We start from the raw sequence: 111,810 nt of genomic DNA, 5'->3' as shown, positions 1-111,810 counted from the left end.
TGAAGGCAAATGGTATGTTGGCCTTCATTGCAAGAGGATTTGAGTACAGGAGCAAGGATGTCTTACTGCAGTTATACAGGGCCTTGGTGAGACCACACCTGGAGTATTGTGTGTAGTTTTGGTCTCCTTACCTAAGAAAGGATATATTTGCCATAGAGGGAGTGCAGTGAAGGTTCACCAGACTGATCTCTGGGATGGCAGGACTGTCGTATGAGGAGAGATTGGGTCGACTCGGCCTGTATTCACTCGAGTTTGGAAGAATGAGAGGGGATCTCATTGAAACATATAAAATTCTGACAGGGCTGGACAGACTGGATGCAGGGAGGATGTTTCCCCTGGCTGGGGGGGGGGGTCCAGAACCATGGGTCACAGTCTCAGGACAGGGGGTAGGACATTTAGGACTGAGATGAGGAGAAATTTCTTCCCTCAGAGGGTGGTGAACCTGTGGAATTCTCTACCACAGAAGGCTGTGGAGGCCAAGTCACTGAATATATTTAAGAAGGAGCTGGATAGATTTCCAGACACAAAAGGCATCAAGGGGTATGGGGAGAGAGCGGGAATATGGTATTGAGATAGAGGATCAGCCATGATCATATTGAATGGTGGAGCAGGCTCGAAGGGCCGAATGGCCGACTCCTGCTCCTATTTTCTATGTTTCTAAAAGTACAGAGTCATAGAATCATACAGTACAGAAGGAGGCCATGTGGCCTATCGTGCCTTTGAAAGAGCTGTCCAATCAGTCCCACTCCCCTGCTCTTTCCCCATCGCCCTGACAACGTCTCCTTTTGAAGTATTTCTCCAATTCCCTTTAGAAAGTTATTATTGAATCTGCTTCCACCGCCCTTTCAGGCAGTGAATTCCAGATCAGAACAACTCGCTGCGTAAAAAGAAATGTCTCGTCCAGGGAACAGCTGTAAACTTCCCCCCAGTCTGAAAAACAACCATTCACCACTCCTCTCTGCTTCCTGTCCCTTAGTTAATTATTGTCTGCATGCTGCCACTGTCCCTTTAATCCCATGGGCTTCAAATCTGAGTGGCCTGCCATCGCTCCCTGTGTATTGGGAACATTTTCATGCCCAGACACTGCTCCTTTCTGACTGAGTAGTTGGTGTTTGAAGAGCGGCTGGCTGGCTGGCTGGCTGGGCTGGGCTGGCTGGCTGGCTGGCTGGCTGTCTGGCTGGCTGGCTGCCACGCCGCCTCTTGTATTCATTGCCCAATCCCAATTGCACTCATGATTCAGGCTGTTTCCCAGAGCCAACTGGCCTCATTCTTCACTCAGCGAGATTTCAGGGGCTTTTCATTTCATTTTTTAAGGATGAGTGTGTTCAGTAAAATCCAATCCAGCCCTTGAAAACTTCACCTCTTCCCTCTGAACGCCTGTTTGTCTCAAATTCCACACTCACTTCCTTTTCATAGGAACATAGGAACAGGAGAAGGCCATTCAGCCCCTCGTGCCTGCTCCGCCATTTGATAAGATCATGGCTGATCTGTGATCTAACTCCATATACCTGCCTTTGGCCCATATCCCTTAATAGCTTTGGTTGCCAGAAAGCTATCTATCTCAGATTTAAATTTAGCAATTGAGCTAGTATCAATTGCCGTTTGCGGAAGAGAGTTCCAAACTTCTACCACCCTTTGTGTGTACAAATGTTTTCTAATCTCACTCCTGAAAGGTCTGGCTCTAATTTTTAGACTTTGCCCCCTACTCCTAGAATCCCCAACCAGCGGAAATAGTTTCTCTCTATCCACCCTATCTGTTCCCCTTAATATCTTATAAACTTCGATCAGATCACCCCTTAACCTTCGAAACTCCAGAGAATACAACCCCAATTTGTGTAATCTCTCCTCGTAACTTAACCCTTGAAGTCCAGGTATCATTCTAGTAAACCTACGCTGCACTCCCTCCAAGGCCAATATGTCCTTCCGAAGGTGCGGTGCCCAGAACTGCTCACAGTACTCCAGGTGTGGTCTAACCAGGGTTTTGTATAGCTGCAGCATAACTTCTGCCCCCATGTACTCTAGTCCTCTAGATATAAAGACCAGCATTCCATTTGCCTTATTGATTATTTTCTGCACCTGTTCATGACACTTCAATGATCGATGTACCTGAACCCCTAAGTCCTTTTGGACATCCACTGTTTTTAACTTTTTACCATTTAGAAAGTACCCTGTTCGATCCTTTTTTGATCCAAAGTGGATGACCTCACATTTGTCTACATTGAATTCCATTTGCCACAGTTTTGCCCATTCACCTAATCTATCAATATCGCTTTGTAATTTTATGTTTTCATCCACACTGCTTCAAACATGGAATGTTACAGCACAGGAGGCCATTCAGTCCATCGCCCCTGTGCCCTCCCTCTGAAAGACCTCTGCCATCAGTCCCATTGCCCTGCCCTTTCCCCGTTCGGCCCATCACCCCTGTGCCCTCTCTTTGAAAGAGATCTCCCCATAGTCCCATTCCCCATGGAATCTGAGAGACTCTCACCCAATGAGGGTGGGATGTAGGAGCCCCAGAATGGAGCCCCCTGCCCCTGGCCCTATAGTGGAGCTCCCTGCCCCACAGTGGAGCCCCTTGCCCCTGGCCCCAGAGTGGAGCTCCCTGCCCCTATAGTGGAGCTCCCTGCCCAGAGTGGAGCCCCCTGCCCCTGGCCCCATAGTGGAGTTCTGTGGCCCAGAGTGGAGCCCCCTGCCCCTGGCCCCATAGTGGAGCTCTGTGGCCCAGAGTGGAGCTCCCTGGCCAGATGGTATGATATAGAGAGTGGCTCAGACAGGAAATTTCAGGAGCCAGTTCCAAGAAGCAGCTTGTGATTGTGGCATCAGGGAGAAGGTTTGGAACCAGAGGGAGCCTGAGTCAGTGCTGGAACTCAGGCCAACAAAACAAATTGTTCCATCCTGAATAGTGTTACATTCACTCAGCTGTCCCCACAGACAACACAGATTCACTTCTGCTTGCTGCAAGGGGACAGTTTGCCAAGAGGCAGTTTGTACTGTGGAGCCCGATAACACGATCAACCAGTCCTGGAGCACACAATGTGTGTGGGAATCAGTCACAGTCATGGTGTGTGTGCGTGTGTGTGTGTGTGAGAGAGTGAGAGAGAGAGAGAGAGAGTGAGAGAGAGTGTGTGTGTGTGTGTGTGTGTGTGAGAGAGTGAGAGAGAGAGAGTGAATGGGTGTGTGAGAGAAAGAGTGAGTGAGAGTGAGAGAGAGTGTGTGCGTGTGTGTGTGTGAGAGAGTGAGAGAGAGAGAGAGAGAGTGAGAGAGAGAGTGTGTGTGTGTGTGTGTGAGAGAGTGAGAGAGTGAGAGTGAATGGGTGTGTGAGAGAAAGAGTGAGTGAGAGTGAGAGAGAGAGAATGAGTGATTGAGTGAGAGTGAATGGGTGTGTGAGAGAGAGTGAGTGAGAGAGAGTGATTGAGTGAGAGTGAATGGGTGTGTGAGAGAAAGAGTGAGTGAGAGAGTGAGAGTGAGAGAGATAGAGAGAATGAGTGATTGAGTGAGAGAGTGAATGGGTGTGTGTGAGAGAGTGAGTGAGAGAGAGTGATTGAGTGAGAGTGAATGGGTGTGTGAGAGAAAGAGTGAGTGAGAGAGTGAGAGTGAGAGAGATAGAGAGAATGAGTGATTGAGTGAGAGAGTGAATGGGTGTGTGTGAGTGAGTGAGTGAGAGAGAGTGATTGAGTGAGAGAGTGAATGGGTGTGTGTGAGAGAGAGTGAGTGAGAGAGAGTGATTGAGTGAGAGAGTGAATGGGTGTGTGAGAGAAAGAGTGAGTGAGAGAGTGAGAGTGAGAGAGATAGAGAGAATGAGTGATTGAGTGAGAGAGTGAATGGGTGTGTGTGAGTGAGTGAGTGAGAGAGAGTGATTGAGTGAGAGAGTGAATGGGTGTGTGTGAGAGAGAGTGAGTGAGAGAGAGTGATTGAGTGAGAGAGTGAATGGGTGTGTGAGAGAAAGAGTGAGTGAGAGAGTGAGAGTGAGAGAGATAGAGAGAATGAGTGATTGAGTGAGAGAGTGAATGGGTGTGTGTGAGTGAGTGAGTGAGAGAGAGTGATTGAGTGAGAGAGTGAATGGGTGTGTGAGTGAGAGAGAGTGATTGAGTGAGAGTGAATGGGTGTGTGAGTGAGAGAGAGTGATTGAGTGAGAGTGAATGGGTGTGTGAGTGAGAGAGAGTGAGTGAGAGTGATTGAGTGAGAGTGAATGGGTGTGTGTGAGTGAGTGAGTGAGTGAGAGTGATTGAGTGAGAGTGAATGGGTGTGTGTGAGTGAGTGAGTGAGTGAGAGTGATTGAGTGAGAGTGAATGGGTGTGTGTGAGTGAGTGAGTGAGTGAGAGTGATTGAGTGAGAGTGAATGGGTGTGTGTGAGTGAGTGATTGAGTGAGAGAGTGAATGGGTGTGTGAGTGAGAGAGAGTGATTGAGTGAGAGAGTGAATGGGTGTGTGTGAGTGAGTGAGTGATTGAGTGAGAGTGAATGGGTGTGTGTGAGTGAGTGAGTGATTGAGTGAGAGAGTGAATGGGTGTGTGTGAGTGAGTGAGTGAGAGAGAGTGATTGAGTGAGAGAGTGAATGGGTGTGTGAGTGAGAGAGAGTGATTGAGTGAGAGTGAATGGGTGTGTGTGAGTGAGTGAGAGAGAGAGAGTGATTGAGTGAGAGTGAATGGGTGTGTGTGAGTGAGAGTGAGAGTGATTGAGTGAGAGTGAATGGGTGTGTGAGAGAGAGTGAGTGAGAGAGAGTGATTGAGTGAGAGTGAATGGGTGTGTGAGAGAGTGAGTGAGAGAGAGTGATTGAGTGAGAGAGTGAATGGGTGTGTGAGAGAGTGAGTGAGAGAGAGTGATTGAGTGAGAGAGTGAATGGGTGTGTGAGTGAGAGAGAGTGATTGAGTGAGAGTGAATGGGTGTGTGAGTGAGAGAGAGTGATTGAGTGAGAGTGAATGGGTGTGTGAGAGAGAGTGAGTGAGAGAGAGTGATTGAGTGAGAGAGTGAATGGGTGTGTGAGAGAAAGAGTGAGTGAGAGAGTGAGAGTGAGAGAGATAGAGAGAATGAGTGATTGAGTGAGAGTGAATGGGTGTGTGAGAGAGAGTGAGTGAGAGAGAGTGATTGAGTGAGAGAGTGAATGGATGTGTGTGAGTGAGAGTGAGAGTGTGAGAGTGAGAGATAGAGAGAATGAGTGATTGAGTGAGAGTGAATGGGTGTGTGAGAGAGAGTGAGAGTGATTGAGTGAGAGAGTGAATGGGTGTGTGAGTGAGAGAGAGTGAGTGAGAGTGAGTGAGAGTGAGAGAGATAGAGAGAATGAGTGATTGAGTGAGAGAGTGAATGGGTGTGTGTGAGTGAGAGTGAGAGTGATTGAGTGAGAGAGTGAATGGGTGTGTGTGAGTGAGAGTGAGAGTGATTGAGTGAATGGGTGTGTGAGTGAGTGAGTGAGAGTGATTGAGTGAGAGTGAATGGGTGTGTGTGAGTGAGAGTGATTGAGTGAGAGTGAATGGGTGTGTGTGAGTGAGAGTGATTGAGTGAGAGTGAATGGGTGTGTGTGAGTGAGAGTGAGTGAGTGAGTGAGTGAGTGAGTGAGTGAGTGAGTGAGTGAGTGAGTGAGTGAGTGAGAGTGAGTGAGTGAGTGAGTGAGAGTGAGTGAGTGAGAGTGAGTGTCTGGCCATGTGTGAAGGTATGTCACAGTCTGGGGACAGTATCATACTCTGCCCTCTGGTGATGTTGGCCACTTACTGTCTCGCTCAGTGCTGATCTCCTCGTCCAAAACACTGAGGCGGCAGAAACGGCTCTGGATCATCACTGTAGCCCGATCACCAGATCTCCACCACTGGGATCATCAGATCCCCATCACCGGGATCACCAGATCAATAAAACTGATGATCTGGTCATTTTCACATTGCTGTTTGTGGGATCTTGCTGTGCGCAAATTGGTTGCGACGTTTTCCACATTACAACAGTGACCGCACGACAAAAAGTACTTCATTGGTGGTAAAGGACTGTGGGACATCCTGAGGTGGTGTAAAGTGCTGTAAATATGAAAGCCTGTCTGCCTGCCAGTCTGTCTTTCTCACATCTCCATTATTGCCAACAAGAGAAATCGGCAAGGAAACAGCTGGCCAATGGGCAGGCACAGAGCAGCTGGTTTTTTTTATTTGTTCATGGGATGTGGGTGTCGCTGGCGAGGCCGGCATTTATTGCCCATCCCTAATTGCCCTTGAGAAGGTGGTGGTGAGCCGCCTTCTTGAACCGCTGCAGTCCGTGTGGTGACGGTTCTCCCACAGTGCTGTTAGGAAGGGAGTTCCAGGATTTTGACCCAGCGACAATGAAGGAACGACGATATATTTCCAAGTCGGGATGGTGTGTGACTTGGAGGGGAACGTGCAGATGGTGTTGTTCCCATGTGCCTGCTGCTCTTGTCCTTCGAGGTGGTAGAGGTCGCGGGTTTGGGAGGTGCTGTCGAAGAAGCCTTGGCGAGTTGCTGCAGTGCATCCTGTGGATGGTACACACTGCAGCCACAGTGCGCCGGTGGTGAAGGGAGTGAATGTTTAGGGTGGTGGATGGGGTGCCACTCAAGCGGGCTGCTTTGTCCTGGATGGTGTCGAGCTTCTTGAGTGTTGTTGGAGCTGCACTCATCCAGGCAAGTGGAGAGTATTCCATCACACTCCTGGCTTGTGCCTTGTAGATGGTGGAAAGGCTTTGGGGAGTCAGGAGGTGAGTCACTCGCCGCAGAATACCCAGCCTCTGACCTGCTCTTGCAGCCACAGTATTTATGTGGCTGGTCCAGTTAAGTTTCTGGTCAATGGTGACTCCCAGGATGTTGATGGTGGGGGATTCGGCAATGGCAATGCCGTTGAATGTCAAGGGGAGGTGGTTAGACTCTCTCTTTTGGAGATGGTCATTGCCTGGCACTTGTCTGGCGCGAATGTTACTTGCCATTTATCAGCCCAAGCCTGGATGTTGTCCAGGTCTTGCTGCATGCGGGCTCGGACTGCTTCATTATCTGAGGGGTTGCGAATGGAACTGAACACTGTGCAATCATCAGCGAACATCCCCATTTCTGACCTTATGATGGAGGGAAGGTCATTGATGAAGCAGCTGAAGATGGTTGGGCCTAGGACACTGCCCTGAGGAACTCCTGCAGCAATGCCCTGGGGCTGAGATGATTGGCCTCCAACAACCACTACCATCTTCCTTTGTGCTAGGTATGACTCCAGCCACTGGAGAGTTTTCCCCCTGATTCCCATTGACTTCAATTTTACTAGGGCTCCTTGGTGCCACACTCGGTCAAATGCTGCCTTGATGTCAAGGGCTGTCACTCTCACCTCACCTCTGGAATTCAGCTCTTTTGTCCATGTTTGGACCAAGGCTGGAATGAGGTCTGGAGCCGAGTGATCCTGGCGGAACCCAAACTGAGCATCAGTGAGCAGGTTATTGGTGAGTAAGTGTCGCTTGATAGCACTGTCGACGACACCTTCCATCACTTTGCTGATGATTGAGAGTAGACTGATGGGGCGGTAATTGGCTGGATTGGATTTGTCCTGCTTTTTGTGCACAGGACATACCTGGGCAATTTTCCACATTGTCGGGTAGATGCGTGTTGTAGCTGGACTGGAACAGCTTGGCTAGAGGCGCAGCTAGTTCTGGAGCACAAGTCTTCAGCACGACAGCTGGGATGTTGTCGGGGCCCATAGCCTTTGCTGTATCCAGTGCACTCAGCTGCTAGTATATTATCGACACCGAACGCATGGTGTAGCAATACTCTCTCAATGGTGTGAGCTTGGGTTCCACACTCATGTCCTGGATTGAATTAGTCCCAGATTTGAAAGCCATTGGCTGCCTGGTTTATGGTGTATCAGCTCAGTGACCACAGCTCATCCTCCTCAAAATAACAAGCAGCTCGACTCAGAATCAACGTGCCAAGCTCTCTCAACCCACAACACACTCACACAGCCCTGCTGAGTGGGGCAAAGTTCACAGTCAGCAGGTCAGGGCGAGGGATAGTGGGGAGATCTGTGTCCCACCTCATCCCCAATCTCAAACAAACCAACACACTTCATCCACACTCCAGAGGGCACTGCCCGTTATCAGAGGGCAAACAGGGCAGCCATTTTGGGCCAGGGGACAGGGGCAGAAGTCCCGATCGTTTGAGCAGAACCTTTTACAGAAATGGAGAGATTTAAAGGAGGACATTTGGCCGATCGTGTCTGTGCTGGATTTTTGGTAGTGCAATCTCAAACTAATCCCACTGCCCCACTCTCTCCCCATAGTCCTGTATCAATCCCAAACTAATCCCACTGCCCCACTCTCTCCCCATAGCCCTGTATCAATCTCAAACTAATCCCACTGCCCGACTCTCTCCCCATAGTCCTGTATCAATCTCAAACTAATCCCACTGCCCCGCTCTCTCCCCATAGCCCTGTATCAATCCCCAAACTAATCCCACTGCCCCGCTCTGTCCCCATAGCCCTGTATCAATCCCCAAACTAATCCCACTGCCCCACTCTCTCCCCATAGTCCTGTATCAATCTCAAACTAATCCCACTGCCCCGCTCTCTCCCCATAGCCCTGTATCAATCTCAAACTAATCCCTCTGCCCCACTCTCTCCCCACAGCCCTGTATCAATCTCAAACTAATCCCACTGCCCCACTCTCTCCCCACAGCCCTGTATCAATCTCAAACTAATCCCACTGCCCCGCTCTCTCCCCATTGCCCTGTATCAATCCCAAACTAATCCCACTGCCCCGCTCTCTCCCCATAGCCCTGTATCAATCCCCAAACTAATCCCACTGCCCCGCTCTCTCCCCATAGCCCTGTATCAATCCCAAAACTAATCCCACTGCCCCACTCTCTCCCCATAGTCCTGTATCAATCCCCAAACTAATCCCACTGCCCCGCTCTCTCCCCATAGCCCTGTATCAATCCCCACACTAATCCCACTGCCCCGCTCTCTCCCCATAGCCCTGTATCAATCCCCAAACTAATCCCACTGCCCCGCTCTCTCCCCATAGCCCTGTATCAATCTCAAACTAATCCCACTGCCCCACTCTTCCCCATCGCCCTGTATCAATCCCCAAACTAATCCCACTGCCCCACTCTCTCCCCATTGCCCTGTATCAATCCCCACACAAATCCCACTGCCCCACTCTCTCTCCATAGCCCTGCATCAATCCCCAAACTAATCCCACTGCCCCACTCTCTCCCCATAGCCCTGTATCAATCCCCAAACTAATCCCACTGCCCCACTCTCTCCCCATAGCCCTGTATCAATCCCCAAACTAATCCCACTGCCCCGCTCTCTCCCCATAGCCCTGTATCAATCCCCAAACTAATCCCACTGCCCCACTCTCTCCCCATAGCCCTGTATCAATCCCCACACTAATCCCACTGCCCCACTCTCTCCCCATAGCCCTGTATCAATCCCCAAACTAATCCCACTGCCCCACTCTCTCCCCATAGCCCTGTATCAATCCCCAAACTAATCCCACTGCCCCGCTCTCTCCCCATAGCCCTGTATCAATCCCCAAACAAATCCCACTGCCCCGCTCTCTCCCCATAGCCCTGTATCAATTCCCAAACTAATCCCACTGCCCCACTCTCTCCCATAGCCCTGTATCAATCCCCAAACTAATCCCACTGCCCCACTCTCTCCCCATAGCCCTGTATCAATCCCCAAACTAATCCCACTGCCCCGCTCTCTCCCCATAGCCCTCTATCAATCCCCAAACTAATCCCACTGCCCCACTCTCTCCCCATTGCCCTGTATCAATCCCCAAACTAATCCCACTGCCCCGCTCTCTCCCCATAGCCCTGTATCAATCCCCAAACTAATCCCACTGCCCCGCTCTCTCCCCATAGCCCTGTATCAATCTCAAACTAATCCCACTGCCCCGCTCTCTCCCCATAGCCCTGTATCAATCCCCAAACTAATCCCACTGCCCCGCTCTGTCCCCATAGCCCTGTATCAATCCCCAAACTAATCCCACTGCCCCACTCTCTCCACATTGCCCTGTATCAATCCCCACACTAATCCCACTGCCCCACTCTCTCCCCATAGCCCTGTATCAATCCCCAAACTAATCCCACTGCCCCGCTCTCTCCCCATAGCCCTGTATCAATCCCCAAACTATTCCCACTGCCCCACTCTCTCCCCACAGCCCTGTATCAATCCCCAAACTAATCCCACTGCCCCACTCTCTCCCCATAGCCCTGTATCAATCCCCAAACTAATCCCACTGCCCCACTCTCTCCCCATAGACCTGTATCAATCCCCAAACTAATCCCACTGCCCCACTCTCTCCCCATAGCCCTGTATCAATCCCCAAACTAATCCCACTGCCCCACTCTCTCCTCATAGACCTGTATCAATCCCCAAACTAATCCCACTGCCCCACTCTCTCCCCATAGACCTGTATCAATCCCCAAACTAATCCCACTGCCCCACTCTCTCCCCACAGCCCTGTATCAATCCCCAAACTAATCCCACTCTCTCCCCATAGCCCTGTATCAATCCCCAAACTAATCCCACTGCCCCACTCTCTCCCCATAGTCCTGTATCAATCTCAAACTAATCCCACTGCCCCGCTCTCTCCCCATAGCCCTGTATCAATCTCAAACTAATCCCTCTGCCCCACTCTCTCCCCACAGCCCTGTATCAATCTCAAACTAATCCCACTGCCCCACTCTCTCCCCACAGCCCTGTATCAATCTCAAACTAATCCCACTGCCCCGCTCTCTCCCCATTGCCCTGTATCAATCCCAAACTAATCCCACTGCCCCGCTCTCTCCCCATAGCCCTGTATCAATCCCCAAACTAATCCCACTGCCCCGCTCTGTCCCCATAGCCCTGTATCAATCCCCAAACTAATCCCACTGCCCCACTCTCTCCCCATAGCCCTGTATCAATCCCCAAACTAATCCCACTGCCCCGCTCTCTCCCCATAGCCCTGTATCAATCCCCACACTAATCCCACTGCCCCGCTCTCTCCCCATAGCCCTGTATCAATCCCCAAACTAATCCCACTGCCCCGCTCTCTCCCCATAGCCCTGTATCAATCTCAAACTAATCCCACTGCCCCACTCTTTCCCATCGCCCTGTATCAATCCCCAAACTAATCCCACTGCCCCACTCTCTCCCCATTGCCCTGTATCAATCCCCACACAAATCCCACTGCCCCACTCTCTCTCCATAGCCCTGTATCAATCCCCAAACTAATCCCACTGTCCCACTCTCTCCCCATAGCCCTGTATCAATCCCCAAACTAATCCCACTGCCCCACTCTCTCCCCATAGCCCTGTATCAATCCCCAAACTAATCCCACTGCCCCGCTCTCTCCCCATAGCCCTGTATCAATCCCCAAACTAATCCCACTGCCCCACACTCTCCCCATAGCCCTGTATCAATCCCCACACTAATCCCACTGCCCCACTCTCTCCCCATAGCCCTGTATCAATCCCCAAACTAATCCCACTGCCCCACTCTCTCCCAATAGCCCTGTATCAATCCCCAAACTAATCCCACTGCCCCGCTCTCTCCCCATAGCCCTGTATCAATCCCCAAACTAATCCCACTGCCCCGCTCTCTCCCCATAGCCCGGTATCAATCCCCAAACTAATCCCACTGCCCCACTCTCTCCCCATTGCCCTGTATCAATCCCCACACGAATCCCACTGCCCCACTCTCTCCCCATAGCCCTGTATCAATCCCCAAACTAATCCCACTGCCCCACTCTCTCCCCATAGCCCTGTATCAATCCCCAAACTAATCCCACTGCCCCGCTCTCTCCCCATAGCCCTGTATCAATCCCCAAACTAATCCCACTGCCCCGCTCTCTCCCCATAGCCCTGTATCAATCCCCAAACTAATCCCACTGCCCCGCTCTCTCCTCATAGCCCTGTATCAATCCCCAAACAAATCCCACTGCCCTGCGCTCTCCCCATAGCCCTGTATCAATCCCCAAACTAATCCCACTGCCCCGCTCTCTCCCCATAGCCCTCTATCAATCCCCAAACTAATCCCACTGCCCCACTCTCTCCCCATTGCCCTGTATCAATCCCCAAACTAATCCCACTGCCCCGCTCTCTCCCCATAGCCCTGTATCAATCCCCAAACTAATCCCACTGCCCCGCTCTCTCCCCATAGCCCTGTATCAATCCCCAAACTAATCCCACTGCCCCACTCTCTCCCCATAGCCCTGTATCAATCTCAAACTAATCCCACTGCCCCACTCTTTCCCCATAGCCCTGTATCAATCCCCAAACTAATCCCACTGCCCCACTCTCTCCCCATAGCCCTGTATCAATCCCCAAACTAATCCCACTGCCCCACTCTCTCCACATTGCCCTGTATCAATCCCCACACTAATCCCACTGCCCCACTCTCTCCCCATAGCCCTGTATCAATCCCCAAACTAATCCCACTGCCCCGCTCTCTCCCCATAGCCCTGTATCAATCCCCAAACTATTCCCACTGCCCCACTCTCTCCCCACAGCCCTGTATCAATCCCCAAACTAATCCCACTGCCCCACTCTCTCCCCATAGCCCTGTATCAATCCCCAAACTAATCCCACTGCCCCACTCTCTCCTCATAGACCTGTATCAATCCCCAAACTAATCCCACTGCCCCACTCTCTCCCCATAGACCTGTATCAATCCCCAAACTAATCCCACTGCCCCACTCTCTCCCCACAGCCCTGTATCAATCCCCAAACTAATCCCACTCTCTCCCCATAGCCCTGTATCAATCCCCAAACTAATCCCACTGCCCCACTCTCTCCCCATAGCCCTGTATCAATCCCCAAACTAATCCCACTGCCCCGCTCTCTCCCCATAGCCCTGTGTCAATCCCCAAACTAATCCCACTGCCCCGCTCTCTCCCCATAGCCCTGTATCAATCCCCACACTAATCCCACTGCCCCACTCTCTCCCCATAGCCCTGTATCAATCCCCAAACTAATCCCACTACCCCGCTCTCTCCCCATAGCCCTGTATCAATCCCCAAACTAATCCCACTGCCCCGCTCTCTCCCCATAGCCCTGTATCAATCCCCACACTAATCCCACTGCCCCACTCTCTCCCCATAGTCCTGTATCAATCTCCAAACTAATCCCATTGGCGCTCTCTCTCCCCATAGTCCTGTATCAATCCCCAAACTAATCCCACTGCCCCACTCTCTCCCCATAGTCCTGTATCAATCTCAAACTAATCCCACTGCCCCACTCTCTCCCCATAGCCCTGTATCAATCCCCAAACTAATCCCACTGCCCCACTCTCTCCCCATAGTCTTGTATCAATCCCCAAACTAATCCCACTGCCCCACTCTCTCCCCATAGCCCTGTATCAATCCCCAAACTAATCCCACTGCCCCGCTCTCTCCCCATAGCCCTGTATCAATCCCCAAACGAATCCCACTGCCCCGCTCTCTCCCATAGCCCTGTATCAATCCCCAAACTAATCCCACTGCCCCACTCTCTCCTCATAGACCTGTATCAATCCCCAAACTAATCCCACTGCCCCACTCTCTCCCCATAGACCTGTATCAATCCCCAAACTAATCCCACTGCCCCACTCTCTCCCCACAGCCCTGTATCAATCCCCAAACTAATCCCACTCTCTCCCCATAGCCCTGTATCAATCCCCAAACTAATCCCACTGCCCCACTCTCTCCCCATAGTCCTGTATCAATCTCAAACTAATCCCACTGCCCCGCTCTCTCCCCATAGCCCTGTATCAATCTCAAACTAATCCCTCTGCCCCACTCTCTCCCCACAGCCCTGTATCAATCTCAAACTAATCCCACTGCCCCACTCTCTCCCCACAGCCCTGTATCAATCTCAAACTAATCCCACTGCCCCGCTCTCTCCCCATTGCCCTGTATCAATCCCAAACTAATCCCACTGCCCCGCTCTCTCCCCATAGCCCTGTATCAATCCCCAAACTAATCCCACTGCCCCGCTCTCTCCCCATAGCCCTGTATCAATCCCCAAACTAATCCCACTGCCCCACTCTCTCCCCATAGCCCTGTATCAATCCCCAAACTAATCCCACTGCCCCGCTCTCTCCCCATAGCCCTGTATCAATCCCCACACTAATCCCACTGCCCCGCTCTCTCCCCATAGCCCTGTATCAATCCCCAAACTAATCCCACTGCCCCGCTCTCTCCCCATAGCCCTGTATCAATCTCAACTAATCCCACTGCCCCACTCTTTCCATCGCCCTGTATCAATCCCCAAACTAATCCCACTGCCCCACTCTCTCCCCATTGCCCTGTATCAATCCCCACACAAATCCCACTGCCCCACTCTCTCTCCATAGCCCTGTATCAATCCCCAAACTAATCCCACTGCCCCACTCTCTCCCCATAGCCCTGTATCAATCTCAAACTAATCCCACTGCCCCGCTCTCTCCCCATAGCCCTGTATCAATCCCCAAACTAATCCCACTGCCCCACTCTCTCCCCATAGCCCTGTATCAATCCCAAACTAATCCCACTGCCCCACTCTCTCCCCACAGCCCTGTATCAATCTCAAACTAATCCCACTGCCCCACTCTCTCCCCATAGCCCTGTATCAATCTCAAACTAATCCCACTGCCCCGCTCTCTCCCCATAGCCCTGTATCAATCCCAAACTAATCCCACTACCCCGCACTCTCCCCATAGCCCTGTATCAATCCCCAAACTAATCCCACTGTCCCGCTCTCTCCCAAGAGCCCTGTATCAATCCCCAAACTAATCCCACTGCCCCGCTATCTCCCCATTGCCCTGTATCAATCCCAAACTAATCCCACTGCCCCGCTCTCTCCCCATAGCCCTGTATCAATCCCCAAACTAATCCCACTGCCCCACTCTCTCCCATAGCCCTGTATCAATCCCCAAACTAATCCCACTGCCCGCTCTCTCCCCATAGCCCTGTATCAATCCCCAAACTAATCCCACTGCCCCGCTCTCTCCCCATAGCCCTGTATCAATCCCCAAACTAATCCCACTGCCCCACTCTCTCCCCACAGCCCTGGATCAATCCCCAAACTAATCCCACTGCCCCACTCTCTCCTCATAGCCCTGTATCAATCCCCAAACTAATCCACTGCCCCACTCTCTCCCCATAGCCCTGTATCAATCCCCAAACTAATCCCACTGCCCCACTCTCTCCCCATAGCCCTGTATCAATCCCCAAACTAATCCCACTGCCCCACTCTCTCCTCATAGCCCTGTATCAATCCCCAAACTAATCCCACTGCCCCGCTCTCTCCCCATAGTCCTGTATCAATCCCCAAACTAATCCCACTGCCCCACTCTCTCCCCATAGCCCTGTATCAATCCCCAAACTAATCCACTGCCCCACTCTCTCCCCATAGTCCTGTATCAATCCCCAAACTAATCCCACTGCCCCACCCTCTCCCCATAGTCCTGTATCAATCCCCACACTAATCCCACTGCCCCGCTCTCTCCCATAGCCCTGTATCAATCCCCAAACTAATCCCACTGCCCCACTCTCTCCCCATAGCCCTGTATCAATCCCCACACTAATCCCACTGCCCCGCTCTCTCCCCATAGCCCTGTATCAATCCCCAAACTAATCCCACTGCCCGCTCTCTCCCCATAGCCCTGTATCAATCTCAAACTAATCCCACTGCCCCACTCTTTCCCATCGCCCTGTATCAATCCCCAAACTAATCCCACTGCCCCACTCTCTCCCCATTGCCCTGTATCAATCCCCACACTAATCCCACTGCCCCACTCTCTCTCCATAGCCCTGTATCAATCCCCAAACTAATCCCACTGCCCCACTCTCTCCCATAGCCCTGTATCAATCCCCAAACTAATCCCACTGCCCCACTCTCTCCCCATAGCCCTGTATCAATCCCCAAACTAATCCCACTGCCCCGCTCTCTCCCATAGCCCTGTATCAATCCCCAAACTAATCCACTGCCCCACTCTCTCCCCATAGCCCTGTATCAATCCCCAAACTAATCCACTGCCCCACTCTCTCCCCATAGCCCTGTATCAATCCCCACACGAATCCCACTGCCCCACTCTCTCCCATAGTCCTGTATCAATCCCCAAACTAATCCCACTGCCCCGCTCTCTCCCCATAGCCCTGTATCAATCCCCAAACTAATCCCACTGCCCCGCTCTCTCCCCATAACCCTGTATCAATCCCCACACTAATCCCACTGCCCACTCTCTCCCATAGCCCTGTATCAATCCCCAAACTAATCCCACTGCCCCACTCTCTCCCCATAGCCCTGTATCAATCCCAAACTAATCCCACTCTCCCACTCTCTCCCCATAGTCCTGTATCAATCTCAAACTAATCCCACTGCCCCACTCTCTCCCCATAGCCCTGTATCAATCCCCAAACTAATCCACTGCCCCGCTCTCTCCCCATAGCCCTGTATCAATCCCCAAACTAATCCCACTGCCCCACTCTCTCCGATAGCCCTGGATCTTCTTCTGCTTGTAATATTTATCCAATTTTCCCTAAAAAGTTGCACTGGTCTCGGCCTCAACCATTCCCTGTGGTGAAACATTCTGACAACACTCCAAACCAGTCATAATTTTAAAAGTTATTGATTGCGCCCTGGTGTGGACAGGAGAGAGAGAGAGAGAGAGAGAGAGAGAGACAGAGAGAGGAGAGCAGGAGACAGAGAGAGAGAGAGAGAGAGAGGAGAGGAGAGCAGGAGACAGAGAGAGAGAGACAGAGAGAGAGGAGAGCAGGAGACAGAGAGAGAGAGAGAGAGAGAGAGAGAGGAGAGCAGGAGACAGAGAGAGGAGAGAGAGAGAGAGAGGAAGAGGAGAGCAGGAGACAGAGAGAGAGAGAGGAGAGAGAGAGAGAGAGAGGAGAGCAGGAGAGAGAGAGAGAGGAGAGCAGGAGACAGAGAGAGAGGAGAGAGAGAGAGAGAGAGGAGAGCAGGAGACAGAGAGAGAGGAGAGAGAGAGAGAGAGAGAGAGAGAGGAGAGCAGGAGACAGAGAGAGAGAGAGAGAGAGAGGAAGAGGAGAGCAGGAGACAGAGAGAGAGAGAGAGAGGAGAGCAGGAGAGAGAGAGAGAGGAGAGAGAGAGAGAGGAGAGAGAGAGAGAGAGAGAGAGGAGAGCAGGAGAGAGAGAGAGAGGAGAGCAGGAGACAGAGAGAGAGGAGAGAGAGAGAGGAGAGCAGGAGACAGAGAGAGAGGAGAGAGAGAGAGAGAGAGAGAGAGAGGAGAGCAGGAGACAGAGAGAGAGGAGAGAGAGAGAGAGAGAGAGAGAGGAGAGCAGGAGACAGAGAGAGAGAGGATGAGAGAGAGAGAGAGAGGAGAGCAGGAGACAGAGAGAGGAGAGAGAGAGAGAGGAGAGCAGGAGCAGAGAGAGAGGAGAGAGAGAGAGAGAGAGAGGAGAGCAGGAGACAGAGAGAGAGGAGAGAGAGAGAGAGAGAGAGAGAGGAGAGAGAGAGAGAGAGAGAGAGAGAGAGGAGAGCAGGAGACAGAGAGAGAGGAGAGAGGAGAGAGAGAGAGAGGAGAGAGGAGAGCAGGAGACAGAGAGAGAGGAGAGAGGAGAGAGAGAGGAGAGCAGGAGACAGAGAGAGAGAGAGAGAGAGAGAGAGGAGAGCAGGAGACGAGAGAGATGAGGAGAGAGAGAGAGAGAGAGAGAGAGAGAGAGGAGAGAGAGAGAGAGGAGAGCAGAGAGAGAGAGAGGAGAGAGAGAGAGAGAGAGAGAGAGAGGAGAGCAGGAGACAGAGAGAGAGAGAGAGAGAGGAGAGCAGGAGACAGAGAGGAGAGGAGAGAGAGAGAGAGAGAGAGGAGCAGGAGACAGAGAGAGGAGGAGAGAGAGAGAGAGAGAGAGAGAGAGGAGAGCAGAGAGCAGAGAGAGGAGAGAGGAGAGAGAGAGAGAGAGAGGAGAGCAGGAGACAGAGAGAGAGAGAGAGAGAGAGAGAGGAGAGCAGGAGACAGAGAGAGAGAGAGAGAGAGAGAGGAGAGGCAGGAGACAGAGAGAGAGAGAGAGAGAGAGGAGAGCAAGGAGACAGAGAGAGAGAGAGAGAGAGAGAGGAGAGCAGGAGACAGAGAGAGGAGAGGAGAGAGAGAGAGAGGAGAGCAGGAGACAGAGAGAGGAGACAGAGAGAGAGAGGAGACAGAGAGAGAGAGGAGAGCAGGACTGGGCCCGGCTCACAGGAGTTGGAGACTGGTGCCGGACAGAAAGGAGCACAGGACTTCCCACTGAGTGCTGGCGTTTTTGAAATGAGCACTTACCCACATGCAGACGGCAGTGAGGCTGCGCCCAGCCAATCAAAGACGTTGAACAGTAAGAAACAGCAATTGGGATGAAATAATTTCCTGCAAATGGAAAGAGGTTTTGTTAATGGCGATGGAGAAACCTTCAACAGCCCCCGCATCCCCCAGCCCCTCCCCCGCATCCCCCAGCCCCTCCTCCTCCCCGCCAGCCCCTCCCCAGCCCCTCCTCCTCCCCGCCAGCCCCCTCATCCCCCCAGCCCCTCCCCCTCCCCGCCAGCCCCTCCTCCGCATCCCCCAGTCCCTCCCCCACCACCCCCCGCCAGCCCCCTCCCCCCCGCATCCCCTCCCCTCCCCCTCCCCCCCCAGCCCCTCCCCCAGCCCCCACCCCCTCCCCCCTCCACCACATCCCCCCAGTCCCTCCACATGTCCAAAAAACACCAAGGGGTCAATTTTCTGGGAAATGACGGGTGTGTTGGGATTGGGACCCTGGGTGTACGGAGCTGACCCAAAACCAGAGGGTCCGGGACAACAGTGAAAGAGCCAAATGTACCTCACTGAGGAACTGAAGGCCCTTCACCTGGGAAAGAGGAAGTGATCAGAAAGATTCAACAACTGACCCGGGCAGCTTCTGATCAGGGAAAAGAAACGAAATAAAGGACATCACAGCGGGGAAAGAAGTTCAAACACAAGGTGAACCGACCTTTCCACCCGGCTCCCATGTCCGATGTCTCCCTTCCCGATGTCCCCCTCTTCACCCCCCCCTCTCTCACCCCACCCCCAATCTTCCCCTCACTCCACCCCCCCCAATCTTCCCACCTCTCTCCCCCCGATCTTCCCCCTCTCTACCCCCCCCCGATCTTCTCTCACTACCTCCTCCCCGATCTTCCCTCTCTCCCTCCCCCATCGTCTTCCCCCTCTCTCCTCCTCCCCCGATCTTCCCCTCTCTACCCCCACCCGATCTTCCTCTCACTACCTCCCCCCGATCTTCCCCTCTCTCTCCTCCCCCCGATCTTCCCCTCTCTCCCTCCCCCCGATCTTCCCCTCTCTCCCTCCCCCCGATCTTCCCCTCTCTCCCTCCCCCCACGATCTTCCCCCTCTCCCCCCCCCGATCTTCCTCTCACTACCCTCCCCCTCCCCCCGATCTTCCCTCTCTCCCTCCCCCCGATCTTCCACTCTCCCTCCCCCCGATCTTCCCCACTCTCCCTCCCCCCGATCTTCCACTCTCCCCCCCCCCCCGATCTTCCCTCTCTCCCTCCCCCGATCTTCTACTCTCCCTCCCCCCCGATCTTCCCCACTCTCCCTCCCCCCGATCTTCCACTCTCCCCCCCCCGATCTTCCCCTCTCTCCCTCCCCCCGATCTTCCCCTCTCTCCCTCCCCCCGATCTTCCCCTCTCTCCCTCCCCCCGATCTTCCCCTCTCTCCCTCCCCCCGATCTTCCCCTCTCTCCCTCCCCCCGATCTTCCCCTCTCTCCCCCCCCCGATCTTCCCCTCTCTCCCTCCCCCGATCTTCCCTCTCTCCCTCCCCCCGATCTTCCCTCTCTCCCCCCCCGATCTTCCCCTCTCTCCCTCCCCCCGATCTTCCCCTCTCTCCCCCCACCGATCTTCCCCTCTCCCCCCCCGATCTTCCCCTCTCGCCCCCCGATCTTCCCCTCTCACCCCCCCCAATCTTCCCTCTCGCCCCCCCGATCTTCCCCTCTCTCCCTCCCCCCCGATCATCCCTCTCCCCCCCCCGATCTTCCCCTCTCCCCCCCCGATCTACCCCTCACTCCCCCCCCGATCTTCCCCTCTCCCCCCCCCGATCTTCCTCTCACTACCTCCCCCCGATCTTCCCCTCTCTCCCTCCCCCCCCGATCTTCCCTCTCCCCCCCCCGATCTTCCTCTCTCCCCCCCCCGATCTTCCTCTCACTACCTCCCCCTGATCTTCCCCTCTCCCCCGATCTTCCCTCTCGCCACCCCCGATCTTCCCCTCTTGCCCCCCGATCTTCCCCTCTCGCCCACCCCGATCATCCCCTCTCTCCCCCCCGATCATCCCCTCTCTCCCCCCGATCTTCCCCTCTCTCCCCCCCGATCTTCCCCTCTCTCCCAACCGATCTTCCCCTCACTACCCCCACCCCGATCTTCCCTCTCGCCCCACCCCGATCATCCCCTCTCTCCCCCCCGATCTTCCCCTCTCTCCCAACCGATCTTCCCCTCACTACCCCCCACCCCGATCTTCCCCTCTCTACCCCCCCCGATCTTCCCCTCTCTCCCCCCCCGATCTTCCCCTCTCTCCCCCCCCGATCTTCCCCTCTCTCCCCCCCGATCTTCCCCTCTCTCCCCCCCCGATCTTCCCCTCTCTCCCCCCCCGATCTTCCCCTCTATCCCCCCCCCGATCTTCCCCTCACTCCCCCCCCCGATCTACCCCTCTCTCCCCCCCCCCCGATCTACCCCTCTCTCCCCCCCCCCGATCTACCCCTCTCTCCCCCCCGATCTTCCCCTCTCTCCCCCCCCGATCTTCCCCTCTCTCCCCCCCCCGATCTTCCCCTCTCTCCCCCCCCGATCTTCCCCTCTCTCCCCCCCGATCTTCCCCTCTCGCCCCCCCCGATCTTCCCCTCTCGCCCCCCCCGATCTTCCACTCTCTCCCCCCTCCCGATCTTACCCTCTCTACCTCCTCCTGATCTTTCCCTCTCTCCCCCCCCCGATCTTCCCCTCTCTCCCACCCCCGATCTTCCCCTCTCTCCCCCCCCCGATCTTCCCCTCTCTCCCCCCCCGATCTTCCCCTCACTACCCCCCCCCGATATTCCCTCTCTACCTCCTCCTGATCTTCCCTCTCTCCCCCCCCGATCTTCCCTCTCTCCCCCCCCCCGATCTTCCCCTCTCTCCCCCCCCCGATCTTCCCCTCTCTCCCCCCCCCGATCTTCCCCTCTCTCCCCCCCCCGATCTTCCCCTCTCTCCCCCCCCCCCGATCTTCCCCTCTCTCCCCCGCCGATCTTCCCCTCACTACACCCCCCCGATCCTCCCCTCTCTACCTCCCCCCGATCTTCGCCTCTCTCCCCACCCCGATCTTCCCCTCTCTCCCCCCCACCCCGATCTTCCACTCTCTCCACCCCCTGATCTTCCCCTCTCTCCCCCCCCAATCTTCCCCTCACTACACCCCCCCCGATCTTCCCCTCTCTACCTCCCCCGATCTTCGCCTCTCTCCCCCCCCCCGATCTTCGCCTCTCTCCCCCCCCCGATCTTCCCCTCTCTCCCCCCCCCCCGATCTTCCCCTCTCTCCCCCCCCGATCTTCCCCTCTCTACCTCCCCCCGATCTTCGCCTCTCTCCCCCCCCCGATCTTCCCCTCTCTCCCCCCCCGATCTTCCCCTCTCTCCCCCCCCCCCCGATCTTCCCCTCTCTCCCCCCCCGATCTTCCCCTCTCTCCACCCCCCGATCTTCCCCTCTCTCCCCCCCCCGATCTTCCCTCTCTCCCCCCCCCGATCTTCCCCTCTCTCCCCCCCCCCGATCTTCCCCCTCTCTCCCCCCCCCGATCTTCCCTCTCTCCACCCCCCCGATCTTCCCCTCTCTCCACCCCCTCCGATCTTACCCTCTCGCCCCCACCACGATCTTCCCCTCTCACCCCCCCGATCTCCCCTCTCCCCCCCCCACCGATCTTCCCCTCTCCCCCGGTCTTCCCCTCTCTCCCCCCCCGATCTTCCCCTCTCTCCCCCCCCCCCCGATCTTCCCCTCTCGCCCCCCCCCCTGATTTTCCCCTCTCGCCTCCCCCCGCCGATCTTCCCCTATCTACGCCCCTCAACACCACCCAAAACAGGACACTGTCCCATCTCCACAGTGAGCTCCCTCTACACCACCCAAAACAGGACACTGTCCCATCTCCACAGTGAGCTCCCTCTACACCACCCAAAACAGGACACTGTCCCATCTCCACAGTGAGCTCCCTCTACACCACCCAAAACAGGACACTGTCCCATCTCCACAGCGAGCTCCCTCTACACCACCCAAAACAGGACACTGTCCCATCTCCACAGCGAGCTCCCTCCACACCACCCAAAACAGGACACTGCCCCATCTCCACAGTGAGCTCCCTCAACACCACCCAAAACAGGACACTGTCCCATCTCCACAGCGAGCTCCCTCTACACCACCCAAAACAGGACACTGTCCCATCTCCACAGCGAGCTCCCTCCACACCACCCAAAACAGGACATTGCCCCATCTCCACAGCGAGCTCCCTCTACACCACCCAAAACAGGACTCTGTCCCATCTCCACAGTGAGCTCCCTCAACACCACCCAAAACAGGACACTGTCCCATCTCCACAGTGAGCTCCCTCTACACCACCCAAAACAGGACACTGTCCCATCTCCACAGCGAGCTCCCTCTACACCACCCAAAACAGGACACTGCCCCATCTCCACAGCGAGCTCCCTCGACACCACCCAAAACAGGACACTGTCCCATCTCCACAGCGAGCTCCCTCTACACCACCCAAAACAGGACACTGTCCATCTCCACAGCGAGCTCCCTCGACACCACCCAAAACAGGACACTGTCCCATCTCCACAGTGAGCTCCCTCTGCATCACCCAAAACAGGACACTGCCCCATCTCCACAGCGAGCTCCCTCTACACCACCCAAAACAGGACACTGCCCCATCTCCACAGCGAGCTCCTCTCCACCACCCAAAACAGGACACTGTCCCATCTCCACAGCGAGCTCCCTCCACACCACCCAAAACAGGACACTGCCCCATCTCCACAGCGAGCTCCCTCTACACCACCCAAAACAGGACACTGTCCCATCTCCACAGCGAGCTCCCTCTACACCACCCAAAACAGGACACTGCCCCATCTCCACAGCGAGCTCCCTCTACACCACCCAAAACAGGACACTGTCCCATCTCCACAGCGAGCTCCCTCTACACCACCCAAAACAGGACACTGTCCCATCTCCACAGTGAGCTCCCTCTACACCACCCAAAACAGGACACTGTCCCATCTCCACAGCGAGCTCCCTCTACACCACCCAAAACAGGACACTGTCCCATCTCCACAGCGAGCTCCCTCGACACCACCCAAAACAGGACACTGTCCCATCTCCACAGCGAGCTCCCTCCACACCACCCAAAACAGGACACTGTCCATCTCCACAGGGAGCTCCCTCTCCATCACCCAAAACAGGACACTGTCCCATCTCCACAGAGAGCTCCCTCCACACCACCCAAAACAGGACACTGTCCCATCTCCACAGGGAGCTCCCTCTCCATCACCCAAAACAGGACACTGTCCCATCTCCACAGCGAGCTCCCTCCACACCACCCAAAACATGACAGTGTCCCATCTCCACAGTGAGCTCCCTCTACACCACCCAAAACAGGACACTGTCCCATCTCCACAGAGAGCTCCCTCTACACCACCCAAAACATGACAGTGTCCCATCTCCACAGTGAGCTCCCTCTACACCACCCAAAACATGACAGTGTCCCATCTCCACAGTGAGCTCCCTCTACACCACCCAAAACAGGACACTGTCCCATCTCCACAGCAAGCTCCCTCTACACCACCCAAAACAGGACACTGTCCCATCTCCACAGCAAGCTCCCTCTACACCACCCAAAACAGGACACTGCCCCATCTCCACAGTGAGCTCCCTCTACACCACCCAAAACAGGACACTGTCCCATCTCCACAGCGAGCTCCCTCTACACCACCCAAAACAGGACACTGTCCCATCTCCACAGAGAGCTCCCTCTACACCACCCAGAACAGGACACTGTCCCATCTCCACAGAGAGCTCCCTCGACACCACCCAAAACAGGACACTGTCCCATCTCCACAGCGAGCTCCCTCCACACCACCCAAAACAGGACACTGTCCCATCTCCACAGTGAGCTCCCTCAACACCACCCAAAACAGGACACTGTCCCATCTCCACAGTGAGCTCCCTCTACACCACCCAAAACAGGACACTGTCCCATCTCCACAGCGAGCTCCCTCTACACCACCCAAAACAGGACACTGCCCCATCTCCACAGCGAGCTCCCTCTACACCACCCAAAACAGGACACTGTCCCATCTCCACAGCGAGCTCCCTCTGCACCACCCCAAACAGGACACTGTCCCATCTCCACAGCGAGCTCCCTCCACACCACCCAAAACAGGACACTGTCCCATCTCCACAGCGAGCTCCCTCTACACCACCCAAAACAGGACACTGTCCCATCTCCACAGCGAGCTCCCTCTACACCACCCAAAACAGGACACTGTCCCATCTCCACAGCGAGCTCTCTCTACACCACCCAAAACAGGACACTGTCCCATCTCCACAGCGAGCTCCCTCTACACCACCCAAAACAGGACACTGTCCCATCTCCACAGCGAGCTCCCTCTGCACCACCCAAAACAGGACACTGTCCCATCTCCACAGCGAGCTCCCTCAACACCACCCAAAACAGGACACTGCCCCATCTCCACAGCGAGCTCCCTCTACACCACCCCAAAAAAGGACACTGCCCCATCTCCACAGCGAGCTCCCTCTACACCACCCAAAACAGGACACTGTCCCATCTCCACAGTGAGCTCCCTCCACACCACCCCAAAACAGGACACTGTCCCATCTCCACAGCGAGCTCCCTCCACACCACCCCAAAACAGGACACTGTCCCATCTCCACAGCGAGCTCCCTCCACACCACCCAAAACAGGACACTGTCCCATCTCCACAGCGAGCTCCCTCTACACCACACAAAACAGGACACTGTCCCATCTTCACAGCGAGCTCCCTCTACACCACCCAAAACAGGACACTGTCCCATCTCCACAGCGAGCTCCCTCTACACCACCCCAAAAAAGGACACTGCCCCATCTCCACAGCGAGCTCCCTCCACACCACCCAAAACAGGACACTGTCCCATCTCCACAGCGAGCTCCCTCCACACCACCCAAAACAGGACACTGTCCCATCTCCACAGCGAGCTCCCTCTACACCACCCAAAACAGGACACTGTCCCATCTCCACAGAGAGCTCCCTCCACACCACCCAAAACACGACACTGTCCCATCTCCACAGCGAGCTCCCTCCACACCACCCAAAACAGGACACTGTCCCATCTCCACACCGAGCTCCCTCTACACCACCCAAAACAGGACACTGTCCCATCTCCACACCGAGCTCCCTCTACACCACCCAAAACAGGACACTGTCCCATCTCCACAGCGAGCTCCCTCCACACCACCCAAAACAGGACACAGTCCCATCTCCACAGCGAGCTCCCTCTACACCACCCAAAACAGGACACTGTCCCATCTCCACAGTGAGCTCCCTCGACACCACCCAAAACAGGACACTGTCCCATCTCCACAGCGAGCTCCCTCGACACCACCCAAAACAGGACACTGTCCCATCTCCACAGCGAGCTCCCTCCACACCACCCAAAACAGGACACTGTCCCATCTCCACAGCGAGCTCCCTCAACACCACCCAAAACAGGACACTGTCCCATCTCCACAGTGAGCTCCCTCCACACCACCCCAAAACAGGACACTGTCCCATCTCCACAGCGAGCTCCCTCCACACCACCCCAAAACAGGACACTGTCCCATCTCCACAGCGAGCTCCCTCCACACCACCCAAAACAGGACACTGTCCCATCTCCACAGCGAGCTCCCTCTACACCACCCAAAACAGGACACTGTCCCATCTCCACAGCGAGCTCCCTCTACATCACCCAAAACAGGACACTGTCCCATCTCCACAGCGAGCTCCCTCTACACCACCCAAAACAGGACACTGTCCCATCTCCACAGCGAGCTCCCTCTACACCACCCAAAACAGGACACTGTCCCATCTCCACAGCGAGCTCCCTCTACACCACCCCAAAAAAGGACACTGCCCCATCTCCACAGCGAGCTCCCTCCACACCACCCAAAACAGGACACTGTCCCATCTCCACAGCGAGCTCCCTCTGCACCACCCAAAACAGGACACTGTGCCATCTCCACAGCGAGCTCCCTCCACACCACCCAAAACAGGACACTGTCCCATCTCCACAGCGAGCTCCCTCCACACCACCCAAAACAGGACACTGTCCCATCTCCACAGCGAGCTCCCTCCACACCACCCAAAACAGGACACTGTCCCATCTCCACAGCGAGCTCCCTCTACACCACCCAAAACAGGACACTGTCCCATTTCCACAGCAAGCTCCCTCTACACCACCCAAAACAGGACACTGTCCCATCTCCACAGCGAGCTCCCTCCACACCACCCCAAAACAGGACACTGTCCCATCTCCACAGAGAGCTCCCTCCACACCACCCCAAAACAGGACACTGTCCCATCTCCACAGCGAGCTCCCTCCACACCACCCAAAACAGGACACTGTCCCATCTCCACAGCGAGCTCCCTCTACACCACCCAAAACAGGACACTGTCCCATCTACACAGCGAGCTCCCTCTACACCACCCAAAACAGGACACTGTCCCATCTCCACAGCGAGCTCCCTCGACACCACCCAAAACAGGACACTGCCCCATCTCCACAGCGAGCTCCCTCTACACCACCCAAAACAGGACACTGTCCCATCTCCACAGCGAGCTCCCTCCACACCACCCAAAACAGGACACTGCCCCATCTCCACAGCGAGCTCCCTCCACACCACCCAAAACAGGACACTGTCCCATCTCCACAGCGAGCTCCCTCTACACCACCCAAAACAGGACACTGTCCCATCTCCACAGCGAGCTCCCTCCACACCACCCAAAACAGGACACTGTCCCATCTCCACAGCGAGCTCCCTCTACACCACCCAAAACAGGACACTGTCCCATCTCCACAGCGAGCTCCCTCTACACCACCCAAAACAGGACACTGTCCCATCTCCACAGCGAGCTCCCTCTACACCACCCAAAACAGGACACTGTCCCATCTCCACAGCGAGCTCCCTCTACACCACCCAAAACAGGACACTGTCCCATCTCCACAGCGAGCTCCCTCCACACCACCCAAAACAGGACACTGTCCCATCTCCACAGCGAGCTCCCTCTACACCACCCAAAACAGGACACTGTCCCATCTCCACAGCGAGCTCCCTCGACACCACCCAAAACAGGACACTGTCCCATCTCCACAGAGAGCTCCCTCCACACCACCCCAAAACAGGACACTGTCCCATCTCCACAGCGAGCTCCCTCTACACCACCCAAAACAGGACACTGTCCCATCTCCACAGCGAGCTCCCTCTACACCACCCAAAACAGGACACTGTCCCATCTCCACAGCGAGCTCCCTCTACACCACCCCAAAACAGGACACTGTCCCATCTCCACAGCGAGCTCCCTCTACACCACCCAAAACAGGACACTGTCCCATCTCCACAGCGAGCTCCCTCTCCACCACCCAAAACAGGACACTGTCCCATCTCCACAGCGAGCTCCCTCCACACCACCCAAAACAGGACACTGCCCCATCTCCACAGCGAGCTCCCTCTACACCACCCTAAACAGGACACTGCCCCATCTCCACAGCGAGCTCCCTCTGCACCATCCAAAACAGGACACTGCCCCATCTCCACAGCGAGCTCCCTCTACACCACCCAAAACAGGACACTGTCCCATCTCCACAGTGAGCTCCCTCTACACCACCCAAAACAGGACACTGCCCCATCTCCACAGCGAGCTCACTCGACACCACCCAAAACAGGACACTGTCCCATCTCCACAGCGAGCTCCCTCTACACCACCCAAAACAGGACACTGTCCCATCTCCACAGCGAGCTCCCTCTACACCACCCAAAACAGGACACTGTCCCATCTCCACAGCGAGCTCCCTCTACACCACCCAAAACAGGACACTGTCCCATCTCCACAGCGAGCTCCCTCGACACCACCCAAAACAGGACACTGTCCCATCTCCACAACGAGCTCCCTCGACACCACCCAAAACAGGACACTGTCCCATCTCCACAGCGAGCTCCCTCGACACCACCCAAAACAGGACACTGTCCCATCTCCACAGCGAGCTCCCTCTACACCACCCCAAAACAGGACACTGTCCCATCTCCACAGCGAGCTCCCTCTACACCACCCAAAACAGGACACTGTCCCATCTCCACAGCGAGCTCCCTCTACACCACCCAAAACAGGACACTGTCCCATTTCCACAGCAAGCTCCCTCTACACCACCCAAAACAGGACACTGTCCCATCTCCACAGCGAGCTCCCTCCACACCACCCCAAAACAGGACACTGTCCCATCTCCACAGAGAGCTCCCTCCACACCACCCCAAAACAGGACACTGTCCCATCTCCACAGCGAGCTCCCTCCACACCACCCAAAACAGGACACTGTCCCATCTCCACAGCGAGCTCCCTCTACACCACCCAAAACAGGACACTGTCCCATCTACACAGCGAGCTCCCTCTACACCACCCAAAACAGGACACTGTCCCATCTCCACAGCGAGCTCCCTCGACACCACCCAAAACAGGACACTGCCCCATCTCCACAGCGAGCTCCCTCTACACCACCCAAAACAGGACACTGTCCCATCTCCACAGCGAGCTCCCTCCACACCACCCAAAACAGGACACTGCCCCATCTCCACAGCGAGCTCCCTCCACACCACCCAAAACAGGACACTGTCCCATCTCCACAGCGAGCTCCCTCTACACCACCCAAAACAGGACACTGTCCCATCTCCACAGCGAGCTCCCTCCACACCACCCAAAACAGGACACTGTCCCATCTCCACAGCGAGCTCCCTCTACACCACCCAAAACAGGACACTGTCCCATCTCCACAGCGAGCTCCCTCTACACCACCCAAAACAGGACACTGTCCCATCTCCACAGCGAGCTCCCTCTACACCACCCAAAACAGGACACTGTCCCATCTCCACAGCGAGCTCCCTCTACACCACCCAAAACAGGACACTGTCCCATCTCCACAGCGAGCTCCCTCCACACCACCCAAAACAGGACACTGTCCCATCTCCACAGCGAGCTCCCTCTACACCACCCAAAACAGGACACTGTCCCATCTCCACAGCGAGCTCCCTCGACACCACCCAAAACAGGACACTGTCCCATCTCCACAGAGAGCTCCCTCCACACCACCCCAAAACAGGACACTGTCCCATCTCCACAGCGAGCTCCCTCTACACCACCCAAAACAGGACACTGTCCCATCTCCACAGCGAGCTCCCTCTACACCACCCAAAACAGGACACTGTCCCATCTCCACAGCGAGCTCCCTCTACACCACCCCAAAACAGGACACTGTCCCATCTCCACAGCGAGCTCCCTCTACACCACCCAAAACAGGACACTGTCCCATCTCCACAGCGAGCTCCCTCTCCACCACCCAAAACAGGACACTGTCCCATCTCCACAGCGAGCTCCCTCCACACCACCCAAAACAGGACACTGCCCCATCTCCACAGCGAGCTCCCTCTACACCACCCTAAACAGGACACTGCCCCATCTCCACAGCGAGCTCCCTCTACACCATCCAAAACAGGACACTGCCCCATCTCCACAGCGAGCTCCCTCTACACCACCCAAAACAGGACACTGTCCCATCTCCACAGTGAGCTCCCTCTACACCACCCAAAACAGGACACTGCCCCATCTCCACAGCGAGCTCACTCGACACCACCCAAAACAGGACACTGTCCCATCTCCACAGCGAGCTCCCTCTACACCACCCAAAACAGGACACTGTCCCATCTCCACAGCGAGCTCCCTCTACACCACCCAAAACAGGACACTGTCCCATCTCCACAGCGAGCTCCCTCTACACCACCCAAAACAGGACACTGTCCCATCTCCACAGCGAGCTCCCTCGACACCACCCAAAACAGGACACTGTCCCATCTCCACAGCGAGCTCCCTCTACACCACCCAAAACAGGACACTGTCCCATCTCCACAGTGAGCTCCCTCTACACCACCCAAAACAGGACACTGTCCCATCTCCACAACGAGCTCCCTCGACACCACCCAAAACAGGACACTGTCCCATCTCCACAGCGAGCTCCCTCGACACCACCCAAAACAGGACACTGTCCCATCTCCACAGCGAGCTCCCTCTACACCACCCCAAAACAGGACACTGTCCCATCTCCACAGCGAGCTCCCTCTACACCACCCAAAACAGGACACTGTCCCATCTCCACAGCGAGCTCCCTCTACACCACCAAAAACAGGACACTGCCCCATCTCCACAGAGAGCTCCCTCTACACCACCCAAAACAGGACACTGTCCCATCTCCACAGCGAGCTCCCTCGACACCACCCAAAACAGGACACTGTCCCATCTCCACAGCGAGCTCCCTCGACACCACCCTAAACAGGACACTGTCCCATCTCCACAGCGAGCTCCCTCCACACCACCCAAAACAGGACACTGTCCCATCTCCACAGCGAGCTCCCTCGACACCACCCAAAACAGGACACTGTCCCATCTCCACAGCGAGCTCCCTCTACACCACCCCAAAACAGGACACTGTCCCATCTCCACAGCGAGCTCCCTCTACACCACCCAAAACAGGACACTGTCCCATCTCCACAGCGAGCTCCCTCCACACCACCCAAAACAGGACACTGCCCCATCTCCACAGCGAGCTCCCTCTACACCACCCCAAAACAGGACACTGTCCCATCTCCACAGCGACCTCCCTCTACACCACCCAAAACAGGACACTGTCCCATCTCCACAGCGAGCTCCCTCGACACCTCCCAAAACAGGACCCTGCCCCATCTCCACAGAGAGCTCCCTCTACACCACCCAAAACAGGACACTGTCCCATCTCCACAGCGAGCTCCCTCGACACCACCCTAAACAGGACACTGTCCCATCTCCACAGCGAGCTCCCTCGACACCACCCAAAACAGGACACTGTCCCATCTCCACAGCGAGCTCCCTCGACACCACCCAAAACAGGACACTGTCCCATCTCCACAGAGAGCTCCCTCGACACCACCCAAAACAGGTCACTGTCCCATCTCCACAGCGAGCTCCCTCTACACCACCCAAAACAGGACACTGTCCCATCTCCACAGAGAGCTCCCTCTACACCACCCAAAACAGGACACTGTCCCATCTCCACAGTGAGCTCCCTCTACACCACCCAAAACAGGACACTGCCCCATCTCCACAGCGAGCTCCCTCTACACCACCCAAAACAGGACACTGTCCCATCTCCACACCGAGCTCCCTCTACACCACCCAAAACAGGACACTGTCCCATCTCCACAGCGAGCTCCCTCTACACCACCCAAAACAGGACACTGGCCCATCTCCACAGCGAGCTCCCTCTAAACCACCCAAAACAGGACACTGTCCCATCTCCACAGTGAGCTCCCTCGACACCACCCAAAACAGGACACTGCCCCATCTCCACAGCAAGCTCCCTCTATACCACCCAAAACAGGACACTGTCCCATCTCCACAGCGAGCTCCCTCTACACCACCCAAAACAGGACACTGCCCCATCCCCACAGCGAGCTCCCTCTACACCACCCAAAACAGGACACTGCCCCATCCCCACAGCGAGCTCCCTCTAAACCACCCAAAACAGGACACTGCCCCATCTCCACAGCGAGCTCCCTCTACACCACCCAAAACAGGACACTGCCCCATCTCCACAGCGAGCTCCCTCTACACCACCCAAAACAGGACACTGTCCCATCTCCACAGTGAGCTCCCTCCACACCACCCAAAACAGGACACTGTCCCATCTCCACAGCGAGCTCCCTCTACACCACCCAAAACAGGACACTGTCCCATCTCCACAGCGAGCTCCCTCCACACAACCCAAAACAGGACACTGCCCCATCTCCACAGAGAGCTCCCTCTACACCACCCAAAACAGGACACTGCCCCATCTCCACAGCGAGCTCCCTCTACACCACCCAAAACAGGACACTGTCCCATCTCCACAGCGAGCTCCCTCTACATCACCCAAAACAGGACACTGCCCCATGTCCACAGCGAGCTCCCTCTGCACCACCCAAAACAGGACACTGTCCCATCTCCACAGCGAGCTCCCTCGACACCACCCAAAACAGGACACTGTCCCATCTCCACAGCGAGCTCCCTCTACACCACCCTAAACAGGACACTGTCCCATCTCCACAGCGAGCTCCCTCCACACCACCCAAAACAGGACACTGGCCCATCTCCACAGCGAGCTCCCTCTGCACCACCCAAAACAGGACACTGTCCCATCTCCACAGTGAGCTCCCACTACACCACCCAAAACAGGACACTGCCCCATCTCCACAGCGAGCTCCCTCGACACCACCCAAAACAGGACACTGTCCCATCTCCACAGCGAGCTCCCTCTACACCACCCAAAACAGGACACTGTCCCATCTCCACAGTGAGCTCCCTCCACACCACCCAAAACAGGACACTGTCCCATCTCCACAGCGAGCTCCCTCGACACCACCCAAAACAGGACACTGTCCCATCTCCACAGCGAGCTCCCTCTACATCACCCAAAACAGGACACTGTCCCATCTCCACAGCGAGCTCCCTCTACACCACCCAAAACAGGACACTGTCCCATCTCCACAGTGAGCTCCCTCTACACCACTCAAAACAGAACACTGTCCCATCTCCACAGTGAGCTCCCTCTACACCACCCAAAACAGGACACTGTCCCATCTCCACAGCGAGCTCCCTCGACACCACCCAAAACAGGACACTGTCCCATCTCCACAGCGAGCTCCCTCGACACCACCCAAAACAGGACACTGTCCCATCTCCACAGCGAGCTCCCTCTACACCACCCAAAACAGGACACTGCCCCATCTCCACAGTGAGCTCCCTCTACACCACTCAAAACAGAACACTGTCCCATCTCCACAGCGAGCTCCCTCGACACCACCCAAAACAGGACACTGTCCCATCTCCACAGCGAGCTCCCTCTACACCACCCAAAACAGGACACTGTCCCATCTCCACAGTGAGCTCCCTCTACACCACCCAAAACAGGACACTGTCCCATCTCCACAGCGAGCTCCCTCGACACCACCCAAAACAGGACACTGCCCCATCTCCACAGCGAGCTCCCTCGACACCACCCAAAACAGGACACTGTCCCATCTCCAAAGCGAGCTCCCTCGACACCACCCAAAACAGGACACTGTCCCATCTCCACAGCGAGCTCCCTCTACACCACCCAAAACAGGACACTGTCCCATCTCCACAGCGAGCTCCCTCTCCACCACCCAAAACAGGACACTGTCCCATCTCCACAGCGAGCTCCCTCGACACCACCCAAAACAGGACACTGTCCCATCTCCACAGCGAGCTCCCTCTGCACCACCCAAAACAGGACACTGTCCCATCTCCACAGCGAGCTCCCTCTCCACCACCCAAAACAGGACACTGTCCCATCTCCACAGCGAGCTCCCTCCACACCACCCAAAACAGGACACTGTCCCATCTCCACAGCGAGCTCCCTCTACACCACCCTAAACATGACATGTCCCATCTCCACAGTGAGCTCCCTCTGCACCACCCAAAACAGGACACTGTCCCATCTCCACAGCAAGCTCCCTCTACACCACCCAAAACAGGACACTGTCCCATCTCCACAGCGAGCTCCCTCCACACCACCCAAAACAGGACACTGCCCCATCCCCACAGCGAGCTCCCTCTACACCACCCAAAACAGGACACTGTCCCATCTCCACAGCGAGCTCCCTCTGCACCACCCAAAACAGGACACTGCCCCATCTCCACAGCGAGCTCCCTCGACACCACCCAAAACAGGACACTGCCCCATCCCCACAGCGAGCTCCCTCTACACCACCCAAAACAGGACACTGTCCCATCTCCACAGCGAGCTCCCTCTACACCACCCTAAACAGGACACTGTCCCATCTCCACAGCGAGCTCCCTCCACACCACACAAAACAGGACACTGTCCCATCTCCACAGAGAGCTCCCTCGACACCACCCAAAACAGGACACTGTCCCATCCCCACAGCGAGCTCCCTCTACACCACCCAAAACAGGACACTGTCCCATCTCCACAGCGAGCTCCCTCTACACCACCCAAAACAGGACACTGTCCCATCTCCACAGCGAGCTCCGTCAACACCACCCAAAACAGGACACTATCCCATCCCCACAGCGAGCTCCCTCGACACCACCCAAAACAGGACACTGCCCCATCTCCACAGTGAGCTCCCTCTACACCACCCAAAACAGGACACTGTCCCATCTCCACAGCGAGCTCCCTCTACACCACCCAAAACAGGACACTGTCCCATCTCCACAGCGAGCTCCATCTACACCACCCCAAACAGGACACTGTCCCATCCCCACAGAGAGCTCCCTCTACACCACCCCAAACAGGACACTGTCCCATCTCCACAGAGAGCACCCTCGACACCACCCAAAACAGGACACTGTCCCATCTCCACAGCGAGCTCCCTCCACACCACCCAAAACAGGACACTGCCCCATCTCCACAGCGAGCTCCCTCGACACCACCCAAAACAGGACACTGTCCCATCTCCACAGTGGGCTCCCTCTGCACCACCCAAAACAGGACACTGTCCCATCTCCACAGCGAGCTCCCTCTGCACCACCCAGAACAGGACACTGTCCCATCTCCACAGCGAGCTCCCTCCACACCACCCAAAACAGGACACTGCCCCATCCCCACAGCGAGCTCCCTCTACACCACCCAAAACAGGACACTGCCCCATCTCCACAGCGAGCTCCCTCGACACCACCCAAAACAGGACACTGCCCCATCTCCACAGAGAGCTCCCTCGACACCACCCAAAACAGGACACTGCCCCATCTCCACAGCGAGCTCCCTCGACACCACCCAAAACAGGACACTGCCCCATCCCCACAGCGAGCTCCCTCGACACCACCCAAAACAGGACACTGTCCCATCTCCACAGCGAGCTCCCTCAACACCACCCAAAACAGGACACTGTCCCATCTCCACAGGGAGCTCCCTCTACACCACCCAAAACAGGACACTGTCCCATCTCCACAGTGAGCTCCCTCTACACCACCCAAAACAGGACACTGCCCCATCTCCACAGCGAGCTCCCTCGACACCACCCAAAACAGGACACTGCCCCATCTCCACAGCGAGCTCCCTCTACACCACCCAAAACAGGACACTGTCCCATCTCCACAGCGAGCTCCCTCTACACCACCCAAAACAGGACACTGTCCCATCTCCACAGCGAGCTCCCTCTCCACCACCCAAAACAGGACACTGCCCCATCTCCACAGTGAGCTCCCTCTACACCACCCAAAACAGGACACTGTCCCATCTCCACAGGGAGCTCCCTCTACACCACCCAAAACAGGACACTGCCCCATCTCCACAGCGAGCTCCCTCCACACCACCCAAAACAGGACACTGTCCCATCTCCACAGCGAGCTCCCTCTACACCACCCCAAAACAGGACACTGTCCCATCTCCACAGCGAGCTCCCTCTACACCACCCAAAACAGGACACTGTCCCATCTCCACAGCGAGCTCCCTCTACACCACCCAAAACAGGACACTGTCCCATCTCCACAGAGAGCTCCCTCTACACCACCCAAAACAGGACACTGTCCCATCTCCACAGTGAGCTCCCTCTACACCACCTGAAACAGGACACAGTCCCATCTCCACAGCGAGCTCCCTCTACACCACCCAAAACAGGACACTGTCCCATCTCCACAGAGAGCTCCCTCTACACCACCCAAAACAGGACACTGCCCCATCTCCACAGCGAGCTCCCTCCACACCACCCAAAACAGGACACTGTCCCATCTCCACAGCGAGCTCCCTCTACACCACCCAAAACAGGACACTGTCCCATCTCCACAGCGAGCTCCCTCTACACCACCCAAAACAGGACACTGTCCCATCTCCACAGCGAGCTCCCTCCACACCACCCAAAACAGGACACTGTCCCATCTCCACAGTGAGCTCCCTCTCCACCACCCAAAACAGGACACTGTCCCATCTCCACAGCGAGCTCCCTCTACACCACCCAAAACAGGACACTGTCCCATCTCCACAGTGAGCTCCCTCCACACCACCCCAAAACAGGACACTGTCCCATCTCCACAGCGAGCTCCCTCTACACCACCCAAAACAGGACACTGCCCCATCTCCACAGTGAGCTCCCTCTCCACCACCCAAAACAGGACACTGTCCCATCTCCACAGCGAGCTCCCTCTACACCACCCAAAACAGGACACTGTCCCATCTCCACAGCGAGCTCCCTCTACACCACCCAAAACAGGACACTGTCCCATCTCCACAGCGAGCTCCCTCTACACCACCCAAAACAGGACACTGTCCCATCTCCACAGCGAGCTCCCTCTACATCACCCAAAACAGGACACTGTCCCATCTCCACAGCGAGCTCCCTCCACACCACCCAAAACAGGACACTGTCCCATCTCCACAGCGAGCTCCCTCGACACCACCCAAAACAGGACACTGCCCCATCTCCACAGCGAGCTCCCTCTACACCACCCAAAACAGGACACTGTCCCATCTCCACAGCGAGCTCCCTCTACACCACCCAAAACAGGACACTGTCCCATCTCCACAGCGAGCTCCCTCTACACCACCTGAAACAGGACACTGCCCCATCTCCACAGTGAGCTCCCTCTCCACCACCCAAAACAGGACACTGTCCCATCTCCACAGCGAGCTCCCTCCACACCACCCCAAAACAGGACACTGTCCCATCTCCACAGCGAGCTCCCTCTACACCACCCAAAACAGGACACTGTCCCATCTCCACAGCGAGCTCCCTCTACACCACCCAAAACAGGACACTGCCCCATCTCCACAGTGAGCTCCCTCTACACCACCCAAAACAGGTCACTGTCCCATCTCCACAGCGAGCTCCCTCTACACCACCCAAAACAGGACACTGTCCCATCTCCACAGTGAGCTCCCTCTCCACCACCCAAAACAGGACACTGTCCCATCTCCACAGCGAGCTCCCTCTACACCACCCAAAACAGGACACTGTCCCATCTCCACAGCGAGCTCCCTCTACACCACCCAAAACAGGACACTGTCCCATCTCCACAGCGAGCTCCCTCTGCACCACCCAAAACAGGACACTGTCCCATCTCCACAGCGAGCTCCCTCTGCACCACCCAAAACAGGACACTGTCCCATCTCCACAGTGAGCTCCCTCTACACCACCCAAAACAGTACACTGCCCCATCTCCACAGCGAGCTCCCTCTGCACCACCCAAAACAGGACACTGTCCCATCTCCACAGCGAGCTCCCTCGACACCACCCAAAACAGGACACTGTCCCATCTCCACAGCGAGCTCCCTCTACACCACCTGAAACAGGACACTGTCCCATCTCCACAGCGAGCTCCCTCTACACCACCCAATTCAGGACACTGTCCCATCTCCACAGCGAGCTCCCTCTGCACCACCCAAAACAGGACACTGTCCCATCTCCACAGCGAGCTCCCTCTGCACCACCCAAAACAGGACACTGCCCCATCTCCACAGCGAGCTCCCTCTACACCACCCAAAACAGGACACTGCCCCATCTCCACAGCGAGCTCCCTCGACACCACCCAAAAGAGGACACTGCCCCATCTCCACAGCGAGCTCCCTCTACACCACCCAAAACAGGACACTGTCCCATCTCCACAGCGAGCTCCCTCTACACCACCCAAAACAGGACACTGTCCCATCTCCACAGGGAGCTCCCTCTGCACCACCCAAAACAGGACTCTGTCCCATCTCCACAGCGAGCTCCCTCTACACCACCCAAAAAAGGACACTGCCCCATCTCCACAGTGAGCTCCCTCTACACCACCCCAAAACAGGACACTGTCCCATCTCCACAGCGAGCTCCCTCTACACCACCCAAAACAGGACACTGTCCCATCTCCACAGCGAGCTCCCTCTGCACCACCCAAAACAGGACACTGTCCCATCTCCACAGCGAGCTCCCTCTACACCACCCAAAACAGGACACTGTCCCATCTCCACAGCGAGCTCCTTCTACACCACCCAAAACAGGACACTGCCCCATCTCCACAGTGAGCTCCCTCTACACCACCCAAAACAGGACACTGTCCCATCTCCACAGTGAGCTCCCTCTGCACCACCCAAAACAGGACACTGTCCCATCTCCACAGAGAGCTCCCTCTACACCACCCAAAACAGGACACTGTCCCATCTCCACAGCGAGCTCCCTCTACACCACCCAAAACAGGACACTGCCCCATCTCCACAGTGAGCTCCCTCTACACCACCCAAAACAGGTCACTGTCCCATCTCCACAGCGAGCTCCCTCTACACCACCCAAAACAGGACACTGTCCCATCTCCACAGTGAGCTCCCTCTCCACCACCCAAAACAGGACACTGTCCCATCTCCACAGCGAGCTCCCTCTACACCACCCAAAACAGGACACTGTCCCATCTCCACAGCGAGCTCCCTCTACACCACCCAAAACAGGACACTGTCCCATCTCCACAGCGAGCTCCCTCTGCACCACCCAAAACAGGACACTGTCCCATCTCCACAGCGAGCTCCCTCTGCACCACCCAAAACAGGACACTGTCCCATCTCCACAGTGAGCTCCCTCTACACCACCCAAAACAGTACACTGCCCCATCTCCACAGCGAGCTCCCTCTGCACCACCCAAAACAGGACACTGTCCCATCTCCACAGCGAGCTCCCTCGACACCACCCAAAACAGGACACTGTCCCATCTCCACAGCGAGCTCCCTCTACACCACCTGAAACAGGACACTGTCCCATCTCCACAGCGAGCTCCCTCTACACCACCCAATTCAGGACACTGTCCCATCTCCACAGCGAGCTCCCTCTGCACCACCCAAAACAGGACACTGTCCCATCTCCACAGCGAGCTCCCTCTGCACCACCCAAAACAGGACACTGCCCCATCTCCACAGCGAGCTCCCTCTACACCACCCAAAACAGGACACTGCCCCATCTCCACAGCGAGCTCCCTCGACACCACCCAAAAGAGGACACTGCCCCATCTCCACAGCGAGCTCCCTCTACACCACCCAAAACAGGACACTGTCCCATCTCCACAGCGAGCTCCCTCTACACCACCCAAAACAGGACACTGTCCCATCTCCACAGGGAGCTCCCTCTGCACCACCCAAAACAGGACTCTGTCCCATCTCCACAGCGAGCTCCCTCTACACCACCCAAAAAAGGACACTGCCCCATCTCCACAGTGAGCTCTCTCTACACCACCCCAAAACAGGACACTGTCCCATCTCCACAGCGAGCTCCCTCTACACCACCCAAAACAGGACACTGTCCCATCTCCACAGCGAGCTCCCTCTGCACCACCCAAAACAGGACACTGTCCCATCTCCACAGCGAGCTCCCTCTACACCACCCAAAACAGGACACTGTCCCATCTCCACAGCGAGCTCCTTCTACACCACCCAAAACAGGACACTGCCCCATCTCCACAGTGAGCTCCCTCTACACCACCCAAAACAGGACACTGTCCCATCTCCACAGTGAGCTCCCTCTGCACCACCCAAAACAGGACACTGTCCCATCTCCACAGAGAGCTCCCTCTACACCACCCAAAACAGGACACTGTCCCATCTCCACAGTGAGCTCCTTCTACACCATCCAAAACAGGACACTGCCCCATCTCCACAGCGAGCTCCCTCTACACCACCCAAAACAGGACACTGTCCCATCTCCACAGTGAGCTCCCTCTACACCACCCAAAACAGGACACTGTCCCATCTCCACAGCGAGCTCCTTATACACCACCCAAAACAGGACACTGCCCCATCTCCACAGCGAGCTCCCTCTGCACCATCCAAAACAGGACACTGTCCCATCTCCACAGCGAGCTCCCTCTACACCACCCAAAACAGGACACTGCCCCATCTCCACAGCGAGCTCCCTCTGCACCACCCAAAACAGGACACTGTCCCATCTCCACAGCGAGCTCCCTCTACACCACCCAAAACAGGACACTGTCCCATCTCCACAGTGAGCTCCCTCTACACCACCCAAAACAGGACACTGTCCCATCTCCACAGCGAGCTCCCTCTCCACCACCCAAAACAGGACACTGTCCCATCTCCACAGCGAGCTCCCTCTACACCACCCAAAACAGGACACTGTCCCATCTCCACAGCGAGCTCCCTCTGCACCACCCTAAACAGGACACTGTCCCATCTCCACAGTGAGCTCCCTCTACACCACCCAAAACAGGACACTGTCCCATCTCGACAGCGAGCTCCCTCTACACCACCCAAAACAGGACACTGTCCCATCCCCACAGTGAGCTCCCTCTACACCACCCAAAACAGGACACTGCCCCATCTCCACAGTGAGCTCCCACTACACCACCCAAAACAGGACACTGTCCCATCTCCACAGCGAGCTCCCTCTACACCACCCAAAACAGGACACTGTCCCATCTCCACAGCGAGCTCCCTCTCCACCACCCAAAACAGGACACTGTCCCATCTCCACAGCGAGCTCCCTCTGCACCACCCAAAACAGGACACTGTCCCATCTCCACAGCGAGCTCCCTCTACACCACCCTAAACAGGACACTGTCCCATCTCCACAGTGAGCTCCCTCTACACCACCCAAAACAGGACACTGTCCCATCTCGACAGCGAGCTCCCTCTACACCACCCTAAACAGGACACTGTCCCATCTCCACAGCGAGCTCCCTCGACACCACCCAAAACAGGACACTGGCCCATCCCCACAGCGAGCTCCCTCTCCACCACCCAAAACAGGACACTGTCCCATCTCCACAGTGAGCTCCCTCTACACCACCCAAAACAGGACACTGCCCCATCTCCACAGCGAGCTCCCTCTACACCACCCAAAACAGGACACTGTCCCATCTCCACAGCGAGCTCCCTCCACACCACCCAAAACAGGACACTGTCCCATCTCCACAGCGAGCTCCCTCTACACCACCCAAAACAGGACACTGTCCCATCTCCACAGCGAGCTCCCTCCACACCACCCAAAACAGGACACTGCCCCGGCTGGGAAGGGCATCTCTCCCTGACCCAGTGTGGCATTTCTTCAGCTTCCTCCCATCCTGCTCACCTGGACAGTACCACGTCCCACCCTCTCCCTTGACACTATTCCTGGGCCTCATTAATAACAACGGGCACTGAGGGGGCATCTTCAATGGAGAAAATCCAAAATAAATTGGCCACTGACCCAAAGCTCGAGGTAATGGGAGTGAGTGACTCACACCTTGGTCAGAAAAGTGGGTCCTCAGGAGGCTTTAAAAAGGGGAGGGAGAGACGGAGAGGTTTAGGGATGGAATTCCAGAGCGTGGGGCCTGGACAGCGAAGGCACGGGCCCCAATGGTGGGGCGATGGGAGTGGGGGATCCACAAGAGGCCAGAGGAATGGAGAGTTCTGGAAAGGGGTGGTGAGGAGGGTTGTGAGGATGGAGGAGGTGACAGAGAAAGGGGGAGGCAGGGCCAAGGAGGGGTTTATACTTTCTCATCCCCATTCCCACTCCTACCCACCCTCAAAGACTGTCCATGCCCTGGCACGCCTCAACATCGGCTCACTCATGCCAACTTCAAACCTCAAACCCATCCACCTCCTCCGTGCTGCCACCCTGTTACGAGGCACAGTAAATAGTGTCGATGGGACCAGGAAGTTACAGAGGGACATGGGCAGACTGAGCGGGCAAAACCGTGGCAGATGGAGTTCAATGTGGGGGGAGTGAGGGGGCATCCACTTCGGATCCGAGACGAATGGGAATATTTCCTTACTGGTGAAAGACCACGCAGAAAAATCACTAAAACCCAGAGCACGGGCCCACAGAGTTATTAATAACGCTGATCAAATATTGGCCTTTGTCTCATCTGGAATATAAAGGGGAGGAAGTGAGTCTTCAGTTCCACAGAGTCAGTGTATATTTTACACTCTCCGTCACAGGCTTTCTGTGTATATTTTATATTACACACTGTGTTACTGGGTTTCTGTGTATATTTTATATTGCACTCTCCGTCACAGGGTTTCTGTGTATATTTTATATTACACACTGTGTTACTGGGTTTCTGTGTATATTTTATATTACACTCTGTGTTACTGGGTTTCTGTGTATATTTTATATTACACACTGTGTTACTGGGTTTCTGTGTATATTTTATATTACACTCTGTGTTACTGGGTTTCTGTGTATATTTTATATTGCACGCTGTGTTACTGGGTTACTGTGTATATTTTATATTACACACTATGTTACTGGGTTTTTGTGTATATTTTATATTACATTCTGTGTTACTGGGTTTCTGTGTTCTTTTATATTACACTCTCCGTCACAGGGTTTCTGTGTATATTTTATATTACATTCTGTGTTACTGGTTTTCTGTGTATATTTAATATTACACTCTGCATTACTGGGTTTCCGTGTATATTTAATATTACACTCTGTATTACTGGGTTTCTGTGTATATTTAATATTACACACTGTATTGCTGGGTTTCTGTGTATATTTTATATTACACTCTCCATCACAGGCTTTCTGTGTATATTTTATATTACATTCTGTGTTACTGGGTTTCTGTGTATATTTTATATTACACTCTCCGTCACAGGGTTTCTGTGTTCCTGTGTATATTATACTCTGTCTTACTGGGTTTCTGTGTTCCTGTGTATATTTTATATTACACTCTGTATTACAGGGTTTCTGTGTAGATTTTATATTACATTCTGTGTTACTGGGTTTCTGTGTAGATTTTATATTACATCCTGTGTTACTGGTTTTCTGTGTATATTTAATATTACACTCTGTATTACTGGGTTTCTGTGTTCCTGTGTATATTTTATATTACACTCTCCGTCACAGGCTTTCTGTGTATATTTTATATTACACACTGCGTTACTGGGTTTCTGTGTATATTTTGTATTACATTCTGTGTTTCTGTGTTCCTGTGTATATTTTATATTACACACTGTTACTGGGTTTCTGTGTATATTTTATATTACACTCTGTATTACTGGGTTTCTGTGTATATTTTATATTACATTCTGTGTTACTGGGTTTCTGTGTATATTTTATATTACATTCTGTGTTACTGGTTTTCTGTATATATTTAATATTACACTCTGTATTACTGGGTTTCTGTGTTCCTGTGTATATTTTATATTACACTCTGTATTACTGGGTTTTTGTGTATATTTTATATTACATTCTGTGTTACTGGGTTTCTGTGTATATTTTATATTACACACTGTGTTACTGGGTTTCTGTGTATATTTTATATTACACACTGTGTTACTGGGTTTCTGTGTATATTTTATATTATACTCTGTCTTACTGGGTTTCTGTGTATATTTTATATTACACTCTGTCTTACTGGGTTTCTGTGTTCCTGTGTATATTTTATATTACACTCTGTATTACAGGGTTTCTGTGTATATTTTATATTACATTCTGTGTTACTGGGTTTCTGTGTAGATTTTATATTACATTCTGTGTTACTGGTTTTCTGTGTATATTTAATATTACACTCTGTATTACTGGGTTTCTGTGTTCCTGTGTATATTTTATATTACACTCTCCGTCACAGGCTTTCTGTGTATATTTTATATTACACACTGCGTTACTGGGTTTCTGTGTATATTTTATATTACATTCTGTGTTTCTGTGTTCCTGTGTATATTTTATATTACACACTGTGTTACTGGGTTTCTGTGTATATTTTATATTACACTCTGTATTACTGGGTTTCTGTGTATATTTTATATTACATTCTGTGTTACTGGGTTTCTGTGTATATTTTATATTACATTCTGTGTTACTGGTTTTCTGTGTATATTTAATATTACACTCTGTATTACTGGGTTTCTGTGTTCCTGTGTATATTTTATATTACACTCTGTATTACTGGGTTTTTGTGTATATTTTATATTACATTCTGTGTTACTGGGTTTCTGTGTATATTTTATATTACACACTGTGTTACTGGGTTTCTGTGTATATTTTATATTACACTCTCCGTCACAGGCTTTCTGTGCATATTTTATATTACACACTGCGTTACTGGGTTTCTGTGTATATTTTATATTACACACTGTGTTACTGGGTTTCTGTGTATATTTTATATTACATTCTGTGTTACTGGTTTTCTGTGTATATTTTATATTACACTCTGTCTTACTGGGTTTCTGTGTATATTTTATATTACACTCTGTATTACTGGGTTTCTGTGTATATTTTATATTACATTCTGTGTTACTGGGTTTCTGTGTATATTTTATATTACACACTGTGTTACTGGTTTTCTGTGTATATTTTATATTACACTCTGTATTACTGGGTTTCTGTGTTCCTGTGTATATTTTATATTACACACTGTGTTACTGGGTTTCTGTGTATATTTTATATTACACTCTCCGTCACAGGGTTTCTGTGTATATTTTATATTACACTCTGTATTACTGGGTTTCTGTGTTCCTGTGTATATTTTATATTGTACTCTGTCTTACTGGGTTTCTGTGTATATTTTATATTACACACTGTGTTACTGGGTTTTTGTGTATATTTTATATTACATTCTGTGTTACTGGGTTTCTGTGTACATTTTATATTACACTCTCCGTCACAGGGTTTCTGTGTATATTTTATATTGCACTCTGTATTACTGGGTTTCTGTGTATATTTAATATTACACACTGTATTACTGGGTTTCTGTGTATATTTTATATTACACTCTCCGTCACAGGCTTTCTGTGTATATTTTATATTACACTCTGTATTACTGGGTTTCTGTGTTCCTGTGTATATTTTATATTACACACTGTGTTACTGGGTTTCTGTGTATATTTAATATTACACTCTGTATTACTGGGTTTCTGTGTATATTTAATATTACACACTGTATTACTGGGTTTCTGTGTATATTTTATATTACACTCTCCGTCACAGGCTTTCTGTGTATATTTTATATTACACACTGTGTTACTGGGTTTCTGTGTATATTTTATATTACACTCTCCGTCACAGGCTTTCTGTGTATATTTTATATTACACTCTGTATAACTGGGTTTCTGTGTTCCTGTGTATATTTTATATTACACTCTGTATTACTGGGTTTCTGTGTTTCTGTGTATATTTTATATTACATTCTGTGTTACTGGGTTTCTGTGTATATTTTATATTACACTCTGTGTTACTGGGTTTCTGTGTATATTTTATATTAGAAACCCTGTGACGGAGAGTGTAATATAAAATATACACAGAAACCCAGTAACACAGAATGTAATATAAAATATACACAGAAACCCAGTAACACAGAATGTAATATAAAATATACACAGAAACCCAGTAACACAGAGTGTGTGTATATTGTATATTACATTCTGTGTTACTGGGTTTCTGTGTATATTTTATATTACACTCTGTATTACTGGGTTTCTGTGTATATTTTATATTACACAGTGTTACTGGGTTTCTGTGTATATTTTATATTACATTCTGTGTTACTGGTTTTCTGTGTATATTTTATATTACACTCTGTGTTACTGGGTTTCTGTGTATATTTAATATTACACTCTGTATTACTGGGTTTCTGTGTATATTTAATATTACACTCTGTATTACTGGGTTTCTGTGTATATTTAATATTACACTCTCCGTCACAGGCTTTCCGTGTATATTTTATATTACACACTGTGTCACAGGGTTTCTGTGTATATTTTATATTACACTCTGTATTACTGGGTTTCTGTGTATATTTTATATTATACTCTGTCTTACTGGGTTTCTGTGTATATTTTATATGACACTCTCCGTCACAGGCTTTCTGTGTATATTTTATATTACACTCTGTGTTACTGGGTTTCTGTGTTCCTGTGTATATTTTATATTACACACTGTGTTACTGGGTTTCTGTGTATATTTTATATTACACTCTGTGTTACTGGGTTTCTGTGTTCCTGTGTATATTTTATATTACACACTGTGTTACTGGGTTTCTGTGTATATTTTATATTACACACTGTGTTACTGGGTTTTTGTGTATATTTTATATTACATTCTGTGTTACTGGGTTTCTGTGTATATTTTATATTACACACTGTGTTACTGGGTTTCTGTGTATATTTTATATTACACTCTCCGTCACAGGGTTTCTGTGTATATTTTATATTACACTCTGTGTTACTGGGTTTCTGTGTATATTTTATATTACACTCTCCGTCACAGGGTTTCTGTGTATATTTTATATTACACTCTGTGTTACTGGGTTTCTGTGTATATTTTATATTACACTCTCCGTCACAGGGTTTCTGTGTATATTTTATATTACACTCTCCGTCACAGGGTTTCTGTGTATATTTTATATTGCACTCTGTGTTACTGGGTTTCTGTGCTCTGTGTACATTTTATATTACAAAGCAAAGAGAGGGCATGAAAAAATATTAGCAAGTAAGATTAAAGAAAACCCAAAGATGTTTTATCAGTACATTAAGAACAAGAGGATAGCTAAGGAAAAGGTGGGACCTATCAGGGATGATAAGGGGAACTTGTGTGTAGAAGCAGAGGATGTGGGTAGGGTTTTAAATGAATATTTTGTCTCCGTATTCACAAAGGAAAGGGATGATCCGGAGGTAGTAGTTAAAGAGGAGAGGTGTGAAATATTGGATAAGGTAAACACAACGAGAGAGGAAGTACTAGAGGGACTGGAATCCTTGAAAGTTGATAAGTCACCAGGGCCGGATGGGTTGTTTCCTGGGCTATTAGAATCATAGAATCATAGAATCATAGAAGTTACAACATGGAAACAGGCCCTTCGGCCCAACATGTCCATGTCGCCCAGTTTATACCACTAAGCTAGTCCCAATTGCCTGCACTTGGCACATATCCCTCTATACCCATCTTACCCATGTAACTGTCCAAATGCTTTTTAAAAGACAAAATTGTACTCGCCTCTACTACTGCCTCTGGCAGCTCGTTCCAGACACTCACCACCCTTTGAGTGAAAAAATTGCCCCTCTGGACCCTTTTGTATCTCTCCCCTCTCACCTTAAATCTATGCCCCCTCGTTATAAACTCCCCTACCTTTGGGAAAAGATTTTGACTATCGACCTTATCTATGCCCCTCATTATTTTATAGACTTCTATAAGATCACCCCTTAACCTCCTACTCTCCAGGGAAAAAAGTCCCAGTCTGTCTAACCTCTCCCTGTAAGTCAAACCATCAAGTCCCGGTAGCATCCTAGTAAATCTTTTCTGCACTCTTTCTAGTTTAATAATATCCTTTCTATAATAGGGTGACCAGAACTGTACACAGTATTCCAAGTGTGGCCTCACCAATGCCCTGTACAACTTCAACAAGACATCCCAACTCCTGCATTCAATGTTCTGACCAATGAAACCAAGCATGCTGAATGCCTTCTTCACCACCCTATCCCCCTGTGACTCCACTTTCAAGGAGCTATGAATCTGTACTCCTAGATCTCTTTGTTCTATAACTCTCCCCAATGCCCTACCATTAACGGAGTAGGTCCTGGCCCGATTCGATCTACCAAAATGCATCACCTCACATTTATCTAAATTAAACTCCATCTGCCATTCATCGGCCCACTGGCCCAATTGATCAAGATCCCGTTGCAATCCTAGATAACCTTCTTCACTGTCCACAATGCCACCAATCTTGGTGTCATCTGCAAACTTACTAACCATGCCTCCTAAATTCTCATCCAAATCATTAATATAAATAACAAATAACAGCGGACCCAGCACCGATCCCTGAGGCACACCGCTGGACACAGGCATCCAGTTTGAAAAACAACCCTCTACAACCACCCTCTGTCTTCTGTCGTCAAGCCAATTTTGTATCCAATTGGCTACCTCACCTTGGATCCCATGAGATTTAACCTTATGTAACAACCTACCATGCGGTACCTTGTCAAATGCTTTGCTGAAGTCCATGTAGACCACGTCTACTGCACAGCCCTCATCTATCTTCTTGGTTACCCCTTCAAAAAACTCAATCAAATTCGTGAGACATGATTTTCCTCTCACAAAACCATGCTGACTGTTCCTAATTAGTCCCTGCCTCTCCAAATGCCTGTAGATCCTGTCCCTCAGAATACCCTCTAACAACTTACCCACTACAGATGTCAGGCTCACTGGTCTGTAGTTCCCAGGCTTTTCCCTGCCGCCCTTCTTAAACAAAGGCACAACATTTGCTACCCTCCAATCTTCAGGCACCTCACCTGTAGCGGTGGATGATTCAAATATCTCTGCTAGGGGACCCGCAATTTCCTCCCTAACCTCCCATAACGTCCTGGGCTATTGAAGGAAGCCAGGGAGGAAATAGCGGATGCTCTGAGGATCATTTTCCCAATCCTCACTAGATACAGGGGAGGTACCGGAGGACTGGAAGACTGCAAACGTAATACCATAAAAACATAAAAAGGCCGAACAATTATAGGCCGGTCAGTCATACCTCAGTCGTGGGCAAACTATTAGAATCAATACTGAAAGATAGGATAAACTGTCACTTTGAAAGGCATGGTTTAATCAGGGATAATTGTAAACAATTTTACAACACCAAGTTATAGTCCAGCAATTTTATTTTAAATTCACAACGATGTTCACCTGACGAAGGAGGAAGCCTCCGAAAGCTTGTGAATTTAAAATAAAATTGCTGGACTATAACTTGGTGTTGTAAAATTGTTTACAATTGTCAACCCCAGTCCATCACCGGCATCTCCACATCATGATCAGAGATAGTCAGCATGGATTTGTTCAGGGAAGGTCATGCCATACAAATCTGATCAAATTCTTTGAGGAAGTGACAAGGAAGATTGATGAGGGTAGTGCAGTGGATGTTGTCTACATGGATTTTAGTAAGGCATTTGACAAGGTCCCACATGGCAGACTGGTCAGAAAGGTAAAAGCCCATGGGATACAGGGAAATGTGGCGAATTGGATCCAAAATTGGCTCAGTAACAGTAAACAAAGGGTAAAAGTCGATGGATGTCTTTGTGAATGGAAATCCATTTCCAGTGGTGTACCACAGGGCTCAGTGTTGGGTCCCTTGCTGTTTGTGGTATATATTAATGATTTGGACTTGAATGTAGGGGGCATGATTGGCAAATTTGCAGACGGCACAAAAATTGGCCGTGTAGTTGATAGTGAAGAGGATAGCTGTAGACTCCAAGAAGATATCAATGGGCTGGTGGAGTGGGCGGAAAAGTGGCAAATGGAGTTCAACCCGGAGAAGTGTGAGGTAATGCACTGAGGGAGGGCAAACAGTAAAAGGGAATACGCAGTAAACGGGATTATATTGAGAGGGGTCGAGGAAGTGAGAGACCTTGGAGTACATGTGCACAGGTCCCTGAAGGTGGCAGTACGGGTAGATAAGGTTGTGAAGAAGGCATACGGAATGCTCTCCATTATTAGCCGAGGTATAGAATACAAAAGCAGGGATGTAATGATGGAACTGTATAAAATGCTGGTAAGGCCACAGCTGGAGTATTGTGCGCAGTTCTGGTCACCACATTACAGGAAGGACATAATTGCTCTGGAGAGAGTGCAGAGAAGATTTACAAGAATGTTGTCAGGGCTTGAAAATTACAGCTGTGAGGAGAGATTGGATAGGCTGGGGTTGTTTTCCTTGGAGCAGAGGAGGCTGAGGGGAGACTTGATTGAGGTGTACAAAATTATGAGGGGCCCAGATAGAGTAGACAGGAAGTACCTGTTTCCCCTAGCGGAGAGTTCAAGAACTAGAGGACATAGATTTAAGCTGATTGGCAGAAGGATTAGAGGGGACATGAGGAAAAACTTTTTTACCCAGAGGGTGGTGGGTGTATGGAATTCGCTGCCCGAATTGGTGGTAGAGGCAGGGACCCTCAACTCTTTTAAAAAGTACCTGGACTTGCACCTAAAGTACTGTAAGCTGCAGGGCTACGGACCGGGTGCTGGAAGGTGGGATTAGAATGGGCACCTGGTTGTTCTTCGAGCCGGCACGGACACGATGGGCCGAATGGCCCCCTTCTGTGCTGTATCTTTTCTATGGTTCTATGGTTCTATTGCACTCTCTGTGACTTCCTGCTGACTCTCACTCCCTTTGTCCAACCCATCCCTCTGGAGGTCTGGGCTCCTTGTTGTGAACCTACCCCATGTCCCTTCAGGGGAGATGGTTGATTTTGCATCGAAGGTTACTGCCGGGAATACTCCAATGGTGACACAAAACACAATGCATACCAGCAACGCCATGAGCCAGATCTGGAGGGAGATAAGGAGAGAGAGAGTTACTGTTACACTCAGCACTTAGCAAATCTGTGTAGTGATTCAGAGGGAGAGGAGAGATAGAAAGAGACAGAGACAGAGAGACAAAGAGAGCGAGATGCATAGGGAGATGCAGAGAGAGAGAGAGAGAGATAGACACGCTCAAAGAGAAGGAGACAGAGATAGAAAAAGATAGACAGAGGGAGAGAGAGAGACCCAGAGAGTGTGCCAGAGAGAGAGAGAGTCTGGGAGAGAGAGCGACGGAGACAGAGAGAGACATATACAGAGTGAGATAGAGAGAGGGAGATCGAGAGAGACAGAGAGAAAGAGAGACACCTGCATCGAGCAGGAGAGATAGAGACAGAGGGAGAGGCAGAGACAAAGACACAGAGAGACAGAGACAGAGATAGAGATAGAGATAGAGATAGAAAGAGATATATGGATACAGAGAGGGAGAGAGAGAGATAGAGAAAGAGAGAGAGAGAGCAACAGAGACACACACAGAGTGAGACATAGAGAGAGAGACACAGAGACAGAGAGAGAAATTCAGAGAGAGATAGAGAGAGAGAGAGAGACAGTCAGAGAGAGAGAGACAGAGAGACAGAGAGAGAAATTCAGAGAGAGATAGAGAGAGAGAGACAGTCAGAGAGAGAGAGACAGAGAGACAGATAGGAACAAAACTAACATGGAACCAAACTGAATGAAACTGACCTAGAATTTATAATCATTGGAACTGACCTGGAATTGTATCATAAAAACATAAGAACATAAGAAATAGGAGCAGGAGTAGGCCATTCGGCCCCTCGAGCCTGCTCCGCCATTCAATAAGATCATGGCTGATCTTCAAACTCAACTCCACTTTCCCGCCCGATCCCCATATCCCTTGATTTCTCCCCCCTCTGAGTCCAAAAATCTATCGATCTCAGTCTTGAATATATTCAATGACTGAGCATCCACAGCCCTCTGGGGTAGAGAATTCCAAAGATTCACAATCCTCCAAAGATTCATAACCCTGAAGAAATTCCTCCTCATCTCAGTTCTAAATGGCCGCCCCCTTATCCTGAGACTATGTCCCCTAGTTCTAGACTCTCCAGCCAGGGGAAACAATCTCTCAGCATCTACCCTGTCAAACCCTCCCAGAACCTAAATCAAAAGCAAAATACTGCTGATTCTGGAAATCTGAAATAAAAACAGAAAATGCTGGAGAAGCTCAGCAGGTCAGGCAGCATCTGGGAGAAAGAAACAGAGTTAATGTTTCAGGTCGATGACCCATCGTCAGAACTGGAAGATATTAAATACAGAGCCAGGGAAAGTGGGGGGAGGGAGGGGAGGAAAGAACAAAAGGGAAGGTCTGTGATGGGGTAGAGGGGACGAGTGATTAAATGACAAAAGAGATGATGGTGCAAGGCAAGGAAGGTGGGAATGGGACAGGTTAAGGGACAAGAGATGGGTCTAGAGGAGCTGTAAATGGCAACATGGGAACCATTCCCAGCACTGGCTGACCAAAAAAATGGGAGCAGTGGTTATGATCTGATGTTATTGAAAACAATGTTGAGTCCGGAAGGTTGTGAAGTGACTGAACGAAAGATGAGGTTCTGTTCCTCAAGCTTCCGTTGAGCTTCATTGGAACAGTGTAAGAGGCCGAGAACAGAGAGATCCGAGTGGGAGTGGGACAGGGAATTAAAATGGCAAATGACCGGCAGGTCAGGGTCACGCTTGCGGACAGAGCGGAGGTGTTCAGCAAAGCGATCGCCCTGTCTGTGTTTGGTCTGCGTTGTGAGCAGCGGATCCAGTCGAGCAAATTGAAAGAAGTACAAGTAAATCGCTGTTTCACCTGGAAGGAGTGTTTGGGGCCTTGGACGGTGGGAAGGGAGGAGGTGAAGAGGCAGGAGTTGCATCTCCTGAGCTCACACGGGAAGGTGCCGTGGGGAGGAGAGCGGGTGATGGGGGTGATGGAAGAGTGGACCAGGGTGTCACAGAGGGAGCGGTCCCTTCGGAATGGTAAAAGTTGGGGGAGGAGAAGATGTGTTTGGTGGTGGGATCGCGCTGGAGGTGGCGGAAATGGCGGAGGATGATGTGTTGAATGTGGAGGTTGGTGGTGTCAAGGGGGACCCTATCATGGTTCTGGGAGGGAAGGGAAGGGGTGAGGGCAGAAGTGCAGGAAATGGCACGGACACGGTCGAGGGCCCTGTCAACTACAGTGGAGGGGAATCCTCGGTTGAGGAAAAGGAAGACCGATATGGCCTAGCCGAGAACGAAGCACTGATCCCTGTGATACCCCACTAGATACCTGCCATCCCGAAAATGACCCGTTTATTCCTACTCTCTGTTTTCTGACTGTAACCAATCCTCAATCCATGCTAAGATATGACCCCCCAATCCCAATCTTGTGTACCCAATCATAGAATCATAGAAAATTTACGGCACAGAAGGAGGCCATTCGGCCCATAGTGTCCGTGCCGGCCGAAAATGAACCACCCAGCCTAATCCCACTTTCCCGCACTTGGTCCGTACCCTGTAGGTCACGGCTCTTCAGGTGCACATCCAGGTATTTTTTAAATGAGTTGAGGGTTTCTGCCTCTCCCACCCTCTCAGGCAGTGAGTTCCAGACCCCCACCACCCTCTGGGGGAAAAATTTATCCTCATTTCCACTCTAATCCTGCTACCAATCACTTTAAATCTGTGCCCCCCGTCACTGACCCCTCTGCTAAGGGAAATCGGTCCTTCCCATTCACTCTATCTGGGCCCCTCACAATTTTATACACCTCAATTAAATCTCCCCTCAGCCTCCTCTGTTCCAAGGAAAACAACCCCAGCCTATCCAATCTGTCATTATAGCTAAAATTCTCCAGTCCTGGCAACATCCTCGTAAATCTCCTCTGCACCCTCTCTAGTGTAATCACATCTTTCCTGTGATGTGGTGACCAGAACTGTACACAGTACTCGAGCTGTGACCTAACTAGTGTTTTATACAGTTCCAGCATAACATCCCTGCTCTTATATTCTATGCCTCGGCTAATAAAGGAAAGCATTCCATTTGCCTTCTTAACCATCTTATCTACCTGTCCTGCTACCTTCAGGGATCTGTGGACATGCACTCCAAGGTCCCTCACTTCCTCCACACCTCTCAGTATCCTCCCATTTATTGTGTACTCCCTTGCCTTGTTTGACCTCCCCAAACGCATTACCTCACACTTCTCCGGATTGAATTCCATTTACCATTTTTCTGCCCACCTGACCAGTCCATTGATATCTTCCTGCAGTCTACAGCTTTCCTCCTCACTATCAACCACACGGCCAATTTTTGTATCATCTGCAAACTTCTTGATCAAGCCCCCCACACTCAAGTCTAAATCATTAATGTATACCACAAAAAGCAAGGGACATTGTACTGAGCCCTGTGGAACCCCACTGGAAACAGCCTTCCAGTCACAGAAACACCCGTCGACCATTACCCTTTGCTTCCTGCCACTGAGCCAATTTTGGATCCAACTCGTCACTTTCCCATGGATCCCATGGGCTTTTACTTTTTTGACCAGTCTGCCATGTGGGACCTTGTCAAAAGTCTTGCTAAAATCCATGTAGATTACATCAAACGCACTACCCTCATCGACCCTCCTTGTTACCTGCTCAAGTTAGCCAGACACGACTTTCCCTTAAAAAATCCATGCTGACTGTCCTTGATGACTCTGTGCCTTTCTAAATGATGATTTATCCTGTCCCTCAGAATTGATTCCAATAATTTGCCCACCACCGAGGTTAGACTGACTGGCCTGTAATTACTCAGCCTATCCCTCGCTCCCTTTTTAAACAACGGTACAACGTTAGCAGTCCTCCAATCCTCCGGCACTACGTCTGTATCCAGGGAGGATTGGAAAATGATGGTCAGAGCCTCCGCTATTTCCTCCCTGGCTTCTCTTAACAGCCTGGGATACATTTCATCCGGCCCTGGTGATTTATCCTTTCAAAGATGCTAAACCCCTTAATATTTCCTCTCTCACTATGTTTATCCCATCCAATATTTCACACTCCTCCTCCTTAACTACAATCTCTGCATCGTCCCCCTCTTTTGTGAAGACAGACACAAAGTATTCATAAAGAACCATACCCACGTCTTCCACCTCCACACACAGGTTGCCTTTTTGGTCTCTAATAGAATGGATAAATTGATAAATAAGTGGAACTGACCTGTAACTCAATTCAAGTAACCAAGCAGGTGGGAACTGTACTCAACTCATCAGAATGAGTCTGGTACCCAACACAATGGAACCAACCTGGAACTCGTCAAACCATTGTTTAGACTTCAGTAATCTAACTTGAGAGTTGGTTGGTGAGTAATTGCTGTCGGTGTGGTTGATGAGGATTGCAGTGTGGCATCCACTCAATGCCATTCCCTGCCCACAGTGAGTGACTGGAATCCAATCACCTCCCACATGATCCTCGCCCGTCAGAAGTCTCTGCTCCTGTATTGTTAAGTAACAAACACACGTCTGATGTACTGAGCAGTGATCGCTAAATACCCACCTTTTTCAAGATGGCAAGGATTGAGTGTTTCTCATTCGTCTCTATGCCGGAGTTTTCCACAGGGTTGGTCTGATCTGAAGCAAGAGAAGGCAGGGTGAAGGAACGCCAAGTGGAGAGTTACAATCAGAGAGCTGACCCAAAGAGAAAGAAAGAACCCCACCCTCCTTTAATAACCCATCCGAGTCAGGGGGGTAACACACAAGTTCTCACTTGTAAGATCTGTACGAGAGGACCATTCCAATCAACTCCAATCAACCAAAGGCTGGCCGGCCTCCCATCTCCCACCCTCCATTAACTTGAGCTCATCCAAATCTCTGCTGCCCGTATCCGAACTCACACCAAGTCCCGTTCACCCATCACCCCCTGTGCTCACTGACCGACATTGGCTCCCGGTCCAGGAACACCTCGATTTTAAAATTCTCATCCTTGTTTTCAAATCCCTCCATGGCCTCACTGCTCCCTATCTCTGTAACCCCACTACCCAGCCCTACAAGCGTCCGAGATCTCTGCGCTCCTCCAATTCTGGCCTCTTGCGCATCCCCGATTTTAATCGCTCCACCATTGGCGGCCGTGCCTTCAGCTGTCTTGACCCTAAACTCTGGAATTCCCTCCCTAAACCTCTCCGCCTCTCTACCTCTCTCTCCTCCTTTAAGATGCTCCTTAAAACCTACCTCTTTGACCAAGCCTTTGGTCACTTGTCCTAATATCTCCCTATGTGACTCGGTGAGAGATTTTGCTGGGCCTGAGCTCAGACCTGTTCGACATTCTCACCTTGTTTGATGAGGTCCATTTTGGAGATTTTCTCTTCCTCCTTGGCCGCCTTCCATTCAGATTTCTTTTTATCAAAGTGATATCGGGAGAACTCCTGGTCAGGGGTTGAAGAAACAAGAGAGAGAAGGAGATGTGTTGGTCACACCGAGAGCTCGTGATTCCACATCCCACACCAGACCCTCACCAAAGTAACCTTCTCCCCAGACCATCCCACACCAGACCCTCACCAAAGTAACCTTCTCCCCAGACCGTCCCACACCAGACCCTCACCAAAGTAACCTTCTCCCCAGACCGTCCCGCACCAGACCCTCACCAAAGTAACCTTCTCCCCAGACCGTCCCACACCAGACCCTCACCAAAGTAACCTTCTCCCCAGACCATCCCACACCAGACCCTCACCAAAGTAACCTTCTCCCCAGACCGTCCCACACCAGACCCTCACCAAAGTAACCTTCTCCCCAGACCATCCCACACTCAACCCTCACCAAAGTAACCTTCTCCCCAGACCGTCCCACACCAAACCCTCACCAAAGTAACCTTCTCCCCAGACCGTCCCACACCAGACCCTCACCAAAGTAACCTTCTCCCCAGACCGTCCCACACCAGACCCTCACCAAAGTAACATTCTCCCCAGACCGTCCCACACCAGACCCTCACCAAAGTAACCTTCTCCCCAGACCATCGCACACCAGACCCTCACCAAAGTAACCTTCTCCCCAGACCATCCCACACCAGACCCTCACCAAAGTAACCTTCTCCCCAGACCATCCCACACTCAACCCTCACCAAAGTAACCTTCTCCCCAGACCATCCCACACCAGACCCTCACCAAAGTAACCTTCTCCCCAGACCGTCCCACACCAGACCCTCACCAAAGTAACCTTCTCCCCAGACCGTCCCACACCAGACCCTCACCAAAGTAACATTCTCCCCAGACCGTCCCACACCAGACCCTCACCAAAGTAACCTTCTCCCCAGACCATCCCACACCAGACCCTCACCAAAGTAACCTTCTCCCCAGACCGTCCCACACCAGACCCTCACCAAAGTAACCTTCTCCCCAGACCGTCCCACACCAGACCCTCACCAAAGTAACCTTCTCCCCAGACCATCCTACACCAGACCCTAACCAAAGTCACCTTCTCCCCAGACCGTCCCACACCAGACCCTCACCAAAGTAACCTTCTCCCCAGACCGTCCCACACCAGACCCTCACCAAAGTAACCTTCTCCCCAGACCGTCCCACACCAGACCCTCACCAAAGTAACCTTCTCCCCAGACCGTCCCACACCAGACCCTCACCAAAGTAACCTTCTCCCCAGACCGTCCAACACCAGACCCTCACCAAAGTAACCTTCTCCCCAGACCGTCCCACACCAGACCCTCACCAAAGTAACCTTCTCCCCAGACCATCCCACACCAGACACTCACCAAAGTAACCTTCTCCCCAGACCATCTCACACCAGACCCTCACCAAAGTAACCTTCTCCCAGACCGTCCCACAACAGACCCTCACCAAAGTAACCTTCTCCCCAGACCATCCCACACCAGACCCTCACCAAAGTAACCTTCTCCCCAGACCGTCCCACACCAGACCCTCACCAAAGTAACCTTCTCCCCAGACCATCCCACACCAGACCCTCACCAAAGTAACCTTCTCCCCAGACCGTCCCACACCAGACCCTCACCAAAGTAACCTTCTCCCCAGACCGTCCCACACCAGACCCTCACCAAAGTAACCTTCTCCCCAGACCATCCGACACCAGACCCTCACCAAAGTAACCTTCTCCCCAGACCATCTCACACCAGACCCTCACCAAAGTAACCTTCTCCCCAGACCATCTCACACCAGACCCTCACCAAAGTAACCTTCTCCCCAGACCATCCCACACCAGACCCTCACCAAAGTAACCTTCTCCCCAGACCATCTCACACCAGACCCTCACCAAAGTAACCTTCTCCCCAGACCGTCCCACACCAGACCCTCACCAAAGTAACCTTCTCCCAGACCGTCCCACACCAGACCCTCACCAAAGTAACCTTCTCCCGACACCATCCCACACCAGACCCTCACCAAAGTAACCTTCTCCCCAGACCGTCCCACACCAGACCCTCACCAAAGTAACCTTCTCCCCAGACCATCCCACACCAGACCCTCACCAAAGTAACCTTCTCCCCAGACCGTCCCACACCAGACCCTCACCAAAGTAACCTTCTCCCCAGACCGTCCCACACCAGACCCTCACCAAAGTAACCTTCTCCCCAGACCGTCCCACACCAGACCCTCACCAAAGTAACCTTCTCCCCAGACCATCCCACACCAGACCCTCACCAAAGTAACCTTCTCCCCAGACCATCTCACACCAGACCCTCACCAAAGTAACCTTCTCCCCAGACCGTCCCACACCAGACCCTCACCAAAGTAACCTTCTCCCCAGACCGTCCCACACCTGACCCTCACCAAAGTAACCTTCTCCCCAGACCATCGCACACCAGACCCTCACCAAAGTAACCTTCTCCCCAGACCGTCCCACACCAGACCCTCACCAAAGTAACCTTCTCCCCAGACCGTCCCACACCAGACCCTCACCAAAGTAACCTTCTCCCCAGACCGTCCCACACTCAACCCTCACCAAAGTAACCTTCTCCCCAGACCGTCCCACACCAGACCCTCACCAAAGTAACCTTCTCCCCAGACCGTCCCACACCAGACCCTCACCAAAGTAACCTTCTCCCCAGACCATCTCACACCAGACCCTCACCAAAGTAACCTTCTCCCCAGACCATCCCACACCAGACCCTCACCAAAGTAACCTTCTCCCCAGACCATCCCACACCAGACCATCACCAAAGGAACCTTCTCCCCAGACCATCTCACACCAGACCCTCACCAAAGTAACCTTCTCCCCAGACCGTCCCACACCAGACCCTCACCAAAGTAACCTTCTCCCCAGACCGTCCCACACCAGACCCTCACCAAAGTAACCTTCTCCCCAGACCGTCCCACACTCAACCCTCACCAAAGTAACCTTCTCCCCAGACCGTCCCACACCAGACCCTCACCAAAGTAACCTTCTCCCCAGACCATCCGACACCAGACCCTCACCAAAGTAACCTTCTCCCCAGACCATCCCACACCAGACCCTCACCAAAGTAACCTTCTCCCCAGACCATCCGACACCAGACCCTCACCAAAGTAACCTTCTCCCCAGACCATCTCACACCAGACCCTCACCAAAGTAACCTTCTCCCCAGACCATCCCACACCAGACCCTCACCAAAGTAACCTTCTCCCCAGACCGTCCCACACCAGACCCTCACCAAAGTAACCTTCTCCCCAGACCATCCCACACCAGACCCTCACCAAAGTAACCTTCTCCCCAGACCATCCCACACCAGACCCTCACCAAAGTAACCTTCTCCCCAGACCATCCCACACCAGACCCTCACCAAAGTAACCTTCTCCCCAGACCGTCCTACACCAGACCCTCACCAAAGTAACCTTCTCCCCAGACCATCCCACACCAGACCCTCACCAAAGTAACCTTCTCCCCAGACCATCCCACACCAGACCCTCACCAAAGTAACCTTCTCCCCAGACCATCCCACACCAGACCCTGACCAAAGTAACCTTCTCCCCAGACCATCCCACACTCAACCCTCACCAAAGTAACCTTCTCCCAGACCATCCCACACCAGACCCTCACCAAAGTAACCTTCTCCCCAGACCGTCCCACACCAGACCCTCACCAAAGTAACCTTCTCCCAGACCATCCCACACCAGACCCTCACCAAAGTAACCTTCTCCCCAGACCGTCCCACACCAGACCCTCACCAAAGTAACCTTCTCCCCAGACCGTCCCACACCAGACCCTCACCAAAGTAACCTTCTCCCCAGACCGTCCCACACCAGACCCTCACCAAAGTAACCTTCTCCCCAGACCGTCCCACACCAGACCCTCACCAAAGTAACCTTCTCCCCAGACCGACCCACACCAGACCCTCACCAAAGTAACCTTCTCCCCAGACCATCCCACACCAGACCCTCACCAAAGTAACCTTCTCCCCAGACCGTCCCACAACAGACCCTCACCAAAGTAACCTTCTCCCCAGACCGTCACACACCAGACCCTCACCAAAGTAACCTTCTCCCCAGACCGTCCCACACCAGACCCTCACCAAAGTAACCTTCTCCCCAGACCGTCCCACACCAGACCCTCACCAAAGTAACCTTCTCCCCAGACCATCCTACACCAGACCCTCACCAAAGTAACCTTCTCCCCAGACCATCCCACACCAGACCCTCACCAAAGTAACCTTCTCCCCAGACCATCCTACACCAGACCCTCACCAAAGTAACCTTCTCCCCAGACCATCCCACACCAGACCCTCACCAAAGTAACCTTCTCCCCAGACCGTCCCACACCAGACCCTCACCAAAGTAACCTTCTCCCAGACCGTCCCACACCAGACCCTCACCAAAGTAACCTTCTCCCCAGACCGTCCCACACCAGACCCTCACCAAAGTAACCTTCTCCCCAGACCGTCCCACACCAGACCCTCACCAAAGTAACCTTCTCCCCAGACCGTCCCACACCAGACCCTCACCAAAGTAACCTTCTCCCCAGACCATCCCACACCAGACCCTCACCAAAGTAACCTTCTCCCCAGACCATCCTACACCAGACCCTCACCAAAGTAACCTTCTCCCCAGACCATCCTACACCAGACCCTCACCAAAGTAACCTTCTCCCCAGACCATCCTACACCAGACCCTCACCAAAGTAACCTTCTCCCCAGACCATCCTACACCAGACCCTCACCAAAGTAACCTTCTCCCCAGACCATCCTACACCAGACCCTCACCAAAGTAACCTTCTCCCCAGACCGTCCCACACTAGACCCTCACCAAAGTAACCTTCTCCCCAGACCGTCCCACACCAGACCCTCACCAAAGTAACCTTCTCCCCAGACCATCTCACACCAGACCCTCACCAAAGTAACCTTCTCCCCAGACCGTCCCACACCAGACCCTCACCAAAGTAACCTTCTCCCCAGACCGTCCCACACCAGACCCTCACCAAAGTAACCTTCTCCCCAGACCGTCCCACACCAGACCCTCCCCAAAGTAACCTTCTCCCCAGACCATCCCACACCAGACCCTCACCAAAGTAACCTTCTCCCAGACCGTCCCACACCAGACCCTCACCAAAGTAACCTTCTCCCCAGACCATCCCACACCAGACCCTCACCAAAGTAACCTTCTCCCCAGACCATCCGACACCAGACCCTCACCAAAGTAACCTTCTCCCCAGACCATCTCACACCAGACCCTCACCAAAGTAACCTTCTCCCCAGACCATCCCACACCAGACCCTCACCAAAGTAACCTTCTCCCCAGACCGTCCCACACCAGACCCTCACCAAAGTAACCTTCTCCCCAGACCATCCCACACCAGACCCTCACCAAAGTAACCTTCTCCCCAGACCATCCCACACCAGACCCTCACCAAAGTAACCTTCTCCCCAGACCATCCCACACCAGACCCTCACCAAAGCAACCTTCTCCCCAGACCATCCCACACCAGACCCTCACCAAAGTAACCTTCTCCCCAGACCGTCCTACACCAGACCCTCACCAAAGTAACCTTCTCCCCAGACCATCCCACACCAGACCCTCACCAAAGTAACCTTCTCCCCAGACCATCCCACACCAGACCCTGACCAAAGTAACCTTCTCCCCAGACCATCCCACACTCAACCCTCACCAAAGTAACCTTCTCCCAGACCATCCCACACCAGACCCTCACCAAAGTAACCTTCTCCCCAGACCGTCCCACACCAGACCCTCACCAAAGTAACCTTCTCCCCAGACCGTCCCACACCAGACCCTCACCAAAGTAACCTTCTCCCCAGACCGTCCCACACCAGACCCTCACCAAAGTAACCTTCTCCCCAGACCGACCCACACCAGACCCTCACCAAAGTAACCTTCTCCCCAGACCATCCCACACCAGACCCTCACCAAAGTAACCTTCTCCCCAGACCATCCCACAACAGACCCTCACCAAAGTAACCTTCTCCCCAGACCGTCCCACACCAGACCCTCACCAAAGTAACCTTCTCCCCAGACCGTCCCACACCAGACCCTCACCAAAGTAACCTTCTCCCCAGACCGTCCCACACCAGACCCTCACCAAAGTAACCTTCTCCCCAGACCATCCTACACCAGACCCTCACCAAAGTAACCTTCTCCCCAGACCATCCCACACCAGACCCTCACCAAAGTAACCTTCTCCCCAGACCATCCTACACCAGACCCTCACCAAAGTAACCTTCTCCCCAGACCATCCCACACCAGACCCTCACCAAAGTAACCTTCTCCCCAGACCGTCCCACACCAGACCCTCACCAAAGTAACCTTCTCCCAGACCGTCCCACACCAGACCCTCACCAAAGTAACCTTCTCCCCAGACCGTCCCACACCAGACCCTCACCAAAGTAACCTTCTCCCCAGACCGTCCCACACCAGACCCTCACCAAAGTAACCTTCTCCCCAGACCGTCCCACACCAGACCCTCACCAAAGTAACCTTCTCCCCAGACCATCCCACACCAGACCCTCACCAAAGTAACCTTCTCCCCAGACCATCCTACACCAGACCCTCACCAAAGTAACCTTCTCCCCAGACCATCCTACACCAGACCCTCACCAAAGTAACCTTCTCCCCAGACCATCCTACACCAGACCCTCACCAAAGTAACCTTCTCCCCAGACCATCCTACACCAGACCCTCACCAAAGTAACCTTCTCCCCAGACCATCCTACACCAGACCCTCACCAAAGTAACCTTCTCCCCAGACCGTCCCACACTAGACCCTCACCAAAGTAACCTTCTCCCCAGACCGTCCCACACCAGACCCTCACCAAAGTAACCTTCTCCCCAGACCATCTCACACCAGACCCTCACCAAAGTAACCTTCTCCCAGACCGTCCCACACCAGACCCTCACCAAAGTAACCTTCTCCCCAGACCGTCCCACACCAGACCCTCACCAAAGTAACCTTCTCCCCAGACCGTCCCACACCAGACCCTCACCAAAGTAACCTTCTCCCCAGACCGTCCCACACCAGACCCTCACCAAAGTAACCTTCTCCCCAGACCGTCCCACACCAGACCCTCACCAAAGTAACCTTCTCCCCAGACCATCCCACACCAGACCCTCACCAAAGTAACCTTCTCCCAAGACCATCCCACACCAGACCCTCACCAAAGTAACCTTCTCCCCAGACCGTCCCACACCAGACCCTCACCAAAGTAACCTTCTCCCCAGACCGTCCCACACCAGACCCTCACCAAAGTAACCTACTCCCCAGACCGTCCCACACCAGACCCTCACCAAAGTAACCTTCTCCCCAGACCATCCCACACCAGACCCTCACCAAAGTAACCTTCTCCCCAGACCATCCCACACCAGACCCTCACCAAAGTAACCTTCTCCCCAGACCATCCCACACCAGACCCTCACCAAAGTAACCTTCTCCCCAGACCATCCCACACCAGACCCTCACCAAAGTAACCTTCTCCCCAGACCATCCCACACCAGACCCTCACCAAAGTAACCTTCTCCCCAGACCATCCCACACCAGACCCTCACCAAAGTAACCTTCTCCCGAGACCATCCCACCAGATGTTTGCCCCTCAGAGGGCCTCCTCACCGCACCCCCCCCCCCACTGCTCACTTCCTGCCCCGTCGAAGGTAAGATTCCTCCCATCTGGAAAGGCGTTGGTACATCCCTTTGTCTGTGGGTGTCAGTGTTGTGCGTTCAAAACACACAGGGGCCTGAATTTACCATTGGGTCTAAGATGGGCCTAACTGGGGTTCCCAACTCTGATGAGGTGTATTCCTCGAGGTTTTATCATAGACCTCTCACCACCAACCATCCCAATCAGTGGAGGGTTAAAAACCGCTTGAACAGAAGATATTTGAAGGAAAGGGTGAACTGTGTCCCTTTCAAACATTACATTTGAAAAACTGCAAATATTGTAATGGAGAGAGTATTGGTTTCAACTGTGTTTTCTCCCCCTCAGTGGCACTGATAACATTGGAGAGGATGAATTAGAGGACTGAATGCATCGGACAGTGCACATCGATACACAGACATCACTCAATAAATAGACCGGGCGATAACACGGAGCTTGAAGAGTTGTTGGCCTTTTAGAAAACAAGTTTTTCTTCATAGCAGGGGGTGATTTAAGAGAAGGAGACTGAGGAAACACAAAAACAGACATGTTGCTACAAGAGCACACCTCAAAGGCTGTTCACAACAAAGTCATGGGGGTCTCCCACCCTGATCTGGCGATCGGTTCAAAGAACCGGGATTCATAAAAGATCAGAGAGTGTTCCATCCAGTATATGATATAATATAAAAGATCAGAGAGTGTTCCATCCAGTATATGATATAATATAAAAGATCAGAGAGTGTTCCATCCAGTATATGATATAATATAAAAGATCAGAGAGTGTTCCATCCAGTATATGATATAATATAAAAGATCAGAGAGTGTTCCATCCAGTATATGATATAATATAAAAGATCAGAGAGTGTTCCATCCTGTATATGATATATTATAAAAGATCAGAGAGTGTTCCATCCAGTATATGATATAATATAAAAGATCAGAGAGTGTTCCATCCAGTGTATGATATAATATAAAAGATCAGAGAGTGTTCCATCCAGTATATGATATAATATAAAAGATCAGAGAGTGTTCCATCCAGTATATGATATAATATAAAAGATCAGAGAGTGTTCCATCCAGTATATGATATACTATAAAAGATCAGAGAGTGTTCCATCCAGTATATGATATAATATAAAAGATCAGAGAGTGTTCCATCCAGTATATGATATAATATAAAAGATCAGAGAGTGTTCCATCCAGTATATGATATAATATAAAAGATCAGAGAGTGTTCCATCCAGTATATGATATAATATAAAAGATCAGAGAGTGTTCCATCCAGTATATGATATAATATAAAAGATCAGAGAGTGTTCCATCCAGTATATGATATAATATAAAAGATCAGAGAGTGTTCCATCCAGTATATGATATAATATAAAAGATCAGAGAGTGTTCCATCCAGTATATGATATAATATAAAAGATCAGAGAGTGTTCCATCCAGTGTATGATATATTATAAAAGATCAGAGAGTGTTCCATCCAGTGTATGATATAATATAAAAGATCAGAGAGTGTTCCATCCAGTATATGATATAATATAAAAGATCAGAGAGTGTTCCATCCAGTGTATGATATAATATAAAAGATCAGAGAGTGTTCCATCCAGTATATGATATAATATAAAAGATCAGAGAGTGTTCCATCCAGTATATGATATAATATAAAAGATCAGAGAGTGTTCCATCCAGTGTATGATATAATATAAAAGATCAGAGAGTGTTCCATCCAGTGTATGATATAATATAAAAGATCAGAGAGTGTTCCATCCAGTATATGATATAATATAAAAGATCAGAGAGTGTTCCATCCAGTATATGATATACTATAAAAGATCAGAGAGTGTTCCATCCAGTGTATGATATAATATAAAAGATCAGAGAGTGTTCCATCCAGTATATGATATAATATAAAAGATCAGAGAGTGTTCCATCCAGTTTATGATATAATATAAAAGATCAGAGAGTGTTCCATCCAGTATATGATATAATATAAAAGATCAGAGAGTGTTCCATCCAGTATATGATACAATATAAAAGATCAGAGAGTGTTCCATCCAGTGTATGATATAATATAAAAGATCAGAGAGTGTTCCATCCAGTATATGATATAATATAAAAGATCAGAGAGTGTTCCATCCAGTGTATGATATAATATAAAAGATCAGAGAGTGTTCCATCCAGTATATGATATATTATAAAAGATCAGAGAGTGTTCCATCCAGTATATGATATATTATAAAAGATCAGAGAGTGTTCCATCCAGTATATGATATAATATAAAAGATCAGAGAGTGTTCCATCCAGTATATGATATAATATAAAAGATCAGAGAGTGTTCCATCCAGTATATGATATAATATAAAAGATCAGAGATTGTTCCATCCAGTATATGATATATTATAAAAGATCAGAGAGTGTTCCATCCAGTATATGATATAATATAAAAGATCAGAGAGTGTTCCATCCAGTGTATGATATAATATAAAAGATCAGAGAGTGTTCCATCCAGTATATGATATAATATAAAAGATCAGAGAGTGTTCCATCCAGTGTATGATATACTATAAAAGATCAGAGAGTGTTCCATCCAGTATATGATATAATATAAAAGATCAGAGAGTGTTCCATCCAGTATATGATATAATATAAAAGATCAGAGAGTGTTCCATCCAGTATATGATATAATATAAAAGATCAGAGAGTGTTCCATCCAGTGTATGATATAATATAAAAGATCAGAGAGTGTTCCATCCAGTATATGATATACTATAAAAGATCAGAGAGTGTTCCATCCAGTATATGATATAATATAAAAGATCAGAGAGTGTTCCATCCAGTGTATGATATAATATAAAAGATCAGAGAGTGTTCCATCCAGTGTATGATATAATATAAAAGATCAGAGAGTGTTCCATCCAGTATATGATATAATATAAAAGATCAGAGAGTGTTCCATCCAGTATATGATATAATATAAAAGATCAGAGAGTGTTCCATCCAGTGTATGATATAATATAAAAGATCAGAGAGTGTTCCATCCAGTGTATGATATAATATAAAAGATCAGAGAGTGTTCCATCCAGTATATGATATAATATAAAAGATCAGAGAGTGTTCCATCCAGTATATGATATAATATAAAAGATCAGAGAGTGTTCCATCCAGTATATGATATAATATAAAAGATCAGAGAGTGTTCCATCCAGTGTATGATATAATATAAAAGATCAGAGAGTGTTCCATCCAGTATATGATACAATATAAAAGATCAGAGAGTGTTCCATCCAGTATATGATATACTATAAAAGATCAGAGAGTGTTCCATCCAGTATATGATATAATATAAAAGATCAGAGAGTGTTCCATCCAGTATATGATATAATATAAAAGATCAGAGAGTGTTCCATCCAGTACATGATATAATATAAAAGATCAGAGAGTGTTCCATCCAGTACATGATATAATATAAAAGATCAGAGAGTGTTCCATCCAGTATATGATATAATATAAAAGATCAGAGAGTGTTCCATCCAGTATATGATATACTATAAAAGATCAGAGAGTGTTCCATCCAGTATATGATATAATATAAAAGATCAGAGAGTGTTCCATCCAGTATATGATATAATATAAAAGATCAGAGAGTGTTCCATCCAGTATATGATATAATATAAAAGATCAGAGAGTGTTCCATCCAGTATATGATATAATATAAAAGATCAGAGAGTGTTCCATCCAGTATATGATATAATATAAAAGATCAGAGAGTGTTCCATCCAGTGTATGATATAATATAAAAGATCAGAGAGTGTTCCATCCAGTGTATGATATAATATAAAAGATCAGAGAGTGTTCCATCCAGTGTATGATATAATATAAAAGATCAGAGAGTGTTCCATCCAGTATATGATATGATATAAAAGATCAGAGAGTGTTCCATCCAGTGTATGATATAATATAAAAGATCAGAGAGTGTTCCATCCAGTATATGATATAATATAAAAGATCAGAGAGTGTTCCATCCAGTTTATGATATAATATAAAAGATCAGAGAGTGTTCCATCCAGTATATGATATAATATAAAAGATCAGAGAGTGTTCCATCCAGTATATGATATATTATAAAAGATCAGAGAGTGTTCCATCCAGTATATGATATAATATAAAAGATCAGAGAGTGTTCCATCCAGTATATGATATACTATAAAAGATCAGAGAGTGTTCCATCCAGTATATGATATAATATAAAAGATCAGAGAGTGTTCCATCCAGTATATGATATACTATAAAAGATCAGAGAGTGTTCCATCCAGTATATGATATAATATAAAAGATCAGAGAGTGTTCCATCCAGTATATGATATAATATAAAAGATCAGAGAGTGTTCCATCCAGTATATGATATAATATAAAAGATCAGAGAGTGTTCCATCCAGTACATGATATATTATAAAAGATCAGAGAGTGTTCCATCCAGTATATGATATAATATAAAAGATCAGAGAGTGTTCCATCCAGTATATGATATAATATAAAAGATCAGAGAGTGTTCCATCCAGTATATGATATAATATAAAAGATCAGAGAGTGTTCCATCCAGTATATGATATAATATAAAAGATCAGAGAGTGTTCCATCCAGTATATGATATAATATAAAAGATCAGAGAGTGTTCCATCCAGTGTATGATATAATAGAAAAGATCAGAGAGTGTTCCATCCAGTATATGATATAATATAAAAGATCAGAGAGTGTTCCATCCAGTATATGATATAATATAAAAGATCAGAGAGTGTTCCATCCAGTATATGATATAATATAAAAGATCAGAGAGTGTTCCATCCAGTATATGATATAATATAAAAGATCAGAGAGTGTTCCATCCAGTGTATGATATAATATAAAAGATCAGAGAGTGTTCCATCCAGTGTATGATATAATATAAAAGATCAGAGAGTGTTCCATCCAGTATATGATATACTATAAAAGATCAGAGAGTGTTCCATCCAGTATATGATATACTATAAAAGATCAGAGAGTGTTCCATCCAGTATATGATATACTATAAAAGATCAGAGAGTGTTCCATCCAGTATATGATATAATATAAAAGATCAGAGAGTGTTCCATCCAGTATATGATATAATATAAAAGATCAGAGAGTGTTCCATCCAGTATATGATATAATATAAAAGATCAGAGAGTGTTCCATCCAGTATATGATATATTATAAAAGATCAGAGAGTGTTCCATCCAGTATATGATATATTATAAAAGATCAGAGAGTGTTCCATCCAGTATATGATATAATATAAAAGATCAGAGAGTGTTCCATCCAGTGTATGATATAATATAAAAGATCAGAGAGTGTTCCATCCAGTGTATGATATAATATAAAAGATCAGAGAGTGTTCCATCCAGTATATGATATAATATAAAAGATCAGAGAGTGTTCCATCCAGTGTATGATATAATATTAAAGATCAGAGAGTGTTCCATCCAGTGTATGATATAATATAAAAGATCAGAGAGTGTTCCATCCAGTGTATGATATAATATAAAAGATCAGAGAGTGTTCCATCCAGTGTGTGATATAATATAAAAGATCAGAGAGTGTTCCATCCAGTAAATGATATAATATAAAAGATCAGAGAGTGTTCCATCCAGTATATGATATAATATAAAAGATCAGAGAGTGTTCCATCCAGTATATGATATATTATAAAAGATCAGAGAGTGTTCCATCCAGTATATGATATATTATAAAAGATCAGAGAGTGTTCCATCCAGTTTATGATATAATATAAAAGATCAGAGAGTGTTCCATCCAGTATATGATATAATATAAAAGATCAGAGAGTGTTCCATCCAGTATATGATATAATATAAAAGATCAGAGAGTGTTCCATCCAGTTTATGATATAATATAAAAGATCAGAGAGTGTTCCATCCAGTATATGATATAATATAAAAGATCAGAGAGTGTTCCATCCAGTATATGATATACTATAAAAGATCAGAGAGTGTTCCATCCAGTATATGATATAATATAAAAGATCAGAGAGTGTTCCATCCAGTATATGATATAATATAAAAGATCAGAGAGTGTTCCATCCAGTATATGATATAATATAAAAGATCAGAGAGTGTTCCATCCAGTATATGATATAATATAAAAGATCAGAGAGTGTTCCATCCAGTATATGATATAATATAAAAGATCAGAGAGTGTTCCATCCAGTATATGATATAATATAAAAGATCAGAGAGTGTTCCATCCAGTATATGATATAATATAAAAGATCAGAGAGTGTTCCATCCAGTATATGATATAATATAAAAGATCAGAGAGTGTTCCATCCAGTATATGATATAATATAAAAGATCAGAGAGTGTTCCATCCAGTATATGATATAATATAAAAGATCAGAGAGTGTTCCATCCAGTGTATGATATAATATAAAAGATCAGAGAGTGTTCCATCCAGTATATGATATAATATAAAAGATCAGAGAGTGTTCCATCCAGTATATGATATATTATAAAAGATCAGAGAGTGTTCCATCCAGTATATGATATAATATAAAAGATCAGAGAGTGTTCCATCCAGTATATGATATAATATAAAAGATCAGAGAGTGTTCCATCCAGTGTATGATATAATATAAAAGATCAGAGAGTGTTCCATCCAGTATATGATATAATATAAAAGATCAGAGAGTGTTCCATCCAGTATATGATATAATATAAAAGATCAGAGAGTGTTCCATCCAGTGTATGATATAATATAAAAGATCAGAGAGTGTTCCATCCAGTATATGATATAATATAAAAGATCAGAGAGTGTTCCATCCAGTATATGATATAATATAAAAGATCAGAGAGTGTTCCATCCAGTATATGATATAATATAAAAGATCAGAGAGTGTTCCATCCAGTGTATGATATAATATAAAAGATCAGAGAGTGTTCCATCCAGTGTATGATATAATATAAAAGATCAGAGAGTGTTCCATCCAGTGTATGATATAATATAAAAGATCAGAGAGTGTTCCATCCAGTATATGATATAATATAAAAGATCAGAGAGTGTTCCATCCAGTGTATGATATAATATAAAAGATCAGAGAGTGTTCCATCCAGTATATGATATAATATAAAAGATCAGAGAGTGTTCCATCCAGTGTATGATATAATATAAAAGATCAGAGAGTGTTCCATCCAGTATATGATATAATATAAAAGATCAGAGAGTGTTCCATCCAGTATATGATATAATATAAAAGATCAGAGAGTGTTCCATCCAGTGTATGATATAATATAAAAGATCAGAGAGTGTTCCATCCAGTATATGATATATTATAAAAGATCAGAGAGTGTTCCATCCAGTATATGATATAATATAAAAGATCAGAGAGTGTTCCATCCAGTGTATGATATAATAAAAAAGATCAGAGAGTGTTCCATCCAGTATATGATATAATATAAAAGATCAGAGAGTGTTCCATCCAGTACATGATATACTATAAAAGATCAGAGAGTGTTCCATCCAGTATATGATATAATATAAAAGATCAGAGAGTGTTCCATCCAGTAAATGATATAATATAAAAGATCAGAGAGTGTTCCATCCAGTATATGATATAATATAAAAGATCAGAGAGTGTTCCATCCAGTACATGATATAATATAAAAGATCAGAGAGTGTTCCATCCAGTATATGATATAATATAAAAGATCAGAGAGTGTTCCATCCAGTATATGATATAATATAAAAGATCAGAGAGTGTTCCATCCAGTATATGATATAATATAAAAGATCAGAGAGTGTTCCATCCAGTATATGATATAATATAAAAGATCAGAGAGTGTTCCATCCAGTACATGATATATTATAAAAGATCAGAGAGTGTTCCATCCAGTATATGATACAATATAAAAGATCAGAGAGTGTTCCATCCAGTATATGATATACTATAAAAGATCAGAGAGTGTTCCATCCAGTATATGATACAATATAAAAGATCAGAGAGTGTTCCATCCAGTATATGATATAATATAAAAGATCAGAGAGTGTTCCATCCAGTATATGATATATTATAAAAGATCAGAGAGTGTTCCATCCAGTATATGATATAATATAAAAGATCAGAGAGTGTTCCATCCAGTGTATGATATACTATAAAAGATCAGAGAGTGTTCCATCCAGTATATGATACAATATAAAAGATCAGAGAGTGTTCCATCCAGTGTATGATATACTATAAAAGATCAGAGAGTGTTCCATCCAGTGTATGATATAATATAAAAGATCAGAGAGTGTTCCATCCAGTATATGATATACTATAAAAGATCAGAGAGTGTTCCATCCAGTGTATGATACAATATAAAAGATCAGAGAGTGTTCCATCCAGTATATGATATAATATAAAAGATCAGAGAGTGTTCCATCCAGTATATGATATATTATAAAAGATCAGAGAGTGTTCCATCCAGTATATGATACAATATAAAAGATCAGAGAGTGTTCCATCCAGTGTATGATACAATATAAAAGATCAGAGAGTGTTCCATCCAGTATATGATATACTATAAAAGATCAGAGAGTGTTCCATCCAGTGTATGATACAATATAAAAGATCAGAGAGTGTTCCATCCAGTGTATGATACAATATAAAAGATCAGAGAGTGTTCCATCCAGTATATGATATACTATAAAAGATCAGAGAGTGTTCCATCCAGTGTATGATACAATATAAAAGATCAGAGAGTGTTCCATCCAGTATATGATATACTATAAAAGATCAGAGAGTGTTCCATCCAGTGTATGATACAATATAAAAGATCAGAGAGTGTTCCATCCAGTATATGATATACTATAAAAGATCAGAGAGTGTTCCATCCAGTGTATGATACAATATAAAAGATCAGAGAGTGTTCCATCCAGTATATGATATACTATAAAAGATCAGAGAGTGTTCCATCCAGTATATGATATAATATAAAAGATCAGAGAGTGTTCCATCCAGTGTATGATACAATATAAAAGATCAGAGAGTGTTCCATCCAGTATATGATATAATATAAAAGATCAGAGAGTGTTCCATCCAGTGTATGATATAATATAAAAGATCAGAGAGTGTTCCATCCAGTGTATGATATAATATAAAAGATCAGAGAGTGTTCCATCCAGTATATGATATACTATAAAAGATCAGAGAGTGTTCCATCCAGTGTATGATATATTATAAAAGATCAGAGAGTGTTCCATCCAGTATATGATATACTATAAAAGATCAGAGAGTGTTCCATCCAGTATATGATATAATATAAAAGATCAGAGAGTGTTCCATCCAGTGTATGATATAATATAAAAGATCAGAGAGTGTTCCATCCAGTGTATGATATACTATAAAAGATCAGAGAGTGTTCCATCCAGTATATGATACAATATAAAAGATCAGAGAGTGTTCCATCCAGTATATGATATAATATAAAAGATCAGAGAGTGTTCCATCCAGTATATGATATAATATAAAAGATCAGAGAGTGTTCCATCCAGTACATGATATAATATAAAAGATCAGAGAGTGTTCCATCCAGTATATGATATAATATAAAAGATCAGAGAGTGTTCCATCCAGTATATGATATAATATAAAAGATCAGAGAGTGTTCCATCCAGTACATGATATAATATAAAAGATCAGAGAGTGGTCCATCCAGTATATGATATACTATAAAAGATCAGAGAGTGTTCCATCCAGTGTGTGATACACTATAAAAGATCAGAGAGTGTTCCATCCAGTATATGATATACTATAAAAGATCAGAGAGTGTTCCATCCAGTGTATGATATACTATAAAAGATCAGAGAGTGTTCCATCCAGTATATGATATAATATAAAAGATCAGAGAGTGTTCCATCCAGTGTATGATATATTATAAAAGATCAGAGAGTGTTCCATCCAGTATATGATATAATATAAAAGATCAGAGAGTGTTCCATCCAGTACATGATATACTATAAAAGATCAGAGAGTGTTCCATCCAGTATATGATATAATATAAAAGATCAGAGAGTGTTCCATCCAGTATATGATATAATATAAAAGATCAGAGAGTGTTCCATCCAGTATATGATATACTATAAAAGATCAGAGAGTGTTCCATCCAGTATATGATATACTATAAAAGATCAGAGAGTGTTCCATCCAGTATATGATATAATATTAAAGATCAGAGAGTGTTCCATCCAGTATATGATATACTATAAAAGATCAGAGAGTGTTCCATCCAGTATATGATATACTATAAAAGATCAGAGAGTGTTCCATCCAGTGTATGATATATTATAAAAGATCAGAGAGTGTTCCATCCAGTATATGATATACTATAAAAGATCAGAGAGTGTTCCATCCAGTGTATGATATATTATAAAAGATCAGAGAGTGTTCCATCCAGTATATGATATAATATAAAAGATCAGAGAGTGTTCCATCCAGTATATGATATACTATAAAAGATCAGAGAGTGTTCCATCCAGTGTATGATATAATATAAAAGATCAGAGAGTGTTCCATCCAGTATATGATATACTATAAAAGATCAGAGAGTGTTCCATCCAGTATATGATATACTATAAAAGATCAGAGAGTGTTCCATCCAGTGTATGATATATTATAAAAGATCAGAGAGTGTTCCATCCAGTATATGATATACTATAAAAGATCAGAGAGTGTTCCATCCAGTATATGATATAATATAAAAGATCAGAGAGTGTTCCATCCAGTATATGATATACTATAAAAGATCAGAGAGTGGTCCATCCAGTATATGATATAATATAAAAGATCAGAGAGTGTTCCATCCAGTATATGATATACTATAAAAGATCAGAGAGTGTTCCATCCAGTATATGATATAATATAAAAGATCAGAGAGTGTTCCATCCAGTGTATGATATAATATAAAAGATCAGAGAGTGTTCCATCCAGTATATGATATAATATAAAAGATCAGAGAGTGTTCCATCCAGTGTATGATATAATATAAAAGATCAGAGAGTGTTCCATCCAGTATATGATACAATATAAATGATCAGAGAGTGTTCCATCCAGTGTATGATATAATTTAAAAGATCAGAGAGTGTTCCATCCAGTATATGATACAATATAAAAGATCAGAGAGTGTTCCATCCAGTGTATGATATAATATAAAAGATCAGAGAGTGTTCCATCCAGTGTATGATATAATATAAAAGATCAGAGAGTGTTCCATCCAGTATATGATATAATATAAAAGATCAGAGAGTGTTCCATCCAGTATATGATATAATATAAAAGATCAGAGAGTGTTCCATCCAGTGTATGATATAATATAAAAGATCAGAGAGTGTTCCATCCAGTATATGATACAATATAAAAGATCAGAGAGTGTTCCATCCAGTGTATGATATAATATAAAAGATCAGAGAGTGTTCCATCCAGTATATGATATAATATAAAAGATCAGAGAGTGTTCCATCCAGTATATGATATAATATAAAAGATCAGAGAGTGTTCCATCCAGTATATGATACAATATAAAAGATCAGAGAGTGTTCCATCCAGTGTATGATATAATATAAAAGATCAGAGAGTGTTCCATCCAGTGTATGATATAATATAAAAGATCAGAGAGTGTTCCATCCAGTATATGATATACTATAAAAGATCAGAGAGTGTTCCATCCAGTATATGATATAATATAAAAGATCAGAGAGTGTTCCATCCAGTGTATGATATAATATAAAAGATCAGAGAGTGTTCCATCCAGTATATGATACAATATAAAAGATCAGAGAGTGTTCCATCCAGTATATGATATAATATAAAAGATCAGAGAGTGTTCCATCCAGTGTATGATATAATATAAAAGATCAGAGAGTGTTCCATCCAGTGTATGATATACTATAAAAGATCAGAGAGTGTTCCATCCAGTATATGATACAATATAAAAGATCAGAGAGTGTTCCATCCAGTATATGATATAATATAAAAGATCAGAGAGTGTTCCATCCAGTATATGATATAATATAAAAGATCAGAGAGTGTTCCATCCAGTACATGATATAATATAAAAGATCAGAGAGTGTTCCATCCAGTATATGATATAATATAAAAGATCAGAGAGTGTTCCATCCAGTATATGATATAATATAAAAGATCAGAGAGTGTTCCATCCAGTACATGATATAATATAAAAGATCAGAGAGTGGTCCATCCAGTATATGATATACTATAAAAGATCAGAGAGTGTTCCATCCAGTGTATGATACACTATAAAAGATCAGAGAGTGTTCCATCCAGTATATGATATATTATAAAAGATCAGAGAGTGTTCCATCCAGTGTATGATATAATATAAAAGATCAGAGAGTGTTCCATCCAGTACATGATATACTATAAAAGATCAGAGAATGTTCCATCCAGTGTATGATATACTATAAAAGATCAGAGAGTGTTCCATCCAGTATATGATATAATATAAAAGATCAGAGAGTGTTCCATCCAGTGTATGATATATTATAAAAGATCAGAGAGTGTTCCATCCAGTATATGATATAATATAAAAGATCAGAGAGTGTTCCATCCAGTACATGATATACTATAAAAGATCAGAGAGTGTTCCATCCAGTATATGATATAATATAAAAGATCAGAGAGTGTTCCATCCAGTATATGATATAATATAAAAGATCAGAGAGTGTTCCATCCAGTATATGATATACTATAAAAGATCAGAGAGTGTTCCATCCAGTATATGATATACTATAAAAGATCAGAGAGTGTTCCATCCAGTATATGATATAATATTAAAGATCAGAGAGTGTTCCATCCAGTATATGATATACTATAAAAGATCAGAGAGTGTTCCATCCAGTATATGATATACTATAAAAGATCAGAGAGTGTTCCATCCAGTGTATGATATATTATAAAAGATCAGAGAGTGTTCCATCCAGTATATGATATACTATAAAAGATCAGAGAGTGTTCCATCCAGTGTATGATATATTATAAAAGATCAGAGAGTGTTCCATCCAGTATATGATATAATATAAAAGATCAGAGAGTGTTCCATCCAGTATATGATATACTATAAAAGATCAGAGAGTGTTCCATCCAGTGTATGATATAATATAAAAGATCAGAGAGTGTTCCATCCAGTATATGATATACTATAAAAGATCAGAGAGTGTTCCATCCAGTATATGATATACTATAAAAGATCAGAGAGTGTTCCATCCAGTATATGATATAATATAAAAGATCAGAGATTGTTCCATCCAGTATATGATATACTATAAAAGATCAGAGAGTGTTCCATCCAGTATATGATATAATATAAAAGATCAGAGAGTGTTCCATCCAGTGTATGATATAATATAAAAGATCAGAGAGTGTTCCATCCAGTGTATGATATAATATAAAAGATCAGAGAGTGTTCCATCCAGTATATGATATAATATAAAAGATCAGAGAGTGTTCCATCCAGTATATGATATAATATAAAAGATCAGAGAGTGTTCCATCCAGTATATGATATAATATAAAAGATCAGAGAGTGTTCCATCCAGTATATGATATAATATAAAAGATCAGAGAGTGTTCCATCCAGTGTATGATATAATATAAAAGATCAGAGAGTGTTCCATCCAGTGTATGATATACTATAAAAATCAGAGAGTGTTCCATCCAGTATATGATACAATATAAAAGATCAGAGAGTGTTCCATCCAGTATATGATATAATATAAAAGATCAGAGAGTGTTCCATCCAGTATATGATATAATATAAAAGATCAGAGAGTGTTCCATCCAGTACATGATATAATATAAAAGATCAGAGAGTGTTCCATCCAGTATATGATATAATATAAAAGATCAGAGAGTGTTCCATCCAGTATATGATATAATATAAAAGATCAGAGAGTGTTCCATCCAGTACATGATATAATATAAAAGATCAGAGAGTGGTCCATCCAGTATATGATATACTATAAAAGATCAGAGAGTGTTCCATCCAGTGTATGATACACTATAAAAGATCAGAGAGTGTTCCATCCAGTATATGATATACTATAAAAGATCAGAGAGTGTTCCATCCAGTGTATGATATACTATAAAAGATCAGAGAGTGTTCCATCCAGTATATGATATAATATAAAAGATCAGAGAGTGTTCCATCCAGTGTATGATATATTATAAAAGATCAGAGAGTGTTCCATCCAGTATATGATATAATATAAAAGATCAGAGAGTGTTCCATCCAGTACATGATATACTATAAAAGATCAGAGAGTGTTCCATCCAGTATATGATATAATATAAAAGATCAGAGAGTGTTCCATCCAGTATATGATATAATATAAAAGATCAGAGAGTGTTCCATCCAGTATATGATATACTATAAAAGATCAGAGAGTGTTCCATCCAGTATATGATATACTATAAAAGATCAGAGAGTGTTCCATCCAGTATATGATATAATATTAAAGATCAGAGAGTGTTCCATCCAGTATATGATATACTATAAAAGATCAGAGAGTGTTCCATCCAGTATATGATATACTATAAAAGATCAGAGAGTGTTCCATCCAGTGTATGATATATTATAAAAGATCAGAGAGTGTTCCATCCAGTATATGATATACTATAAAAGATCAGAGAGTGTTCCATCCAGTGTATGATATATTATAAAAGATCAGAGAGTGTTCCATCCAGTGTATGATACACTATAAAAGATCAGAGAGTGTTCCATCCAGTATATGATATACTATAAAAGATCAGAGAGTGTTCCATCCAGTGTATGATATACTATAAAAGATCAGAGAGTGTTCCATCCAGTATATGATATACTATAAAAGATCAGAGAGTGTTCCATCCAGTATATGATATAATATAAAAGATCAGAGAGTGTTCCATCCAGTATATGATATAATATAAAAGATCAGAGAGTGTTCCATCCAGTATATGATATAATATAAAAGATCAGAGAGTGTTCCATCCAGTATATGATATAATATAAAAGATCAGAGAGTGTTCCATCCAGTACATGATAATATAAAAGATCAGAGAGTGTCCATCCAGTATATGATATACTATAAAAGATCAGAGAGTGTTCCATCCAGTATATGATATACTATAAAAGATCAGAGAGTGTTCCATCCAGTATATGATATAATATAAAAGATCAGAGAGTGTTCCATCCAGTATATGATATAATATAAAAGATCAGAGAGTGTTCCATCCAGTATATGATATACTATAAAAGATCAGAGAGTGTTCCATCCAGTATATGATATAATATAAAAGATCAGAGAGTGTTCCATCCAGTATATGATATACTATAAAAGATCAGAGAGTGTTCCATCCAGTATATGATATACTATAAAAGATCAGAGAGTGTTCCATCCAGTGTATGATATATTATAAAAGATCAGAGAGTGTTCCATCCAGTATATGATATACTATAAAAGATCAGAGAGTGTTCCATCCAGTATATGATATAATATAAAAGATCAGAGAGTGTTCCATCCAGTATATGATATACTATAAAAGATCAGAGAGTGTTCCATCCAGTATATGATATAATATAAAAGATCAGAGAGTGTTCCATCCAGTATATGATATACTATAAAAGATCAGAGAGTGTTCCATCCAGTATATGATATAATATAAAAGATCAGAGAGTGTTCCATCCAGTATATGATATAATATAAAAGATCAGAGAGTGTTCCATCCAGTATAAGATATAATATAAAAGATCAGAGAGTGTTCCATCCAGTATATGATATAATATAAAAGATCAGAGAGTGTTCCATCCAGTATATGATATAATATAAAAGATCAGAGAGTGTTCCATCCAGTATATGATATAATATAAAAGATCAGAGAGTGTTCCATCCAGTATATGATATACTATAAAAGATCAGAGAGTGTTCCATCCAGTATATGATATAATATAAAAGATCAGAGAGTGTTCCATCCAGTACATGATATAATATAAAAGATCAGAGAGTGTTCCATCCAGTATATGATATAATATAAAGATCAGAGAGTGTTCCATCCAGTATATGATATAATATAAAAGATCAGAGAGTGTTCCATCCAGTATATGATATAATATAAAAGATCAGAGAGTGTTCCATCCAGTATATGATATAATATAAAAGATCAGAGAGTGTTCCATCCAGTATATGATATAATATAAAAGATCAGAGAGTGTTCCATCCAGTATATGATATACTATAAAAGATCAGAGAGTGTTCCATCCAGTATATGATATAATATAAAAGATCAGAGAGTGTTCCATCCAGTACATGATATAATATAAAAGATCAGAGAGTGTTCCATCCAGTATATGATATAATATAAAAGATCAGAGAGTGTTCCATCCAGTATATGATATAATATAAAAGATCAGAGAGTGTTCCATCCAGTATATGATATAATATAAAAGATCAGAGAGTGTTCCATCCAGTATATGATATAATATAAAAGATCAGAGAGTGTTCCATCCAGTATATGATATATTATAAAAGATCAGAGAGTGTTCCATCCAGTATATGATATAATATAAAAGATCAGAGAGTGTTCCATCCAGTACTGATATAATATAAAAGATCAGAGAGTGTTCCATCCAGTATATGATATAATATAAAAGATCAGAGAGTGTTCCATCCAGTATATGATATAATATAAAAGATCAGAGAGTGTTCCATCCAGTATATGATATAATATAAAAGATCAGAGAGTGTTCCATCCAGTATATGATATACTATAAAAGATCAGAGAGTGTTCCATCCAGTATATGATATAATATAAAAGATCAGAGAGTGTTCCATCCAGTGTATGATATAATATAAAAGATCAGAGAGTGTTCCATCCAGTATATGATATAATATAAAAGATCAGAGAGTGTTCCATCCAGTATATGATATAATATAAAAGATCAGAGAGTGTTCCATCCAGTATATGATATACTATAAAAGATCAGAGAGTGTTCCATCCAGTATATGATATAATATAAAAGATCAGAGAGTGTTCCATCCAGTATATGATATAATATAAAAGATCAGAGAGTGTTCCATCCAGTATATGATACAATATAAAAGATCAGAGAGTGTTCCATCCAGTGTATGATATACTATAAAAGATCAGAGAGTGTTCCATCCAGTATATGATATAATATAAAAGATCAGAGAGTGTTCCATCCAGTGTATGATATAATATAAAAGATCAGAGAGTGTTCCATCCAGTGTATGATATACTATAAAGATCAGAGAGTGTTCCATCCAGTATATGATACAATATAAAAGATCAGAGAGTGTTCCATCCAGTATATGATATAATATAAAAGATCAGAGAGTGTTCCATCCAGTATATGATATAATATAAAAGATCAGAGAGTGTTCCATCCAGTATATGATATAATATAAAAGATCAGAGAATGTTCCATCCAGTACATGATATAATATAAAAGATCAGAGAGTGGTCCATCCAGTATATGATATAATATAAAAGATCAGAGAGTGTTCCATCCAGTATATGATATAATATAAAAGATCAGAGAGTGTTCCATCCAGTGTATGATATACTATAAAAGATCAGAGAGTGTTCCATCCAGTATATGATATACTATAAAAGATCAGAGAGTGTTCCATCCAGTGTATGATATACTATAAAAGATCAGAGAGTGTTCCATCCAGTATATGATATAATATAAAAGATCAGAGAGTGTTCCATCCAGTGTATGATATAATATAAAAGATCAGAGAGTGTTCCATCCAGTATATGATATAATATAAAAGATCAGAGAGTGTTCCATCCAGTGTATGATATAATATAAAAGATCAGAGAGTGTTCCATCCAGTGTATGATATACTATAAAAGATCAGAGAGTGTTTCATCCAGTATATGATATAATATAAAAGATCAGAGAGTGTTCCATCCAGTGTATGATATATTATAAAAGATCAGAGAGTGTTCCATCCAGTATATGATATAATATAAAAGATCAGAGAGTGTTCCATCCAGTACATGATATACTATAAAAGATCAGAGAGTGTTCCATCCAGTATATGATATAATATAAAAGATCAGAGAGTGTTCCATCCAGTATATGATATAATATAAAAGATCAGAGAGTGTTCCATCCAGTATATGATATAATATAAAAGATCAGAGAGTGTTCCATCCAGTATATGATATACTATAAAAGATCAGAGAGTGTTCCATCCAGTATATGATATAATATAAAAGATCAGAGAGTGTTCCATCCAGTATATGATATACTATAAAAGATCAGAGAGTGTTCCATCCAGTAGATGATATACTATAAAAGATCAGAGAGTGTTCCATCCAGTGTATGATATACTATAAAAGATCAGAGAGTGTTCCATCCAGTATATGATATACTATAAAAGATCAGAGAGTGTTCCATCCAGTGTATGATATATTATAAAAGATCAGAGAGTGTTCCATCCAGTATATGATATATTATAAAAGATCAGAGAGTGTTCCATCCAGTATATGATATAATATAAAAGATCAGAGAGTGTTCCATCCAGTATATGATATACTATAAAAGATCAGAGAGTGTTCCATCCAGTATATGATATAATATAAAAGATCAGAGAGTGTTCCATCCAGTATATGATATAATATAAAAGATCAGAGAGTGTTCCATCCAGTATATGATATAATATAAAAGATCAGAGAGTGTTCCATCCAGTATATGATATACTATAAAAGATCAGAGAGTGTTCCATCCAGTATATGATATAATATAAAAGATCAGAGAGTGTTCCATCCAGTATATGATATACTATAAAAGATCAGAGAGTGTTCCATCCAGTATATGATATACTATAAAAGATCAGAGAGTGTTCCATCCAGTGTATGATATACTATAAAAGATCAGAGACTGTTCCATCCAGTATATGATATACTATAAAAGATCAGAGAGTGTTCCATCCAGTGTATGATATACTATAAAAGATCAGAGAGTGTTCCATCCAGTGTATGATATACTATAAAAGATCAGAGAGTGTTCCATCCAGTATATGATATAATATAAAAGATCAGAGAGTGTTCCATCCAGTGTATGATATATTATAAAAGATCAGAGAGTGTTCCATCCAGTATATGATATAATATAAAAGATCAGAGAGTGTTCCATCCAGTACATGATATACTATAAAAGATCAGAGAGTGTTCCATCCAGTATATGATATAATATAAAAGATCAGAGAGTGTTCCATCCAGTATATGATATAATATAAAAGATCAGAGAGTGTTCCATCCAGTATATGATATACTATAAAAGATCAGAGAGTGTTCCATCCAGTATATGATATACTATAAAAGATCAGAGAGTGTTCCATCCAGTGTATGATATAATATAAAAGATCAGAGAGTGTTCCATCCAGTATATGATATAATATAAAAGATCAGAGAGTGTTCCATCCAGTATATGATATATTATAAAAGATCAGAGAGTGTTCCATCCAGTATATGATATAATATAAAAGATCAGAGAGTGTTCCATCCAGTATATGATATAATATAAAAGATCAGAGAGTGTTCCATCCAGTATATGATATAATATAAAAGATCAGAGAGTGTTCCATCCAGTATATGATATAATATAAAAGATCAGAGAGTGTTCCATCCAGTATATGATATACTATAAAAGATCAGAGAGTGTTCCATCCAGTATATGATATAATATAAAAGATCAGAGAGTGTTCCATCCAGTATATGATATAATATAAAAGATCAGAGAGTGTTCCATCCAGTATATGATATAATATAAAAGATCAGAGAGTGTTCCATCCAGTATATGATATACTATAAAAGATCAGAGAGTGTTCCATCCAGTGTATGATATAATATAAAAGATCAGAGAGTGTTCCATCCAGTACATGATATACTATAAAAGATCAGAGAGTGTTCCATCCAGTATATGATATACTATAAAAGATCAGAGAGTGTTCCATCCAGTATATGATATAATATAAAAGATCAGAGAGTGTTCCATCCAGTATATGATATACTATAAAAGATCAGAGAGTGTTCCATCCAGTATATGATATACTATAAAAGATCAGAGAGTGTTCCATCCAGTGTATGATATATTATAAAAGATCAGAGAGTGTTCCATCCAGTTTATGATATACTATAAAAGATCAGAGAGTGTTCCATCCAGTATATGATATAATATAAAAGATCAGAGAGTGTTCCATCCAGTGTATGATATATTATAAAAGATCAGAGAGTGTTCCATCCAGTACATGATATACTATAAAAGATCAGAGAGTGTTCCATCCAGTATATGATATAATATAAAAGATCAGAGAGTGTTCCATCCAGTGTATGATACAATATAAAAGATCAGAGAGTGTTCCATCCAGTATATGATATACTATAAAAGATCAGAGAGTGTTCCATCCAGTATATGATATACTATAAAAGATCAGAGAGTGTTCCATCCAGTATATGATATACTATAAAAGATCAGAGAGTGTTCCATCCAGTATAAGATATACTATAAAAGATCAGAGAGTGTTCCATCCAGTGTATGATATATTATAAAAGATCAGAGAGTGTTCCATCCAGTTTATGATATACTATAAAAGATCAGAGAGTGTTCCATCCAGTATATGATATAATATAAAAGATCAGAGAGTGTTCCATCCAGTGTATGATACAATATAAAAGATCAGAGAGTGTTCCATCCAGTATATGATATAATATAAAAGATCAGAGAGTGTTCCATCCAGTATATGATATATTATAAAAGATCAGAGAGTGTTCCATCCAGTACATGATATACTATAAAAGATCAGAGAGTGTTCCATCCAGTATATGATATAATATAAAAGATCAGAGAGTGTTCCATCCAGTACATGATATACTATAAAAGATCAGAGAGTGTTCCATCCAGTATATGATATAATATAAAAGATCAGAGAGTGTTCCATCCAGTATATGATATAATATAAAAGATCAGAGAGTGTTCCATCCAGTATATGATATATTATAAAAGATCAGAGAGTGTTCCATCCAGTACATGATATACTATAAAAGATCAGAGAGTGTTCCATCCAGTATATGATATAATATAAAAGATCAGAGAGTGTTCCATCCAGTACATGATATACTATAAAAGATCAGAGAGTGTTCCATCCAGTATATGATATAATATAAAAGATCAGAGAGTGTTCCATCCAGTATATGATATATTATAAAAGATCAGAGAGTGTTCCATCCAGTGTATGATACAATATAAAAGATCAGAGAGTGTTCCATCCAGTATATGATATATTATAAAAGATCAGAGAGTGTTCCATCCAGTATATGATATACTATAAAAGATCAGAGAGTGTTCCATCCAGTATATGATATAATATAAAAGATCAGAGAGTGTTCCATCCAGTATATGATATAATATAAAAGATCAGAGAGTGTTCCATCCAGTATATGATATAATATAAAAGATCAGAGAGTGTTCCATCCAGTATATGATATATTATAAAAGATCAGAGAGTGTTCCATCCAGTGTATGATACAATATAAAAGATCAGAGAGTGTTCCATCCAGTATATGATATAATATAAAAGATCAGAGAGTGTTCCATCCAGTGTATGATATACTATAAAAGATCAGAGAGTGTTCCATCCAGTATATGATATAATATAAAAGATCAGAGAGTGTTCCATCCAGTGTATGATATACTATAAAAGATCAGAGAGTGTTCCATCCAGTATATGATATAATATAAAAGATCAGAGAGTGTTCCATCCAGTATATGATATAATATAAAAGATCAGAGAGTGTTCCATCCAGTATATGATATACTATAAAAGATCAGAGAGTGTTCCATCCAGTATATGATATAATATAAAAGATCAGAGAGTGTTCCATCCAGTATATGATATACTATAAAAGATCAGAGAGTGTTCCATCCAGTGTATGATATAATATAAAAGATCAGAGAGTGTTCCATCCAGTATATGATATAATATAAAAGATCAGAGAGTGTTCCATCCAGTATATGATATAATATAAAAGATCAGAGAGTGTTCCATCCAGTGTATGATATAATATAAAAGATCAGAGAGTGTTCCATCCAGTACATGATATACTATAAAAGATCAGAGAGTGTTCCATCCAGTATATGATATAATATAAAAGATCAGAGAGTGTTCCATCCAGTATATGATATAATATAAAAGATCAGAGAGTGTTCCATCCAGTGTATGATATAATATAAAAGATCAGAGAGTGTTCCATCCAGTATATGATATAATATAAAAGATCAGAGAGTGTTCCATCCAGTATATGATATAATATAAAAGATCAGAGAGTGTTCCATCCAGTATATGATATAATATAAAAGATCAGAGAGTGTTCCATCCAGTATATGATATAATATAAAAGATCAGAGAGTGTTCCATCCAGTATATGATATAATATAAAAGATCAGAGAGTGTTCCATCCAGTGTATGATATGATATAAAAGATCAGAGAGTGTTCCATCCAGTATATGATACAATATAAAAGATCAGAGAGTGTTCCATCCAGTGTATGATATAATATAAAAGATCAGAGAGTGTTCCATCCAGTATATGATATAATATAAAAGATCAGAGAGTGTTCCATCCAGTGTATGATATAATATAAAAGATCAGAGAGTGTTCCATCCAGTATATGATATATTATAAAAGATCAGAGAGTGTTCCATCCAGTATATGATATATTATAAAAGATCAGAGAGTGTTCCATCCAGTATATGATATAATATAAAAGATCAGAGAGTGTTCCATCCAGTATATGATATAATATAAAAGATCAGAGAGTGTTCCATCCAGTATATGATATAATATAAAAGATCAGAGAGTGTTCCATCCAGTATATGATACAATATAAAAGATCAGAGAGTGTTCCATCCAGTATATGATATATTATAAAAGATCAGAGAGTGTTCCATGCAGTATATGATATATTATAAAAGATCAGAGAGTGTTCCATCCAGTATATGATACAATATAAAAGATCAGAGAGTGTTCCATCCAGTATATGATATAATATAAAAGATCAGAGAGTGTTCCATCCAGTATATGATATAATATAAAAGATCAGAGAGTGTTCCATCCAGTATATGATATAATATAAAAGATCAGAGAGTGTTCCATCCAGTATATGATATAATATAAAAGATCAGAGAGTGTTCCATCCAGTATATGATACAATATAAAAGATCAGAGAGTGTTCCATCCAGTGTATGATATAATATAAAAGATCAGAGAGTGTTCCATCCAGTATATGATATAATATAAAAGATCAGAGAGTGTTCCATCCAGTATATGATACAATATAAAAGATCAGAGAGTGTTCCATCCAGTGTATGATATAATATAAATGATCAGAGAGTGTTCCATCCAGTATATGATATAATATAAAAGATCAGAGAGTGTTCCATCCAGTATATGATATATTATAAAAGATCAGAGAGTGTTCCATCCAGTATATGATATAATATAAAAGATCAGAGAGTGTTCCATCCAGTATATGATATAATATAAAAGATCAGAGAGTGTTCCATCCAGTATATGATATAATATAAAAGATCAGAGAGTGTTCCATCCAGTGTATGATATAATATAAAAGATCAGAGAGTGTTCCATCCAGTATATGATATACTATAAAAGATCAGAGAGTGTTCCATCCAGTATATGATATAATTTCAAAGATCAGAGAGTGTTCCATCCAGTATATGATATAATATAAAAGATCAGAGAGTGTTCCATCCAGTGTATGATATAATATAAAAGATCAGAGAGTGTTCCATCCAGTATATGATATATTATAAAAGATCAGAGAGTGTTCCATCCAGTATATGATATACTATAAAAGATCAGAGAGTGTTCCATCCAGTATATGATATAATATAAAAGATCAGAGAGTGTTCCATCCAGTATATGATATAATATAAAAGATCAGAGAGTGTTCCATCCAGTGTATGATATAATATAAAAGATCAGAGAGTGTTCCATCCAGTATATGATATACTATAAAAGATCAGAGAGTGTTCCATCCAGTATATGATATAATATAAAAGATCAGAGAGTGTTCCATCCAGTATATGATATACTATAAAAGATCAGAGAGTGTTCCATCCAGTATATGATATAATATAAAAGATCAGAGAGTGTTCCATCCAGTATATGATATAATATAAAAGATCAGAGAGTGTTCCATCCAGTACATGATACAATATAAAAGATCAGAGAGTGTTCCATCCAGTATATGATACAATATAAAAGATCAGAGAGTGTTCCATCCAGTGTATGATATAATATAAAAGATCAGAGAGTGTTCCATCCAGTATATGATATAATATAAAAGATCAGAGAGTGTTCCATCCAGCACATGATATATTATAAAAGATCAGAGAGTGTTCCATCCAGTGTATGATATAATATAAAAGATCAGAGAGTGTTCCATCCAGTGTATGATATAATATAAAAGATCAGAGAGTGTTCCATCCAGTATATGATATAATATAAAAGATCAGAGAGTGTTCCATCCAGTATATGATATAATATAAAAGATCAGAGAGTGTTCCATCCAGTATATGATATAATATAAAAGATCAGAGAGTGTTCCATCCAGTTTATGATATAATATAAAAGATCAGAGAGTGTTCCATCCAGTATATGATATAATATAAAAGATCAGAGAGTGTTCCATCCAGTATATGATATAATATAAAAGATCAGAGAGTGTTCCATCCAGTGTATGATATAATATAAAAGATCAGAGAGTGTTCCATCCAGTATATGATATAATATAAAAGATCAGAGAGTGTTCCATCCAGTATATGATATAATATAAAAGATCAGAGAGTGTTCCATCCAGTATATGATATAATATAAAAGTTCAGAGAGTGTTCCATCCAGTATATGATATAATATAAAAGATCAGAGAGTGTTCCATCCAGTGTATGATATAATATAAAAGATCAGAGAGTGTTCCATCCAGTGTATGATATAATATAAAAGATCAGAGAGTGTTCCATCCAGTTTATGATATAATATAAAAGATCAGAGAGTGTTCCATCCAGTGTATGATATAATATAAAAGATCAGAGAGTGTTCCATCCAGTTTATGATATAATATAAAAGATCAGAGAGTGTTCCATCCAGTGTATGATATATTATAAAAGATCAGAGAGTGTTCCATCCAGTATATGATATAATATTAAAGATCAGAGAGTGTTCCATCCAGTGTATGATATAATATAAAAGATCAGAGAGTGTTCCATCCAGTTTATGATATAATATAAAAGATCAGAGAGTGTTCCATCCAGTATATGATATAATATAAAAGATCAGAGAGTGTTCCATCCAGTGTATGATATAATATAAAAGATCAGAGAGTGTTCCATCCAGTTTATGATATAATATAAAAGATCAGAGAGTGTTCCATCCAGTTTATGATATAATATAAAAGATCAGAGAGTGTTCCATCCAGTGTATGATATATTATAAAAGATCAGAGAGTGTTCCATCCAGTATATGATATAATATAAAAGATCAGAGAGTGTTCCATCCAGTGTATGATATAATATAAAAGATCAGAGAGTGTTCCATCCAGTGTATGATATAATATAAAAGATCAGAGAGTGTTCCATCCAGTTTATGATATAATATAAAAGATCAGAGAGTGTTCCATCCAGTTTATGATATAATATAAAAGATCAGAGAGTGTTCCATCCAGTGTATGATATATTATAAAAGATCAGAGAGTGTTCCATCCAGTATATGATATAATATAAAAGATCAGAGAGTGTTCCATCCAGTGTATGATATAATATAAAAGATCAGAGAGTGTTCCATCCAGTTTATGATATAATATAAAAGATCAGAGAGTGTTCCATCCAGTATATGATATAATATAAAAGATCAGAGAGTGTTCCATCCAGTGTATGATATAATATAAAAGATCAGAGAGTGTTCCATCCAGTGTATGATATAATATAAAAGATCAGAGAGTGTTCCATCCAGTGTATGATATAATATAAAAGATCAGAGAGTGTTCCATCCAGTGTATGATATAATATAAAAGATCAGAGAGTGTTCCATCCAGTTTATGATATAATATAAAAGATCAGAGAGTGTTCCATCCAGTATATGATATAATATAAAAGATCAGAGAGTGTTCCATCCAGTGTATGATATAATATAAAAGATCAGAGAGTGTTCCATCCAGTGTATGATATAATATAAAAGATCAGAGAGTGTTCCATCCAGTGTATGATATAATATAAAAGATCAGAGAGTGTTCCATCCAGTATATGATATAATATAAAAGATCAGAGAGTGTTCCATCCAGTGTATGATATAATATAAAAGATCAGAGAGTGTTCCATCCAGTTTATGATATAATATAAAAGATCAGAGAGTGTTCCATCCAGTATATGATATAATATAAAAGATCAGAGAGTGTTCCATCCAGTGTATGATATAATATAAAAGATCAGAGAGTGTTCCATCCAGTTTATGATATAATATAAAAGATCAGAGAGTGTTCCATCCAGTTTATGATATAATATAAAAGATCAGAGAGTGTTCCATCCAGTATATGATATAATATAAAAGATCAGAGAGTGTTCCATCCAGTATATGATATAATATAAAAGATCAGAGAGTGTTCCATCCAGTATATGATATAATATAAAAGATCAGAGAGTGTTCCATCCAGTATATGATATAATATAAAAGATCAGAGAGTGTTCCATCCAGTATATGATATAATATAAAAGATCAGAGAGTGTTCCATCCAGTGTATGATATAATATAAAAGATCAGAGAGTGTTCCATCCAGTATATGATATAATATAAAAGATCAGAGAGTGTTCCATCCAGTATATGATATAATATAAAAGATCAGAGAGTGTTCCATCCAGTGTATGATATAATATAAAAGATCAGAGAGTGTTCCATCCAGTGTATGATATAATATAAAAGATCAGAGAGTGTTCCATCCAGTATATGATATACTATAAAAGATCAGAGAGTGTTCCATCCAGTATATGATATACTATAAAAGATCAGAGAGTGTTCCATCCAGTGTATGATATAATATAAAAGATCAGAGAGTGTTCCATCCAGTATATGATATATTATAAAAGATCAGAGAGTGTTCCATCCAGTATATGATATATTATAAAAGATCAGAGAGTGTTCCATCCAGTATATGATATAATATAAAAGATCAGAGAGTGTTCCATCCAGTATATGATATAATATAAAAGATCAGAGAGTGTTCCATCCAGTATATGATATAATATAAATGATCAGAGAGTGTTCCATCCAGTGTATGATATAATATAAAAGATCAGAGAGTGTTCCATCCAGTATATGATATACTATAAAAGATCAGAGAGTGTTCCATCCAGTATATGATATAATATAAAAGATCAGAGAGTGTTCCATCCAGTATATGATATAATATAAAAGATCAGAGAGTGTTCCATCCAGTGTATGATATAATATAAAAGATCAGAGAGTGTTCCATCCAGTATATGATATATTATAAAAGATCAGAGAGTGTTCCATCCAGTATATGATATACTATAAAAGATCAGAGAGTGTTCCATCCAGTATATGATATAATATAAAAGATCAGAGAGTGTTCCATCCAGTATATGATATAATATAAAAGATCAGAGAGTGTTCCATCCAGTGTATGATATAATATAAAAGATCAGAGAGAGTTCCATCCAGTATATGATATACTATAAAAGATCAGAGAGTGTTCCATCCAGTATATGATATAATATAAAAGATCAGAGAGTGTTCCATCCAGTATATGATATACTATAAAAGATCAGAGAGTGTTCCATCCAGTATATGATATAATATAAAAGATCAGAGAGTGTTCCATCCAGTATATGATATAATATAAAAGATCAGAGAGTGTTCCATCCAGTACATGATACAATATAAAAGATCAGAGAGTGTTCCATCCAGTATATGATACAATATAAAAGATCAGAGAGTGTTCCATCCAGTGTATGATATAATATAAAAGATCAGAGAGTGTTCCATCCAGTACATGATATATTATAAAAGATCAGAGAGTGTTCCATCCAGTGTATGATATAATATAAAAGATCAGAGAGTGTTCCATCCAGTGTATGATATAATATAAAAGATCAGAGAGTGTTCCATCCAGTATATGATATAATATAAAAGATCAGAGAGTGTTCCATCCAGTATATGATATAATATAAAAGATCAGAGAGTGTTCCATCCAGTTTATGATATAATATAAAAGATCAGAGAGTGTTCCATCCAGTGTATGATATAATATAAAAGATCAGAGAGTGTTCCATCCAGTGTATGATATAATATAAAAGATCAGAGAGTGTTCCATCCAGTGTATGATATAATATAAAAGATCAGAGAGTGTTCCATCCAGTTTATGATATAATATAAAAGATCAGAGAGTGTTCCATCCAGTATATGATATAATATGAAAGATCAGAGAGTGTTCCATCCAGTGTATGATATAATATAAAAGATCAGAGAGTGTTCCATCCAGTTTATGATATAATATAAAAGATCAGAGAGTGTTCCATCCAGTTTATGATATAATATAAAAGATCAGAGAGTGTTCCATCCAGTATATGATATAATATAAAAGATCAGAGAGTGTTCCATCCAGTATATGATATAATATAAAAGATCAGAGAGTGTTCCATCCAGTACATGATATAATATAAAAGATCAGAGAGTGTTCCATCCAGTGTATGATATAATATAAAAGATCAGAGAGTGTTCCATCCAGTATATGATATAATATAAAAGATCAGAGAGTGTTCCATCCAGTATATGATATAATATCAAAGATCAGAGAGTGTTCCATCCAGTGTATGATATAATATAAAAGATCAGAGAGTGTTCCATCCAGTATATGATATAATATAAAAGATCAGAGAGTGTTCCATCCAGTATATGATATAATATAAAAGATCAGAGAGTGTTCCATCCAGTATATGATATAATATAAAAGATCAGAGAGTGTTCCATCCAGTATATGATATAATATAAAAGATCAGAGAGTGTTCCATCCAGTATATGATATAATATAAAAGATCAGAGAGTGTTCCATCCAGTATATGATATAATATAAAAGATCAGAGAGTGTTCCATCCAGTGTATGATATAATATAAAAGATCAGAGAGTGTTCCATCCAGTATATGATATAATATAAAAGATCAGAGAGTGTTCCATCCAGTATATGATATAATATCAAAGATCAGAGAGTGTTCCATCCAGTGTATGATATAATATAAAAGATCAGAGAGTGTTCCATCCAGTGTATGATATAATATAAAAGATCAGAGAGTGTTCCATCCAGTATATGATATACTATAAAAGATCAGAGAGTGTTCCATCCAGTATATGATATACTATAAAAGATCAGAGAGTGTTCCATCCAGTGTATGATATAATATAAAAGATCAGAGAGTGTTCCATCCAGTATATGATATATTATAAAAGATCAGAGAGTGTTCCATCCAGTATATGATATGTTATAAAAGATCAGAGAGTGTTCCATCCAGTATATGATATAATATAAAAGATCAGAGAGTGTTCCATCCAGTACATGATATATTATAAAAGATCAGAGAGTGTTCCATCCAGTATATGATACAATATAAAAGATCAGAGAGTGTTCCATCCAGTATATGATATAATATAAAAGATCAGAGAGTGTTCCATCCAGTATATGATATAATATAAAAGATCAGAGAGTGTTCCATCCAGTATATGATATAATATAAAAGATCAGAGAGTGTTCCATCCAGTACATGATATAATATAAAAGATCAGAGAGTGTTCCATCCAGTATATGATATAATATAAAAGATCAGAGAGTGTTCCATCCAGTATATGATATAATATAAAAGATCAGAGAGTGTTCCATCCAGTATATGATATAATATAAAAGATCAGAGAGTGTTCCATCCAGTATATGATATAATATAAAAGATCAGAGAGTGTTCCATCCAGTACATGATATAATATAAAAGATCAGAGAGTGTTCCATCCAGTATATGATATAATATAAAAGATCAGAGAGTGTTCCATCCAGTGTATGATATAATATAAAAGATCAGAGAGTGTTCCATCCAGTATATGATATAATATAAAAGATCAGAGAGTGTTCCATCCAGTATATGATATAATATAAAAGATCAGAGAGTGTTCCATCCAGTGTATGATATAATACAAAAGATCAGAGAGTGTTCCATCCAGTATATGATATAATATAAAAGATCAGAGAGTGTTCCATCCAGTGTATGATATAATATAAAAGATCAGAGAGTGTTCCATCCAGTATATGATATAATATAAAAGATCAGAGAGTGTTCCATCCAGTGTATGATATAATATAAAAGATCAGAGAGTGTTCCATCCAGTATATGATACAATATAAAAGATCAGAGAGTGTTCCATCCAGTATATGATATAATATAAAAGATCAGAGAGTGTTCCATCCAGTATATGATATAATATAAAAGATCAGAGAGTGTTCCATCCAGTATATGATATAATATAAAAGATCAGAGAGTGTTCCATCCAGTATATGATATAATATAAAAGATCAGAGAGTGTTCCATCCAGTATATGATATAATATAAAAGATCAGAGAGTGTTCCATCCAGTATATGATATAATATAAAAGATCAGAGAGTGTTCCATCCAGTATATGATATAATATAAAATATCAGAGAGTGTTCCATCCAGTATATGATATAATATAAAAGATCAGAGAGTGTTCCATCCAGTATATGATATATTATAAAAGATCAGAGAGTGTTCCATCCAGTATATGATATAATATAAAAGATCAGAGAGTGTTCCATCCAGTATATGATATAATATAAAAGATCAGAGAGTGTTCCATCCAGTATATGATATAATATAAAAGATCAGAGAGTGTTCCATCCAGTGTATGATACAATATAAAAGATCAGAGAGTGTTCCATCCAGTATATGATATATTATAAAAGATCAGAGAGTGTTCCATCCAGTATATGATATATTATAAAAGATCAGAGAGTGTTCCATCCAGTATATGATATATTATAAAAGATCAGAGAGTGTTCCATCCAGTATATGATATATTATAAAAGATCAGAGAGTGTTCCATCCAGTATATGATATAATATAAAAGATCAGAGAGTGTTCCATCCAGTATATGATATAATATAAAAGATCAGAGAGTGTTCCATCCAGTATATGATATAATATAAAAGATCAGAGAGTGTTCCATCCAGTATATGATATAATATAAAAGATCAGAGAGTGTTCCATCCAGTATATGATATATTATAAAAGATCAGAGAGTGTTCCATCCAGTATATGATATAATATAAAAGATCAGAGAGTGTTCCATCCAGTATATGATATAATATAAAAGATCAGAGAGTGTTCCATCCAGTATATGATATACTATAAAAGATCAGAGAGTGTTCCATCCAGTATATGATATAATATAAAAGATCAGAGAGTGTTCCATCCAGTATATGATATAATATAAAAGATCAGAGAGTGGTCCATCCAGTACATGATATACTATAAAAGATCAGAGAGTGTTCCATCCAGTGTATGATATAATATAAAAGATCAGAGAGTGTTCCATCCAGTGTATGATATAATATAAAAGATCAGAGAGGGTTCCATCCAGTGTATGATATAATATAAAAGATCAGAGAGTGTTCCATCCAGTATATGATATACTATAAAAGATCAGAGAGTGTTCCATCCAGTGTATGATATAATATAAAAGATCAGAGAGTGTTCCATCCAGTATATGATATAATATAAAAGATCAGAGAGTGTTCCATCCAGTATATGATATAATATAAAAGATCAGAGAGTGTTCCATCCAGTATATGATATAATATAAAAGATCAGAGAGTGTTCCATCCAGTATATGATATAATATAAAAGATCAGAGAGTGTTCCATCCAGTATATGATATAATATAAAAGATCAGAGAGTGTTCCATCCAGTATATGATATATTATAAAAGATCAGAGAGTGTTCCATCCAGTATATGATATACTATAAAAGATCAGAGAGTGTTCCATCCAGTATATGATATAATATAAAAGATCAGAGAGTGTTCCATCCAGTATATGATATATTATAAAAGATCAGAGAGTGTTCCATCCAGTGTATGATATACTATAAAAGATCAGAGAGTGTTCCATCCAGTATATGATATACTATAAAAGATCAGAGAGTGTTCCATCCAGTATATGATATATTATAAAAGATCAGAGAGTGTTCCATCCAGTATATGATATAATATAAAAGATCAGAGAGTGTTCCATCCAGTATATGATATACTATAAAAGATCAGAGAGTGTTCCATCCAGTATATGATATATTATAAAAGATCAGAGAGTGTTCCATCCAGTATATGATATACTATAAAAGATCAGAGAGTGTTCCATCCAGTATATGATATAATATAAAAGATCAGAGAGTGTTCCATCCAGTATATGATATATTATAAAAGATCAGAGAGTGTTCCATCCAGTACATGATATATTATAAAAGATCAGAGAGTGTTCCATCCAGTATATGATATGCTATAAAAGATCAGAGAGTGTTCCATCCAGTATATGATATATTATAAAAGATCAGAGAGTGTTCCATCCAGTACATGATATATTATAAAAGATCAGAGAGTGTTCCATCCAGTGTATGATATATTATAAAAGATCAGAGAGTGTTCCATCCAGTGTATGATATACTATAAAAGATCAGAGAGTGTTCCATCCAGTACATGATATATTATAAAAGATCAGAGAGTGTTCCATCCAGTATATGATACAATATAAAAGATCAGAGAGTGTTCCATCCAGTATATGATATAATATAAAAGATCAGAGAGTGTTCCATCCAGTATATGATATAATATAAAAGATCAGAGAGTGTTCCATCCAGTATATGATATATTATAAAAGATCAGAGAGTGTTCCATCCAGTATATGATATAATATAAAAGATCAGAGAGTGTTCCATCCAGTGTATGATACAATATAAAAGATCAGAGATTGTTCCATCCAGTGTATGATATAATATAAAAGATCAGAGAGTGTTCCATCCAGTGTATGATACAATATAAAAGATCAGAGATTGTTCCATCCAGTATATGATATGATATAAAAGATCAGAGATTGTTCCATCCAGTATATGATATACTATAAAAGATCAGAGAGTGTTCCATCCAGTATATGATATAATATAAAAGATCAGAGAGTGTTCCATCCAGTGTATGATATAATATAAAAGATCAGAGAGTGTTCCATCCAGTGTATGATATAATATAAAAGATCAGAGAGTGTTCCATCCAGTATATGATATAATATAAAAGATCAGAGAGTGTTCCATCCAGTATATGATATAATATAAAAGATCAGAGAGTGTTCCATCCAGTATATGATATAATATAAAAGATCAGAGAGTGTTCCATCCAGTATATGATATAATATAAAAGATCAGAGAGTGTTCCATCCAGTATATGATATAATATAAAAGATCAGAGAGTGTTCCATCCAGTATATGATATACTATAAAAGATCAGAGAGTGTTCCATCCAGTATATGATATACTATAAAAGATCAGAGAGTGTTCCATCCAGTATATGATATACTATAAAAGATCAGAGAGTGTTCCATCCAGTATATGATATAATATAAAAGATCAGAGAGTGTTCCATCCAGTATATGATATAATATAAAAGATCAGAGAGTGGTCCATCCAGTATATGATATAATATAAAAGATCAGAGAGTGTTCCATCCAGTATATGATGTACTATAAAAGATCAGAGAGTGTTCCATCCAGTATATGATATAATATAAAAGATCAGAGAGTGTTCTATCCAGTATATGATATACTATAAAAGATCAGAGAGTGTTCCATCCAGTGTATGATATAATATAAAAGATCAGAGAGTGTTCCATCCAGTGTATGATATAATATAAAAGATCAGAGAGTGTTTCATCCAGTATATGATATAATATAAAAGATCAGAGAGTGTTCCATCCAGTATATGATATACTATAAAAGATCAGAGAGTGTTCCATCCAGTGTATGATATAATATAAAAGATCAGAGAGTGTTCCATCCAGTATATGATATAATATAAAAGATCAGAGAGTGTTCCATCCAGTATATGATATAATATAAAAGATCAGAGAGTGTTCCATCCAGTATATGATATAATATAAAAGATCAGAGAGTGTTCCATCCAGTATATGATATAATATAAAAGATCAGAGAGTGTTCCATCCAGTATATGATATAATATAAAAGATCAGAGAGTGTTCCATCCAGTATATGATATAATATAAAAGATCAGAGAGTGTTCCATCCAGTATATGATATAATATAAAAGATCAGAGAGTGTTCCATCCAGTATATGATATACTATAAAAGATCAGAGAGTGTTCCATCCAGTATATGATACAATATAAAAGATCAGAGAGTGTTCCATCCAGTGTATGATATACTATAAAAGATCAGAGAGTGTTCCATCCAGTATATGATATAATATAAAAGATCAGAGAGTGTTCCATCCAGTATATGATATAATATAAAAGATCAGAGAGTGTTCCATCCAGTATATGATATATTATAAAAGATCAGAGAGTGTTCCATCCAGTATATGATATATTATAAAAGATCAGAGAGTGTTCCATCCAGTATATGATATAATATAAAAGATCAGAGAGTGTTCCATCCAGTATATGATATAATATAAAAGATCAGAGAGTGTTCCATCCAGTATATGATATACTATAAAAGATCAGAGAGTGTTCCATCCAGTGTATGATATAATATAAAAGATCAGAGAGTGTTCCATCCAGTGTATGATATAATATAAAAGATCAGAGAGTGTTTCATCCAGTATATGATATAATATAAAAGATCAGAGAGTGTTCCATCCAGTATATGATATACTATAAAAGATCAGAGAGTGTTCCATCCAGTGTATGATATAATATAAAAGATCAGAGAGTGTTCCATCCAGTATATGATATAATATAAAAGATCAGAGAGTGTTCCATCCAGTATATGATATAATATAAAAGATCAGAGAGTGTTCCATCCAGTATATGATATAATATAAAAGATCAGAGAGTGTTCCATCCAGTATATGATATAATATAAAAGATCAGAGAGTGTTCCATCCAGTATATGATATAATATAAAAGATCAGAGAGTGTTCCATCCAGTATATGATATAATATAAAAGATCAGAGAGTGTTCCATCCAGTATATGATATAATATAAAAGATCAGAGAGTGTTCCATCCAGTATATGATATACTATAAAAGATCAGAGAGTGTTCCATCCAGTGTATGATACAATATAAAAGATCAGAGAGTGTTCCATCCAGTGTATGATATACTATAAAAGATCAGAGAGTGTTCCATCCAGTATATGATATAATATAAAAGATCAGAGAGTGTTCCATCCAGTATATGATATAATATAAAAGATCAGAGAGTGTTCCATCCAGTATATGATATATTATAAAAGATCAGAGAGTGTTCCATCCAGTATATGATATATTATAAAAGATCAGAGAGTGTTCCATCCAGTATATGATATAATATAAAAGATCAGAGAGTGTTCCATCCAGTATATGATATAATATAAAAGATCAGAGAGTGTTCCATCCAGTATATGATATACTATAAAAGATCAGAGAGTGTTCCATCCAGTATATGATATAATATAAAAGATCAGAGAGTGTTCCATCCAGTATATGATATAATATAAAAGATCAGAGAGTGGTCCATCCAGTATATGATATAATATAAAAGATCAGAGAGTGTTCCATCCAGTATATGATATAATATAAAAGATCAGAGAGTGTTCCATCCAGTATATGATATAATATAAAAGATCAGAGAGTGTTCCATCCAGTATATGATATAATATAAAAGATCAGAGAGTGTTCCATCCAGTATATGATATATTATAAAAGATCAGAGAGTGTTCCATCCAGTATATGATATATTATAAAAGATCAGAGAGTGTTCCATCCAGTATATGATATATTATAAAAGATCAGAGAGTGTTCCATCCAGTATATGATATACTATAAAAGATCAGAGAGTGTTCCATCCAGTATATGATATAATATAAAAGATCAGAGAGTGTTCCATCCAGTATATGATACAATATAAAAGATCAGAGAGTGTTCCATCCAGTATATGATATAATATAAAAGATCAGAGAGTGTTCCATCCAGTGTATGATATACTATAAAAGATCAGAGAGTGTTCCATCCAGTATATGATATAATATAAAAGATCAGAGAGTGTTCCATCCAGTATATGATATAATATAAAAGATCAGAGAGTGTTCCATCCAGTATATGATATAATATAAAAGATCAGAGAGTGTTCCATCCAGTATATGATATAATATAAAAGATCAGAGAGTGTTCCATCCAGTATATGATATAATATAAAAGATCAGAGAGTGTTCCATCCAGTATATGATATAATATAAAAGATCAGAGAGTGTTCCATCCAGTGTATGATATAATATAAAAGATCAGAGAGTGTTCCATCCAGTATATGATATAATATAAAAGATCAGAGAGTGTTCCATCCAGTGTATGATACAATATAAAAGATCAGAGAGTGTTCTATCCAGTACATGATATAATATAAAAGATCAGAGAGTGTTCCATCCACTATATGATATAATATAAAAGATCAGAGAGTGTTCCATCCAGTATATGATATAATATAAAAGATCAGAGAGTGTTCCATCCAGTGTATGATACAATATAAAAGATCAGAGAGTGTTCCATCCAGTGTATGATACAATATAAAAGATCAGAGAGTGTTCCATCCAGTGTATGATATACTATAAAAGATCAGAGAGTGTTCCATCCAGTATATGATATAATATAAAAGATCAGAGAGTGTTCCATCCAGTGTATGATACAATATAAAAGATCAGAGAGTGTTCCATCCAGTGTATGATACAATATAAAAGATCAGAGAGTGTTCCATCCAGTATATGATATAATATAAAAGATCAGAGAGTGTTCCATCCAGTGTATGATACAATATAAAAGATCAGAGAGTGTTCCATCCAGTATATGATATAATATAAAAGATCAGAGAGTGTTCCATCCAGTGTATGATACAATATAAAAGATCAGAGAGTGTTCCATCCAGTATATGATATAATATAAAAGATCAGAGAGTGTTCCATCCAGTATATGATATAATATAAAAGATCAGAGAGTGTTCCATCCAGTATATGATATAATATAAAAGATCAGAGAATGTTCCATCCAGTGTATGATACAATATAAAAGATCAGAGAGTGTTCCATCCAGTGTATGATACAATATAAAAGATCAGAGAGTGTTCCATCCAGTATATGATATAATATAAAAGATCAGAGAGTGTTCCATCCAGTATATGATTTCATATAAAAGATCAGAGAGTGTTCCATCCAGTATATGATATAATATAAAAGATCAGAGAGTGTTCCATCCAGTGTATGATATAATATAAAAGATCAGAGAGTGTTCCATCCAGTGTATGATATAATATAAAAGATCAGAGACTGTTCCATCCAGTATATGATATAATATAAAAGATCAGAGAGTGTTCCATCCAGTATATGATATAATATAAAAGATCAGAGAGTGTTCCATCCAGTATATGATATAATATAAAAGATCAGAGAGTGTTCCATCCAGTGTATGATATGATATAAAAGATCAGAGAGTGTTCCATCCAGTGTATGATATAATATAAAAGATCAGAGAGTGTTCCATCCAGTATATGATATAATATAAAAGATCAGAGAGTGTTCCATCCAGTATATGATATAATATAAAAGATCAGAGAGTGTTCCATCCAGTATATGATATAATATAAAAGATCAGAGAGTGTTCCATCCAGTATATGATATAATATAAAAGATCAGAGAGTGTTCCATCCAGTATATGATATAATATAAAAGATCAGAGAGTGTTCCATCCAGTATATGATATAATATAAAAGATCAGAGAGTGTTCCATCCAGTATATGATATACTATAAAAGATCAGAGAGTGTTCCATCCAGTATATGATACAATATAAAAGATCAGAGAGTGTTCCATCCAGTGTATGATATACTATAAAAGATCAGAGAGTGTTCCATCCAGTATATGATATAATATAAAAGATCAGAGAGTGTTCCATCCAGTATATGATATAATATAAAAGATCAGAGAGTGTTCCATCCAGTATATGATATATTATAAAAGATCAGAGAGTGTTCCATCCAGTATATGATATATTATAAAAGATCAGAGAGTGTTCCATCCAGTATATGATATAATATAAAAGATCAGAGAGTGTTCCATCCAGTATATGATATAATATAAAAGATCAGAGAGTGTTCCATCCAGTATATGATATACTATAAAAGATCAGAGAGTGTTCCATCCAGTATATGATATAATATAAAAGATCAGAGAGTGTTCCATCCAGTATATGATATAATATAAAAGATCAGAGAGTGGTCCATCCAGTATATGATATAATATAAAAGATCAGAGAGTGTTCCATCCAGTATATGATATAATATAAAAGATCAGAGAGTGTTCCATCCAGTATATGATATAATATAAAAGATCAGAGAGTGTTCCATCCAGTATATGATATAATATAAAAGATCAGAGAGTGTTCCATCCAGTATATGATATATTATAAAAGATCAGAGAGTGTTCCATCCAGTATATGATATATTATAAAAGATCAGAGAGTGTTCCATCCAGTATATGATATATTATAAAAGATCAGAGAGTGTTCCATCCAGTATATGATATACTATAAAAGATCAGAGAGTGTTCCATCCAGTATATGATATAATATAAAAGATCAGAGAGTGTTCCATCCAGTATATGATACAATATAAAAGATCAGAGAGTGTTCCATCCAGTATATGATATAATATAAAAGATCAGAGAGTGTTCCATCCAGTGTATGATATACTATAAAAGATCAGAGAGTGTTCCATCCAGTATATGATATAATATAAAAGATCAGAGAGTGTTCCATCCAGTATATGATATAATATAAAAGATCAGAGAGTGTTCCATCCAGTATATGATATAATATAAAAGATCAGAGAGTGTTCCATCCAGTATATGATATAATATAAAAGATCAGAGAGTGTTCCATCCAGTATATGATATAATATAAAAGATCAGAGAGTGTTCCATCCAGTATATGATATAATATAAAAGATCAGAGAGTGTTCCATCCAGTGTATGATATAATATAAAAGATCAGAGAGTGTTCCATCCAGTATATGATATAATATAAAAGATCAGAGAGTGTTCCATCCAGTGTATGATACAATATAAAAGATCAGAGAGTGTTCTATCCAGTACATGATATAATATAAAAGATCAGAGAGTGTTCCATCCACTATATGATATAATATAAAAGATCAGAGAGTGTTCCATCCAGTATATGATATAATATAAAAGATCAGAGAGTGTTCCATCCAGTGTATGATACAATATAAAAGATCAGAGAGTGTTCCATCCAGTGTATGATACAATATAAAAGATCAGAGAGTGTTCCATCCAGTGTATGATATACTATAAAAGATCAGAGAGTGTTCCATCCAGTATATGATATAATATAAAAGATCAGAGAGTGTTCCATCCAGTGTATGATACAATATAAAAGATCAGAGAGTGTTCCATCCAGTGTATGATACAATATAAAAGATCAGAGAGTGTTCCATCCAGTATATGATATAATATAAAAGATCAGAGAGTGTTCCATCCAGTGTATGATACAATATAAAAGATCAGAGAGTGTTCCATCCAGTATATGATATAATATAAAAGATCAGAGAGTGTTCCATCCAGTGTATGATACAATATAAAAGATCAGAGAGTGTTCCATCCAGTATATGATATAATATAAAAGATCAGAGAGTGTTCCATCCAGTATATGATATAATATAAAAGATCAGAGAGTGTTCCATCCAGTATATGATATAATATAAAAGATCAGAGAATGTTCCATCCAGTGTATGATACAATATAAAAGATCAGAGAGTGTTCCATCCAGTGTATGATACAATATAAAAGATCAGAGAGTGTTCCATCCAGTATATGATATAATATAAAAGATCAGAGAGTGTTCCATCCAGTATATGATTTCATATAAAAGATCAGAGAGTGTTCCATCCAGTATATGATATAATATAAAAGATCAGAGAGTGTTCCATCCAGTGTATGATATAATATAAAAGATCAGAGAGTGTTCCATCCAGTGTATGATATAATATAAAAGATCAGAGACTGTTCCATCCAGTATATGATATAATATAAAAGATCAGAGAGTGTTCCATCCAGTATATGATATAATATAAAAGATCAGAGAGTGTTCCATCCAGTATATGATATAATATAAAAGATCAGAGAGTGTTCCATCCAGTGTATGATATGATATAAAAGATCAGAGAGTGTTCCATCCAGTGTATGATATAATATAAAAGATCAGAGAGTGTTCCATCCAGTATATGATATAATATAAAAGATCAGAGAGTGTTCCATCCAGTATATGATATAATATAAAAGATCAGAGAGTGTTCCATCCAGTGTATGATATGATATAAAAGATCAGAGAGTGTTCCATCCAGTATATGATATAATATAAAAGATCAGAGAGTGTTCCATCCAGTGTATGATATGATATAAAAGATCAGAGAGTGTTCCATCCAGTGTATGATATAATATAAAAGATCAGAGAGTGTTCCATCCAGTATATGATATAATATAAAAGATCAGAGAGTGTTCCATCCAGTATATGATATAATATAAAAGATCAGAGAGTGTTCCATCCAGTGTATGATATAATATAAAAGATCAGAGAGTGTTCCATCCAGTGTATGATACAATATAAAAGATCAGAGAGTGTTCCATCCAGTGTATGATACAATATAAAAGATCAGAGAGTGTTCCATCCAGTATATGATATGATATAAAAGATCAGAGAGTGTTCCATCCAGTGTATGATATAATATAAAAGATCAGAGAGTGTTCCATCCAGTGTATGATATAATATAAAAGATCAGAGAGTGTTCCATCCAGTATATGATATACTATAAAAGATCAGAGAGTGTTCCATCCAGTATATGATATACTATAAAAGATCAGAGAGTGTTCCATCCAGTATATGATATAATATAAAAGATCAGAGAGTGTTCCATCCAGTATATGATATAATATAAAAGATCAGAGAGTGTTCCATCCAGTGTATGATATACTATAAAAGATCAGAGAGTGTTCCATCCAGTATATGATATACTATAAAAGCAAATGTAAAAAGGAAAGGTTTAGGAACCCATCAAGCAAGTAGGAATGGAGATATCATGACCATGAAGAGCGTCTGTGCAGTGGAATGGAACGGCCGATATCTGCATGAAAGCCCAGAAACACCGAGAATAAAGAGGGCTCCCACGGTCTTTGCTCCATCAGAGTCCTCGTCCTCGTAACAAACCGAACAATTGGACAGAAAGAATGACACTTTCTCCCAATCCTATGTCTCATTGGTCCAGCACAATATAAAAAGACTTTGCAATGAAACCAGTCTCTTGAGTCTGAATTGAAGGCCCTGCTTCCAGGAAGGATCTCTGAGATAACGGTACAGACCTCAGGATACAAGAAGGTGATCACTTCTCAACTGCCTGTGTGATGCAAAAACCCTTGGTTTGAGGTTGTTTCTATTATGTGATTTGCCTGCTGTTGATATGAATCGTTAAATCATTACTCGGCATTAACGGGTCGAGGAAGGTCATCGGTATGGTTTGATTTTGCTTTGTGCAAAGCTCGTATGAAGTAGATCATCAAATAATTGTGTTTTGATTCATGAAACTGTTGTGTGAGGGTGACTTTCTTTAATTGATTATTGTCAGGGTTCAAGAATCACTGGAAAACCATCATCCAGAAACAGCCTTTGTTCCCCATCCTCAATATGTTTATAACCAATAAATGAACATGAGAAAAAAAACACATGTTTTGAATGCCCCTGTGATTTTTCTCCCTGTGTTTGCAGCGTCCTGAAGATTAATCTTTCATTCCTGGACAATCCTGGAGGTTTGGGGGCCCCGAAGCCCCGAAGCCCTGACAATGACCAATCTCACAGGGGATTCAGGCCTCTGCTCACTCCGTCGGGGTCCTTCTCCCATTTTAGGCTGCCCTGGCGGCTGCCTGAATTGAGAGCAGGCCTCAATTCAATATGGAAATGAGGCTCCTGCATTGAATTCTGACCTGCATTGGGAAATTCGTTTACACCAGATGGAGCTTGTGTTGGAGATAAATAAAAACCAGTGTTGGTGAAAGTGACCACAGAGCCGTCGGATTGTTGTAAAAACCCAACCGGTTTGTTGATGCCCTTTGGTGAAGGAAACCTGCTGAACTTACCCAGTCTGGGCCTGTATCTGACTCCAATCCCCACACCAAGGCTGTTGACTCTTAACTGCCCTCTGAAGTGGCCCAGTGAGACACTCAGTTCTATCAATCCCACTACCAGCGGTTCAAGAAGGTGGCCCACCACCACCTTCTCAGGGCCACTCGGTTTGGGCAATAAATGCCGGCCTTGGCAGCAACGCCCACATCCCGGGAATGAAAACAAAAACATCAGAAGCTGAAATGGACAAGCCAGAGATGCGGTGCCCACAAGAGCAAGTCAGAGGCTGGGTATTCGGCAGAGGGTCACTCACCTCCTGACTCCCCAAAACCTCTCCGCCATCTACAAATCAGTCTGCTGAATAGTACCGCCTTCCACTGGACAGAATGACCAACCTACTCAACCCAGGATATATTGGCCTTGGAGGGGGTGCAGCGGAGAGTCACCAGAATGATCCCGGGGCTGAAAGGGTTAAATTACGAAGACAGGTTGCACAGACTGGGTTTGTATTCCCTCGAGTTTAGAAGATTAAGGGGTGATCTAATCGAGGTGTTTAAGATGATTAAAGGATTTGATAGGGTCGATCGAGAGAAACTATTTCCTCTGATGGGGGGAGTCCAGAACGAGGGGGCAGAACCTTAAAATTAGAGCCGGGCCGTTCAGGGGTGATGTCAGGAAGCACTTCCTCACACAAAGGGGAGTGGGAATCTGGAACTCTCTCCCCCAAAAAGGCTGTGGATGCTGGGGGCAATTGGAGCTTTCAGGACTGAGATCGATAGATTTTTGACAGGGGTATGGAGTTAAGATACAGATCAACCATAATATAATTGGATGGCGGAACAGGCTCGTGGGGCTGAATGGCCTCCTGCTGCTCCTGTGTGTGAGAACAGTGTGATCGCTGTCCCAGTCCCAATGAGAGGTAAAGTCAGGTGACAACCAACTGGAAAAGGGAGGACTCACCAGGTGAGGTAGACCGAGGTAGGCCAGGATAGCAAATAGGATCACCACACAGGCAGTGATGAAATATCCAAAGGCACTTTCATTCTGCTTCGACCCACCTACATAAGGAAGAGAATTTCAGCAACAGATCGGAGCAAATGACAGCATCAACTCCATCCTGTGACCCGCCCCCACCCCCCGTCTCCCCCAGTCCCGCCCTCCCGCCCCGGTCTCCCCCGGTCCCGCCCTCTCCCCCCCCCTCCCTCCCGCCCAGGTCTCCCCCGGTCCCGCTCTCCCCCTCCCTGGTCAGACCCCGTCTGGAGAGACTGCGTTCAGTTCTGGGCACCGCACCTCAGGAAGGATATATTGGCCTTGGAGGGGCTGCAACGGAGAGTCACCAGAATGATACCGGGGCTAAAAGGGTTAAATTACGAGGACAGGTTGCATAGGCTGGGCTTGTATTCCCTTGAGTTCAGAAGATTAAGGGGTGATCTAATCGAGATTCTTAAACGATTCAAAGGATTTGATAGAGATGATATCTATCAGAGAAACCATTTCCTCTGCTGAGGGAGAGTCCAGAACGAGGGGGCAGAACCTTAAAATTAGAGCCGGGCCGTTCAGGGGTGATGTCAGGAAGCACTTCTTCACACAAAGGGGAGTGGGAATCTGGAACTCTCTCCCCCAAAAAAGGCTGTGGATGCTGGGGGTCAATTGGAGCTTTCAGGACTGAGATCGATAGATTTTTGTTGGGTCAGGGGATCGGGGTTTGGAGCAAAGGGGGGTAAATGGGGTGAGGTACAGATCAGTCATGATCTGATAGAATTGCAGAACAGACTCAGGGGGCTGAATGGCCTCCTCCTGTACCTAATGCTCTTCTACACTATCCCATCAAACACTCCCAGGGTAGGTACAGCACGGGTTAGATACAGAGTAAAGCTCCCTCTACACTGTCCCATCAAACACTCCCAGGGCAGGTACAGCATGGGTTAGATACAGAGTAAAACTCCCTCTACACTGTCCCATCAAACACTCCCAGGGCAGGTACAGCACGGGTTAGATACAGAGTAAAGCTCCCTCCACACTGTCCCATCAAACACTCCCAGGGCAGGTACAGGGTTAGATACAGAGTAAAGCGCCCTCTACACTGTCCCATCAAACACTCCCAGAGCAGGTACAGAGTTAGATACAGAGTAAAGCTCCCTCTACACTGTCCCATCAAACACTCCCAGGGCAGGTACAGACCGGGTTAGATACAGACCATAAGACCATAAGAGATAGGAACAGGAGTAGGCCATTCGGCCCCTCGAGCCTGGTCCGCCATTTAATGAGATCATGGCTGATCTGATTTTTACCTCAACTCCACTTTCCCGCCCTTTCCCCATATCCTTTGACTCCCTTGCTGATCAAAAATTGATCTAACTCAGCCTTGAATGTATTCAATGACTCAGCCTCCACAGCTTTTTGGGGTAAAGAATTCCAAAGATTCACGACCCTCTGGGAGAAGAAATTCCTCCTCATTTCCATCTTAAACGGCGACCCCTTATTCTGAGACTATGCCCCCTAGTTTTAGATTCCCCCATGAGGGGTAACATCCTCTCAGCATCTACCCTATCGAGTCCCCTCAGAATCTTGTACGTTTCAATAAGATCTCCTCTCATTCTTCTAAACTCCAATGAGTATAGACGCAACCTGTTCAATCTTTCCTCATAAGACAACCCTTCCATACCCGGAATCAACCTAGTGAACCTTCTCTGAACTGTCTCCAATACAAGAATATCCTTCCTTAAATAGGGGCACCAGTACTGTACGCAGTACTCCAGGTGTGGTCTCACCAGCACCCTGTACAGTTGTATCATGACTTCCCTGCTTTTATACTCCATCCCCCCAGAAATAAAGGCCAATATTCCGTTTGCCTTCTGGATTACCTGCTGCACCTGTATGTTGACTTTTTGTGTTTCATTTACGAGGGCACCCAGATCCCTCTGTACCGCAGCATTTTGTAGTATTTCTCCATTCAAATAATATTTTGCTTTTTTATTTTTCCTCCCAAAGTGGATGACTTCACATTTTCCCACATTATTTTCCATCTGCCAAATTTTTGCCCATTCACTTAACCTGTCAATATCCCTTTGCAGACACTTTGTGTCCTCATCGCAACTTGCTTTTCCACCTATCTTTGTATCATCTGCAAATTTGGCCAAAAGACACTCTGTTCCTTCATCCAAGTCATTGGTATATATTGTAAATAGTTGAAGCCCCAGCACTGATCCCTCCGGCACCCCACTAGTTACAGATTACCATTTTGAAAATGACCCTTTTATCCCGACTCTTTGTTTTCTGTTAGTTAGCCAATCCTCTATCCATGCCAGTATATTACCCCCAATACCATGAGCTCTTATCTTGTGCAGTAATCTTTTATGTGGCACCTTATCGAATGCCTTTTGGAACTCCAAATCTACTGCATCCATTGGTTCCCCTTTATCCACCCTGCCCGTTACCTCCTCAAAGAACTCTCATAAATTTGTCAGACATGATTCCCCTTCATAAAACCATGCTGACTCTCCTTGATTGTATTATGAGTCTCCAAATGTCCTGCTACCTACTTCCTTACTCATGGATTCTAACATTTTCCCAATGACAGATGTTAGGCTAACTGGTCTATAGTTACCTGCTTTCTGTCTCACTCCCTCCTTGAATAGGGGTGTTCCATTTGTGGTACAGAGTAAAGCTCCCTCTACACTGTCCCATCTCCCACTCCCCAGGGCAGGTACAGCATGGGTTAGATAGAGTAAAGCTCACTCTACACTGTCCCATCAAATACTCCAGGGCAGGTACAGCACGGGTTAGATACAGAGTAAAGCTCCCTCTACACTGTCCCATCAAACACTCCCAGGGTGCAGGTACAGGGTTAGATACAGAGTAAAGCTCCCTCTACACTGTCCCATCTCCCACTCCCAGGGCAGGTATAACATTGGTTAGATACAGAGTAAAGCTCCCTCTACACTGTCCCATCAAACACTCCCAGGGCAGGTACAGCACGGGTTAGATACAGAGTAAAGCTCCCTCTACACTGTCCCATCAAACACTCCCAGGGGCAGGTACAGGGTTAGATACAGAGTAAAGCTCCCTCTACACTGTCCCATCAAACACCTCCCAGGGCAGGTACAGCACGGGTTAGATACAGAGCAAAGCTTCCTCTACACTGTCCCATCAAACACTCCCAGGGGCAGGTACAGCACGGGTTAGATACAGAGTAAAGCTCCCTCTGCACTGTCCCATCAAACACTCCAGGGGCAGGTACAGCACGGGTTAGATACAGAGTAAAGCTCCCTCTACACTGTCCCATCAAACACTCCCAGGGCAGGTACAGGGTTAGTTACAGAGTAAAGCCTCCCTCTACACTGTCCCATCAAACATTCCCAGGGCAGGTACAGCACGGGTTAGATACAGAGTAAAGCTCCCTCTACACTCTCCCATCAAACACTCCCAGGGCTGGTACAGGGTTAGATACAGAGTAAAGCTCCCTCTACACTGTCCCATCAAACACTCCCAGGGCAGGTACAGGGTTAGATAGAGAGTAAAGCTCCCTCTACACTGTCCCATCAAACACTCCCAGGGCAGGTACAGGGTTAGATACAGAGTAAAGCTCCCTCTACACTGTCCCATCAAACACTCCCAGGGCTGGTGGTACCTGTAACACACCCCCCAGCCCATGGAGTGTTTGTAACTGTGTTGGTGGGTGAACCTTTGCCCTTCCCCTGGATGTCCCACTCTGCGATCCTCTCTGGCAGGAGTGGTGACTGGAGGTTTGGACTGTGGGTCCAGGAGCTGTCCAGCCTCTCACCCTCCGCCCACTTCCTGTTTGTTTCCTTACTTGCGATGGCGCAGAATCATGGCGAGTGCTGCGAAGGTGCCTGCCATTCCCTGTCCACTCATGATCGGGGTGGTGTAAAGCTCAGGCAATAATCCAGCTAACCCAAAGATACTGCCCTGCAGGACCGCTCCGAAACCTGGGAGAGGGGTGGGGGGAGGGAGAGGGAGAGCGGGGGGGGGGGGGGGGAGGGAGAGGGTGGGGGGGGGGGGGGGGAGGGGTGAGAGAGAGAGAGAGGGGGAGAGAGAGAATGTGTTAGAGGAATTCTTACACAAATCTCATCAGCTTCACACTTCACTCCAGGACTGGTCTCATTGTCCAACTGTTCTCAAAATCATAGAATCACAGAATGATACAGCACAGAAGGAGGCCTCCCTCGCTCCCTCTCTCCGCCCCTTCTCTCCTGCTCTCTGCTCCCTCTCTCCCCCCTCCCTGTCTCCACTCCTTCTCTCCCACTTTCTCCGCTCCCTCGCCCTCTTCTCCGCTCCCTTCTCCCCCTCAGATGCCTCACAGGCCTCCCCCTCCACCCTCCCCTCACGGGCCTCACCCCCCTCCCCCTCACCCCCCTCCCCTCCCCCCACTCCTCCCCACCCCTCCCCCCTCCCCTCCCCCCTCCCCCCACTCCTCCCCCCTCCCCTCCACCCCACCCCCCCCTCCACCCACACAGAGCTGGTGTTGACGTACAGTTGATGAGGACGATTGTCGCCATGGTGATGATGAAGAAGATCAGGGGCTCCAGTGAGACTTTCACCAGAATGGCGGTGAGCAGGAAGAGGATGAAGATTGCACCAAGACCCCCACTGATCCGGAACCACTGTGGGATCCTGAGAGAGGGGGGAGAGAGGGGAGAGAGGGGGGAGAGGGGAGAGAGGGGAGAGAGGGGAGAGAGGGGGAGAGGGGGGGGAGGGAGAGAGGAGAGAGGGGGA

At 44.6% G+C, this 111,810-nt stretch overlaps 1 pseudogene; it reads right to left on the bottom strand.

Annotated features, from left to right (window-relative positions):
- Nucleotides 1-18,015: 18,015 nt before the first annotated feature.
- On the bottom strand, nt 18,016-111,708 carry LOC137318233 (equilibrative nucleoside transporter 1-like; annotated as a pseudogene).
- Nucleotides 111,709-111,810: the final 102 nt, after the last annotated feature.

This window comes from Heptranchias perlo, unplaced genomic scaffold (genome assembly GCF_035084215.1).
Source record: "Heptranchias perlo isolate sHepPer1 unplaced genomic scaffold, sHepPer1.hap1 HAP1_SCAFFOLD_673, whole genome shotgun sequence".
In the NCBI taxonomy this organism is placed as follows: Eukaryota; Metazoa; Chordata; class Chondrichthyes; order Hexanchiformes; family Hexanchidae; genus Heptranchias; species Heptranchias perlo.
The sequence above is the reverse complement of the archived record's forward strand: the minus strand, read 5'-3'. Positions and strand labels throughout refer to the sequence as shown.